We start from the raw sequence: 144,179 nt of genomic DNA on the forward strand, positions 1-144,179 counted from the left end.
CAAGTGCCTGTTCCTTCCCGGTGTTCAGCCACTGCGTTGATCCTCCACAGGGGCCTACCACACACCGCTCTGATGAGGCATTCCACCGGGGCAATTGCCTACCCGGGAGCGCTCTCAGGATCCACATCGCTCAAACTGGCTGGAGTCCCCCGCAGGGATGCGCCACAGGGCAGGCCTAAGCCAACTAAGGGGCAGCCTCAACTGTCCATCAATTACCTCGTTTCCTGGTCAGGGAACCAAGAAATGTAGCAGGACGAGTCACAGACAAAACTCCTCAGACACCGGATTAAAGAAGGAAGAGGTTTTTTATTCGGCCGGGATCCTCAGCAGACTTGTGTCTTAAGAGATGAGCTCTCTGAAAAAGAAATTCCTAGGGTTTTAAGGGCTTACAACTCTAAGGGGTCTAGGTGAAAGAGTCGTAATAGATCAAGTAAGCATGAAGAACGTGACTGGGGGCTACATACATCAGCTAACAGAACAAAAAGTTTTTTTTTTTCTTTCGAGACAGAGTCTTGCTCTGTCGCCCAGGCTGGAGTGCAGTGGCGCAATCTCAGCTCACTGCAAGCTCTGCCTCCTGGGTTCATGCCATTCTCCTGCCTCAGCCTCTCCGTGTAGCTGGGACTACAGGCGCCCGCCACCACGCCCGGCTAATTTTTTTGTATTTTTAGTAGAGAGGGGGTTTCACAGTGGTCTTGATCTCCTGACCTCGTGATCCGCCCGCCTCGGCCTCCCAAAGTGCTGGGATTACAAGCATGAGCCGCCGCGCCTGGCCAGAACAAAAAGTTTTACAGTGCTTTCTCATACAATGTCTAGAATTTACAGATAACACCAGTAGTTTTGGTCAGGGGTTAATATTATTATTATTTTAACCACCAGAGCCAGGTGGTGGCACCAAGGTCGTCTAGGTATTTATCTTACTTCTGTTTCTTTCTAACTTTTTGCTTTCTCCCTTTTCTCCTGTCTTATAAACTACAGAAAAGGGGAGGTTGGGGAGCAACTGGGAAGGACAACAGGAGAAGTGGTGGTCTCATACCATAATACAACAGCTAAATCTAGCTCTGATGCTTATTCTGTGTGGACAATAACAGCAGAGCCAATGGCTGATTTGTGGGAGGTAAAAACTACTTTTGCAGAATCGTACATGATTTCAGCAGAAGGGCAAGGACATTTCAGTTGGGAACAGATTGCTCCGTGGTAATGTGATCACTATGTACCCAACAATGGCTCTTTCTTCCTAGCGTCAATGCAGATGTTATTTTCTCCTTAACTATTATCATCTCTGTTTCTAACCATATAAAAGTATATCCACTATATATCTGAAGTAAATTCATACTAGTGGTGCAACATCTCCAGCCTTTTAAGTGTAAAAAGAGAAAACGTATGATGTGTTTACTCACTGTTTTATACTCTGTAACACATGAAGAGAAGACCCTTTTATTCATTGCCTGTACTATTATTTTTAAACTTTCTGAAACACTTTATCTTATATCCAGCATAGAATTGAGTTTCCCTTTTTGATTTAATCTGACAATATTTTTTTCCTCTAATAAGAGCATGTTATGCTATGATCTATATGCACATATCTTCTTTTGCTGTCTTGTTTGTTTTTATTGATTTTGTTTTGATGTTGTGATATTTGGAAGAGTTAAATTTTTATTCTGATGGCTACCTTACGTAATTTCATAAAATCATCTCTTTCTTTAGACAGTAGCTAATGTCTCTAAACTAAGAACAATGGTATTAACTCTTTCTTGTCTTCCCTATGTGATCTTTCATCCCCCAATTGGATATAATATTAACTTTGTTTCCCCTGGTGCCATTAAGTATGCCTACATTTCTATAAACAATATCCTTTGACTCCCAGGCATTACAGATGTGCAGTCAGTAAAATCATCCTGCAGAATACCTTCTTTTTCCTTTTCTTCTATTTTTCTTAGTGTATCATTTCTGTAATGCCAGAGCACCTACGGTTGCATTTCTTTCTGTCAGCTTTATCCAGCATTTGTTTTTGTCTTTTATTTAAGGTTAAATATATTCCTTGCTCACTATGACACTGGGGAAAGGAAGGTTTTTGTTGTCATGGTTGTGCTTGTACAGTTGCTTATTTAAAAACATTGGCGAAAACAAAAAATGTATGTAGATAGAATGGAGATAAGACAGAAAATGAGAGCGATTGATGATGAGTGTGCTTATTCTAGGCTGGGAGGGGTGCTACACCGAGTAGTGTCTCCAAGGCTACAGGAAAGGATGGTTGATTGGGAGCAGGTGGAGTTTCCAGTGGAGGAGAGAAGTCCTGTCTTCAACAACCTGTGCAGAACCAGGAACTGGTAATGGTTCAAATCAACTTACAGACCTGGAGGTAAAAATTTAGGACAACTCGTTTAGCACCTCGTTTCCTAGAAAATATTAGCTACTATTTGCTGAGCATCTGTCAGTCTGTCTGTAGCATGGAAGATCTGAGTACAGGGGAGACTGGATTAGTAACAGTGGGTCGGAAAATTATATAATATCCATCCAAAATTCCTGCTTTACATACACTGCACCTGGTATTTCCAGAACTAGAAGTTAAAGAAATTATTTGTGCTTGAACTTGCAGAAAACTGCCTTTTCCCGTCTTCTCTTGCATCTTAAACTGGAGTTTCTCTTTTTCTTGAGCTTCAGTGTCCTTCCCAACTCACTTTATAATTGACTTCCTGCAGTTTCTCCTTAGGGCAGGGCTTTGTTTCAGAGGTGGTTAATTTGTAGGGTTCATAGGATACAGACCACTCACAGCACCTGCTTTTTGCCATCCTCACTCTCAGCTGGGAGTTGAGGCTCAGGAAGCCTTCTGCAAGCCTCGGCTGCTGTTCTCAGATTAATCTGCTAAGTTCTTTTTGCCTAGTAGGAATCTCTGAATTTAGGAACATAGATGTTAGCGCTTGTATTTCTAGTTTTTCCAGTTCCCAGGGCCATTAAAGATTTTTTTCCTTTCCTTTCCTTCTTCCAAAAAAGTTGGTGATTCCCCTGGGTCCCTGTGGTTTAACCTCACAAAAGGTTCATGATGACACCCTGTTACATTGTTTTGTCATAGTTAATACTTCATTATCCCAGTTGCTCGGTCAGTTTTTGTGAGAGATTCAGGGATATTAATAAAACTGTGCTGCTGCTACTAACATCTTGCATAAAAGCCCTATTAATTAAAATGTTTACTTTACATGTGATTTGAACTTGTAATTTTTATTCAAAGTTTTTCAATAGAGATCCAGAAAAGACCCTCCTTATATTTGTAGTTTTGTGCATTGCAACACTTTCTAGTGAAAAAAAACAAAACAAAACATTAGAACAACACAAGTGATAGTAAAAGAATAAACCCTACAATCCATTAATTATAAAATGAAATACTGTGCAGGTGTTAAGAATGAGGGAATCAATAAGAACTTGTGTGGGGTAACTATAAACTTTTAAAAAATAAAGTATATGCTCATATGACCATATTATCGTTAAAAAAAAAACCAAGCATACTTGCACACAGCTTCAAGCAAAATGGGTACATTCATTTAAAAATATTTAAATTAAGTAAATGGCCCAATAATTTAACTTTGTAAAATTCTATGTCCTCTGATTATTTTATATGCTAGAAACAGGCATTACTGTTTTGTTTATTTCATTTGAAATAATTGTAGTCACATGAGGTTTAAGTTATAATACACAGAGGTCACATATGCCAATTTTTTAAATGGATACCTTATTTACTACTATTGAGTTTTGAGAATTCTTTACATATGCTAGATATAAGCTCTTTGTCAGATATAGGGTATGCAAATTATTTCTCATGGTCTGTAATTCAGTTTTTCAACCTCTTTACAGGGTCTTTCTAAGTAAAAAAAAAAAAAAAAGAAGTCCAGTTTTATCACTTTTTCCTTTTGTAGATTTTGTTTTTGATATCAAGCCTAAAAATTCTTTGCCTAGCCCAAGGTCTCAAGAGTTTTCTTCTATTTTTAAAAGGTTAATGAATTAATAAATTTATTTATTTATTATTTTTGAGACAAGGTTTCGCCCAAGCTGTAGTGCAGTGGTGCCATCATTGCTCACTGTAGCCACAAACTATGGACTGAAGTGATCCTTCTGCTTCAGCCACTTGAGTAGTAGCTGAGATTACAGTCACAAGCTACCATACACAACTTAAAGTTTTGTAATACTACATTTCACATCTAAGCCTGTGATTTATGTGAGTTAAATTTTATATAAAGTATAAATTTAGGTCAATCTTAGTTTTTGTACCTATGAATGTCCAATTGCTCTAGCACCATCTGTTGAAAAAGGTATCCTTCCTTTAAACGGATTTTGCATCCTTGTTAAAAAAAGTCAGTTGAATATCCTGTGGTCTGTCACCTTTTAATAAGATAAAAACATTAACATTCACCAGATATCAAAGTTTAGAAATTTTTTTAAAGCCAAACTTCTGAAAATAGAATAAAAACACCTTCACATGTCAAATTAGTCAATTTGCATAGGACTAATTCATTTAAGTATATTAAAATACAAACTAATTCAAAACACTAAGGTGATAATACAAAACTATAAATTAAAGGCTAATTATTAAGTCAAATTGCTGTATTCTATGTCTTAGAGTGAATTCAGAAGGATCCATTGTATTATTGAATAGGCAAGTTTTAATTTCAGAGGATGAAACTGATATATTACTGCCACCTTGTGGATATTCTGTTATTATAGGCTATTATAAAAAGCAATGAGGATATGTAATCTGTTCTAACAAGAAGCATTTCCTTTTTTTTTTGCCATTTTTATTATTATTATTATTACATTTTAAGTTCTGAGATACATGTACAGAACGTGGAGGTTTGTTACATAGGTATACACGTGCCATGGTGGTTTACTGCACCCAACAACCCATCATCTACATTAGGTATTACTCCTAATACTATCACTCCCCCAGCCCCCAACCCCCTGACAGGTCCCGGTGTGTGATGTTCGCCTCCCTGTGTCCATGTGTTCTCATTGTTCAACTCAAAAAAAAAAAAAAGAAGCATTTTCTGCTTTCCCAATTTCTTAACTACAATGCAACTTTATGTTTAATTTAACTAATTTAATTTTTTTTGAGACAAGGTCTATCTCTGTTGCCCAGGCTGGAGTGGAGTGGCGTGAATATGGTTCAGTGAAACCTCCACCTCCCTGGCTCAAGTGATCCTCCTTCCTCAGCCTCCCAAATAGCTAGGACCACAGGCATGCACCACAATAGCCAGCTAATTTCTTTTTTTATTTTTTGTAGAGATGAGGTCTCACTTTGTTGTCCACGCTGGTCTCAAACTACTGGGCTCAAAGGATCATCCCGCCATGGCTTCCCAAAGTGCTTGGATTTATAGATGTGTGCCATAGCACCAGGACAAAGCAACTTTAGAGAAGTCTTTTTTTCTTTCATAAAAACAGTTGTAGATATTTTCCTTATGGAATTTATTTGTGATAATATATTTTAAGACATGGTTTAATTTGTTAAATAATTTGTCTCAGATAATAATAATTGATTAATATTAAAACTACAAAACAAATAGGGTCTTCTTTTACTATGAAAAATGAAAGTTGATTCTGACATCTATGTAAACATTTTAAGTATTCAAAGTATATAAATGTGAAGTCCTATCAAGAGTAATTAGACAAGAGAAAGAAATAAAGGGCATTAAAATTGGAAAGGAGAACATCAAATTGTTCCTGTTTGCAGATGACATGATCTTATCTATAGGAAAACCTGAAGACTCTACCAGAAAACTTTTAGAACAAACAAATTCAGTGAAGTTGCAAGACACAAAACTAATACACAAAAATTGGTAGCATTTATATCTATGGAAACAAACTAGCTGAAAAAGAAATCAAGAAGGCAAACCTATTTACCGTAGTTACCAAAAAAAAACCTAGACATAAATGTAACCAAGGAGGTAAAATGAAAACTACAAAACACTGATGAAAGAAATTGAAGAAGATACAAACAAATGAAAAGTAGAAAGTAGAACAGAGGATACTGCAAGCTGAAAAGGGTAGGGAGAAAGGAGGGATGTAAGAGATTGTTAATGGATACAAAATTACAGCTAGGTAGAAATAATAAGTTCTAGTGTTCTATAGCACTGTAGATGACATTCATGCTCATGGATCAGAAATACTAATGTTGTTAAAGTGACAGAACTACTCAAAAGCAACCTACAGATTCAATGCAATCTCTATCAAAATACCAATGAACATTCTTCACAAAATTAAAAAAAAAAATCCAAAGAGATTGTATGGAATCAAAAAATATCCTGAATAGCCAAAGCAATCCTTAGCAGAAAGAACAAAACTGGATGTATCATGCTACCAGACCTCGGAATATACTACAAAGCTGTAGTAACTAAAACATCATGGTAGTGGCATAAATACAGACACAGACCTATGGAACAGAATAAAGAACCCAGAAAATCCACATATCTCAGCCAATTGATTTTTTACAAAGATGCCAAGAACACTCATTGGGGAAAGGATAGTCTCTTCAATAAATTGTGTTTGGAAAACTGGATATCCAAATGCAGAAGAATGAAACTAGACCCCTGCCTCTCACCCTATACAAAAATTAACTCAAAATATCTCAAATGCCCAAATATAACACCCAAAATGGTAAAGCTACTAGAAGAAAACATAGGGGAGATCCTTCAGGACATTGTTCTGGGAAAAGATTTTATGAATAAGGCATCAAAAGCACAGGCAACAAAAGAAAAAATAAACAAATGGGATCACATCAAGCTAAACAGCTTCTGCACAGCAAAGGAAATAATAAAATGAGTGAAAAGACAACCTACAGAATGGGAGAAAATATAAACTACTCATCTGGCAGGAAATTAATCTCAAGAATATACAAGGAATTCAAACATATCAATAGCAAAGAAACTCAACAATCTAATTAAATATAAGCAAATTCTCTGAACAGACATTTCTCAAAATAAGACATACAAATGACCAACAAATATATGAAAAAATGTTCAACACCACTAATCAGCAGGGAAATGCTAATCAAAGCCACAATGAGGCAACATCTCACCCCAGTTCGGATGGCTATTATAGAAGAGACAAAAATAAACGCTGGCAAAGATGTGAAGAAAAGGGACTTTTTTTTTTTTGACAGTCGCATTCTCTGTCCAGGCTGGAGTGCAGTGGTGGTGTAATCTGGTTCCCTCTGCTTCTAGGGTTCAAATAGTTCTCCTGCCTCAGCCTCCTGAGTAGCTGGGGGAAAAGGAACTCTCATACACTGTTGGTAGGAATGTACATTAGTGCAGCCAGTATGGAGAACAGTATTGAAACCCCTCAAGCAATCCCACTACTGGGAATTTATCCAAAGGAAAGAAAAGCATTATATTGGAGAGCCATCGGCATCCCCATGTTTATTCCAACAGTATTCACAATAGCCAAGATATGGAATCAACCTAGGTTTCCAACAACAGAAGAATGGATTTTAAAAATGTGGTATATATATACCAAGGAAGGCTATTTAGCCATAAAAAAGAATAAATAAAATCTTGTCATTCTCAGCAACATGGATGGAACTGGAGGATATAATGTCAAGCAAAATAAGCCAGGAATAGAAAGTTCAACACCACATGTTCTAACTCACGCAGAAGCTAAAAAAAAGTTGATCTCATAGAAGTAAAAAGAAGAAGAGCGAATACTGCAGGCTGAAAAGGGTAGAGAGAAAGGAAGGATAGTAAGAGATTTGTTAATGGGTACAAAATTACAGTTAGTTAGGAGTAATAAGTTCTAGTGTTCTATAGTACTGTAGATGACTATAGTTAACAATACTATATTATGTAGTTTAAAATACCAAGGAGTAGTTTGAATGTTCCCAATACAAAGAAATAATAAATGATTGAGATGATAGATATGCTAATTACCCTGATCCGATCACCATCTACATGTATTGAAACATCCCCATATAGCCATGAATATGTATAAACTTTGTCAATTTATAAAGTAAAAAAAAAAATCTTGAAGAATGCATTTGAAGAACTTGTACTCAAGAAATCAACTTATTTTAAGAACTTGAGTCTCCTGGGAATTTGTGTTTTCTAGACCAGTACTTCTCCAAATTAAAGCAAATTTAGGCTGGGCATGGTGGCTCATGCCTATAATCTCAGCACTTTGGAAGGCCGAGGCCGGCAGATCACTTGAGGTCAGGAGTTCGAGACCAGCTGACCCAATATTGTGAAACCCTGTCTCTACTAAAAATACAAAAATTAGCTGGGCGTGATAGCATGCGCCTGTAATCCCAGATATTTTGTAGGCTGAGGCAGGATAATTGCTTAAACTGGAGAGGTGGAAGTTGCAGTGAGCCAACATTGCACCACTACACTCCAGCCTGGGCAACAGAGCAAGACTCTGTCTCAAAAAAAAAAAAAAAAAGCTAATTTATTTCACTTTGGTTTTGTGTCAAAATGTAGATTCTTTTAAAGTAAATCCAAAGAATTTAGATGTAGTTGAAGCTTGTAATCTGTTCTTAATTGTTTTAATAAAAATAAAATATTTAGATTTAGAGTAAATCTAAAGTGAGGCCTGAAGCTGCTCCCAGGTGATACTGATGCTGCTCATTTTTGCCCACATTTTGAATCACAAGGTTCTAAATTAGTGGTTTGAAGTCCTACATGCGTAATCACTTGGGGAGCTCAATTAACACCCAGCAACAGACTAATTATTAATAAATCAGAAACTTCAATATTAGGCTTCAATCACTGGCAATTTTTTTTTTTTTTTTGAGGTGGAGTCTCCCACTGCCACCCAGGCTGAAGCACACTGGCACAATCTTGGCTCACTGCAAGCTCCACCTCCGGGGTTCATGCCATTCTCCTGCCTCAGCCTCCCGAGTACCTGGGACTACAGGTGCCCACCACCACGCCCAACTAATTTTTTTGTATGTTTAGTAGAGACGGGGGTTTCACCGTGTTAGCCAGGATGGTCTTGATCTCCTGACCTCGTGATCCGCCGGCTTCGGCCTCCCAAAGGGCTGGGATTACAGGCATGAGCCACTACGCCCGGCCAATCATTGGCATTTTTAAAGGTCCCAGGTGATTCTAATGTGAGGTCTTTACAGACATCTTGTAAGTTGAAAACTATAAAGTGTAAAATTGTCTTTGCCTCCCTTTTGGAAACCGCAAATGAATGTCAAAGTTGGAACAGAAGTAGAAAGCATACAAAAATGAACTTGACAATACCCATCTACCGATCCGTGATAGGTATTTGTGTACAACTTGACCTACTTGACTTTTAAGGTCAGTTTGCTCCTATTATTATTAAGAATAAGTTCTAGTACAATGATGGCAATATTTTTCATTGACAGCAGTTCACCCATTGAGTGTTGATACCATGGGTCTGAGTGAAGCTGAGGATGGAAGAAACACAGGGTGAGGGAGCGGGATAGTTTGCCCCTTCAAGGACTGACAGGAAATAACACAAAAGTGGGGGGGAGGTGGGAAGAATAAAGTCCACCTTCTGAGTAAAGCAAAGCAAAGTGTTCTCAGCCAATCCAAGGTTCACTGAGATTACTAAACAAGAGGGTACAGCAAGGGTTCAGGTCCCTTAGAAATGAAGGTAAATGATTCTGAATAGCTGAGATACTTGCTGAAAGCTAAGGGAATATGGAAGATAAGTGGTGGAAGGAAGTTATAAGTGACTTTATGATGAAATGCTGAAACAAAAATTTTATCTCGTGTGTCTCATTTCTTACTGCAACATGTATATATTCTTATAGCTTATCTTAAATTTCTTTTCTCTCTCCATATTACATATATATTTTTTTAATTTTATTTTTTTTTAAATGGAGATCGCATCTCCCTCTGTTGCCTAGGCTGGACTCAAACTCCTTGGCTCAAGCCTCGGCCTCCAAGGTATCTGGGACTACAGGTATGAGCCACCATCTTGGCCAAATTTTTAGTTTTAAGAGGCATGGTCTCATTTGTTGCCCAGGCCAGAGTGCAGTCACATGATCATGACTCACTGCAGTCTCCAACTCCTGGGCTCAAGAAATCCTCCTGCCTCAGCCTCTCAAATAGCTGGAACTACAGGCGTGAGTCACTGAACCCAGCCTCCTATGCTTTACAATTTTGTTCATAGAATGAGACAACTGAGATAGAATCATGACAGAACTACAAGAAGAATGAGCATCAACTAGAAAGCTAGATTTGCAGCTGGATGCAGTAACCACAAGAGTTTGGGTCAATTTTTTCCCATCATATAAAAGCAACTCTAAAAGTAATAGTTATCTTCATTTCTGAATAAAAGTTTCTGATTCAATAGCTCTAGAATTGTCCTGAGACTGCACTTCTAACAAGTTGTCAGGTAATATTGACGCTGTTGTCTGGGGATTTCACTTTGCAAACCACTTCTCTAAATAATACTCTAATGCACTTTTTTCCTGTCTGCTTAGAGAAATGATGAGTGTAGTCTTGTTTGCTAAATGTGAAAATTACAAAACTACCACTGGGGATGTTTTTTTTGGAAGTTTATTGGAAGATTAACATGTACAGATATAGGGCAGGCAAAAAAAAAGAGACTATATAATTGTTTGCTGGTGTATTTTTGTCTGTACAGCATTTGAACACCCTTTCTATGTTTGTGGAATGTTCTGCTGTGTGATTCTTCATGGTCTCAGAATCTATGAAGTCTAGACATCTGTCTTCCCTGCCCCTGGTAGAGCACAGGCACATGATCTCACTGTTCTATGGTGGTGGTGATCACGGGGATCGTCTCTAAAACAAGGGGTGCCATCCAGTGTCCCGCTGCCGCAGCCACACCAGCCTCATCAGATTGTTCCTCTGTCATCATTTTTGCCATAGTTCTGATTGACTGGCCATTTTAATCACTGCCCACTTTAAAAAAAAAAGATTCTCTAATCTTGCCAGAGTTTCCATGAACTATATTTCTTTTCTGTTCAAGTTAGAGTAATGTATATTGCTTGCAAAATAGAAGCTAACAGAAACCAAAGCATAGGCCAAGAATGATACAGATTACAAGCAATACAGTTTACAATGGAGTCATTTTAATGATAAGCAAAATACTCTTTCACTTAGGTGAAATGTCACTTCCCAATGCTTACAGATCAAGTATCCAAAGCATTTTTTAAAGTGGAAGGTAAACAAGAATCACCTTCCTCTAAATTCTGAAATTCTGTACTCAAAGATGACTCTTAAATTTGGTTTCACCAGAACTGATCAAATGGGATAAAAGTATAAGATGCAGGAAAGCTGATTGTCTAGTAGGCTAGAGTCTCTCTTTCACTGTATTTTGCTGAGTGGGAGATGGGTTCTCCTCAGGCCAATAAATTGTAAAGACAGACTCTTCTCTAAGCAATATATAAAATGCAATGTTTTGATGTTGCAACACCACTTTTGTAGTACACCTGCTCACCATGCCAAAGATGACAACAGGTAGGACAAAAATAATAGTCCTAGGGACTCTGTATCCTTCACTGTTGACTAAAGTGAAATGCTTTTTAAATCATTTTGAAGAAAAATTTTTAACCGTGTTTTCATTTGACTATAGTTATCCTCTGATTATTGCACATTTAATACTCTGCTTTATATATTTAGCTTGAGGGGATTTTATCCCATTTCTCAATATGGCAGTAAAAAAGAATTCTATGAAATAGTCCAATAAAATGTGTCTCGTATATATTTAAGGTGTGCAACATGGTGTTTTGATGTATGTATACATAATGAAATGGCCACAACTGTCCAGCAAATTAAACTATCGATGACCTACCATGATTACTGGTGTGAGTAAGCATGTGCGCGTGTGTGTGTGTGTGTGTGGTGAGAGCACCTAAAATCTACCCTCAACAAATTTTTATACGCAATGCAATGTTATCAACTACAGTCCTCATGCTGTACATTAGCTCTCTAGAGTAATTTATCCTATAAAAGTGCAGTTTTCTACCCCTTGACCTAATACTTTCCATTTCCTCCTCCTTCCTGCTCCTGAAAACCACCATTCTTCTCTCCATTTCTATGTGTTTGACTTGTTCTAAATTCCACATAAAAGTAAGCTCATGCGTATTTTCCTTTCTGTGTCTGGCTTATGTCACCTAGTATAATGTTTTCCAGATTCCGGGTCTTTTTTAGGAAAAGAGATTTTAAGGAGAAGTAAAACAAAAGTTTGTGTTGGTTAGAGACTTAGTTTTGTTGTGGACAGATGACTTGTGTGTGTTTTGGGACTTAGAAAAGTAGCCAGGTACAGTTTCGGTCTTGGAGAAGGCCAGAGACCATTCACTGAACCAGCTATTTTATATCTTCTTGGGCCCCACCATGATTCTCTGACTCTCTGCATCTTCTTTAATCTTTTTTACCTTTGTATTAGCCCATTTTCATGATGCCAATAAAGACATACCCAAGACTGGGAAGAAAAAGAGGTTTAATTGGACTTACACTTCCACGTGGCTAGGGAGGCCTCAGAATCCTGGAGGGAGGCAGAAGGCACTTCTTACATGGTGGCAGCAATAGAAAATGAGGAAGAAGCAAAAGTAGAAAGCTGTGATAAACCCATCGGATCTCATGAGACTTATTCACTATCACAAGAATAGCACAAGAAAGACCAGCCCCCATGATTCAGTTACCTCCTCAAGGGTCCCTTCCACCACAGCGGGAATCCTAGGAGATAGAATTCAAGTTGAGATTTGGATGGGGACACAGCCAAATCACATCATTCCACCCCTGGCCTCTCCAGATCTCAATTCTTGACTTCTGTGCAACGGCAGGCTCAACACCACATGGAAGCTGTCAAGGCTTGGGACTTCCACCCTCTGTAGCCACAGCCTGAGCTCTATGTTGTCCTCTTTCAGCCACAGCTGGAGTGGCTGGGATACAGGGCACCAAGTCCCTGGGCTGCACACAACACGGGGACCCTGGGCCCAGCCAATAAAAATCACGTTTTCCTCCTGAGCCTCTGGGCCTGTGATGGGAGAGACTGCTGGGAAGTTCTCTGACACTGCCTGGAGACATTTTCCCAGTGGTCTTGGGAATTAACATTTGGCTCCTTGCTACTTATGCAAATTTCTGTAGCTGACTTGAATTTGTCCTCTTAAAATGGGTTTTTCCTTTCCATCGCATTGTCAGGCTGCAAATTTTCTAACTTTTATGCTCTGCTTGCCTTATAAAACTGAATGTTTTTTACCAACACTTACCTCTTGAATGCTTTGCTGCTTAGAAATTTCTTCCATCAAATACCCTAAATCGTGTCTCTCAAGTTTAAAGTTCCACAAATCTCTAGGGCAGGGGCAAAATGCCATCAGTCTCTTTAATAAAACATGACAAGAGTCTCCTTTGCTCCAGTTCCCAACCAGTTCCTCATCTCCATCTGAGACCACCTCAGCCTGGATTTAATTGTCCATATTGCTATCAGCATTTTGGACAAAGCCATTCAACAAGTCTCTCGGAAGTTCTAAACTTTCCCACATCTTCCTGTATTCTTCTGAGCCCTCCAAACTGTTCCAGTCTCTGCCTGTTACCCAGTTCCAAAGTTAATTCCACGTTTTGGGGTATCTTTTCTGCAGCGCCCCACTCTACTGGAACTAGTTTACTGTATTAGTCCATTTACATGCTGCTGATAAAGACATACCTGAGACTGGAAAGAAAAGGAGGTTTAATTGGACTTACATGTGATTGGGGAGGTCTCAGAATCATGGCAGGAGGTGGAAAGCACTTCTTACATGGCAGCAGCAAGAGAAAATGAGGAGGAAGCAAAAGCGGAAACCCCGATAAACCCATCAGATCTCATGAGACTTACTATCATCAGAATAGCACGAGAAAGACTGGACCCCAGGATTCAATTACCTCCCCCTAGGTCCCTCCCACAACACGTGGGAATTCTGGGAGATACAATTCAAGTTGAGATTTGGGTGGGGACATGGCCAAACCATATCAACCTGTACAAACCAGAGAGTGCCATAACTTCATCACCAGAGGATCTGAAAAACTCCTTCACTCATTGATTAATAGCCTTGCTTGTCTGAGCCTAAGAAAAAGAATTTTGCTTGGAAGGTGGGATGGTAGTGAGCAGGGCTGGCAAATGTTTGGCAGCCTTTCTCAGAGTGGTCTGAGACTTAGCAGGAAATGAATGCTCAGTCTCAAATACTGGCAATATAATTTAGGGAAGCATGAGGTTATGGATGTGGCTTGTAGAATAGGGATTATATTCCTCTTGTTATGAATTAGACTGTCCTTGGTCAGGTTAGCTGGTCAAGAAAAGTAACCACTTAATAAAAATAATTCTCTTTTAAAATAACAAATGAATTTCAACTCACCACAATAAAAATATCAAATAATTTTAGTTTCTCCAATAGTTACCTCCAATTGTAAAATTGTTAAACACCCCCTTCTTGCTATTTTACTTTGGTAGGGATCTTTGAAAAATACTATAGAAGGCTGGGGCTTTCTTAGCCATTTGCCATATAACAAAGCCTCCTTTATCTATAGACATACGAATTTATGACACTTATCACTAGGAGGGCTTAGTGCCACAAGCCCTCCCTTTGGGTTTGTCTGTTTCTTTATGATATTGGTGATCTTTGTTGATTTTGTGGTTGCCTGGTCTCTATGTATTTGGCTTGAATGTATTTCCTTAGTGCCGTTTTTATTTGAAGGGAGGTGAGATTCAAAAGCTAGATCGTGTGAGTTTTTGGTAGCCACTCTACTGAGTCTAAATTTGGGGGAAATTGGGGTTGTTTTCAGTTTATATTTTTCTTTTTCCTCAGAGATCCTTGTTCTAATAAATTTTGTTTTTAAATTTAAAGACAGGGCTTTGGAAAATTTTAAGTTAAAACTTGATCTGATTGTTGCCTTAGGAAGGACATTCTATTGAGTCAAAGATGGTCTGCAAAGGTGGAGAAAGAGAACCCAATAAAAATGCTTTACATGAGAGATTATTGCAGCTAAGATTAGAATAATGCTGGTGAAGACGGTAAGCAGCTAGATTCAAGACACATTTTGATTGCAGAGTCAAAAGAACATACGAAACAATTCTATGTGAGGTGTGAAAGAAAATGAGGAGTGAAGTGCCAAAGAATGGGGCACACTCAAATTCTACAATGTAGCCATTAAAACCACTGGAGAAAGTGGGATAATATCTTGGTGGGGACAATGATGAAAAAAGGAAGCAAATTATATAATCAGATGGAAGTGACTTCAGAAGAGAATGCACAGGGAATAATGGTGACAAAGCGAAGATCTGTCCTTCCTCTCTGACCCCATGTGTCAATGGAGAGGCAAGAAAAGGAAATGTCCATTTAACTGCTTTTCAGAAAAAAGTGGTATCAAGTGAAAATAGGTGTCAGACAAGAGGGGGTAGAAAAAGATATGTTATAGAGAGGATTCGAAATATAAAGGCATTTATACACAATAAAATGATACTAAAGGGATACAGGGACCGCAGCTGTAAATGAGGCTATAGGATGAGAGTTTGTAAAGGAATAGCACTGGAGGTACTCTAATTATGGCACTATTAGTTAAAACTATTATGGAAAATAGCTTGAAGGTGCATTTTAATGATGAGGGATGAGCAATGTTAAGTTGGAAAATCTTGTTTAAAGGCTCAGTTACACAACTTACCAGTGTCAAGGTTCCAACTAGAATGTTAGCATGATAGGAGGCATATCCTATGTTGATGAGAAGGTATGCATGGTCTATTTTACACATTAACCTGGTAGGTCTTTTGTAATTTCTACATTTATTGTTGAGTAGAGTAATTATGACATCAGAAGGAAATCATCCAATCATGGTTTCTGCTTTTCTTTTAAAATTTCTTCTCACTTTTAGCAGTCTTTTACCTCTTCTCACTATCTAGACTTCTTTTGTCTCACCTCTCCTCTGTTATATAGGTTCTGGTATCTTGTTTGATGTACTAATTTTCTAACATCTTATTTTATGTTTGAAACTAATTTTTGACAATTTTGTAGCCCAGAATCTTAAAAATGCTTAACCACAGTGGTTCGTGTCTGTAATCTCAGCGCTTTGAGAGGCCAAGTTGGGAGGATTGCTTAAGCCCAGGGGTTAGAGACCAGCCGAAGCAACATAGTGAGACCCTCTCCTATAAAAGAGAAAAGAAACAAATACCTAACTGGAATATAATTCTTGTGCTGAATCACAGCTATCATAACATCAACCATTCACATTTTTGAAAGTGAACATTGCTTTCTAGATGACCCCAAAATCATGTGGGCCTATTCATTTCCCTAGTAATGCCACCTTGTGACATCACTAATGACATAATGTCTGTATCTATACAGTGAGCCTCACAAATGCAGAAGAAGGCAACATTTTCAAGCAAAACCTGAAATTTTGTGGCACAGCACCTGGTGAGACTGTGGGTTTGACAAATATCTCATCACTTTATCATCAAGTTAAACACTATTCTTTTTTATTAAAGCTTAATAATTAAAGCTTAATTCTGCAAGTGAAATTTATATATACTGCTTTATTAGTACATATATGACACTTTGTTTTCAAACATTGCCATAGCCTGTTTGAAGGAACTTGAGCTTCAGAGTTACAAAATTGCCTCTGCTATGATGGAGAAGAGGAGGAAAAAATGCTTAGATAAGAGCAATTTAACTTAAATGGAGGAAGTGGTGAGTTTTGTTATGTTACAGGCTCACTGAATCCTGAGCAGGTCAAATGTGTCAAATAGCTTCATTGAGAGACTGGATTTCAATACTAAAAGTTTTTATATACCATTAGCTTTGATGGAGAAATTGAAAAGGATTGCCCTACGTCAACAGTGTTGCTTTGCTAAGTGTGCTTTGCAAAGTACAAGTATCTGCCAAGATGGTAACAATTAGGAATTACTTTTTGATAGCAGCCTTCTGTTACAAACTTAATTAACATAGAATTTTGAATGCTTGCAGTGTCTATATTGACAAAAGGACAAAGACTTTTTGAGCCAGCTAACTGGGCTTTTTACAATGGCTTTTGAAGATTGCAGATGCCGCCTACAGAGACGACAGTCATATTTGAGGTAACATTGCTCATTCTTGGAACTCTTTACATTTAATTTTTTTATTCAATGTTTGCCTTCTCATTGAATTATAGGCTTCATAAAAACAAGGATCATATTCTTGGAATTGTGCATAATGTGTGGCATGTTATAGCCTCTCAATAAATGTTGGTTGAATGAATAATCTAATTTTAATTTAGGAAGATTATTCAAACTGGCAAACTGTGTTAAATAATGCATTGATTTATTCTATTACTCAAACTTCAATTAGCAATAAAAAACAGAAAATGAGCAGGAAAAAATAAATTTAATAAATAGCTTAGCAACTTTATTCATTAGTTTCTACCTTATCTTTCTTTAGTAAATCTATTCCTGGAGATAATTTTGATCTGAGGGCTATGTGGTCAACAGTGAATGGTCCAATGGGTAGCAAATAGAAAAAGCCAAGAGTCTAAAAATTGAAAAATTACACAATCAATTCCCAAAATATTTGTATGTACAAAAATAACGTTTGATATTGTTTGAGACCTTTGTGTGTCACCTGTTAAACACTGGAGAGTTATTAAAATCCCAGTATTATTTCATAATGCAACACATAAAAATAATTCTGAGTGCTCTTGGAAAATGTTTCTTAAGCCATATTTGAGGGGTTTAGTTACTTCACTGGATATTGAACCTTTTGAATAATTCTATTCTAATTCCATATATATGGTGTTGCGTGTATGCATATAAGGGGGAACAAACTTACTTTGTTATGAAAATGTTTTTTGAAAGATGTTTCTTTCTAAAATAGAAAACACTGGAAGAGTCAGTCAAGGAATGTCTAACGGGCTAGTAGCTGAAAAAGCTGAAGTTAGTTGGGACTTAAATTGCATGCAAACATTTAGAAATCAGTAGTTCATTAAGGAGGTTTGCTTCAAAGTTAAATAGCAGGTATGCTACAAAAGTTTCAAGAAATAAGTCATTAGGCATACCTATCAACAATTATGTTCAATTCATAGCCAATGAAATACAAGGACAAAAAAAATTATGTCCCAGAAAAATAAATTTGACTCTTGCAGTCACTTGTTAGGAGCAAAGGTGCATTACCTAAAGCCATCAGGGCTGCAGACAATGCTGTGAAGTTTATCCTAGATATATTACCGTCTTTGAAATCAACTCAGCAGTTTTGCTTTAGCTGAAAAAACTACTTCTGGTTAGATACGTGAAGCCAATCATAAATTCGTAAAATTTTTCTCTGAGGTGAGATGGTTGGATGCAGGCTATTTACAATGGCCACTATTTTGCAAACCTACCTTTAAAGAGAAATGCTTTATGAATGTAGTATGGGCAGGACAGGGGCCATTGTTAATGTAGGGGTTAATGGAAAGCTTCCCCTTCACCCTCTGAAGTTTTGCTGGAAAATCAACTCATAAAAGGCAGACTATTAGAAAAAAAAAGGCTTACAAATTTATTGAATAAGATAGCATAAGGGAATCGTAGTAGAATGATTACCCAATAACCAATGAGGTACAGATGATAATATACCCATCTTTTTAGAGGAAAGGAAGATGGGAATGTGTGAATAATTTTAGGAGGGTAGTCAATGAATTTTAGGGGAGTTCAATGGGCTTGAAGAATATACAATGGCCTGGGACAAAATCTGTTGGCCCTACAGGGCAGACAATGGTTTGTGACAGAAGTCTGCCAGCTGTTTTGACAGACTGCAGTCCTTCTTCCTGAGGTATTAATTCGGTTAATGAAAACTCAGGAAAGAAACTGCTTTTTTCTTTGTTTGTTTGTTTTTTTCCTTTAGTAGTTCTGGACTTTAGGCAGATAAGGGAACTTTAGAGAACAGCTTTATTCTGTGCTGTGGGAGAGACAAAGGATTGAGAGAGAGGAGCTGGAAGAGAGGGGTATGGTAAGAGAGACCCTCTGGTTTCTTCGGTTTAGCATGTCAAACACCATATTTTGAGAAATTGGTGTCTGAGCTTCAGCATTAAGAACTTACTCTCAGTAACTACTGGCAGTGCAAGGTCCTTTCAATGATTACTTTTACTAATGTGAACCTAAAACATTCCAATGAGGTAGGTAAAAAACCTCAGTTAAATGGGTGGAAACGGAATTACAGAAATATGGAGTTTTGTTTAAGTAAAGGGGAACAAAAGAACGCAATCCCATCGATTTTGATGCTGACAGTGATTGAGGTATTCGTGGTGTTAACAGCTTTAACAGCGGAGCACCCAGGACCGGAAATTCTTTCCGAGTTTGACGAGTGAGAAATTACAGCAGAGAATCTGGAAGAAGAATAACGAATAGATCAGGCAAAGCAATACTTAAATTCACTTCTGAGCCGAAATTGGGCATTTTGGGGGATGGGCGTGGCAAGCAGCAGTTGAGTTCTTTAGGAAATAATTAGGGACATTTTCAGCAGCTCCCGCCACCTACTACGTCCGGGTTACTGCGGGATCCACAGAATGGAAGTTGTCCGCCAACAGGAAGAATGCCTCCTCCCTCTGCAGGGCTTCCTTTCCCCCATCGAGGGCCCCTGGGGACCACAGGTCCCCAGCGGGTAGGGCGGAGGCGTGGCCTTGCGAAGGTCAGCGGAGGCCACCCAGTGCTCACAGCCTCCCGCCAGCGCGCTCTGTGTTTCTCTGCAGCCCCGAAGCTCGCCAATGTAGCAGGCGCCCCAAGCTCAGTCCTCAAGAAGCCATGGCGAAGTCCAGGGGCCGTCTGTACCTTTGGATGTGCTTGGCTGCTGCGCTGGCATCTTTCCTGGTGGGATTTATGGTGGGTAAGTGAACGAAACACTCTCTCCTGACTCCGGGGCTCGTGATTCTCTGCAGAGATAAAAGGAGAAATCCTGGAGCTGGAAGGGATTGGGCTGTGCGCTAGCCCTGGCCGGCTGGGCTAGATAAGATAAACTCTGCAAATTTCAGCACAACTAGAAACCAGATGGAATGTATTTTAGGCTTCCTAATAGACAAAGTGTACTTGAAATTCAAATTTATTAAATGTTCCCTGAGTTCACTAAAGACAACCTACAGCTGTCACTATCTGCAGGGATGAAAAAAAATCGTTTTATTTCCAAGCAACATTAGTGAGTTAAAACTTTCAACTAATACGGGCAGCACTAAAAACAAAGCAAAACGAAACGAAACAAAACAAAACAAAACCCTGCTCTATATGTAAATAAATATTTGTGGAATGTTCCCTGTGTGTCAGGGACTAGATATCCAGTGAAGAACAAAAAAAGCCATGCCTTCATGCATAACGTGAGAAAATGAAAGAGCTTCTCTTAAATAAAACTCCTTTTAAGCATCTCAAAGTTATATTACATATCAGAATTTATAGGTTTTCTGCATTTAATATGAACATTATTTTTTAAAGCTCACCATGATCTATTTGTCAGATAAAGGCTTTTTGGGGGGAAGGAGAGAGGGGTGGCTTCTAGTTTTAATAAAGTCGAAGTGATTTTGTGTATATGTGTGCATGTTTGTGTATTTTTTTCCTCAGGCTGGTTTATTAAGCCTCTCAAAGAAACAACCACTTCTGTGCCCTATCATCAAAGTATACGGTGGGAACTGCTATCTGAAATGAAAGCTGAAAACATCAAATCATTTCTTCGGTAAGTTTATTTACGTATTTGATCTTAAAAATCATGTTTAAAATATCACAGTGAGAAGCATATTATACCTGGTTATATGCATGAGGACAGTCTTCTCTGTGTGAAATAACATATTAGTCATCAACTTATTATTATTTTTTTTAATGTCTCTATGCCACTCTTGGGGTGAAATCTGTTACAATGTTATAAAAGTAGGTGTTTCTTCCCTAACTTTATCTAACAAAAAGTATCTGGTTGGCTTACTGAGAGATGTTTCAACTTCATGTAACTTTGGATCTAACCAAATGTTATTCTTTGTTCCTCAGTGCCTGGGATTTAATCAGCAATTTTTTTTAGATACCATATTCTGTCAGGGAAAGTTAGATGCTGGTTGACTACGTGATTTAGTGATCAAAGTGTTTGATTCTGTCTGCCAAAGTTAAACCTTTATCCCATCTTGCAGGTATAAATTTGTTGTTTACAAATAAGACAAAATGAAACCAAAAAGAATCATTTCCATTCCTCCAGCTTCTAACCATGAAAAACAGTGGAAATTGGCGGAGTGATCATAAACTCCTTAAGAACAATGGCCATGGTATTTATTTCTGTATTCAGACTCTTTCAAATGGGTGTTAATTTTTGAAATCAGCTTTAGTGAAGTATAATTTACATAAAATAAACTGCATCCCTATAAAGCCTACAATTTGAGAGTTATGACAGATGTATGCTATACTGAACAAACCACTTCCTCTATCACGCTACAAAAATATTCCATTATGCCCTTTGCAGTTTATTCCCCATCCCCCTCCATCTCTGGCACTAGGCAATCACTAATCAATTTTATATCACTGGAGATTCATTTGCATTTTCTAGAATCTTATTTAAATGGAATCGTATAGTATATGCTGTTTTGTATCTAGCTTCTCTTACTCAGAATAATGATTTTGAGATTCATCTAGATTGTTGCATGTATTAGTAGTTCATTATTTTTATTGCGGACTAGAATTCCATTGTGTGGATATACTGCAATGCATAGCTGATGGAAATTTGGGTTGATTATAGTTTTTGGCTATTGTGAATAAAGCTGCTATGAACAGATGTTTACAAATCTTTCTGTGGATATGTGGTTTATTTCTCTTGAAATGGTTGAGTTTGATGATAAGCATAAGTTTAACTTTTTAAGAAAATGCCTAAGATAAGTGAAAAGTGGTTGCATCATTTTGCATTTCTACCTCAAAATAAGGAAATCAGTATTCCAAAGAGGTATATGCATTCTGATGTTTACCACAGCAGTATTCACAATAGCCAAGATACCGAATCAACCTGATGATCAACTTCCATCAACAAATATTATGGTGTATATACAGGATAGATTATTACTCAGCATAAAGAAGAAAGAAATCCTATCATTTGTAGCAACATGAATGGAACTAAATGTCATTATATTAAGTGAAATAAGCCAGGCACAGAAATACACATATTGCATGATCTAACTCATATGTGGGAGCTAAAAAAAATTGATCTCATGGAGATAGAGAATAGAATGATGGTTACCAGAAACTGGAAGGGTAGTGAGGAGGGTGGACGATACTGAGGGGTTGGTTCAATGGGCACAAAAATAGAGTTAGATAGAAGGAATAAGATCTAGTATTACATAGCACAATAGGGCAACTATAGTTAACAATAATTTATTGTATGTTTCAAAATAACTAGAGTGGATTTGAAATGCTCCGAACTCAAAGAAATGATAAATGTTTGAGGTGATAGATATCCTAACTACTCTGATTTGATCATTACTTATTGTATGCTTCTATCAAGATATCACATATACCCTATAAATGTGTACAAGTAGTAGGTAGCCATAAAATTTAAAAATGAAGAAATAATTTTAGAAGTCTATTAACGGCTTTGGCTTATTTTGTATTTAGATATAAGTTGTTTTCCCCTGTGGAGTTTTTTGTTTGTTTGTTGTTGTTGTTGTTGTTGTTGTTGCTGTTGTTGTTTTGAGACAGAGTCTCACTCCATCACCCAGGCTGGAGTACAGTGTTGCGATCTTAGCTCACTGCAACCTCCATGTCCTAGGCTCAAGGGATTCTCCCACCTCAGCCTCCTGAGTAGCTGGGACTACAGACATGCATCACCACACCCAGCTAATTTTTTTTATTTTTGTTTATTTGTTTATTTTTTGTTGTTGTTTTTGTTGTTGGTAGCGACAGGGTCTCATTATTTTGCCCAGGCTGGTCTTGAACTCGTGAGCTCAAGTGACATACCCACTTCACCCTCCCACCGTGCTAGGATTACAAGCATAAGCCACCATCCTCAACCCCCCTATGGAGTTTTTAGAGTTCTTTATATAGAGTTGACTCTTGAATAATGTGGGCATAGGGTGCTGACCCCCCATGCAGTCAAACATCCACACATAAATTTTAACTCCCCCAAAACTTAACTATTAATAGCCTACTAGTGACCTTAGCAATAACATAGACAATTAACATGTATTTTGTATATGTATTATATGCTGTATTCTTACAATAAAGTAAGTTAGAGAAAAGAAAATGATTTTTAAAAAATCATAAGAGAAAAAGCATTTACTATTCAGTAAGTGAATGTAGATTTTCATAAAGGCCTTCATCCAGTGTTCACATTGAGTAGGCTGAGGAGGGGGAGGAAGAGGAGGGGTTGGTCTTGCTGTCTCAAGGATGGCAGAGGCAGAGAAGGTAGAGAAGGGGGGGTCAGGAAAGGCAGTCACATTCTGTTTAATTCTTAGACATCATGCCTGTTTTTTACTTTTTCTTTTCTCTAAAAATATTTTTATACACTACCAGTTCTTCTTCCACCATTTGCTTTAGTTTTAGTGCCTGTATCATAGAAAAGACCGTGTTGTAAAAGAAGTCAAAAGCAGTCTTGAATAATGGAAACCCTCCTGCCAGATTGTCTAATATCATCTTGTTTTCTGACATTCCTTCTTCTGTGTCTTCTTTCTCATCATCTGGTACTGGTTTAGAAGTATTCTTCTCCATCAAATCGTCTTCTGTTAATTTTTCTGGTGTTTACTACCTTTTGAATTTTTCCAAGATTACTATCATGAAACCCTTCATCACTCAACCTTTTTTTTTTTTTCCATATTCACAATCTCTTTCATGATTACCTTGTTTGGCTCTGTCATCAATCCTGTGAAGTCATGTCAACATCTGCACACAGTTTTCTTTAGCAGGAATTTGTTGTGTTGGGCTTGATGGCTTTCACAGTATTTTCTATAACAATGATGGCATCTTCAGTGGTGTAATTTTTTTCAGAATTTCATGAAGTTATGTCAGGGTTCTCTTCTGTAGTATTGACAATCCTTTCCATAGAGTGCAGTGAGCCTTAAAATTGTTATTATGACCCCTTGATCTAGGGGGCAAATTAGAGAGATGTGTTTGGGGGCAAGTAGACTACTTGATCTCAGGGTTTCTGGGTAGCCAGAGGTGTCTTCCAATACCAAAAGAATTTTAAAAGGCAATCCCTTCCTGGCAAGGTATTTCATGACTGCAGGAATAAAGTATGGGTGGAATCAATCTAGAACATTGGTTTCTGTTGTCCAGGCCTTCTTGTTGTACAACCAAAAGACTGAAAGCTGCTGTTTATCTTTTCCCTTCAAGGCTTGGGGGTTAGCAGCTTCATAGATAAGGGCAGCCCTTATCATAAACCCAAGTGCATTTGCACAAAACAGTAGAATTCGCCTATCCCTTCCTGCCTTAAATCTCAGTGCTTACATCTCTTCCTTACTCATAAATATCCTTTGTAGCATCCCCCTCCGCCCCCAGGATAGGGCATTTTCATTTGCATTGAAAAACCTTTTCAGGCAGATATCCTTTCTCCTCAGTAATTTTCTTAATGTCATCTGAAGACTTGTCCACTGCCTCTTGGTGAGCAGAAGCTGCTCCTCCTGTTATCTTGACAGGTTAAAAGTTAAGGCACATATACACCATGGAATACTATGCAGCCATAAAAAATGATGAGTTCGTGTCCCTTCTAGGGACATGGATGAAACTGGAAACCATCATTCTCAGTAAACTATCGCAAGGACAAAAAACCAAACACCGCATGTTCTCACTCATAGGTGGGAATTGAACAATGAGAACTCATGGACACAGGAAGGGGAACATCATGCTCCGGGGACTGTTGTGGGGTGGGGGGAGGGGGGAGGGACAGCATTAGGAGATACACCTAATGCTAAATGACGAGTTAATGGGTGCAGGAAATCAACATGGCACATGGATACATATGTAACAAACCTGCACATTGTGCACATGTACCCTAAAACCCTAAAGTATAATAAAAATAAAAAAAAATAAAAAAATAAAATAAAATAAAAAAAGTTAAACTTCTTTCTAAATTTATCAAAACATCTTTTGCAGGCATACTGTTCTCCACCTTTACCTTCCTTTTGCTTTAAATCATCATAGAATGAATTTGCTTTTTCTCAAATCACATTAATTAGAGTCTATAGATATGCCTTTCTTATAGCAATCCTACACCCACATAAAAGCTACATTTTCAATACAAGAAAGAAAGGTAATTTGCAAAAGAACAAGGTTTTCACACTTGTTGGCATAGCTGCCATGACAGCTTCACAAATTTTTCCTTTTTTTTTTTTTTTAACAATAGTCCTTATGCTGGATTTATCTTGAAAATTGAGGGCAATCACAGCTGCACACCTCAGTCTATGGTATACCAAGCAATTCACCTTTTTCTTATGATGTATCATTAGTGGCACTTTGTATGGATCCCATGGTGTTATTCAAGGTTTACAGTATTGTACTAAACACGGTGAGAACTACATGAGAACCATGGGAGATCATTTTTCAAACTGCCATAAGCAATTTACTGGAGAAACAAACTGTTCACATAGTGATGATTAGGGAGATGGTTAGTATCACACAGTGGTTTAAGCAGATAGTCATCGCACAAGCTCACTGCAAGAGCAATAAGCTGTTGCTACAAATGTATTCCTGCAGTACACAATGTATTACAGTTAATTTTACATAATTATGATTTTATATTGTATTTTTATGTTTGTTTACAGTTCTCTAGACTGCAAATGGCACCATGTAGTCTGTAAGTGTATGCATATATTTTGAAACAATTTAACTTTTTATAATAGATTCATGTTATTTTAAAACAGTAAATGATAAAATACTTTTACATGTACTTCATGCATTCATGACAAACCTCTTCTTTTTTTTAATATTTCTAGGCTATGTGGTTCATTTATGAGTTTTTTTTTTAAATTGCTGCAAATCTCAAAAAAATTTTCCAATATATTTATTGAAAAAAATTCATATATAAGTGGACCCATTCTGTTCAAACCTATGTTTCAAGGGTCAACTTTATTCTAGATGTAAGTCTTTTGTTGGAAATGCAGTGAACAAATATTTTTTTCCAGTCTGTAATTTGTCTATTTGCCCACCCTCATTTGCAGATCAGAAGTTAAAACCTTATTTTGATGAGGTGTAATTTATCAATTTTTCTCTTTTTGGATCATGCTTTTGGGTTCATATCTAAGAACTCTTTGATCTGGACTTTGATCAATTTTGTCTTCTTTTTTCCCCCAAAGATTTATAATTTACCTTTTACGTTAAACTTTCTGACCTATTTTGAGTTATTTTGTGCATAAAGATGTAAGGTTTAGGTTGAGTTTATTCTTTTGCTTGAGAATGTCCAATTGCTCTATCACCATTTATTAAAATGTTATCCTTCTTTCATTTAATTGCTTTTGCACCTTTGTTAAAAATTGGTTGGGCATATTTGTGTGAGTCTAATTCTAGATTCTCTCTTTTGTAGAGACAGAGTCTTATTCTGTTTCTGGGTTTTATATTCTGCTCTATTTATCCAGTACCGTACTGTCCTGATTATTAAAGTGATATAGTAGATTTTAACAAAACATAGAATGATTTCTCTTACCTTATTTTGTAAACTATTATTGTAGCTATACTATATCCCTTTTCATTTAAAATATATAATAAACACATATTTGTCTAAAAAACTATTTGTGGAGCTTTGCTAGGAGTTGCATTAATCCTATAGAGCTATTTGGGAATTCTTGACATTTTCGCTGCGTCCAGTCTATTACATGAACATGGTATGTTTCCAATTGTAGATCATCTTTCTTTTATCAGCATTTTGTAATTTGCATTAAGCAGATGCTTTATATGCTTTGTTAGATTTGCATCTTTCATTTTCTTTGGAGCAAATGCAAATTATATTGTTTTAATTTCAATTTCCACATACTCTGTTGTTAGCATATAGAAATACTGTTGTGTTTGTGTATTGATGTTGCATCCTGTGGCCTTGCTGAACTCTAAGAAGGTTTTGTTTGTTTGTTTGTTTGTTTTGGTTTTGGGGGAGTGTTCTGAGACAGAGTCTTGCCATATTTCCCAGGCTGGTTTCAAACTCCTGGGGTTAAGTGATCCTCCCACCTAGGCCTCCCAGAGTTCTGGGATGACAAATGTGAGCCACTGGACTTGGCTGGAAGGTGGGAAAGAGCTTGGTTTGTTTGTTTGGTTTGGTTTGTTTCTTGTAGATTCATTGAAATTTTCTACGTAGACAATAACGTCATCTTCAAAAAGGGAATGTTTCATTTCTTTTTTCTTTCTAACCTGTATGCCTTTTACTTTTTTAAGAAAAATTGCCTCTTTGTGCTGACTGGAACCTCTATTACTCTGTTGAAGAAGAGTTGTAACAATGGACATTCTTTTCTTTTTTCTAATCTTAAGGAGAATGGTTTAGTTTCACCGTTAAGTATGATGTAGCTGTCGGTATTTTGTTGATGCTCTTTGTCAAGTTAAGAAACCTCCCCTCTATTCCAAGACTGCTGAGGGTTTTTATCATGAATGGGTGTTGAATTTTGTCAAGTGCTTTTTCTGTATCAATTCATATGATCATATGATTTTTCTTTTTTAGCTGGTTGGTAGGGTAATTCCTTTATTTCTTTACTAATTTGGGAGAGGGTCAAATTTAATCCAGAGGTATGTTATAGTTTTCTCCACAAATGCGAAATTGTCTATTTGTCCCATTAATTTGGTCAGTTTTTGCTCTATGTATTCTGAGGCTCATTCATTAGGCATATACACATGGATGTTATGTCTTCAAAACAGAATGACCTTTTATTTTATGAAATGTGCTTAGTTATCTTTAGTAATAATCTTTTTAAGTCTATTTTATTTCGTTTGAATGCAGTCATGTCAGCCTTCTAATACTTATGTTTATATAGGATGTCTTCTTCCATCTACTTACTTTTAACTATCACTTTAATTAGAAATAAAATGTACCCTCTATAGAGAGAACACAGTTGTTATTTGCTGTTTTATCCATTTTTGTAATCTTAATTTAAGTATGCCCTCTGTGGGCTGCATATAATAGATATTTGCTTTTTTATCCACTCTGGTAACCTCTGCCTTGTGAGTATTTAGTCCATTAACATATAATATAGTTATTGATTGATATAATTAAACTTAAGTCTGCCACTTTATGGTTTGTTTTCTGTTTCCTTTCTGTACTTTTACTCATTTTCGGACTTTTTGATAGTGGGGAAAATATATGAAATTTTATTTTATTTCAATTTATCTTTTGGCTATACCTCTTTGGCTATACTTTTTAGTGGATACTCTAAAAGTTATATTATACATCTATAATGTTTCACTGTATTCTTAAATTTACTACTGTGTCACTTAATATATAATGGAGAAACTCACATTTCTGTATATCCATTTACTCTCTCCCCCACCATCCTTTATAAAGTAGCTGTCATATGTATCATACATACATGAAAGATAAACCTAAAAAATGCTATATTAATGTTATATTTTTTCTTTGAACATGTATATGTATTGTAAACCAGTTAAAGTTAAAATTAGTATTTCATGTTTCTTAGATATTTATCATCTTTGCTGCTTTTCATTTGTTTCTGTTGATTTAGGTTGCCCTGTGCTATTTCTGTTGAGTCTGAATAACTTCCTTAAGTATTTCCTGTAATGTGGAGTCTGATGGTGACAAATTCTTAGTTTTTCTTCATCCATAAAATTATTAACTTCAACTTTGTTCTCCAAACATATTTTTCCTGGATATAGAATTCTGGGTAGACTCCGCTAATACACATGAATTTTCTAGAACTTTAAATGTTTCACTGTCTTCTAGCTGCTATGTTATCTGATGAGAAGTTTACAGTCATTAAATCATGTAACATGTATCATTTTCGTCTTTGATTTTTGGCAGTTTTACTATGTGTCTAGGCATAGTTTTCTTTAAATTTAGCCTGTTCAGGCTCTCTGAGCTTCCTGACAATGGAAATTTATGTCTTCCATTAATTTAGAAAGGTCTTGTTTACTATTTCTTAAAATATCTTTCTGCACCATTCTTTCTCTTCTTTTCTTCTAATACTCCAGTTAAACCCTACAGACAGATATACCGAGTGAAGTACATACACTACAGTTAACAGAAAATCCCTGACTTATGATGGTTTGATTTAGAATTTTTCAACTTTATGATGGATTTATCAGGGTATTAAATGCATTTTCAATTTAGTAATATTTTTGACTTTCAATGGGTTTATAGGGATAACCTCACCATAAGTTGAGTAATATCTCTATTTTCTACCTGTCTGTGCTGTTGATGAGATCACAAGGTTCCATGTTAGTGTCTGTGGATGAACTTGAGTGAGCTATTGTAATGAGGAATAAATCAGCTATAATGTTCTTATTAAATTTCAGCTTATGTATTATCAAGGCACATCAGATATCAAGAGGTTAGTTCAAAATGTCTGTTGTGAGGTGATTTTTTGATGATACAGGAAAAGAATAAGTAGGAAGGAACATCACTTGAAGAGAGACTCAGTCTATATATAGCTCATGCAATGGAGTAGAATGGCAGAGGTTTTTTTTTTCTTTTTTTCTTTTTTTTCTTTTTTGACAGTCTTACCCTGTTGCCCAGACTGGAGTGCAGTGGCACAATCTCGGCTCACTGCAACCTCCATCTCCCAGGTTGAAGCAATTCTCCTGCCTCAGCCTCCTGAGTAGCTGTGATTACAGGCTCCCACCACCACACGTGGCTAGTTTTTGTACTTTTAGTAGAGACGGGGTTTGCCATGTTGACCAGGCTGGTCTCAGGTGATCCACCCACCTCGGCCTCCCAAATGCTGGGATTACAGGTGTGAGCCACCACGCCCAGCTGTGAATGTATTATCAAGTGAGACAGAGTGCTTACATTTAAATTTGCTTAACTTAAAAGGCCAGGTAAGATGTTAACACTATTGAACTGTTTGCATTGCATCATCAAGTGTCCAAAAGAAAGCTCCTGGAAAATGACAATGAGGTATCAGAACTAAAATATGGTGATGCTCTTGATTAAAGATTAACATTTTCTGTTTATATTATTAGTATTATGCTTTAGTGTATAATATGCATAAGTTGATAAACAATCTTTCAATGGTTTTCATGATGATTAAATATCTTGTTGGTTTTGTTTTTTCTTTCTTTTGCATCCAACCACATACAAAAATTACACACCAAGAATGATGACAAGAACAGGGATAGAGGGAAATACACCATATTAGGGGCCCCCAACTTTAATGAATGAAGAGGCATGACTCAAAGTTTTGTAGATGACAGTACATACCTAGAAGGTGTAGTGGGTGATGACTTTTGTTGTAAGCTTCAAAAAAGCTGTTAGTTTGGAAAGAAGAAAAAAGAGACATATTTGAAACAGCCAGTGGAGAGTAAGAAGGCCTCCTAGCTGAACTTTAGCCATGAGATATATGGGGTCATGGAAAATAAAACAGCCTGCAGGTGAGCAGGGTCCTCAGAGGAAACCCGTTAAGATAAGGAGGTTGGCTGGGCACGTTGGCTCACGCCTGTAATCCCTGCACTTTGGGAGGCCAAGGACAGTGGATCACCTGAGGTCAGGAATTCAAAACCAGCCTGTCCAACATAATGAAACCGTACCTCTACTAAAAATACAAAAAATTAGCTGGGCATGGTGGCATGCACCTGTAATCCCAGCTACTCAGGAGGCTGAGGCAGGAGAATCGCTTGAACCTGGGAGGCGGAGGTTGCAGTAAGCTGAGATTGTACCATTGCACTCCAGCCTGGGCAACAAGAGCAAAACTCCATCAAAAAAAAAAAAAAAAAGAAAGAAAAAGAAAAGAAAAGAAAGACAAGGAGGTCAAGGAAACATTCAGAGAAGGTGCTGAAGATATAAGCGAATTGTTGATTGCAGAGCTAAAGGGTTAATGAACACAGCAGAAGAGTTTAGAAGGCAAAGGAGGGCTTCAAGATTGAGTTAAAGGGCTTAAATGTGGGAACAATTGTATTTCTCCCAGCCACTTTCTTATTAACAGAGCCTCAACTGTGAGTGTTCTCCCTCTCCCAGAAGGGTATGTGTTCAGTAAAGGTTACCTTCCTCCCAGCCCAGGAATCTCTTGATTAGTCCATAAGCCAATCATTATCCTCCCTCTGGCAATGATTGATTTGAGAAGGGGTAAATGACCCTATTTTGCCTAATGAAATGGGAGAAAAACTTAGCTAAGACCTTCTACAAAAATGTTCCTTTGTTAAACACAAAAGAAGGAATAGTTGTTCTAGTTTGTACTTGTTTCTCCTGAAGTTACTGGGTGAATATGTATGCCTGGAGCAGTAATGCCCATCTTGGGACCATATGGAGAAACCCTGATATAAAATAAAGGATGTTATACCTTCCTACTCTTTTTCTGTACTTCTCTATTTCATTTCAGGGGGGTTCTTGGAAAGATGGGAGGCAAAAAAGTTCATAGCTAATCCTCCCTCCTAATTTAAGGAAATATATATATTTTTTCCTAATTGCAAGAATTATATCTGCTCTATGTAGAAACAAAAATAATGAATTGTATAAAGTAGAAATTAAATATCTCTAGCCGTTTTGCTTTTTTATTCCTATACATATAAAATAACTTCTCTCTGAACACATTTGTACTTTTAAAAAATAAATATAGTAAGAAATTAAACATCTGATACCTTCAGTTTTCATTTTCTGATTTAGAGAAGGACATCTTCTCAGAGAAGATGACGCTTGAAGAGTCCTTATGGATGATTATAGTTTGCAGATGAGAAAGGAGAGTGATTAGAAGTGGTGATAGAGGGAGATTCAGGTAGATGGGACAATATTTTTGGCTAAGACATTGTGCAAAGGCTAAAAGGTATTAAAGATCATAATCATTTTATGAGAAAAATAAGTATACTCAGTGACACAGAGTAGAGGAGTTTATAAGAGAGTGATGTGGAATTAATCTGAAAAGACAGAAGAGAGGATCTAACCTAAAAGTGCTTTAGATGCCTTGTTGGAGTGTGAACTTTCTAACGCAGGGTACAGTGAGTTGTAGAAGAATTTTAAGCACATGGATAATAACAGCAGATGAATTATTTAGAAACATCATTATTTCTCAGGATCAGATAACTACAATTTTGGATTCCAGTTCCAGCATTTATTAGCTGTAAAATTATGAGTAGATTATTCAGCCACTCTGTCAGTGTCCTCATTTGCCAAATGGGGATGATGGAAGAAGGATTGTGATGATTAAATGAGAAAACACATGTGAAAGTGAATGTAGAGTGCTTGTCATACAACAGGTTTTCAATACATGTTAATTTCCTTCTACTGCTGTATATTTTGTGGCTGTTGTCTGGTTAACTAAAAAAAAATTTAAAAAGGGTTTATTTTTGTTCTACTGATGATGGGTGACTTTAATTTTTTTGTGTTTTTTTGTTTTTTTGTGTGTGTGACATTGTCTTACTCCGTCACCCATGCTGGAGTGCATTGGCACGATCTCGGCTCACTGCAACCTCTGCCTCCCAGATTCAAGCAATTCTCCTGCCTCAGTCTCCCAAGTAGCTGGGATTACAAGTGCTTGCCATGATGCCTGGCTAATTTTTTGTATTTTTGGTAGAGATGGGGTTTCACCATGTTGGCTGGGCTGGTCTCAAACTCCTGAACTCAGTTGATCCACCCTCCTTGGCCTCCCAAAGTGCTGGGATTACAGGTGTGAGCCACCACGCCAGCCAGGGACTTTAAAAATATTACCCCAAGTAAAATAAATCTCACTAAGAACTATGTTTGTGAGGTCACTTAAATGTTACAACTAATTTACATCCAGAACCAAGAGAACGCTGCCCAAATTAAATTCAGCAAGCCTGCACTTTTTGGGTAAAAGGCAAGAACTAAGCACTAGGGGATATGAAAAATAAAAATACATGGACTTTGACATCAGTGAGATAAATAAGCAACTGCATACATGCTACAATCAACAGTAGAAATATATAAGTTAAACGTGGAAGTGCCCAAGTGGTCCCTGCGAGATATTAAGATCTAATTTTTTTTCCAAAATGTCTCTGTTCCCTGACAAGCAGCAAAAAGGAACATTATTGGTATAGAAGTATGACATTCTTCCAGGCTGTCTTCTCATATCTGAGTCTTTGCTGATTGTGTCTGCCATGGAATGTGTTCTTTTCTGAGGAAGCGTAATATGAAAACTGCAGTTGTACACAAATAACTTAAAAATTGGCCTTTCTAGAAACTGGTAGCATTGTTTCTTTTATCTGTCATATAGGAATGACAACTTAATGCCCAAAGCATAAGTAGTGCATTTAGAATAGTTTTTAGGCACATCGTCTGAGCATAGTCTTTAACGCCCTCTTATATTTTATTTCCATTGTAGTTCTTTTACAAAGCTTCCTCATCTGGCAGGAACAGAACAAAATTTCTTGCTTGCCAAGAAAATTCAAACCCAGTGGAAGGAATTTGGACTAGATTCACCCAAGTTGGTTCATTATGATGTCCTCTTATCTTACCCCGATGAGACAAATGCCAACTATATATCGATTGTGGATGGACATGAAACTGAGGTATGTGAAATTGTTGGTACCTTTTATATTTTGCAATCCGACCATTTTACGTGGATTGTAATGTAGGGTCAAGTAAAAGTAGAAATTTGTTAATAGTGAATTATTCAGTATCCACTATGTGTTCAACATGGTGTTAAGTCCTGAGGCCAGAATGAGACTAGGACATGGTTCCTTTGCCTAAGTAAGTTGAGGGAGACAATGGAATACTTCAGACTTCAAATTAGTATGGTAAGTGCTATGAAGATTATGATTAGAGTTCATTATTTACCCAGAAAAGTGTCACTCAGCCCAGCCTGGGAATTAGACAATGTTTCCTGAAGTCTTGACATGTGAGTCATGAAAGGACGTAAGGAGTTAACCATGTGACAAAATAGGATAAGAGAGTTCTCAACAAAAGACAAAATATTGGCAAAGGCTTGGAGGCATATACTAGCTTAGTATTATTGGGAGAATGTAATGATTTTCTGTATTTCAAAAGTGTAAAATACAAAATGGGCCATGATATGAGATAAACCAGTAAATGTGTTCTGGGAACAGATCATAGAAGGGCGTATATGCTGTCCTAAGAAGCTTAAACTTCAGCTTCAGTTCATGGGCGCCAATGACAAGTCCTGAGCAGGGGAAGGATGTGGCTAGAGGGGCATTATAGATAGACAAGGTCCTCTGTAGATTACACCTAGGCTAAGCAACGGGTTAAAGTTGTTGTGTTAAGACAATAGTCCAGGTAAAAGATAATAAAGTTTTAGGATGTTAGTAGGAATGAGGAAGAGGGATGGATTTCAGAAATAGTAAGGAAATGTATTAGCAGGACTTGATTAGTGATTGACTTGGGGAAGGAGGGGAAGATAGAGTTGAGGATGACTCCGCGACTGTCTGGTGTGAGTGGCTAATGACTGAAGCTATTAATAGAGGTAGGAAATGCAGATCAAAAGCAGTCCCAGGGTGAGAGATGATAAATTTGAATTTTAACATGTTGAGTTTGGACATCCAGGATGAAATAACCACCAAACATTTAAATATATGAATTTGAAAATGTAAGTATCATAAGCATATTAGCTATTGGTAAAATTCTGATACTTAATGAAGTCTCGCAGTGAGGGAGTACAGAGGCAAGCAATGGGCTGGGGATGAAACATGGGGAAATATTATTTAAATACAGATGAAAGAAAAGGAACCCACCAAGGAAGCTGAATAGGCACAGTCAAAAAAAGAGGATCACCAAAGTGCCACCTTTGAAGCTCTGCTGTTACACTTTATAAGGAAACTTTTGGTTACCTGAGATTGCATGCATTTATAAAAGTTTCTATTATTAGGAAGACAGTAATAATGATAAGGCTCTTTCTCATTGTTGTCAGTGTAATTTATCTATTTAATTATATAACCTAGTTCCAGGATGCTTAATCTGAAGTATATACTTGAAGGCAAAATGAATTATATCTTAATAATAATCTGGAATTTTTCTCTCTAACTTGACATATTTTAATTCTTGCTAGATTTTCAAAACATCATACCTCGAACCACCACCAGATGGCTATGAGAATGTTACAAATATTGTGCCACCATATAATGCTTTCTCAGCCCAAGGCATGCCAGAGGTAAAATGAAATATATTTGTAATCCAAGTCTTTAAATGGTTCTTTTGCTATGTAAAATCTGTGTAGAGGACTAAAACCAAGGAAATTACGTGAATCATTCATGCTGGTTCATTGTTTGATATTCAGTACTATGAAAACCTCATCCCTCAAATTAAAAAAATTATAATAAAATAAAATGGAAAACAACACCAGACAGAGAAAAAAGAAACAGAACAAATACATTAAAAACTGACCCTGCTGAAGGAGTTGCCACTCTCTGAAATAACAAACTGCTGAACATGCCTTTCAGTGAGGCAGTAGGTGTTTTTTTGTTTGTTTTTGTTTTTGTTTTGTTTTATTTTTTTGAGACAGAGTTTCGCTCTTGTCACTCAGTCTGGAGTGCAGTGGCACAGCCTCGGCTCACTGCAACCTCCGCCTCCCAGGTTCAGGCAATTCTCTTGCCTCAGCCTCCCGCGTAGCTAGGACCACAGGTGCATGCCGCCACATCCTTCTAATTTTGTATTTTTTTTGGTGGAGACGGGGTTTCTCTGTGTTGGTCAGGCTAGTCTCGAACTCCCGACCTCAGGTGATCTGCTCACCTCGGCCTCCCAAAGTGCTGGGATTACAGGCGTGAGCCACCGCTTCCGCCCAGCAGTAGGTGTTTTTACAAGCTTCTTTCCATTTTTCATAATTTGAATATTTTATGGATTCATAGATAGGATTTTATAGATCATACCATAGAGGTTCTTAAATTAATGCAATGGTTGGAAATTAAATAAATATAGTTAGGATTTTTAAAATGACATTTATTTACTCTATTCCCTGTGGCTTTGTATACACTGATAATTTCTTCAACACAGGACATGCTGTTAGATATGTCTGGCTGGGTGCGGTGGCTCACACCTGTAATCCCAGCACTTCAAGAGGTTGAGGCAGGCAGATCTTTGGAGGTCAGGAGTTCAAGCCCAAACTGGCCAACATGGTGAAACCCCATCTCTACTGTTAAAAAATACAAAAATTATGTGGGCGTGGTGGCACATGTCTGTAATCACAGCTACTCTGGCGGCTGAGGCAGAACCACTTGAGCTCAGAAGGTGGAGGAGGTTGCAATGAGCCGAGGGAGTGCTACTGCACTCCAGCCTGGGTGACAGTGAAATTCTGTCTCAAAAATAATAAATAAATAAATAACTCTTATCCACTGTCATTTTTTAAACCTTTTCAGGATTTTAAAAGATTCTCTAATGACTTCTGCATAATTACCGTGGGTCTGTTTATTATTCCCCAAATAAAGAAAGGAAACACTTTTGATGATGTAGTATTGTGAAGCAAACTTATTTTTCGTTTTTTTTCTTTAATTTTAGCAGTATTATATATATTTTCTTTTCCCTGTAGGGAGATCTTGTATATGTGAACTATGCTCGCACTGAAGACTTTTTCAAACTAGAAAGAGAGATGGGCATCAACTGTACTGGGAAGATTGTTATTGCAAGATATGGAAAAATCTTCAGAGGAAATAAAGTACAGTATTATCTGTTTTTCTACAAAGAATGAGAGGATATATATATTCTGTAAATGTAAATGACTAACTTGCTTCTCTGTTTCCAAATTGCTTTCAAACATTTCTTTTTTTTTTTTTCCTATTTGCCATGGATACACGGAAACTCATGTTTTTATGTTTTCTCACATACCTGGAAAAGAAAATTATTTTTAATCATTTTTATTACAAAAGTAATATTTGCTTTTAGAAATTTAATTGAAGGAAATTTATATAAAGTAAAAAATGAAAAGCTCCTCTGCATTACCCACTTCATTATTCAGATATAATCAATCTTAATAGCTTTTTTCAAACCTAATTCTGTGAAATATAAATACATCTGTCCCTATATGCCCATTTTACATATATTTATTTATTTACTTTTACATTGTATAAGACTTTATTTTTTTTTCATTCAGCCATGACTCATATTTTTCATGTCCACACGTTGAGAGTTATGTAATACATTGGTTAAGAGTATAGAACCCTAGATCCATTATCACTTGGGTTCTGGTCTAGTCTGGCTCCTATTCTTTCTAGATCTTTTACTGTGAGCATGTTACTTCTCTGTTGCAAAGTTTCCTCATATATAAAATGCGAATGCCCGGGGCACCAATCTCATAGAGCCCTTATTGAATGACTTTGTTTGAAAGCACTTAGGATAGTGGCTGGTACTTAGTAATTTCTATATAACTGCTTATTAATTACCTCGCTATTTTAAATGATGGCATCATATTTCACAGAATTGATAAGCCATTTATTTAACCATTCCACTACTGACGATGTTTGTCTTATCTTGAATTTGTTACTATTACAAATAATTTAATTGTGAACATCTTTGTCCGTATATGCTTCAGAAATGTGTGTGAAGATTATTGTAGTATAGATTCATAGAAATTAAATGGCTAAATAATAGTGTATATTCTTTCAAAATTTTGATAGACATCATCAATTTTCCTTCAAAAAGTTGTGACAGATTGTACTCTTAGTGATATAACAGGGTGTTCTCTAAATATTGGAATGCATTTTTATGAATCAAGACTGTTATCCATCTTCTGCTACAGTACTTTTGGTGAAGAAGAATTTAGTATCTCACAGGGTATATTTTCCTATTCTTGGCCAGTTTGGATTGTTAGATGTTTACAAAAACCCTGGGCTGTTTTTCACAAATATGACTGCTCTGCATACAATTTTAAATCAGTTTAGTTCCATAAATGTTTGTAGAATGCTTACTCTATGATGTGCAAGATTTTACAGGGCAGTAGTTTAAAATTAAGAAGACATGGTCCACGTTTTCAAAAACACCCTCAGCCTAATAGGAGAGATAGACATTTAAAAGATATTTTAATACATTAAGAGCTATCCTATAATATAGAAAATATAGAACTACAAAGAAGGGACATTAATTCTACAGTTGCAGGTTGTAATAGGAATGTTTCACAGAAGAAATGATAACTCGTTTAGAATTCCGTGGAATCATGGAAGTCTGTTAGGTCTAACAGGTGGGAAATTGTGTTCAAAGCCAAGAGAACTGAATGTGTAATTGTATGGTAAAAGGCAGTGTCTAAATATCCTTCCATTATTAAATTAATGTCTTTCTTATATGAATAAGTCAACCATTTGCCGTATCTGCATTATGAATTGCACATTGCCCCTGCAGGTTAAAAATGCCATGTTAGCAGGGGCCATAGGAATCATCTTGTACTCAGATCCAGCTGACTACTTTGCTCCTGAGGTACAGCCATATCCCAAAGGATGGAATCTTCCTGGAACTGCAGCCCAGAGAGGAAATGTGTTAAATTTGAATGGTGCTGGTGACCCACTCACTCCAGGCTATCCAGCAAAAGGTAAGGGATGAGTCTATCAGTCCACCAATTTTGCAAAGATACTCCTTGCCCTTTTAGAAGGAATACAAGCAACCATGTTCACAATAATATTAAACTAAAATTGAGTACACTTATATCATTTTGGATTACTGCTGCTAGGAATTTTAAAACATTTGCTCTTGTATTATTTTAGTTTTAAATTTTCATGAGATGTCGGCATGGGGAGTAAACATTCAGTTCATACTCTCCTTCTTCCTTTATTAGAGTTCAGAAATGCTGATCCTCATACCTAAAGCAATGCTCCTTTTAACAAATGACAATTTAGGTTTGCTGAGTTACCAATGGATTGTATCCTTCTTTATATCATACATTTCTTTTTTTAAAAAAATGAGTTTTTGTGTTATTTAAAACATAAAATTGGAAGTTTTACATATGTGAAATGATCTCTACAATCAAAATAATGAACATACCCATTATCTCAAAAAAGCTTCCTCTCGTTTCTTTATATTCCCACCCTCCCAACTCTTCCTTCCCACTTCATCCAATCCCTAGACAACCATTCATCTTGCTTTCTGCTGTCAGCATGATTATTTTGAGATCTATCCATGTTGGCATATTTGTCAATAGTTTTTCTTTCTTTTTCTAAGTAGTATTCCCTTGAATGGCTATACCACAGTTTATTCCCTTACTTGTAGATGGACATTTGGATTGCTTTCAGTGTGGGGGCTATTACAGATAAAGGTGTGATGAACAGTTGTTGTACAAGACCTTGTATGTATATGTTCTTTTATTTCTCTTTGGGAAATATTTGGAAGTGAAATGCCTGAATATTATGGTTAGTTGGATATTTAACTTTTACAGAAATTTTAAAATTGTTTTTTGAAGTTGTTTCACTTTATATTTCAACAGCAATGTATGAGTGTTCTATTTGCTATGTCCTCACCAACATTTAGTATGTCAGTCTTTTCAATTCTACATTCTAACAGATGTGTATGACTTTCAGGTTACAACTCTTCTATTTTTCAAAACGTTGTGTCTAATTTTGGTCCTTTCCATGTGAGTTTTAGAACTAATTTACAATTTCCACCAAAAAGCCTCCTGGGAGTTTGATTGAGATTGAATGAAATCTAGAAATCAATTTGGGGAGAATTGGCAATATTTGGGAGAATTGAATTAACAATATTGAATTTTCTGATCCATAAATAAAATATAACTTTGCATTCTTTAATTTCTTTCAGCAGAGTTTTATAGTTTCACCATATGGATCACGCATACCTTTTGTCAGATTTATCCACAAACATTTCATAGTTTTATGCTATTGTAAAGTTTGATTTCCAATTTTTCATTACTAGGAAATGAAAACATTCTATTTCTAGAAGAAATACATTGGTCTTGTATCCTGCAAACTTGTTAAACCCATCGATTCTGCTAGGTTTTTGTAGCTTCTATCAGCATTTTTACATACATGATTATGTCATCTGCAAATGAAGATAATTTTATTTCTTGGTTTTCAATCTACATGCCCTTCCTTCCTCTCTCTCTCTCTCTCTCTCTTTCTCTTTGTCTCTTTCTTCTTTTTGCCTTATTGTACTGGCTAGACCCTCCAGGACATTTTTTTTCTTTCTTTTTTTTCATATACATTTTATAGAAGTACTCCAGTACAATGTTGAATAGAAGTTGTTACAACAGACATACTTGCTTTTTATTTCTGTTCCAACAGGGAAAGTATCCAGTCTTTCTCTGTTAAATATTATGTTAGCTCTAGGTTTTTTATAGATTCCTTTTGTCACAATGAGGAAGTTTTCTTCTATCTCAATATACGGGGTGTTTTTATTAGAAATATATATTGGATGTTGCCAAATGTTTTTTCTGTGCACATAGAGATGATCAGATGTTATTATTTACTTTTGTTAAATTATATTATGTTTTTAATGTTAATCCAACCCTGTCATCCTAAAATAAATCCCATTTGGTGACAATGTATTATCCTTTTATATATTGTTGAATTTTTGATATATTTTTCTTAAGAATGTTTCTGGCTATGGTCATAAGGGATGTTAACCTGTAGATTTAGTTTCTTGTAATATCTTTGTGTCATTTGGTATCAGAGAAATGCTGGCCTCTTAGAATGAGTTGGGAACCATTTCATCTTCACTTTTTTGCAAGAGTTTATAAAGAATGGGTTCAATGTTGTCTATAAATATTTGGTAGAATTCTCCAGGGATCTATCTGGGCCTGAAGTGTTTTAGGTAGAACTGTTTTTCACTACAAATTGAATTTCATATATATATATATATATATATATATATATACATATATATATATATATATACATATATATATATATATATATATATGTAATCTATTCTCAAGTGAGCCGTGGTAGTTTGCATTGTTTCAAAGATTTTTGTCCATTTCATCTAACTTGTTGAATTTATGAGCATAGAGTGGTTTATAATATTTTCTTACTATTCTTCTGTCTGCAGGTACTAGAGTGATATTCTCTCCTTTATTCCTGATGTTAGCAATTTAGTCATTTCTCCTTTTGTCCTGATCTGTCTTGTTGGAAGTTTATTAGTTTTATTGATCTCAGATAACTAGCTTTGGGTTTCACTGATTATCTTTACTATTATTTTTGTTCCCTATTTCTTTTTTTAAATTTAAATAGAGACAGCTCTTGCTATGCTACCCAGGCCAGTCTCAAACTCCTTGACTCAAGCAATCCTCCTGCCTTGGCCTCCCAAAGTGCTGGGATTACACGCATGAGCCATCAGGAACCCAGCCAGTTTCTATTTCTTAGATTTCTGCTGTGATATTTATCATGTCCTTTCTCCTGCTTATTTTGGCCTTTATTTGTTCTTTTTCTAGTTTCTGAAAGTGGAATCTGATGTCATTTGTCAGAAACTTAACTTTTTTTCTAAGATGGATTATTTAGTGCTATACCTCTCCCTATAAGCACTACTTTAGCTGTATCCTACACATTTTAATATATTGTGGTTTTATTTTATTTTAGAGACAAGATTCCACTCTCACCCTGTCTGTCACCCAGGCTGGAGTGCAGTGGTCCAACCATAGGTCACTGTAACTGCAAACTCCCAGGCTCAAGTGATTCTCCTGCCCCAGCCTCCCAAGTAGCTGGAACTATAGGCATGTGCCACCATGCCCAGCTAATTTTTTAAAATGTTTACTTTTAGAGATGGGTCTTGTCCTGTTGCCTAGGCTGAGTGTTTTTATTTTTATTTGGTTCCAAATACTTTCTGATTTCCCTTTTCATTTCTACTTTGACCCATGGTTTATTTATAAATGTGTTATTTAATTTTAAAATATTTGAGGATGTTCTAGGTATCTTTCTAATATTGATTTCTAATTTAATTCCACTGAGGTCAGAGAACATACTGAGAATTTACTGAGACATGTTTTATGGCCCAGAATATGGTCTCTCTAATATATATTCTATATGCACTTGAAAAGAATGTATATTCTGTTTTTGGTTGGAGTATTCTATAAATGTCAATTAGGTCAAATTAGTTAATAGTGTTATGAAAGTCATATATACTTACTGATTTACTATCTAATTATATTGTTAAAATTTTGTTTCAGCAGTCAATTATCTCATGAAGCTACTTACATAATAAAAATCTCATGATAAAGCTATTATTTTACATGTTTTATTATTTTTAAAGTATTTCATTTCATAAAATAAGGTGAATAAAAAATAAGGTGTTTCAGGCATGAAGGCAAATTTGGTCCCTTTAACCCTATCTTGGCTGAAAGTCACAGTTCCAATGAGGTTTTAAGGCTGGCAATACTTTTCAATCTTCCTTGAATGATATTACTATTTGAAAAAGATGTTTCTCATTTATTCCCAAGATTGCATATGTTCTCTTGGGTTTTTTCCAATTATTTATAGTTTCAGAATCTGGGACATATTTTCTAAGCATCTGGTTAATAATGTTTCTCTAAGAAATATTCAAGAGATCCTTGAGGAAATAAAATATTCTTGTAAAGGTCAAGAAAATTATGTGAAATGTCAAAACAAATTTGGAAAACTGTCATCTCTATAATTAACATTACCTTAAAATGTAAATGATTTATTAAATAAGATGTATTAGGTAAAACAATTGCCTGACTTTTGGGGAACTTTTTTTTTTTTTTTTTTGAGACAGAGTCTTGCTCTGTCACCAGGCTGGAGTGCAGTGGCGTGATCTTGGCTCACTGCAACCTCTGCCTCCTGGGTTCAAGCAATTCTTCTGCCTCAGCCTCCCAAGTAGCTGGGACTACAGGCACGTGCCACCACGCCCAGCTAATTTTTGTATTTTTAGTAGAGATGGGGTTTCACCATGTTGGCCAGGATGGTCTCTATCTCTTGACCTCACGATCTGCCCACCTCGGCCTCCCAAAGTGCTGGGATTACAGGTGTGAGCCACCGTGCCTGGCCAAGAACTTTTAATTTTGGCATAATTGCAAATTGGCAAATCTGCAACGGTAATGCAAAAAATCCCTGTATATCTCTTGCTCAGATTTTTAAATTGTTTTCATTTTATACATTTGGTTTTTTAGAATACACTTTCAGACTTGATGTTGAAGAAGGAGTGGGAATCCCCCAAATACCTGTACATCCCATTGGATATAATGATGCAGAAATATTATTACGGTATAGTTTTCGTGTTGGATATGAGATTAAGATATTTTGCACTAGGTGTCTATTTTCTCATTGAAAACCAATATGGCATTCTTATGTTAAACACGTAGTTTTATAACTAAATAACTCCTGAAATAGGAATAACAGAGTATACTATCTTTTTATTTCATAAAAGTAGTCATTTTAGTGACTAAGAAATAAAAATCAAATATCGCTGTGTTTGCTACAAATGAAATTCTCAAATACAAAGCTATGTCCTAAGATAATTCTGATTTGAGATTTTTCAAGCAACTGAATTTTCATAGGTATTCATTAGATATTTATATTCAACGTCTAGTATAAGAATATGACAATGCCCCCCACTTACTAGAGGTATGACCTTGGATCAGTTGCTTAAACTTTCTCCGGCTCAGTTTCTTTATTTGTAAGATGAGTCTAGTAACTGTTTCTCCTTGATAGGGTTATTATGAGATCATATGTGTAAAATACTTAGCACCGTATTTAGAATATAGTAAACAATTATTGTATTCTATAACTGATATTTCTTTACATATCCCCCAACTCCCATTTTTAAATGCCTGTATGAGTATTACAACTTGATAATTGTGGGTGCCTACTATGTAATCAGCAGCTTTTTTACAAATACATTTCTTCTCCTTAATGCAGTCATTAATTCCCTATATTTAGGATATCTTGGATTCAGTAAGTCCCCACATAAATAATTAAGGTCAAAAATAAGGAGATAGACTTCCCATTTCCCATCATGACTTTATTTTTTCTCTTTGCTCTCATCACTAACATATTATGTACTTTACTTACTGATTTCAGTATGGCTCTCTCGCTAGGAAATGAGCTCCACAAAGGGCGGGCTTTTTGACAGTACCTGGCACTTAGTAAATGACAAATATTTGTTATATATATGAATGAAATATTGTCGTCAAACTTTAAAATTTCTCCTTAGAAATTGTGGTAGCCTTTTTCTGTCACTTTCATTTTATTTTGTCAGCTACTTAGGAGGAATTGCTCTACCAGATAAGAGTTGGAAGGGAGCCCTTAATGTGAGTTATAGTATCGGACCTGGCTTTACAGGGAGTGATTCTTTCAGGTAATTTTGCATTACTTTAATAGTCTGAAAAAGTTTTATATTTTTAATGGAAACATGTCAAGATAACTGTTCTGCTAGGGATATTTTGCTTATCTCTTTTTCTCTTTCTAAACAACCATTTTACATTACTTAAGAAGTACTTACAAATGAGATATTGAATTATTTCACTAGTAACATCACAATATTAGTTTCACAGAATCTCAAAAATTAATATATTTGAATATAGGTTTAACATTTCAAAGATTTTTCAAAATTCCTTCTTCAACTATTTTTTAAGATAGTTTTTCAAATAACTTTCAAAATGATATACATGTGAAAAACTAAGTGAAGGTGCTGGGCACGGTGGCTCACACCTGGAATCCCAGCATTTGGGAGGCCGAGGCGAGCGGATCACCTGAGGTTGGGAGTTCAAGACAAGCCTGGCCAACATGGAGAGATCCCGTTTCTACTAAAAATACAAAAATTAGCCATTCATGGTGGTGCATGCCTGTAATCCCAGCTACTTGGGAGGCTGAGGCAGAAGAATCGCTTGAACCCAGGAGGTGGAGGTTGCAGTGAGCCGAGATCGCGCCATTGCACTTGAGCCTGGGCAACAAGACTGAAACTCCATCTAAAAAAAAAAAAAAAAAGAAAGAAAAACTAGGTGAAGTTAAGGGAGAAGTAAAGATGAAGAGAGAAGGGGGCAAACATTTATAGATCACTTACTGTGTGGGTTAAATGAGTTTAAATGGATAAATCACATAGCTACTATAAGACTATAAGGCTCAATAGAATTAATATTACAATTATTATTGTTATTAATACATGATAACACTCTTCTAGAAGAGATGTGATCAAAAATTGTGTGTTTATTGAGCTTAGTCTTACAGAAAGAGTAAAAGTTTACCACTGGGTCAAGGGAGGCAAGAAATGCCAGCTAGAGAAATCAGCTTGTACAGAGTAGTTGAGCAGCGTGGCATGATTGGAACTTCAAGAAGTTTGATTTGCCTGAAATGTGATGGGAGAGAGAAATGTAACACTGATAAATCAGAGTGCATATAGCTGTTTTTATTAAACCAAAATTATTAAATCATTCTTCTTTGCTAACAATTTACCCTTAACTACGTGAGTTTGGACTCTCAGAATATTTTTTAGTTTCTGTAGGATTTCTTGTATTACAGAAATTTTAAAGTATTAGAAGTTCAATTTCCTTGTTTTATAATAAGTTTATAAATGTTTGATTTATATGTGTTTATAATTAAATCCGAACAGTGCTCTTTTAATTTAAGAGACTTTATTATCTAATTTGTGTATGCCCTCCAGAGAAAGGAAAATGTAACTTACTCAATGAAACGTAAAGCCCTTTCTGATTTACAAACATAAACATACAGACAGAGAAAACATATAACTTCAGTTCTACAATTTTAGTCACAATTAAAGAGTAAACTCAAAAACATAAACATTCTTAGGTCTAGATATAAAATAGCCGTGCTCATTCACTGTGAGCATAGAATTCTCTATTGGTTAGAACTCAGAGTGGACAAATAAACAACAACAAAACTAAAAACTAGATTCTCTCATATCTCACCTCACAGAGATCTTGAAAATCCATTAATCCATTTACAGATATTATCAAATGACAAGACATAAAGGCCAACTCCAAATCATTGCTGCCACCAATGAGGAATAACTTAATCTGCCCTAAGCAAAGCAGAAACATAAAACACAACATCAGTAGAGAAAAAATAAAGCTAGAGATACAGAGTATCAGCAAAGTTAAATTTCTACTGTTGTTTAGAAGTTACATGTGAGAGCCAAAAGAAGATACGAAGAATTGGTTTAAGCTGCCCATACCTGGTTCTGCAAAGTGAATCCATTTTACCTCAAAGTGGAACCTCCAAAAATCTTCCACAGTGAGGAAAGGAACACAAACCTTCACTAGACAGATTGTGCATTTCAGTGGATTTGAATTATTTGCATTACTATCATGTTTCTACAAGTTAACTTCTCTTTATAGAGCTGTAAAACAGTCTAGTTAAGGACACTGACAGGTAAAGTTGACCATAATGGATGAACCAAAATTTTTCCCAATTTTTCTTTACAGGATTATATTCATTTATTTCATGAATATTTCTTGAGCATTTCCTATGCCCCAGGAACCATTCTGGGTTCTGGGGATTCAGCAGTGAACAAAGTAGACAAAAATCTCCTCCCTGTGGAGCCTGCATTCTAGAGTTCAGTTTATTCGAAACGTGATGAGTTTGAAGTAATAATAGGACAAATAAATATTCTTCTGGAGCTCAAAAATACTAAAAATGAGAAAGATGTAGGTTTAAAGATGTAGATGTGCTTCTTTGAGAATCTTAGCAGATAGCCTATGTTTTTGTTTAGACTAATATCAATTTTTTTCATTCCCTATATGTTGCATTTTTCCTTACTTAATTTTCTTCTTTTAATGATACAATACCGATGAATTTGGGTTTCTTACTAATCATATATCTAAGGCTCATATTTTTAGAAACACATGCTAAACAATATTTCTGCTTTTCTGGTATTAATTATCATCTGTCGGTAGCAAAAAGAAATCATTTACTTAATGCCTTAAAATGAAAAAAAACTCATTGATTAGTTTTCCTCTGAGGTACTTTTAGTTGAATATTGCAAATGGATTAAATATCAGAAGCACAGTATACTTTTGGTGGGGGTGAGGGAAGCCAGAATTTGTTCTTAACGATATGCAAGTTTCGGGAGCTTTTTCATTCTTCCATTAAAAAACGATCACAAACTAGAAACAACGGATGTCTCCCTACCTTTAGAATAAACGATGATTAATTTTGTTCCCTTGGGGAAAAGTAGCATTTTCCCATGTCATCTTGGATTCATAAAATGTGAGTGATAACTTTTTTTTTTCTGTCTGGCTGAGCTTGATTGTATTTTCCCTTGTTTTCTAATTCGGTTGATTGTAACTCATGAATGAATATTTAAAAGCCTGACCCAAATCAGAATCAACAATCATGGCCTAGAAACACTTCATTAAGTAGTTGTGCATTTTAGCAGGAGCTTCCCAAATTCTTATTTAACAACAGAATTTTTTATGTTTTTTATAGGTGGCACTAAGCCAGCTCTTAAACTTACATATCATTTCCATAATCATGAAGAAAATTTTTGAATCTAGGATTTAATATAAATAGATACATTTAAATAATATGCTTATACTTTTTTCTTTATTACTTAATGGGCTCTCTTCTTTGTTTTCATAATTAACTGGGGTATATTTTTACATTTTAGAATAAATATGACATTTTGAATAATAGAATATTTTGAATTTTAAATAAATAACAATTTAGCTATGAGAAAATAATATAAAATAGACAGCTTTTAAAATTTGACTTCAAGGTGCATGCTTAGGTGCTTAGAAGTAAATTGGCATAATGTCTGTACCTTACTTGCAAATGCTTCAACAGTGTTAACAATTATTGAATTTAGCTGGTAGAGATATGAAAATCCATTATGCTATTGCACAGCTTTTCATAATAAAACACTATTATGAAGATAGTTTTTTATAATGAAACACTGTAAAAAAACATAATTTGCTGTACTAAGTAATTTATTCCTTTTAAAATTCTAGGAAGGTTAGAATGCATGTTCATAACATCAATAAAATTACAAGGATTTACAATGTAATTGGAACTATCAGAGGATCTGTGGAACCTGGTGAGTCACATAATTTTTTAAAACATTTTGTTTTTACAAAAATGAAAGAGTAAGTAAAGATAAACTGTAGTCAACAATTGATTTGGGGTTTTTGGCTGATTTGAAACTACTAAATTTTGAGGAAAACTGTACAAGTCTAAAAGAGGATTTTACTTTATAGTGTTTCTTGTCTTCTATAGAGGAAACTCAAGCAAGAGGATGTTTTTTTAAAAACATAAATTACAAATATTTATAATGTATTCAAAGTTGTAGGTTTTTTGAATGTATTATTTTCCAGACAGGTATGTTATTCTGGGAGGTCACCGGGACTCCTGGGTATTTGGAGCTATTGACCCAACCAGTGGGGTTGCTGTTTTGCAAGAAATTGCCCGGAGTTTTGGAAAACTGATGAGTAAAGGTAAACAACCTTTCTTTCCTGGCTGATGACAAAAAGTGACTTACTGAATTTTCTTTTATTTTTTAGGAAGTTGTACCTAACCATGTGTGTTAACAATTCTTACAGGCTGGAGACCTAGAAGAACTATCATTTTTGCCAGCTGGGATGCAGAAGAATTTGGACTTCTGGGTTCCACAGAATGGGCTGAGGTAAATAAGACAAAGAAGGTTCTTATTTTTTTGGTCAACAGGAAACAAATATGTATGCATCTCAGGATGATCAAAAATATATTCCATTACCTAACATGGTTTTGATTTGGAGAATGACTCAAGACAATTTAAGAAATAGTTTGTTTTTACTTTCACATCAGTTTGGCAATAACCTTTTATTACTAGACTGCAAACAGATTTATTGTCTCGTCAAAATATTTTCGTTGCCATTTGTATTTGTTTTATAAAAAATAAAAATCAGTAAGCTCAGAAAATAATCAAAATTAACAAGGTGTTTTTGATAAGATAATTTACCTATCTAAAAACTGATACAGATGCTTAGAGCTAATTTTCAAGTTTCTGAAGTTTCTTTAGAGTTCTTCCATCGGAGAAAATATAAGATGTTCTATTAAGATGGCCACATATTGACTATATTTTCACATTTACAGATTCCGTTTAAAATGGCAACGATAAGTATACTTTAGCATTTACAACAGAGATGTGCTTCATTGTTAAGTATAAAGTGGTAATTCTGTAAATTGAATTACTTTAAAAAATTGACCTGCTTTACAATTTCATAGGTGGGGTTTTTCTTCTTCACATATGATTGTCATTTGTCATTGACTCTTAATTATTTATATTTAAGTGTCTCTCCTAGGGCCCTTTTCTTCCAACTTCTTCCTTTAGTCTCTCTGTCAAGTAATCTCTAAGTTCTTAAATGTAAAAGGTAAGCACATACTTTTTTTAACTTTTATTTTAAGTTCAGGGTACAAGTGCAGGTATGTTACATAGGAAACTGTGTCATGGGGGTTTGCCATGCTGTTCAACTACTCTGTACAAGCTGATTTCTCTAGTTGGCATTTCCTGCCTGCCTTGACCCAGTGGTAAACTTTTACTCTTTCTGTAAGACTAAGCTCAGTAAACACACAATTTGTGATCACATCTTTTCTAGAAGAGTGTTGTCATGTATTAATAACAATAATAATCGTAATAATGTTTCTATTGAGCTTTACAGTAGCTTATGTGATTTACCCATTTTAACTCATTTAATCCACACAGTAAGTGATCAATAAATGTTGGCTCCCTTCTCTCTTCATCTTTACCCCTCCCTTAACTTCACCTAGTTTTTCACATGTATATCATTTTGAAAGTTATTTGAAAAACTATTTTAAAAACTAGGTGAAGAGAGAATTTTGAAAAACCTGGTTTGAAATGTTAAACCTATAACTCAAATGTAGTAATTTTTGAGACTCTATGAAACTAATATTGCGATATTACTAGTTAAAGATTATTTCATCACCCAGGTATGAAGACCAGTACCCATTAATTATTTTTCCTGACCCTTTCCCTTCTCCTATCTTCCACCCTTTGAAAGTCCCCAGTGTGTGTTGTTCCCCTCTATGTGTCCATGGGTTCTCATCATTTAGCTCCCACTTGTAAGTGAGAACATGTGATATTTATTTTTCTGTTTCAGCATTAGCTTGCCAAGGATAATGGTCTTCAGCTCCTTCCATGTCCCTGCAAAGGACATAGTCTCATTCTTTTTTACAACTGTGTAGTATTCCAAAGTGTATATGTACCACATTTTCTTTATCAAGTCTGTCATTGATGGATATCTGGGTTGAATTCACGTCTTTGCTATTACGAATAGTGCTGCAATGAACATATGTGTGTATGTGTCTTTATAATAGAATGATATATTCCTTTGGTTATATACCCAGTAATGGGATTGCTGGGTCTAGAAGTATTTCTAAGTAGGTGTACTACATAAGTACTTACCTTCCCTCCTCCATCTGCTATTTATCATTTATAAGTCCAGATTTTATAGAGCTGTTTTAAAATATGGTGTACCTGTCTTGCCATTGTGTTTAGTTTTAAAAATGCTTTCCTCCTAACTCATTTTCTCTTACATTAGTTTAAAGTACTATAATAGGAATAATATGAATTAAACAAATATAGAGGGGGTAAAAATCCCACTCACAGTTACTTGTCTGGTATCACTTATCCTTTGTTGATTACATTTACACTGCGAATTGTTATTTTCACATTGGTATTATTAATATGCATTTTGAAACTATAACATTAATTTGATGAATCAAATTTTATTAGTTCAGGTCATTATCTTTTTTTCCCCCTGCCCCTGTGGTGGGTGAGGTCATTTGCTTTTAGAAACATGCGATTTAGAAACATGTGATTTCTTATGATACATGTATAAACACATATAAACACATATAAACACATGCATCTGTTTTTTAAATTTCAGCAGCTGAACATAAAGAAATCTAATATGTAAAATAATAAAAATGTTTTGCATTAATTTATAAACATGTGCATTAAGAAGCAATTTCAATATACTTTCCAGTTTTGTGCAAGATTCTTGATTATATTCAGTAGCATGCTTACCTTCTTTAAATACACATAAGTAATCTTCTTTATTTTCACTATAAATCTGTTATAATGGAAACTCAGATTTTATATTTCTCTGTAATGGAGTCAACTATCACCTGGCCTATGCAGGCAAATGCAAAGAAGTGACAGTTTTTATTTGTGCCATAACCACACACAGCTTTAATTGTTTTTACTATAACATATTTTAGAAAGCTAACAAGCTAGAGAGAGAGGTGAAAGGCTCTCTCAGCATGTTGCTCTCTGTGTGTAAGTGCGTTAGTGTTGCTTTACTTTATCTTTCTTGAATCTGTGTCTGTGTGTGTGTGTGTGTGTGTGCATGTGTGAGAGACAGAGTGAAAGAGTCTTGTTTTTGTCCTAATGTATGCCTCCTCTCTAATTTTTTGTCTTCCTTTTTTATTCTTTCACTTCATATACATAGTAAATATAAACAAATAGAAATTTTATATTTCTCACTTTTGAAATGATAAATTTACTTGGGTATCCACTCTATAAATGGATCTCAAACTTCAATGTATGTAAGAGTCAATTGCCAGTTATATCTATTAGAAAATACAGATTGGCCGGGCGCGGTGGCTCACGCCTGTAATCCCAGCACTTTGGGAGGCTGAGGCGGGCGGATCCCGAGGTCAGGAGATCGAGACCATTCTGGCTAACATGGTGAAACCCCGTCTCTACTAAAAATACAAAAAACTAGCCAGGCGCTGTGGCGGGTGCCTGTAGTCCCAGCTACTGGGGAGGCTGGGGCAGGAGAATGGCGTGAACCCGGGAGGCGGAGCTTGCAGTGAGCGGAGACAGCGCCACTGCACTGTGGCCTGGGCGAAAGAGCAAGATTCTGTCTCCAAAAAAAAAAAAAAATACGTTCTTCCGGCCTGGCACGGTGGCTCATGCCTGTAATCTCAGCACTTTGGGAGGCTGAGACGGGTGGATCACCTGAGGTCAGGAGTTCGAGACCAGCCTGGCCAACCTGGTGAAACCCCGTGTCTACTAAAAATACAAAAATTAGCCAGGCATCGTGGTGAGAGGTGACAGCATGCTGGCAGCCCTCTCTCCCTCTCGGCGCCTCCTCAGCCTTGGTGCCCACTCTGGCCGCGCTTGAGGAGCCCTTCAGCCTGCCGCTGCACTGTGGGAGCCCCTTTCTGGGCTGGCCAAGGCCGGAGCCGGCTCCCTCAGCTTGCCCAGAGGTGTGGAGGGAGAGGCGCGGGTGGGAACCAGGGCTGCGCCGGGCACTTGCGGGCCAGCGTGAGTTCTGGGTGGGCGTGGGCTCGGCGGGCCCGCACTCGGAGCCGCCGCCAGCCTGCAAGCCCTGGGCAGTAAGGGGCTTAGCGCCTGGGCCAGCAGCTGCTGTGCTCAGTTTCTCGCTGGGCCTTAGCTGCCTCCCCATGGGGCAGGGCTTGGGACCTGCAGCCCACCATGCCTGAGCCTGCCCCTCCGCCCCCTCCCCACCGCCGTGGCGGGCTCCTGCAGGGCCGGAGCCTCCCGAGGAGCACGGATCCCTGCTCCACTGCACCGGGTCCCATCGATAGCCCAAGGGCTGAGGAGTGCGCGCGCAAGTCGCAGGACTGGCAGGCAGCTCCGCCTGTGGCCCCCGGTGTGGGATCCACTGGGTGAGGCCAGCTGGGCCCCTGAGTCTGGTGGGGACTTGGAGAATCTTTATGTCTAGCTAAGGGATTGTAAATACACCCGTCAGCACTCTGTATCTAGCTCAAGGTTTGTAAACACACCAATCAGCACCCTGTGTCTAGCTCAGGATTTGTGAATGCACCAATCGGCACTCTGTATCTAGTTAATCTGGTGGGGACTTGGAGAACCTTTATGTCTTGCTAAGGGATTGTAAATACACCAATCAGCACTCTGTATCTAGCTCAAGGTTTGTAAACCCACCAATCAGCACCCTGTGTCTAGCTCAGGGTTTGTGAATGCACCAATCCACACTCTGTATCTAGCTAATCTAGTGGGGAGATGGAGAACTTTTGTATGTAGCTCAGGGATTGTAAACGCACCAATCAGCACCCTGTCAAAACGGACCAATCAGCTCTCTGTAAAACAGACCAATCAGCTCTCTGTAAAATGGACCAATCAGCAGGATGTGGGTGGGGGGGCAGATAAGAGAATAAAAGGCTGCCTGAGAGAGCAGTGGTAACCCGCTCTGGTCCTCTTCTGCACTGTGGAAGCTTTGTTTTTTGCTATAAGTGTTGCTGCTGCTCACTCTTTGGGTCCACACTGCGTTTATGAGCTGTAACACTCCCTGCCAAGGTCTGCGGCTTCACTTGTGAAGCTAGCGAGACCACGAACCCACCGGGAAGAACGAACAACTCCAGACGAGCCGCCTTAAGAGCTGTAACACTCCCCGCGAAGGTCTGCAGCTTGACTCCTAAGCCAGCAAGACCACGAACCCAGCAGAAGGAAGAAACTCCGAACACATACGAACATCAGAAGGAATAAACTCCGGTCATGCCGCCTTTAACAACTGTAACGCTAACCACGAGGGTCCATAGCTTCATTCTTGAAGTCAGTGAGACGAGGAACCCACCAATTGTGTGGACACAGTGGCACACACCTGTAATCCCGGGTACGCCCGAGGCTGAGGCAAGAGAATTGTTTGAACCTGGGAGGCAGTGGTTGCAGTGAGCTCAGATCGTGCCGCTGCACTCCAGCCTGGGCAATAGAGTGAGTCTCTGTCTCTAAAATAAAATGATAAAGTACAGATTTCCAGGCCTCGCTTTTAGCCTCACTGTGAGTTCTGATTCAGTAGATCTAGGGCAGGGCCCTAGGATATGGGAGTCACATCCCTGCATAGTCTGATGCAGGGAATTGAGGAACCACACTTTGAAAATACTTTTTTTTTCTTAGGGTTCTCTGCTATTGCTATAAACAGTAGCTGTTGCTTCATAGTATCCTTAATTCTTATATTAATTGCATAATTGTTGTTAACCAACTGGTTTTCTGCATTTTTCTCAGAAATTAGGGTCACAGATGGACCTAGCTATTTAATTCTGAAAGATACTTGTAAACTGCTTTTCCACAAAATTAATTTGCTTATTTTGTTTACATTTTCACAACTGTAAGTAATGTGAATTAAGTAACAACTTTGCTTCAACTGCAGGAGAATGTCAAAATACTCCAGGAGAGAAGCATTGCTTATATCAACTCAGATTCATCTATAGAAGGTAAGTTTTACTTCGATTTGAAGTAAAATTTTCAGAAAGGAAATTTTATTTCAAGTAACTTTTATTTATTGTTGAGTAGAATACCATCTATTAAGACTATAAATTCTAACTTATTAAGCGCCTCAGATATCCCCTTCCTATGAGATGCCTCAGTAATAGCTTTATTTTTCATTTTGCCACAGAGAAAATAATTAGGATTTGTATGAATTGATATGATTCATAACTAAGCTATTGCTTTTAATTTCTTTGATATATTTACTATTTGTTTATATTAAATTACTACTTAAAACTCTAGTATTAACCACATATTTTCTCGATGAAGATATTAATGGAATTTGGCTAAAACAGTTCAGAAGAAAGGTTTTACAGAATATTCTGTGCAGAAATATTTCCTGTATTTGTTGTAACAAATTTGAAGTAAGTGTACTCACTCCTTTTGAACTACAAACTCCCATTGAATCTGGCTCAGGATCACCTGAGCCCAGGAGTGTAAGCCATAGAGAGACCCCGACTATCAAAGAAAAAGAAGAAAAACTGATCTGGATTGTCTAGGCCAACAGGACATGATTTCTGATTAGCACTACTATGGAGACAGTATGATTCAGAAAATGAAGAGATTTGTGTCTCTAGGCTTTCACTGCATTGTGATTATTTCTAAATAAATGTTAGAACATAATAATTACTGATGTGGCTTTGTCTGATATCTTGATATGTACTATTGCATTGAATGAAACAAGTAAAAAGTTAATGCTACAGACTTACCACTTACTTTGCCAAAGTGACCCTAAGAAATGCTGCCGTAAGAATGAGGCTTGTAATCACTGTGAGAGCTGCTGCCTTAGCAACCAAAGTCCACCAAGACCTTCTTCTATTCAAAATATTTGGTGCAGCCTCTCTCACTCCTGAAGAACTATTTCCACCCTGTTTTATTCTTTGGGAATAAAATCTTTGATTTGAAGATCATTATATCTTGTTTAAAATTAGAAAACAAAGTTAGAATTAAACATAAATGGGATTTCATTTAGAAGTATGAAATAATACTCTGTCTCTTATTTATTTTTCAGGCAATTATACTCTCAGAGTTGACTGTACTCCCCTTCTTTACCAATTAGTGTATAAACTGACAAAAGAGGTATATAAGGAAATGTGTCTTAATATGTTTTCTTTTGAATGGATAAATGAATAACATGTGTTCCCCTCTAAATTAATGGTACTTATTTTTAAGCTGGTGAGAGAACATAATAGAATCATATAAACAAGTCAAAACAAAATCTTTAATATGCCATTTACCTATGTGACATAACTAAGAAGATATTATCACCAGCTTCTTTGTTCTAGTAATATTCTTATTAATAGTTGTGTAAATAGTTGTAACATGTATTTATCTGGAAGAGGTATTTGATATAGCAGAAAGAACACTGAGCTGGAATAGAAAGGCATACGGTTCAAAAACTGTCTTAGCTACCCATTCATTCATTCAACAAATATTCATTGAGTGATCACTATATGTCAGGCTCTATAAAATGAATTATAGCAGCAATAGTGATAAAGGGACAAGGTCACTGAATTTGAAGACTTTGTAATCTAGAGAGGACACAGATTGGTAAATGAGGAATTAGAATTCACTAGAATATTTGATACTACAGTTATGGAATAGAGAATATTAAATCTTGGGGTGGCTGGGGGAAGTTGAGCATAAGAGGAGGTTTGCAGAGTCACTGATGTTTGGACTGTCAAATGAAGGGATGTAGAAGTAAGGGAGAGGGCATTCTAAGCAGAGGACACACTATCTAAAAAAGATGTGGAGGTATAAAATAACAAATTTCCTGATCTGAAGGTAGCTCAGCATGGCCAAGCCAAAGGCGTTGGGAAAGATGGTAAGAAATGAGGCATAACAAATGGGCCAAGGAGTTCAGAAATCTGTTATGGAGAAATCATTAAAGAATTTCTAACAAGGTTGTTCATTGTTTTATGTCATAGTAGTGAATACATTAAGTAGTTGCAAGTCTAAAGGCAAAATGGAAATAATTCTGCAGGCTTCCTAATCTCCCAGTAATTTATAAAAACTAAATGAGTTATAGATATTTTAAAAACTCTAAAATCTAAAGGACTCTGAATCTCTAAAACTTAAATAATCTACTCATTTAATATCTGTGGGCCGGGCGCGGTGGCTCATGCTTGTAATCCCAGCACTTTGGGAGGCCGAGGCGGGCAGATCACGAGGTCAGGAGATCGAGACCACGGTGAAACCCCGTCTCTACTAAAAATACAAAAAATTAGCCGGGCGTGGTGGCGGGCACCTGTAGTCCCAGCTACTCGGAGAGGCTGAGGCAGGAGAATGGCGTGAACCTGGGAGGCGGAGCTTGAAGTGAACCGAGATTGCGCCACTGCACTCCAGCCTGGGCGACAGAGCGAGACTCAAAAAAAAAAAAAAAAAAAAAAATCCAAACATCATTTAAATAGTTCCTTGCCAAAGAATTTACCTGTGGAAATTTTTGCTTCAAGGTCAGCCTTAGATAACAATATGAAGTAGATATCACTTCTCTCTGGGTACTATTAATATTTCCTCCCTTAATCTTACCCCTCTCTTTTTACTGTTCATGTCTTTAAAAACTAGTTTTCCAAATGAAACTTCTCTCATTTTCCTCATCACAATGCTCTCACCATCTTGCATAGCTGATGTCTTTGATCCTTTCATTGGAATGTTCCATAAAAACATCTATCTAAAAGTAAGCTGAAAAGAAAATCTTTAGTGAGAGAACCCTTTTTGGATCAGGAATTTATAATTTGTGCTGTCCTAGAGAGATGATCCCTGGCGATCATGTCAGGAATGATAAGAATTTGTTGGTTGATAAGGGAGAAGTTGATGTCTATGCCCCTTTGTACAAAGATAAATTCTTACTATGGGCATACTAAGACCCAGTAGACAAAGGAGACTTGTTTTTACTCTCCTGTAAACTGATTATTACAATTTTATTAATCCCTAGTGTGTGTTAGCACAAATAGTCAAGCCATATTGGTGATGTCAGGATAGTGTAGGGGTGACAGACAAGGCTGAGCTTGGAGAGAAGGGCAGCTGCCAGATGGAGCAAGAAATGGGGCAAAGTGTTGCTAAATAAGAGGAGGGCTATCAATTCTGACAATGCATATAGCTGAGGTAAGACTGATCTAGCCGAGTATGGTGGCACATGCCTATAGTTCCAGCTGAGGCAGTAGGATCACCTGAGCCCCAGAAGTGTAAGCCATAGAAATCCTGACAAAAAAAAAGAAAAAAGAAAAAGAAATAAAACTGATCTGGATTTTCTAGGCCAATGGGACATGATTTCTGATTAGCACTACTATGGAGACAGTATGATTCAGGAAATGAAGAGGATTTTACTGGGAATTCAATCCAAGCAGGATGTAGGAACTGGAACAGAATCTCTCTCAACCACCGTTAATTGGCAGGAGCAGAGTAGAGAGTAGAACCCAGTCAGCTGGCTAGAAATGAGCAGAACATCTCTGCAGCTGCCTCATGTTGGTGAGGAAGGGTGTGGAGTGCCAAGACTATTTCTAAGCTGTGGACCCTCTATGCAGTCATAAAGTATCATCTCATTCATACTAAGCTAAGGGCAAGTGACCACTTCCCAGCCCTACCATTACTCTACGGATGGGAGCGGATTCACCACTGTTACCTTCTACTTGAAGGCTGATGAGGGCTTGTGTTATCAGTAAACACAACACATTTGTGCCTCTAAATAAGTGGGATGAGATTGAAACAGGGAAATTGTTCAAAAACGTGCCAATATCCACCATCTTTATTAGATGCTCTTAAATTTAATTACCATTTTCTCAGAAAGGCCTTACCTGGAGACATATCTGTCTCTCATCCCCACATCTCTTTATAGCACTTTGATATTTTCTTTTAAACTGCTGATCATAATTTTGTGTTACAAAATTTGTTTGGTGTGTGTATCCCCAATTAGATTTCATTGTGAGGTCCAAGAAGGTAGAGACTATGTCTCTGTTTCCACATCTCTTTTCTGAGTTCAGTGCTTAGTAAATATCTAAAGAAAAATTTTTAAGAATAGTGGCACAGAAGTTAGAATAACAAACTCTGTGTAAAGGCCAGAGAAAATATCAGCTGTTTATGTTCGGAAAGGTACCATTATCCCCATTTTTACAGGTGAGAAAACTAAGGTTCAAAGAAGGGAAGCAATACACCAAGTTATAATGCTTTCACAGTTACTTAAGTAGGGTCTGCCTTGGGTCTATTTTTGAGCAAATCACGGTTATAAACAAACAAGCAAACAAAATGTAGTCAATATGTGTAGTAGTCTAGATTTAAAATAGACCAATTTGACTCCACAGTCCACATTGTTTTCACCACATGGCTCTGCTCTTCTTAGAGTGTCAAAAGACAAGGCAAGTGTAAGTTTGTAAATGTACTTTTAATGAAAGGAATAAAAATGTATACACACACACACAAACACACGAGCTCTTAACATTCCCAAGTAGAAATCTGAGGTTATGTAGAGTTTTTTTAAAAATCCATAAAATTTTAACTTTGTTTAAACACAATAAGGCTGTCTAAAAGAATAGTCCCAGCACTAACCCCTGCCTGCCCTGCAAAACCAAGACGAAGCTGAGCTTGAAATTATGTCCTCTATTGTTCTGAGACTTCTTTATAGGTCTTATTAGGCAAAAATAATTTACAAAAGCAAATGTTGTATCTGAAGTTTTCTCCTGTGTCTTCCCACTAAAAGAAATCTAAGCTGCCAAACATTAAAATGGCATTTGTAAAGATTTTAAGTTCTATGTAAAAGTTTACCCAAATAAGCAGGAAATTACATCTTAGGTACATGGCAAATTACCAACACAGGTAGGCATCATGAATAAAAAATAATTTGGGCTAGATTTATTTCTTGCGATTTGCAAAAATATAATTTTTCTATAAATAAACATATATATACACGTGTATAAATATATGTATGTACATATGTCATTAGAAGCTGATGACAAATAATATATAGTTTTATTTTGGCATAAATGTAGTTGCTTCTACCCCTAATTTCCAGCATTTGATTTCTCTTTCTAGATCCCCAGCCCTGATGATGGGTTTGAGGGTAAATCACTGTATGAAAGCTGGTTGGAAAAAGACCCTTCACCTGAAAATAAAAATTTGCCTAGGTAAGTTACTGGTATGCACCTTTCCTACCATAGAATAAATTATGAATTCCCCTCTGCCTCTTGTTTCTCCAAGCATGAAATTCTTAAGCGTCTCATCAGTAATTTGAGTCAAGAAAAGATAATAAAGAGTTCCTGGCCGAGCACAGTAGCTCATGCCTATAATCCCAGCATTTTGGGAGGCCAAGGCGGGTGGATCACCTGAGGTCAGGCATTCGAGACCAGCCTGGCCAACATGGCGAAACCCTGTCTCTACTAAAAATACAAAATTAGCCGGTCATGGTAGCGGGCGCTTGTAATCCCAGTCACTCAGGAGGCTGAGGCAGGATAATTGCTTGAACCTGGGAGGCAGAGGTTGCAGTGAGCCGAGATCGTGCCATTGCATTCCAACCTGGGCAACGAGAGTGAAACTCCATCTCAAAAAAAAAAAAAAAAAAGAATTCTTCTATCCAGTTTTGTTTTGCTGATTAGCCAGCACATGAAGTCTTTCAGCCTATATTAGGGCACAAATCTAGTTTTGCAAATTTTTAGCCAAAATAGTTGCGCTACATTATTAGCCATTAGTTGGCATTCTTGCTTAAAATTTCATTTAGGTATGTATCAGATGTATTAATATACAACTTCAGATGATAATGATCAAAAGACAAATGCTAGATTATTTGCTTGTAAGTTTGTTAAGGAACATTATCAATACCCACCGAATTGTATCTTTACCTGTGATTTAGAATTTATATAAATATTATTTTATTTTTTATGTCATCTCATTCATGCTACAGCAGCTTTCTTAAATTTATTTTATATTTGTTTTTATTTTTTTTCTGAACATTATGTAATAAGTATATATTTGTTTTCTACTGTAGTGCCATTTCTAATACAGGCTGAGCATTCTTAACTCAAAAATCTGAAATCTGAAGTGCTCCAAAATCCAAAACTTTTTGAGCACCAACATGACGTCACAAGTGGAAAATTCCACACATTATAGCACTTAACACAAACTTTGTTTCATGCACAAAATTATTTAAAATATTATAAAATTAAGTTTAGGCTATGTATATAAGATATATATATGAAACATAAATGAATTTTATGTTTAGACTTGGGCCCCATCCCCAAGATATCTCATTGCATATATGTAAATATTCATAGTCAGAAAAAAATCTGAAGTCCAAAATACTTCTGGTCCCAAGCATTTCATATGGGATACTCAACGTGTACAAGCAAATAATAGTAACAGTTTATAGCTTTATTCCTCATTTCAAATCAGTCTTGTGAAAGTTTGACTGTGGGTCCATTATAAAAGTTTCACATGCCAATTCAACAAAAATAGTAAAATACAAAAATGATTTCTAAAACATTGAAGCGGTCAGTCTCAAAAACATATCTACTAACCTAATAGTTTGGAAATAAACAGTTATGTTATTAATGAACATGCAATTTTATATTCTGCTTTCATGTCTTACCGTTATTTTACTAAAAATTTTCATGTCTTCTTATTTATGTATATGCATATATATGTGATAGATCAACAGAAGTTTCCTAATCTTATGCAAAGAAATAAATTATAATTAGATGTATTTCTAAAATGAAATAAGGCACATTTATATTCTTCGTGATTTTATTTATTTATTTTTATTTATTTATTTATTTATTTTTTAAGACAGAGTCTCACTCTGTTGCCCAGGCTGGAGTGCAGTGGTGCGATCTCAGCTCACTGCAAGCTCCGCTTTCCGGGTTCACGCCATTCTCCTGCCTCAGCCTCCTGAGTAGCTGGGACTACAGGCGCCCAGCTAATTTGTGTGTGTGTGTGTGTGTGTTTTCAGTAGAGACGGGGTTTCACCGTGGTCTCGATCTCCTGACCTCGTGATCTGCCCGCCTCGGCCTCCCAAAGTGCTGGGATTACAGGCGTGAGCCACTGTGCCCAGCCTCTTTGTGTTTTTAAAAGTAGATTTTTTCATGGCAATTTTCTTACTAGATGATAGTTCTCTGAGGGTAGAGCCCACGTCTTCATTGTTTTTCCCTCTAAACAAAAATGTAAATGCTGAAAATATGATGAAGAGCATCATCACAAGATGTAGTCTTTGGTGGCACGGTCCAATTCTTGTTATAGGTTGGTGCAAAAGTATTTGAAGTTGTTACGATTATTCTTAATTTTCAGCATTACTTTTAATTTTACAGCAATTTTCCTGCAGATTATGGGAAAATGTCTTGAGGGTGGTTGACCTTTTTTAAATTCTTATAAATGTTATATATAATTCCTTGCTATTCTTGGGGCAGGATTCCTTGTCTCATCTGTTTAACTTTGTATCATTTAGTTGTTTATGTGTGTGTGTGTGGATTACATTCTACATCTAGAATCAATAAGCTGGGATCTGGAAGTGACTTTGAAGCTTATTTTCAGAGACTTGGAATTGCTTCAGGCAGAGCCCGTTACACTAAGAATAAGGTAAGCCATTTTATCATTTTGAATATATAACATTTCACCTACAGTCCTTTGGCGAAGAATGTCACTAAGTTGTTTGGCACCAGACACCTGGTGGATGTGGCCTGGGAAGAGTTCCTGGGGATAGAGATAGACTGCATGTCACTTTCCAGAGGGACGAGGAAGTAATTTGAGTAATTTTGTGAAAATTTTATTGTTAGGGTTAATCAACTAAATGGTAATTCACAGAGTAATGCCAGACACTTAGATGGTTATCAGTACTAAGTAGTTCACATCCTTTTCCTGATTTGTCAGAAAACTCTCATTCTCTAGACTAGTCTTGCAGGCTCTGATGTACTTTTCATGAGGATAAATGCAGTTAGAGAACATATTTTGGTCAAGAGGAGCATTAGGGTAAGATTCATTATTGTCGGTAGCTCCTCTTCATATTGCCACTTCTGCCTGTCACCTGAGTCAAGGGCTCTTGGTTGGGAAATAAAGCAAGTTTCTCTTTTAATTTCATCCCCTTTTCTGTTCTGCACTGACTGGTTTGCACTACTGTTACACAGACATCCTGATGATATGCAAGTACTTGAATATAACCAATATATACCATCTTTGCTCATCAATGTTATAAATTATTTCATAAAGCAAATTGAAGATTACGGTAGCAGACACAGATTTGTCATAGATTTTAATCAATCTTCAAATCATAATTACAGTACACCTAAGTACAGTACCAATTGCTTGCCCATTATATGTATATCACTTGCAAATTTGACTATTCAGAATACAACAAAGAACAAAGAAATAAAAGCAACTCCAGAGTAACCCAAAATAGATAAACTCAGGATGCTTATATTCATTACAATTAATACATAAAAGATGTGTTTTAACTCTTTTTCAAGGCCTGTTCACTTTTATATTCTGTCTTCTGTAATTTGATCAAAGTTATCTGGTTTCTAAGACCACTTAAATTAGAAGCAGATAATTAGATAGAAGGAGAAGGACTGATAAGGGGATTGCTTTTTAATGATACTAACAGCAGTAAGAATGATAGCCATACAAGATGGCAAATGGTAAAAACTAAAATTAGAATAGGCAGACCGAAGAACTAAAAAGAATATTTATACAGGATACTACTATGTAATAATTCATATTCATAATGGTACCTTAATTATGTAATAAAGCTTAAATGACATTTAGATATACACTGCTTGAGAAGGAAGGGAAATTACTTAAATAAATCATCCTTAAGCTGTATACTTAGCTGCCCAGAACCTTTTTATTTTACCAATCAATTGATTGATAACTTTGAACTATGCAGAGGTGCAATTTGAATATGTATTCCCTAATTTTAGTTATCGAAGATACGAGGAGAATGTTCAAGGTGTAGCATTTTGAATGAAGATTACATAAATTATAAAACAAATAATGAGAACATTTTTAAAACCAGTGAATATTTGACTATAGTGTTTTCGTTATTAGCATTTTGCCTCATTGTAGTAAAACTCAGGGTATTATATGGTTGTATTTTTTCTTTTTCTTGTTTTTTTTTTTGTTGTTGTTGTAGTATTTTTTTTTTTTTTGTATTTTTATTTAGAGACAGGGTTTCTCCATATTGCCCAGGCTGGTCTTGAACTCCTGAGCTCAGGCAATCCATCTGCCTTGGCCTCCCAAAGTGCTAGGATTACAGGTGTGAGCCACCGTGCCTAGCTGGTTGTATTTTTTCTATAGTTATTTTTATGCTTACATAAAAATATTATAACTTGAATATTTAATGTTTATACTTCCCTCCATTTTTTTTTCAGAAAACAGATAAGTACAGCAGCTACCCAGTGTACCACACAATTTATGAGACATTTGAATTGGTAGAGAAATTTTATGACCCCACATTTAAAAAACAACTTTGTGTGGCTCAATTACGAGGAGCACTGGTATATGAGCTTGTGGATTCTAAAATCATTCCTTTCAATATTCAAGACTATGCAGAAGCTTTGAAAAACTATGCAGCAAGTATCTATAATCTATCTAAGAAACATGACCAACAATTGAAAGACCATGGAGTATCATTTGGTAAGAAATAGTTGGGCAGATATTTTACAGTCTTTAAGTTAGAGCTTTAAGATATTATCTCCTATGATGATCAGTGGATATTGTTTCATCCTAGAATACATATTTGCCTTACTTATTTTGACTTCTACACAAAAACTTTAAACAAATACCTATTAAATAATCTGATTTAATCTGGCATGTATAGAATGAATCCATTATGGCTGAGTTATTACCACAAACATTGGGATGGTAAACATTTTTCCTGTATTATGGCCTTTAAAAACATTTTTACTGGCCGGGTGCAGTGGCTCACGCCTGTAATCCCAGCACTTTGGGAGGCTGAGGCGGGCAGATCACGAGGTCAGGAGATCGAGACCATTCTGGCTAAGACAGTGAAACCCCGTCTCTACTGAAAATACAAACAAGTAGCCGGGCATGGTGGTGGGCGCCTGTAGTCTCAGCTACTCGGGAGGCTGAGGCAGGAGAATAGCGTGAATCCGGGAGGGAGAGCTTGCAGTGAGCCGAGATTGGCCACTGCACTCCAGCCTGGGCAACAGAGCAAGACTCCTTCTCAAAAAAAAAAAAAAAAAAATTTACTGTTATAGAAACAATATTAGAAAAATGTAATATTATTTGCAAAAGATTGAGAAAGCCACAAATTCCATTACGTATGTATTTTTAATTATTGTCAACAAAATGATTATTACTGCATATATCTTTTAGTGTTTGTCCATATGAAACATTTTTTCCATGGTTATAAGTATTCTTTCCTTTTATTAATGACTGTTTAGTGGTTGCTCTTCTACACTGTGCATATCCTATACAGCAAGGATGAATCATAATGTAGTGTATGTAGTAGCATTGAGGATTGAGTTTGGAAGCAGTTTGCCTGGTTCAGATACTAGCTTTACTATTTCTTCGTTGTGTGACCTTGGGAAAGTTACTTCTCTATGTGTTAGCTTTCATATAATTAAAAGATAAAAAAGGACATATCATGATTCAAAGATCATTGTGGAGATTCAGTTTGGTAATATATAGAAGCTGTGGTGGGTGGCACTTAGTGCTCATTAAATATTACCTATTATTACTGTTCTATTACAAACATTGTCTTTTATTATTCTAAGGGCACATATTTTTAGTATATACCCAAATTATCAAATATGCACTGAGTTTCTACTGTGTACCAAGTACTATGTTATTACCTGGGAGATGTAAGTGTGTATAAGGCATGGTCATAGTCCTAAGAAAGCTTAAAGTCTCATGTGGAGAAGAAGGCAATATACAGATAATAGGTTACTATGGGGCTATGTTGAGAGTACTATAAAAACACAGAAAATGGGTGTGGAATAGTAACGACTTCTGAATATTATTATATAAAGGATTAGTAATCTTTACATAATATTATATACAGGATTAGTAATAACAGCAAATGTTATGGTCTAGAAAAAAAATGAAGCAAATAAAATGTGTTTATATCAATACAATTGGAGTATCTCTGCAATGATGGGGGAAATAAGGAGAGATAAAACCAGAGAAATAAGCAGAGCCTACAGCAAAATGGACATTGGTAGTTCTGTGGCTATTCAGCATCTATTTGTCTTCCTAAATACCCTGATTTCCTTTTGGTGAATGATATCAGTTTTTATAAGTCAGGGTCCAATTAAGAGACAGAAACCACACAGAGTGGAAGGGCTGTCTTTAGACAAGGTTAATTCCTCCACCTACTTACCTTCTTAGAGGCCTGGTTTGATCTGTTAATGCCTTTCCCTGTCATATTTTCAAAAATCACCATTACTATTGGTGACTATCCATTAGATTAATTATTTTTAATAGCTTTTCTATTTCAAAAACATTTCTTCTTCCTGATGTGTCCCACTTTCTTCACAATCAAAGTACTTCATTTAGTGCCAGGCAAAAAGAGTTCCTGAGAAAATGTATTAGTGTAGGAATGAAAGTATAATTGATGAATGAATGAATGAATACATAATCTACACTCCCAGTCTATAGTTTTTTACTCTCACTAGCCAATCCACTGTGCTGTCTTATGTCCTTTCTACTCTAGTAAAACTGCTCTTGCAAAAGTCGTCATTGACATGTGTCACTAAATCCCAGGACACGTTTCAGTTATCTATCTTGACTTCTGTCCTGCATTTGAAACTTAACATTCTGTTTTCAACATTCTTTTCTCATAGTTTCTATTCCATCTATTATTACATTATTCGGTTTGAACATGGCTTAAAAACAACAATTAAAACTTAAGGAAAATCTAGGACTAAAATCTAGGACTAAAATCTGGGACTAAGAAGGTTTTTAAAAATACTGAATGTACTTATACTGAATGTACCACTTACTAGCGAAAGCATTTAGAGCTCAGGATTTCTATTAGGTCAAACCTAATAGAATTAGGTAATAGAAATAGAAATAGAAATTCTTTCCATTAGGTGTGACCTAATAGAAATCCTGAGCTGTAAGTGCTTTATCTATAAAATGAATATCATATCTCCTGATTTGCTTGCACCACAGGATTGATGCAAGCAACAAATCAATAATGTATGTTTAAAGTCCTGTGTAGAAAATATGGAAAATAATAAATACATTGTTGTAATAAAAATATACAGTCACTGCTCTATATTGGTGAGTTCTGCATCCACGTATTCAACCAACTGCAAACCAAAAATATTCAGAAAAAAAAACCCACTAAGTTTCAAAAAAGCAAAACTTGAATATGAATTTGTTGTGCTCTGAGCACTACATTGAATCCACATGAAGTTATATATAGGCATTGTATTAAGCATTATAAGTAATCTATTCATGACTTAAAGTATAGGGGAGGATGTGTGTAGGTAACAGGCAAATACTATGCCATTTTATATAAGGGAGTTGCTTCCATGGAATATGGTTATCTGCAGGGGATCCTGGTACCCAGGCCTCACTGATACCGAGGTATGACTGTACTGAGAACCTAATCACTTTCCTTAGAAGCATTGTGAATTCAAGAAGAGTTTGACCAGATCAAATCTGATCCTCTTTCTCAGTATCTGGTTATATCAGTTTGTCACAGGTTGCCTGTTGAACAAGATCTTAAATGCACTATTTGAAAACAAGAATTGGTATTTTTTTTGCCCTGTAATAATTACAGAATCATATGTTATGCGTAGCTGTATCCAGTGTCTAGCATACAGTTGTCCCAATGAATGAATGAATGAATGAATAAAAAAATGAATTCTGGGTTTCTGGTAAACTATGGGTTAAGGAATTATTTGTGTCCTAGATTTTTGAAAGTCATTTCCTTTAAGAAACAATTTTACCATTTTTTGTTTTCATACAATATTACTTTGTTATATTTTCTACTAATTTTCATGGATCTGCAAGAAGACTCAGTAGAAAAATGGCTTCGACATCTATGTGGTCATATCAATCTGGAATGGGGAGGGTGGGAAAGCGAACCTCTGAAATATGAGCTAATTTCTCTTCTGCTTTTCTATTTTTAAAAAAGACTCCTTATTTTCTGCTGTGAAAAACTTCTCAGAGGCTGCTTCAGATTTTCATAAACGACTTACACAAGTTGATCTTAACAAGTAAGTTTCAAATCCCTACTTTAAAAAAAAAAACAATCTGGTTACTAGAATGAACTGTTTTCACTCATATTAGCATTAACCTCTAAATCACTGCTATTCAAATTATAGTCAGCAAATCAGCAATAGCAGTAGTACCTGGGAACTTGTTAGAAAGGCAAAATATCAGACCCCAACCAAGACACGCTGAATTAGAATTCTGCATTTTAACTACCACCCCCACCCCGCCCTTCAATGATTTATACTAACAATAAAGTTTGGGGAGTACTGCTCTGAATGGTAGACTAAAAACTCATCCCAAAGAGACAAGGGCCAAAGGGACCTGTCATTAGGAGTTTGCATGATGAAAATTCTGACTATAGCTGTAAATTCATAGCTTTATGAGTTCAAGTGCATTTGTAATATATTTTACTAGTTCTTTGTTCAGTGCTCCTGTGTACCAGTTTAGAAATTCTTTTTTCATGGATTTTTTTTTTGCATTTTATTTAATTTCTTGCCACTTTCAGATTGAAAATAGTTTCAAAGTATACTCAAAGTAAATACCATGTAACAAGCATAAATTTAGCCACAGATGTGTCCATGTCACATTTATTTTTTCAGATGTAATCAGAATGAACTTTGCTACTTCCCATATTGGAAGAAAGCTATTATCAGTAGTTTTAAGGGACTTCATTCTCCTTTGGATTGTAGGGGAGCCCAGGGAACTTATTCAGCTCCCCAAAGGGATAGTCTGAGTGTGAAAAGAGATTCCCTATCCATTATGTGCAGCTATGTCTTACCCTCCTTACAGACTTCTGAAACCTTTGTTCACTCTTTGTTGTCCAGCCTGTATCTGTTCCTTTCTTCTGCAGTAGAACTGAATGACTTATCAGGAATAACTTGATAGCTCACTTTGTCTACCTTTCCAGGAGGCCTGGCTATCCTTCTAGAAAGAAGTATAGAATGTCTTTGAGTCCTTTTTGATTGGTGTGTGATCTAAAAATATATAACAAACGATTTCCCATTAGGTCTCTCTGCTGACTGTAAATATTAGAAAGATGACTCTGCTGTTGTTTGTAGCTCACCATGTGAAGCATTACTGTGTAAATATTCATTTTGTTAAAAATTGATCAATTTTAGAAATATATTTTCCCAAGCCTTGTTTTTATTTAATATTATTTTGAAGCACGATTCTGTGGTGTGGGTTATAATTATGTATATGTTCTTCTCGAAGTCCCATTGCAGTGAGAATGATGAATGATCAATTGATGCTCCTGGAAAGAGCATTCATCGATCCTCTTGGTTTACCAGGAAAGCTGTTCTATAGGTAAGGAAACAACAGGCGCCAAATACATCACTGTGACCAAAACCAGCATACCTAAAGTTGGCTTTAAACTAATGCCATTAGATGGGTGAAAGGCAAATATGTACACTCTAGGGAATTTGGGTAAGATTGTACATTTAATAATAGTATAATACATATTAGAAAAATAAATGTATATTTAGTAATATTATAATACATATTAGAAAAATAAATTTCATATTGTTTATTGCTTTGCTGTGAGTGAAAATGGTAAAGGCTAGTTGAAAAAGAACTAACAAAATCTTCAAACTGTAGAATCTTAAGGGGAATTTTAGAGCTCATCTAGTTCAACCTTCTACATGAATCCTTTTTATAGAGTCTCAGATAAATAGTTATCCAGTCTCAGAATCTTTTAGTGATGAGAAGCTTACTGCTTCATGAGGAAGCCCATTTCACTTTATGAAAGGTCTAATTATTAGAAAGTTTTCTTCATTAAGATTTAACATCTATTTTCCTGTAATATTTTTCTCTTTGAGTTTGTTCTATTAAAGTCAAATAAAATAAGTCTAGCTCGATTTCCGTATAATATTTTAGGTTTTTGAGATGGTTCTCAATGATGGTTAGATTTCATTTTTTGGCTTTATGATGGTGCAAAGGCAATACACATTAAGTAGAAACCATACTTCAAGTACCCATGCAACCACTCTGGTTTTCATATTCAGTGTAGTACTCAATAAATTACATGAGATATTCAACACTTCATTATAGAATAGGCTTTGCGTTAGATAATTTTGCCCAACTATAGGCTAATGTAAGTGTTCTGAGCACATTTAAGGTAGGCTAGGCCAAGGTATGATTGTTGGTAGGTTAGGTATATTAAATGCACTTTTGACTTGTGATATTTTCAGTTTATGACGGTTTTATCAGAAAACTCATCGTTAAGTCATGAAGCCTCTGTATCCTATTTTCCTATCTGTATCTCTACATCATGTTCTCTTTCAGTGTCTTGGCTGCATCCCTTTGGATGTTCTCTATTTTCTCAAGGTCCTTCTAAAACAGTGGTTCTCTGGTGGAAATTAGAAAGGTCCTAGCATTCAAAGCCAGAAAATCTATATTCTATTTCACTTGCAGATGTGTGATTTAGAGCAAGTAACTTCTAGGGTTTTCCCATCCAAATTAAGATGATGATAATTGCTACTTTAAAGGCTATTTATCATCAAATAATATGCAAAAAAGGTCTATATGTTACCTTTCTTATAAATGTTAATGATTAATATTAACATTTAGATAATTACAAGCATAGGCTTTTAGAACCCAGCTCTGCCACATACTTCATGTGACCTGGAAAAATTATTTCTCTAAGCCTCAGATCCCTCAACTACTAAGTGGAGATTATAATTGCTTTTACCCAATAGGCCTATAGATTTAAGGTCTGTAGAAGATTTAGCTCAAGAGGGATGCACTCAATAAATGGCAGCTATTTTTATAAATAATAAGACACAAATGTTTGTTTCTTCATTGATACAAATGAAACAGCAATCATCAATTATTTATATGAATCAAACAAAAGCTGAAAGCAATATCTAGTGTTTGTTAGTCCTCTAAGGTGTTATTAGTCTATCTTTATATATTTATTTTTTATTTATTTATAAGAAATCTATATTTGTCATTATTTTAAAAACTCAGGCTCTATAGAAGCATATAAAATAAAAAGGAGCAGTGCTTCTTCAGCATTCCCCCCTACCCCCTACACCCAGTTCTGTTATTCTCTTCAGAGAAACTCAATGTTAAGAGTTTGGTGTAAATTTTAATGCACTTATATACATGTTTATATGTATATATGCAGCTCTCTGTATCTGTGAGTTCCACATCTGTTGATTCATCAACTGCAGATAGAATATATTTGAAAAAAAAAGAGTGGTTGTGTCTGTACTGATTTACAGACCTTTTTTGGGTCATTATTCCCTAAATATAGTAAACAACTATTTGCATAGCACTTACATTGTATTAGGTGCTGTAAGCAATCTAGAGCTGATTTAAAGTATCTGGGAGGACTTGTATATGTTATATGCAAATAGTAAGCCATTTTATATAAGGGAGTTGAGCATCCTTAAATTCTGGTATCCAAAGGGGATCTTGGAACCAATCCCCCATGGATACTGAGGAATTACTGTATATATACTTACATATACATTTATATATACATATAATATTACATTTATATATAATATATATGCAAATATTTGCATAAAAATGTACACACACATTATATAAACATTTTATTTACATAAACATCTATATTTACATATTATATTCATAAATTTACATATGTAATCATTTATATTTACATGTATAAATATGTAAACCCGTTTATATTTACATAAATAATGTATGGGACCATACGTTATAATTTTATTTTTTTCCTTAAGAATGTATCTTAGGCTGGGTGAGGTGGCTCACACTTGTAATCCCAGCGCTTTGGGAGGCTGAGACAGGAGGATCGCTTGAGGCCAGGAGCTCAAGACCAGCCTGGGTAACACAGCGAGACCATTTCTACAAAAAATTTTTAAAAGTAGCTGGTGTGGTGGTGCATGCAATCCTAGCTACTTCAGAGGGTAAGGCAGGGGGATTGCTTGAACACAGGAGCTTGATGTTACAGTGGAGCTATGATCATGCCATTGCACTCCAGCCTCCACAATCGCTAGGATTTTTTTTCATTTTTTTAGAGAAAAGACTTGACTCTTGTGAAAATATATATCTACCTCTTATTGAGTTTCAGATTAGGTTTTTTCCACAATTATTTACTATTATGAAAAATATTGACATTGTATGGATGTCCTTGAGTCCTATTTGAACATTTGTTAATATCTCTATAATCAGGACCTGGGATTTCAGGGTGAAAGGGTAAACACATTTTTTTTTTTTTTTTTTTTTTTTTTTTGAGACGGAGTCTCGCTCTGTCGCCCAGGCTGGAGTGCAGTGGCGCAATCTCGGCTCACTGCAAGCTCCGCCTCCCGGGTTCACGCCATTCTCCTGCCTCAGCCTCTCCGAGTAGCTGGGACTACAGGCGCCCACCACGACGCCCGGCTAATTTTTTGTATTTTTAGTAGAGACGGGGTTTCACCGTGGTCTCGATCTCCTGACCTCGTGATCCGCCCGCCTCGGCCTCCCAAAGTGCTGGGATTACAAGCGTGAGCCACCGCGCCCGGCCCACATTTTTAAATTTGATTAGGTTACTACCAAACTGACCTCCAAAGACTACCATATTTTTAAAAGTGCACTTTGAACTATTAGCTGAATGTTAAGATTATATTCTAATGCTAATTCATATTATTATGTTTTAGTCTACTGCAGTAGTATGGAAATAAGTTCTTCCTTCATGATCATAAGGATTACTTTATGGATTGATATGACATATTGCATATGCACACTTTTCCCAATAAGTGCTAAGATAAATGTAGTTATAATAGCAATTCCAGCTACCCAGAATTTCTCATTTGTCTTAAAGAATTTATTTCAAAATTTTTTCCTCATCAGGCAATGTAGATCAGGTTAAAAATGATCTTGTAAATCTTATAAAACCTAAGAGTAAAAATTTTCAGTATGTATAATGGATCAATGACATTTTTAAGATCTGCTATTTCATGAACCTCAAGAATGGAGAGATTACCAAATTTGTAGTGTAATAAAATTGTTCTACCATGTAGAATTGATAGACTAAGAAAATTTGACTAATCTGATGTATATATGTATAGCCATTATATATATGTATGTACATTACATATGTATGTATTGTTAAAAGAAAAACGTTAGCCAAATTATATTTAACAGACTTTAATTGAGCAAAGAATGATAGACTCAGACTCCAGTGCAGCCACGTGATGGATGAAGAGTTACCGACAGAAAAAGGAAAGTGACATACAGAAAACAGAAACGAGTAACAGAAACAGCCAGATTGGTTACAGCACAGAATTTACCTTATTTGAACAGTTTGAACTGACCCCCTTTAATTGGCCAAAACTTGGTGATTGGCACAGGAGTAGACTCAGTCTGTTGACAACTCCATTTAGGTTATCATTCACTATGTACAGAGAAACCTTTAGGCTGAACTTAAAATATTTAAGGAGGCAGCTTTCAGTTAAACGATTTGAGATTCAGTAATGAATAAATCAGAAAACACTGTACATATTTTGAAATAAAATGTTAATATGGAACATATAAAACATTCATCTTAAAATTCAGAAGTATAACTAAATGTTTATTGTGAATAAAAAACATGTGTCCATTCCTGCTGCTATATCAAAATACCTGAGACTGGGTCATTTATAACACACAGAAATTTATTCCTCACAGTTCTAGGGGCTAGGAAGATCAGTGTCAGCCAATTCAATGTTTTATGAGCACCTGTCCCATACATGGCATTTTTTTTCAGGGTGTCCTCAGTTGGCAGAACAGATGGAAGGGCTAGCTAGCTTTCTTCATTCTCTTTTATAAGGGCTCTAATCCCTTAAAACTGTCACACTGGAAATTAAGTTTCAACATACGAATTTGGGGAATGAACACATTCAGACCATAGCAGCATGCTTGATAAATTTTGCAAACAATTATTTTTGAGTTGTGGGTAATATATCGTAACTATCACAACAAAAGCAAATAAGTAATAAATCCTTCCTTATCTACCACTGAGCTCATTTTCTATATTCTATTACTCCTCTTGTTTTTTCCCTAATGAAAGTTCCACAAAAATTAATTGCTCTGTGTGGTAAGCATAATAATGGCCTCCCAAAGATCTCTCTATTTTCTAAACCCCAGAACCTTTGAATATGTTAGGTTACATGACAAAGAGGAATTAACGTGGCAGATGGATTAGTCACACTAATCAGCTGACTTAAAATAGGGACAGTATTCTGAATTATACTGGTGGTCCCAATGATGCAATCACAAGGGTCCTTAAAAGTTTTCCTGCAAGAGGCAGGCAGGAGAGAAAGTTAGGGTGATGCCATTGCGAAAAGACTCATTCTAAAATGCAGTTGCAGATTTTGATGGTGGAGTAATGTGGGAGGCCTCTAGAAGCTAGAAAAGCAAGGAAAAGGATTCTCCTCTAGTGCTTCCAGGAAGGAATGTGACCCGATCATACCTTGATTTTAGCTCAGTGAGACTTATGTCAGACCAACTGTAAGATCATAAATTTTTTTTAAGCCACTAAGTTTGTGGTAATTTGCACAGCAGCAATATAAAATGAACACACTCCGTAATGGAATCTAAAAAAGGTTAAATAAAGCTTATTTTCTTGCAAACATCAAGTGAAATACTGTAAACGTCTTTAAAAGCTGCAAAGCATTTAATTATGAAATTCTAGAAACATTTGTGGCCAGGCATGGTGGCTCACGCCTGTAATCCCAGCACTCTGGGAGGCTGAGGCGGGTGGATTACCTGAAGTCAGGAGTTCAAGACCAGCCTGGCCAACATGGTGAAACCCCGTCTCTACTAAAAATACAAAAATTAGCCAGGCATGGTGGTAGGCACTTGTAATTCCAGCTACTCGGGAGGCTGAGGCAGGAGAATTGCTTGAGCCCTGGAGGTGGAGGTTGCAATGAGCTGAGATCATGCCACTGCACTCCAGCCTGGCTGACAGAACGAGACTCTATCTCCAAACAAACAAACAAACAAACAAACAAAAAAAATATATATATATATATCATAACTCATCAGTGAATAGTTACTATGCACTGAGGGAAAGGTTGAGGAAAAAAAGATTATGAAGTGTTGACTGTATTCTCTAGTCTGCTACAGTAGTTCTTGACACCTTTTAAAAATTCAGAAATGTTCATTGTGGAGGGTAATTAAATCATCATATACTTGAAACCTTGAGAACTAGACCAGAGTTTGAATTCTTGTGGGACTAGAATAGCTATTTGAGTCCACCATTTCATAAAAGGGTATTTGAATTGCTTAAGCATTACCTGTTGTCTGATCATTTCTTTTAGCTTGCTGCCTGCTTCTTATCTGAGAAAATTATGGAAAGGATTTAGTTTCAGAATAGCTAATATTTACTGAACACCTATTAAATGTCAAGCTATGCTTTTCATCCAACATTTGATTCTCACAACAATCCTTTTAGGACAGTACTTTTATCACCACCATTTTTAAGATAACAGGCACAGGGAGGTTAAATAACCAGTGCAAGGCCACAAGACTGATAGTTGATAGTATTCTGGTAATAGTAAATATGCTACTATTCTGATGTTTAAAAAACAGGCAGTCTCACTCTACAACCTGCTCAGTCACTACTCTATGTAGAGTCTATATTATTTCAATTATTTTACAAATCTGGGACAAGTTTAGACAACTTAGGCAATTTGCCAAAGGTCACTGAGATATTAAATGCCAGATCAGTGATTCAAAGGTTATTCGCTTCCTACATCAATTTTTTTTTGCTATATTCTTCCTTTACAATTCTCCAGAAGAGGGTAAGTATACTAGGGAATATCTATGACTTGCATCTCTGATTTCTTGACTCATATACAGGTCAGGATACCAATGCTTATAAACAACTTAGCACATATACTGATATTAATTAAAAAAAATCCATCTGAGGCCATATTAAGATTTGAAAGCCAAGATAATAAATCCTGATGTACTTTGGTAAATCTGAATGATGGGTGTTATAGATTTGTCATTAATCATTAATACTTATATGGAGCTCTATATTGCTTCATACAGATTTACTCTAGAATAAGCTTTGGGGTTTGACTGTTGGACCCAATTCCTGATGTATTAATAAAATACATCCCTTTCTAGAAAGCAAAATTCTACATAATTATTGCGGAAAGAAGTAGCTTGATCCCTCGAGCTATTTATGTTGAAGTAGAAAAGCAACTATAAAACTTTCTTTCTAGATCAAAAGTTGAGTGTCTTTGCGGGCAACCCACATATAACTGTCTTAGCTTTGTGGAATGGACTTCATTTTCCTTGCCATTTGGGACAGTTTGAAATACAGGCTTCTTTAAATACTTGCTTTTTAATGTCTAAAAAGTATTGGGAACAACTGTCACTCTTGTTTAATCTATTTTTAAAAGACAACACAAAAATAAATTATCTTTCTCAATCTCCTCTTACTAAAAACATCCATAAACTTACATGTTATCATATATTTGTGGATGCTCACGGGCCGCTGAACAATTATTCTGCACAACTTACAAGAACTTACTTTCTTCCACCTGTTTTGGGTTCGCAACATGGTATATGATTCCTGAGATATGTCTTAGTGAATGCATATTGTTAGCTCCTTTCCTGGCTTGAAATTATGATTCGCATAAGTATCTCAAATCAATTGTCTTCTTATAGGAACAAAAGTGAATGTCAAAAGGAAACAATGTGGTCTAAACAAAAAGCATGCAAAATGTCTGTATACACTTGAGTTCAATTTGCCTTGTTTTCTTCCTTTTAGGCACATCATATTTGCTCCAAGTAGCCACAACAAATATGCTGGAGAATCATTTCCTGGAATCTATGATGCTATCTTTGATATTGAAAATAAAGCCGACTCTCGTTTGGCCTGGAAAGAAGTAAGGAAACATATTTCTATTGCAGCTTTTACAATTCAAGCAGCAGCAGGAACTCTGAAAGAAGTATTATAGAAGGTCTCAAGTGGCTAGCCATTAAAGGTGTTGCTAAAAGTCTGAGGATAAAATTCACCTTTCTGATAACTTATGAAGCCAGGGTGTTCTAAAATCTTTTCATGTCATGTTTTGATTATAGGCTTTGGTCTTTTCATCTGCAAAGCGGTTTTTTTGCTCTTTAAAAGTTAATAATTATATTAGGAAAGTGTTAATCTAATGAAGTAACTCCTGTGTGGCAGAAAGTAAAAGAAAATTCCCTAAATTATAGCAAGGAATGTGAATTCTCAGACATTGTGAGTGTGGGAATGTAAAATGGTAAAATCACTTTTGAAAACAGTTTGACAGTTTCCTATAAACATATACTTTTACTTTAGAACTCCAGAATTCCACTTCTAGTTATTCATTCAAGAGAAGGAAAAACAATGATCACAGCAATACTTGTATGCATGTTCATTGCAACTTAAAAGCGTAAAAACCCCAAATGTCCATCCACAGATGAATGGATAAACTGTGGTATATCCACAATAGACTACTTACTACTCAGCAATAAAAATGAAGTAACTTTCAATAAATGCAATATTATTGGCAGACATTGTTGAAGAAAAAAAGCCAGACAAACAACTACATAGAATATGCTTCTATTTAGATGAAGTGGCAAACTAATCTGTAGTGTTAAAAATTAGATTAGTGATTGCCTGGGCAAGTGGCAGGTTGGGGAGGATGGCTGCAAAGAAGTATGAGGAAACTTTCTCCAATAGATGAGAATTTTCCGTATCTTGATCTGAGTGGTAAATTGTAAACTTAAAATGTATATATAATTTATTGTATGAAAATTAAGCCTCAATAAGTGTGATTACAAAAAACAAGTCTGGCAAGGAAACCAGAATCATATATCTTCTCTTGTGAAATCACCATGAAATGTGAATGGTCAGGAAAAAGCCAGTAATATTCATACATTTAATAATTTCAGCTCTATTGAATAAACCTAAGTCTGATGGGTGATGAAAATAGCTACTACAATCTTCATATTCTAACTCCTATAAAGACTGTAGGTCAGAATCTGCAAACTTTTATGCAGATCCCAGTGACTCAATTACATGTTCAACTATGATTAAAGCTTCAATAAACTTGGTTGTTCATCTACTTTACCAAAATGAGTTAAGAATTAAAAATTAGAAGAGCCTTCATAGGCAAGCACAATAACTAAAATAAGAAATGACAGCTCAAAGCTTAACTACAAGGAAAAACTACTCATTACTCTTGCTCCCAGGCCAACAATACAATTTAACTTAAAACAGTGGGGGCATTTAGTTTAGGGGCATTTTCTATACATCTCAGTATTACTAAAGGGTATTTCACTGATCCCCCACAATAAAGTAAGTTGCAAGTATAGCAATGACTCTGTCATCAAGGTAACTTTTAAATATGTTCCATTCCTTCTGCTTAAAGAGGCAATAAGGTGTGCTATTTATGAAGTATAAATAAGTATACACAATTAAGATTTTTGTAAAAGTTTTTCTCAAATCTAGGGAGTTAACTTCACTACCACGCTACACTACCAAAGTATAACACTTTAAACTTTTGCCTTGAAACACTGTGTTATAGAAAAAATACTGCATTAAGACCCATGAATCATACTATCTACTACCCAACTGAGTAGATCATTACATATCTCTGGGCATCAGTTCCCTCCAACTCTATCATTTCTAAAGGAGACAAAGCACAAAGGTTTAGAAATCTCTTGGGTCTTCTTCCTACTGGTAGTTTTCCTGAAGACAAATGCGAGCTGCCAAAACAGGATATGTGGTCTGAAATACGAGTTTGGGGTAAAATAGTAATCATTGCAATTTAATTTTTCCTTTAATTCTTAATTTTTTTTATCATTTTTAATCAATATCTGATTGTTAGCAACAAAACAAGTGATTGTGTGGCATGCACTATAATCAATTCAGGATATTGAATATAGAATATGTGTTATCACATTTATAGGGCATATGTTTGAACTTTTTAAAAAAATTTTTCCCCTTAAGCATTTGAGATCAGCTGAATTAAGCTGCTAATCATTATTCCCCTTTGATCTCATTCCTTGGTCCAATCCTGAGAGATACTATTCCTCTTAAGGATACTTAGGAAATAATGACACGGAAATATTTTGCTTGTCACAGTATATTGCCTGTTTTAAGACCTACTTTAAAATCAAATAAGCCATAAATTCTTATTATAATGCCATACTTTTAATCATTTAACCTAAATATGTTTAATCAGAGGTTGTCTAATATAAAAACTAGTAAGCAAAAAGCATGTGAAATGTATATACTTTAACCAAGAAATTCTAAAAATTGGTTTCTATAGAGAAAACTGGACAGAATGACAATGTGTGTGACACAAGGGTGTTTACCACAGCATTTTTTTATCATAGTAAAAAATAGTAAAAAAAAAAAAACCACAAGCTAAATATCATTGGAGAATTGATATTATAATATAAAAATGATCATAAAATGATTATATGTACAAAAATTTTTCACTTACATAGTAAGTTGTCCATGACTTACTGGTTAAAAAAAGTGATGAAACTAAATATATGAATATCAAACAAAATACCAACAGTGCTTGCATTTCGGTGGTAGACTTTTATGTGACTTGTACTCTGTACTGAATTGCTAAAATTTTTTACATCAGAGTATATTCCCTTTTATAAGGGATAAAATAATATAATAAAAACTACCCTTTTCATTTTGAACAGACAAAAGTACAGAGTTCTGGGATACAATACAGTTCACAAATAGTAATCCTATTTTGTACCCTTGAAATTTATTAGTTTATTCTGAGGATACAAATAACATTTATATATGCACATGAGCCATCTTAATATTTCCATTTAGTTCAGAATTTCAAAAATACCAATCGATCCTTGAACTTTCAAGTATAGAAATGAGTTTAGGGTAAAATAGTAACCTTTGAAATAATTACAATACTGTATGAGATTTGTCTTTTTCTTTAATTGCTTTTTAACTTCATGAACTCATTTGATTTTTTCTTTTTAATTTTTATTCATCTACTTTTTCCAATCTCCAATGTGATTAAATTCAGAAGAACAGTATCTTTCAAGTAAATGATGCAAAACTTCCTTTCACATCATCTCACGTCTTTTCCCCCTTTGTATTAGTAGATAATGACACTATCTATAGCCAGAAAGATCTTCCTAAAGGTGATCATGCTATGTGCTATGAAAAAACCCTTCAATGGGGACCTCCACTATCAAAATGATGTGGTAGTACTGGCAATCGCTCCCAGGTGCAGTAACTAGGAAAAAATGGATCAAATGCAAAATACATTACAGATATGAAAGAGCTGTGGAAGCACTTAAGACTAGATGTACTAAAAGTCTTTTGAGTCTTTTCTAGATAGCTGAGACTACCAACTGTTTTCTTTCCTGGGATCATTTGCCAATTCTAGGCAAGGACTAAAGATCAGGCTTTGTGTGGACTAAAGCACTTTACTGGGGAAAATCAGCAGGACTTTTACTGACTGCATGATCTATCATGATGTACTAGAATCTAGAGGAGCCCTAAACCCAATACTGAGTGAGACTAGGGCTTAGGGGCTAGGCAAACAAGTTTTCTAAACAGGCCAATACCACCTCTCAATGCCAGGCTTCTTCATATCCTATTCTTTCTCCCTTCCCCTCTCTTGTATTTATCTGGCCACTTCCTATCCTTTTTTTACCCCCTCAGGACTCTGCTATTTATCCTTCATGAAATCTATCCATAAAATCTACCAAATATGCACCACAGAAACTTTCTACAGGCTTATCTTTGGCATAATTTTTATTTAACAACCTCTTATTTTCCTTGTTGTATCCTTTCTTGAAAGCGGAGTCTGTTTAGTTATCTCCAGCACATAGGAAGTGACCTGAGTGCTGAATAAAACAAAATAATTAAGCCATGGAATCGCTACGTTAAAGATGCTTACAAACTTTTGTCTTATTATCAATAAAATCTATAAATTTTACGCCTATCAACTCAGAACAATTCACTGGGAGAAGAAAAACTATTAAAAAGCCTAACTTCAAATGAACTCAAACTTTCCTGCCAAATCATAAATATGAAAAGTAGATCATCCATGTATGCTAGAGGATCTCTCTGGGAGAAGTGTCCTACAATTTATAACATTTTACAAGGAGTTAAATCCATTAAAACTTCAAAAACTTTTAGATTGTCTTTCTCCTGTAATGTGGTATCTTCCCTAACTTGCTAAAACTGAGAACCCAGCTAGCTTTACATAATTGAAATGATTGAATTTGTTTGCCTAATACACTAATATTTGATTTTAATGAATTCTCTCACTCCCACAAAGTGTCTTATGTTAGCTGCCTTCATACCTGGCCTTTTAATCACCCACATCTAAGAATATCGAGATGCAAAAATTGCTCAGAGTCCAGATGATGATAAGGCTAAGGTTATTTCTAGGCACACGCATTTAGAACAAACTGCCTGCAAGGGACAAATTTACCGCCACGGGCCTTTTACTTTGACTCGGTCTTACAGCTGCAGAATCCATCCCTAATTTTTGTCAACTGCCCATTGGCCTTTTAGAGGTTCTTAGTAAGAAAATCAATGGCTCAACTAACTATTGCGAAAACTGAAAGCACATTATCTTCTCATGGTAATTCAGTCACTTAATATTAGGAAATAAAGGAATAAGCACTAATAAGCAAATTTAGATTCTGGGTTTTATGTGGTGACTTAGATGTCTTCAGTTTCATGGTTAAGAGTGTAATGACTTTGGAATCAGTTTCTAATTTTAAAATTAAATTTCACCATTTGCTATCTATGTGACCCTGGAGGCAAGTTATGCACCTTTCCTTTGCCTACATTTCTCCATCTGTAAAATACAGGTTATACTGTAAATAATCATGGTGATGTTCTGAAGAGAAAAGCTATTGTAAGCGCTTAGCAAAGTGTTTGGCACATTCTAATTATGCAACAAAAGCTATCATGTCCACAGCTTCACGTTACCTCTTGTAACTAACACTTCCTAAATTCCTATGGCTAAATTACACATTTCTACTCAAGTGAATTAAGTCCTGTGATTAGACACCTACTTTCCCTGAAGGTTTTAAAATTATGTTCAGATTCTGGCTTTCATTTGTCTTCCCAATGGCTTTCTGTTCCCTTAAATTTGTCCTCCATCTCTGCCCCCAATTATTCAGCTCTTTCCTACAGAGGATTTTAAGTAGCTTAACTGGGGGTATGGTAGAAAGGGGACTTGAAGGAATCTTTAAGGCATCAAAAATAGTCTAAGTTGGCCTCAAATATGAACTGAGTAGTCTGGGCTCAATCTGTTACTAAAATTCAACTTGCTTTAGTAGGAAGCCTTCGAAGGTTTTACATAAAATTATAATGATCCCATTTATTACTATCAGCCTAAACCATTTAGAACTTGTGGATTTTCTTGACACAATTTCCACATTTTTCTGTACCTTAAGAATGTATCATGCCTAGTTTTATCAATCATGTTTTATCACTGATACTAACAGAATCAAGGGTCTGTGGTAGATTTATTTTGCTTTTGCCCATCCAGCCTTCCTTGCCCATTCTGGAAAAAGAATGTTTTCATAAGGGGACCCATTACAGATGGTTTGGGTGGCACACTGAATATTTAGCAGGTGAGCCTAAATACTCCTTTATTGGATTTACTTATTCCCATGCTTGTGTACTCCTACTTAAATCATAATCAAAAGCAGGGATTACCAGTTTTTTGAATTAAAACAAGATGTCCTCAAAGTTCAGAGTGCTATGAATGTTGCATCCTCAAAGTTAGCTAGTGAATTTACATTACTGCCTATTATGACTCTAAATCCTGACAGCCAGACAAGGCCTATGCGCCTCAGATCTTACCAATAGCCTGGAGTACTTCTTGAGGATTTGTAAACATTCCTTGGACTCAGCAGTCCCTTGAGAAACTCATTTCCTCCAAAACCTGTGTCTATATTCTCTATCTTGTTTAAGCTCTCCCTCCATTCCCAAACCTAGGAATTATCCTAAATTTTCATCTAGACCCTAATTCAAGATCCTCAGTCTCTCTTCTCTTCATACTGCTTCTGCTGTATTTCATGCCCTCATCCTAACTGGTCGGTCTCTACACCAACTCTAATTGTTCCCTTCTATCAAAGCTAAACTTGTTGCTGTTTTACTGGATGTTTTATCTAACACAGAGGTAAGAATTATTATTTACAAGCTACATATCACTGTCAAAATGGCAATGAAAACTTTTGTGCTTTTTGCAGTAAGGATTCTGAAACTTCTTTGGAGGCTGTTAAGAAAAACTAGAGACCCTAAGAGTCATCAAATCACAAGTGATAAATTGGCTATCATATCCAAAACCATCCAGGCAAAATTAATACATTTTATAACTTTACTAACACAACAAAAAAATTGTTCCTGGTTACCAAACACATTAAGAATTTTCCATGCTATATGCCCATGTTATATAAAGCCTATTCACTCAACTGACAGAAGCAGCACAGAATAGTGGTTAAGATCATAGCATGGAACAACACAGAGGCAGGCTGCATGAGTTTGAAATCTTTATACCACAACTCATTAGTCTGAACTCTGGGTAAGCTACTTAACCAATATCATAAAGTCAGTTTCCTCATCTGTAATATAAGAATAAAAAAACCCACCTCATAGCGTGGTAAGGAAGATTAACAAGTTAATCATAGAAATAAAATCTGAATAAATATGAAACTGCAAAATGAAATAAGCAAAATGAAGAAAAGGATCAGGGTGTTTAAAAATATTAATGCACCCATCTAACCTCTTTACTGAACGAGGGGAAAGTGCCTCAAGTTCAAGGAGGTTTCCCTTTTCCAGACTCAATCACTAATCTTACTTTTATTAGCAAAGTTTTTAAAAAAGAATTTAAACATTTAAACAGCATCTCTGCCTAATCAAAAAGGAATGGCAAATTGAATTATTTTCACACATAATCTTCAACATAAAAATGTTTAAGGCTGGAAGTTGTATTTATTTTCAGTGGACATTAAAGGTGACCCACTAAAGGGAAAAACTAAGAAAAGTCATTGAGTTTTTAGTGAAAACATGGTCTTCAGAAAAACTGTTCTTAAAGGTATTCTTCACAATGAAGAATTCTGTTAAAAAGTTAAAATCAAAGAATATGCAGAAGAAAACCTCTGCAAGCCTGGTATTTTAGAGATAGTGCCTTATGTATAAAGCCATAGGCATATACGTAACTAAAGAAGGCAAGCCATCCAACAACACCAGATTGATTTAAGTTGTAAGATACTTGGGCAGTAGGGAAGCAGTCAGGGATAATTAACAACAACAAAAAAAACCTATCAAACAATCAAAACAAATGAAACAGAAAAACCTATTAACAAAACCTAAAGACAAGGTGGGCTTGATAGATTGCATTTCAAAACTGAGGCCATGGAATTATGACACTGGTGAAAACAAAGTAAATAACAAATATGAATGCCAGGTCAAAATAATTTGCCATAAAAGATGAACAACAACAAAAAACCCTGTTAATGTTCAAATAGATAATTTAAAAGTACCTGACTGCTAAAAAAAATAATTTACAGAGTACATACGCATATATCCTAAAAGGGACACCAGCCCTCATAAATGAGCTTTTAAGAGTTTACTTACTGTGAGTATACGCATGACATAAATTTTCAGGCTGAGGAATAACTGATAAAAAAAAAATTGGGAGTTTGGAGAGGGGAAATAACTCAAAGTCCCTTTAAAATATTTGCAATAACTCTAAGTTTCTCTACACTTTGATGGTTGAATAATTTTCTGAAGAAAATTCTTAAATCCTTGCATAAAATATAAATTAAAGTAAAATCATTACAGTCCTTTGCCAGTATAGTTACACCAAGAAGTTACATCTTCAACCTATAAACATTTGTTGATTCCTAATCCTATCTTAATTGTTTATAAATTACTGGCTTAAATTATTACCAAAAAAGTAGGACAAGTCTTAAAACCTTGAAGAATTCCACTAAAAACAGATAGTAAAAATAAAATGTTCTACTTTAGTTAATAGTATTATACAAAGGTTAATTAAGTTTTATAAATGTTCTATGATAATATAAGATTTTAACATTAATATAAGACATAACTGTTGTATTATATTTTTACAACTTTTCTGTAAACCTAAAACTAGGTCAAAGAGGTTAAAAAAAGGCTCAGTTTACTAGGATCTTACTTCCTTTATACTAGTAAATGTGCTATGAAAGAAAAATAGCATTTTAGGTTTCCCATCTTTAGTTACCAAGTATATATATATCTAACTTTGCTTTGCTATAGTAATTATTTTTAATGCTAAAAAAGACAAAGCAAATTTCTAGAGAAACAAATCAATAAGCACTTTTTATTAACTTTTTTGACAAACCGATAGTAAAACATATGCTACCTAATGATAACTGTGTCCCTTTATGTATAAGTCTAAGAGAAATATTCGGATTTTTATCTGGACAAGAAATTCAAAGGTTCCTTAAGAAGATAGGAAATACCATGGTCATTAATGTAACCAGACAACATAGAGTGTGTGTGTGTGTGTGTGTGTGTGTAAATGTTTTGATCAATGTAACTAATCTGAGGTTACAATAACTCACTGCTTCAAATAATATTTCAATTACATGTAAAAGATTAAGATACTGTTTAGGGGAAAACAGCCTCAGAAGGAAGTATGAACAAAAAGGGATATTAATCATTACCTTTAATCAAACTAAGTATCAACCTTTCCCCCAACCCATAAAGACTTCATGTCTCTAAATGGTTCCTAAATCATGGAAGATAACTTTAAAAAGTTTAAATACATCTCCAGGTATCAGATGCTTATGTACTCCATGTGGGTCCAACTTTCACTGCCCAGAGTTTCTTGTCATGGTAGTGTAACATCATGAAAATCTGGTTGCCAGATCTTTATGTTTTTATTTGTAACAGAGCTAAACCTTTTAACAATTATATTAACTACAACTAAGTTATTTGCTAATGGTAGTAGAATGATATATATGCTTTATTAAACGAAAATAGTACTTCTGCAAATTTTTCTTTGTGAATTCCATAAATACCAAGGACAAGACTCAAGGGGTTTGGGAAATAAACCCCTTTTAATTTTAAATCTACATAAGTTTAATTTATTCCCAAACTTTCTAAGTTCTTCCAGAGTTCTGGCCTTCAGAATATTTCCTAATTTTTCTTCTTGAGTTCTGCAGTAACTCAAAACCTATCCAAATGATCTAATTCTGTGTTACCTATATTTAATATAAATAAAGTACAATATATAATCAACACTGTATCACTAGAATTGTGAAGCTCTTCATGACTTTAAAAAAAAAAACTCCAAAACAATTAAGCTATTTTATTTAACAGGTAATAGTCATAAAGCAACTCCATATATTTAGTTTTCTGATATCCTAATGTATTTCCACAAACCTTTTAAGTCTACAATTTTATATAGTTTTCCATCAGGGAGGCAAGATATATATAATTTCTTTTTATATTTAACTAAAGGTTTTAAGAGGGCTTAGTCTCTAAATCAGTAACAATTAGTCATAACACCATACAAACACATTTAAATATTCAGGAAAGAGGTTTTTAAGATTATTGCTTAGTCTTATAAAATGGTGAATTTTAACCAAATTGATACCTCTGTAATCTTATTTATGTTTCCTATACTCTTACATCATACTGCTTGGCAAGTAATGTAAGTTTTGACATAATGTAAAAATTCAAGTAGTTGTAAACAAATTCTGATTTGTTAAACAATTCATATATTCCCCTTTACTTACTATACTACCTCAGAATTAATCCTCCTTAAAAAAGTAATCATCCCACATAGAAAAAACTGCAGAGCTTCATCTCTTCCTTAAATATTTTCAAGTTCTGTAAGAACACAAATCCATGAAAAAAACTGATTAAAATTTGACATTTCATCTTGCTTTACTAATTGTGGAATAATACAAAGACATAAAAAAAAGTTCCTTAATATTTCTTTGCTTAACAGAGAAATTACAAAGAAATACTGCAATTATGGTTATGGGCTATTTTCCAGCCTCTTCAAGTATAGGACACAACTATGGTTCCTACCAGTAGGGAGAAATGAATAATCAATCTTACATAACACAAAAGAAAGATAAGAGGCACAAAAAGACAAACTGACTTTGGCTTTTAAGAACCTAATGTTCTCAAAAAAAAAAAAAAAAAAAAAAAAAGAACCTAATGTTAACCCTGAAATGCCACATTCAGTAACACAACAACAAAACAAAAGATTACAGCAGCAAGCCACCACTTCACACAGTATTAAAAATTCTGAAATAACGTAATAGCCTTCCTCCCATCTCCCACTCAATCTGTTGTGTCGTCTTTTTGTTTTTCCTGCTTTTTAGCTGCAGGCAGTTCAAGGCTTGCCCACTGCATTGGTTCAGCTTTTCTCATAGTGATTTCAATCTTTGTTGCAGTCATAGTTACATAACTTCGCTTTACATCAATCACCTGTAACATATCAAAGAGAATTACAGGAAACCTCAGTGGCTTTATTAGTCTCAGAGGAAAACATCAGACTTGCTTATGCCAACAATCCCAAATCCAAGCTTCTAAAGGCCTCTTTTATATCTAGACTTTGGTAGGATACACTGTTAAGTTATATATCTATACTTTGCATCGATGTTTACTAAAGAACTGTCTTTTATTCTACAAATGATCTCAAGTTATCAGAAAAAAAATTCTTACAAATTTGTAATACTTACACCCCATAATTTCACATTTTGATCAAATTCCTTCTCTCCTTCAAATACAATATGCACATTTAACTGAAAAAGATATACATAGTTAATTGATCAAATTCAAACTGAAGATTTACGGTATCAAACACTGATTATAAAAATAAGACTGACAAAAATGAATTAAGCTATTTTAAGAAACTGCCAATACTGTATTGTTTCATATGAGAAAAGCCACTGACAAAAAAGAATAACTGGCTTCAAGTTTCATATTGAGAACTAAGTACTATATTACTTGATAAATCCACTACAGTATCTCTAGAATGGTTCAGCAGTAACTCTACTATGCAGAAATTTTCATTTAAAATAGTTTCATAGAAGTAATTTAATTTTTTTTAATGGGAGTCATTATAAAATCTTACCCCAAAATCAGCTGAGATATAAACAATACTTGAAAATACAGTAACATAAAGAATGATGTATAGAAAAGAACTTTTACTCAAAATTATAAGATGTACTTACCAATGTGCTATTTGCTTCTACTCGGCTAAGTTCTGGAACTGAGTTTTTAGCATATACTGAAATGGTAACTTCACCTCCAGTCTGATGCCAGTCATGTCTACATGGAACAACTTTTTTCCCCTGTAATGTAAGAGAAACTCTGTAAGTTAAAAAAAAAGTGCCACATAATTAATTTCTTAAAAAGAGGAATTTGACCCATCTGAGAAAAAACTACCATGCACAACTAAGCACTTAATGTTTAAGGGCAAAAAACTTCCATATTTCCCAAGAGGCTTAAACAAGAAAATATATCATGTTACAAAGATTCTTCATAAATTTTATGATTTCAGAACACACTTATTCCTTCCCTTTGTTTTTTTCTTTCAGGGCCATAATACTGATACACATTTAAAAAGACAATTTAAGAACTCCTAAATTTAATCCAATTTTAACATTCTGTAACCTACTAAGTACTGTCATCAAAACATTCTTTGAAGACTGAAATGAAAGACATTTGTTTACTAGGATAAATCAGACAACACCTTAACCTCATGCACTAGAAACCTTATTTATTTTCTACAAATCAGAATCCGAGAAAAAAAAAAATCTGACCAGTTATTACTTTCTTCCCATTTTAATAAAGAACAAATGATTTTTGGATTTTCTGATTATGAAAATAATCCTTACATACCAGTAGTATACTATACTGCCCTACCAGTATTTTTGTTTTGTAGAGGCAAATGATGATTTGTTGTATAAATGAGAACAATTTAGTTACATAATTCAGGAAACTCTGAGACACTACTGTTGTAAAAGGTACTATTTTCGTTTTGATAAAATTACATTAACTAAATTTAAATTATATATATCACTCACATTTTTCCCCTTAAGCTACTAGCTTACTTAATACTTGATAACTGCATACATTAAAAAACAAGAGAAATTACATCATTTTATCTAGGATTATACTCCCAAACTTAACATAATGGAAAACATTTTATTTTTTCAAACTAAAATTTTCAAACTTTTGGACTATAAAAAATATAGATTATCTCACTTTTTATTTAAAAACATTTCTGATAGTTTTGTGATAGATGAATTTTTATAACTTCAGGGTATTTTTATAATATCCAACCACGTGTTATTAAAAAGCAGCAACCAGGGCCAGGCCCGGTGGCTCACACCTATAATCCCAGCACTTTTGGAGGTCGAGGTGGGTGGATCCCGAGGTCAGGAGTCCAAGACCAGCCTAGCCAAGACGGTGAAAACCCGTTTCTATTAAAAATACAAAAATTAGCTGGGCGTGGTGGTGCGCACCTGTAGTCCCAGCTACTAGGGAGGCTGAGGCAGAACTGCTTGAACCCGGGAGGTAGAGGTTGCAGTGAGCCTGCATTGCACATCTGGGCGACAGAGCGAGCCTCTTGTCTCAAGAAAAAAAAAAGTGGGGGAGGGGCAGCAACTACAGAAGACTTAAATATTGAAATCTCTAAATTAATTTGAAAATTTAATACATTATAAAATACATTAACAATAGCTAACAGACAAAAACTTATTGAGCACTAAGTTGCTCATCCTCTTACAATTTAATGGGGTTTTGGGAAATTATTTGCATAGCCCCCAAGTCTTTTTAAAAAGCTGTCCAGGGAAGTAGGAAATGATGCTTCCCCCCTCCTTTTCATAAATATCCTATTAGCAAGCAGAGACATTCAAAAGAATTCCACTGAAACAAGACTGCAATCCTCCCCTCTGGCCACTAGATGGAGGGTTTGTGCATCTGTAAATGATTGAAGTTTTAAGTGGCCAAAAGAATAATAAGAGATCTAAACACTTAACATCATCAAATTCATAGAAAAGTAATTTTTAAAAAACGAAAAGTAGGAAGAGGCCATAGAGCTAATTTTATTAATTAAAAAAGACAAAAATTATTCAATTTTGTCAGGCTTAAGTATTTCACAAAACCTCACATGCTTGCATCAAAACAGACAATGGCTATTTTGCTCAAAAGGCAGTGCACTGGCAGCTTGACTCAGATTCATTTTATTTCATAGTCATATCAAAGGTCTATGGTGCAAAAAAGAAAACTTTTTTTAAATCTAAAGACAGAATAATTTCAAATCTTTAAAAAATGACTCAGATGAATATAAACCCAGTGTGCTATAGAGTTACTTACAGCATCTTTTTTAGTCCACATGTGTTTCCCTTTTGTACAGCCCTCTTGGGCTAAGAATGTATTAAAATCAGAGGTTTTTCTTCTACAACAGCTCCAGTATTTCATCCTTTAAATTATCACAGAAAAACTTCAGAAATAAAATCTCACAACCAATTAAATCCAGAAGTATTTGAGGGATAAATCTGATTTTTAAGAAGCCAGTAAGTGTACAACTCTAGTATTTTACAAGTGTCTAAGTTACTAAACAGCTAAAAATGAATGTACAGTATATCAGGAAGAATGTGGAAACAGAGTGGAAGATTTTTACACAGTGCTGCATTTCTATAAACTAGAGCATAATACAGAAGAGAGGCTCTCAACTGCAGGATGCAGAAAAGTATGGGTCTTCTTGGGATAATGGTGTCTTAGTGCCCCAGGGCCCAAAATCCTAAATGCCCTGCAATGTGTAGGACAGTCCTTCAAACAAAACATTTAGCCCAAATAGCATCACTTTTATACACAGGATATAAAGAAAAACAGGCGGTTTATATCACAATGACCACTTAAGAACTGTAACCTTGTTTCTGTTTTCTCATATATAAACACACAACATGCAAACCGCTGTGTTTGTGTAGGCTATTGTGAAGATGTTAATGACAATGTAAGTAAAATGTCTAATAACACTGCATGGCAAACAATGTTTAAAGACAGAAAGGTTTAACTTTCTAAATTCTACCATAAACTATTTTAATAAGTCATGCATAAGTTACCCCTCATGGAAAATAGGTACTCCAGAATGATACACACAGACTTCTTCTAGACTCTCTAGACCCCGATATGTCTAAAAAAGAAAGAGAAAAAAAATTAGCTGCATATCTCACGGTTACATCTCATACATATTTGCAGTACTGGTGACCTCTACGAACTTTGCAAAATACTTAAATGACAATTACCTAGAAAATTCATAAATCCATCCCACGCCATTCTGTTAAAAAATGAAAAATGATTCCCTTTTGGACTTGGTTAAGTTTTAGGTCCCTGTGAGAAAGTCATATTAAGATGCTTTCAGCCTTTTGAGTATGAGATCCCATCCAATCATATTCAAGTACTTACTTAGTTACTAATTTAGAAAACAATGTTGAAACCAAGGGATTAATACTCTCAACAGAAATATAGTTACAGCATGACTTATGTGTACAGTAAACTCCATGTAAGTATTGTCAAATAATATGAGAAATCTAATAAGCAATTCTGGAAGTTCTAGAGTGATGGTGATTTCTTATCCCTATAAAGGGTAAAATGAGCTGCAGACCTATATATATATCCAGGGTTTGTCTGGAAGATCCGGGCCCCATTGCTGCTGTAGATGGAGGCTCTACAGATGAATTCACAAAAAATTATGTTAATAAAACATGGATGTAGCCAGTAGTATATTTTCTATTTTTGTATTTATAGCACTACCTACAAACAGAAAATAAAATTCTGTGTTTATCTTTTATAAATCCAAAGTACAGTATTAGATGTGTATTTCTCCTTAAGATATTTCATAAGAACATAAAACTCAGTATGTTAGCATCTACTAAACTTAATGCTATCCCCACAGTCTATTCTTTTCCCCATATTATTTGATGGCACCGTACAGACTCAGTTTCTCAAAGCAAAATCCATTAGTTCCTCTTCAGCATCTCCTCTCCCTCCACCCATAAGTAGTCTATAATGAAATCTCATCAATTTGACTTGAATATATTAATTTGTTTATCTTCTTCATAAGCTAGCAGATTTTAAGCAATCAGACTATACTAACAGGTTTCTACTATTTCTCAGCCTTCGATTTCTATTTTATACTAATTATCAAATTACTATCACCCTTTTGTTTAAAGTTCTTTAATTATATCCATGTCACACCTTATACAATAAGTTCCAGGTCATTTACATATTTAAACGTGCCTCCATATGAGAAAACACTCACAGCCCTGAAGTAAGCAACGATTTCTTAAATAGAACATGGAAAGCACTAGTCATAAAGAAAATGATGGACAAATTGGATTTTGTTAAAATTAAAAAGTCTGTGTTTATCAAAGTCGTCATTAAGACAGTAAAAAAGCGTAGAAGTTCTGATAAGAGTCACAGCTAAAATATATAAAGAATTCTTACAAATTGGCAAGCAAGAGACATTAGAGATAGGTAAAAGATTCTGCACACTTCACAAGAGGATATACAAATGGCTAATAAACATACATAAAAGTCATCACTAGGGAAGTACAAATCAAAACCATGATGAAAACACTATATACACACTAGAATGGTTAAAATACAAAAAAAAAAAAACAAAAAAACTTGTATAACAAAATGTTAACAAACTGTAGGACAAGTTGAACCAGCCTCACATACTGCTGGTAGAAATGTAAAGAAATACAACCACCTTGGAAGACTACGTGGAAGTATCTGTTAATGCTAAAGATATACAGGTGGGCATACCTAATCCAAAATCTCAAATGCTCCAAAATCTGTTAACTTTTTGAGAGCCAACATGACAGTTTAAGAGAATGCTCATTGGAGCATTTCAGATTAGGGATGCTGAACTAACTGATAAGTATAATGCACATATGCCAAAATTAAAAAAAAAAATCCAAAATACTAGAAATGGAAATGTGTATATGTGTCACAAAAGTCATGCACAAGAATGTTCATAATAGGCCGGGCGCAGTGGCTTCATGCCTGTAATCCCAGCACTTTGGGAGGCCGAGGCAGGTGGATCACCTGAGGTTCAGAGTTTGAGACCAGCCTGGCCAACATGGTGAAACCTTGTCTCTAGTAAAAATACAAGAATTAGGCATGGTGGTGGGCGCCTGTAAACCCAGCTACTCAGGAGGCTGAAACAGAAGACTCGCTCGAACCCGGGAGGCGGAGGTTGCAGTGAGCCGAGAGCCTACCATTGCACTACAGGGTGGGTTACAAGAGTGAAACTCCATCTCAGAATGTTCATAATAGCATTATTAAAAAGTTTTTTAAAATTAAAGGACAATATAAAGTAGAAATTATTTGTGGCACATTCAAATAATGACATACCTTAAATAAACAAAACTAAAGCTACATGCAACAAAGACAAATAAAACAAGCATTATTATGCAGAAGATGACAAACACAAGTACATATTCTATGGTTATTTTTACATTAAACTCAGAAACAGAAAAAACCTATGTTGACTGACAGAAAACCATTTGAGGGAGATAATGAGAAAACACATAAGGAGTGCTCTGCATTGCTGGTGTGTTTAACTTTGTGAAAATCCCTTGAGCTATAAATTTATATTTGTATATCCTTTAACAAACTTCAATGTTATATTTCAATGAAAAAGACTAAAATATTCTTCAATTTCAATGGCCTTCACAATCTAACGTACAATCTAACTTCCCTGCACCACTAAACCCTTTTAGGATCTGGCCAGGTCTACTTATCTCTATTAATTTCAATTCCACAGCAGCAAATTTGTACCATTACATAATTTTCTCTATACTTCTGCTATTACTTACGCTTGAAATACCCTTTCTCTGTTTTCCCTGTCATTCACTTTTCAAAACGCATCTGATACCTTCTCCTTGATCTTCCTCTATTACCCTACCATTTGCATTGCCTTCCCCAATCCAGTAATTACTAACTCCGTTTTATCTACTACTTCTACCTCATATACATGTAAATACAATTGTATCTCCATTCCTTAAGTGATCTAAAATTTAACATGGGGAAAAAGTATAAACCTGCCCCCACCCCATTTTCACCTTGTTGGTTAATGGTGTCACCAATCACCCAGATGCTTGAATTCCCTTCACATCGAATCCATTAGCAAATCCTGCTAATACAGGCAGATGCTCCTTTGCTTACAATGTGGTTATAGCCTGATAATACCATTGTTAAGTCAAAAAAAATCTTAAGTTACACCACAGTAAGTTCGGAACCATCTGTACTTTCTGTACTTTCAAATTTTATCATTCATTCTACACACACTGTTCTAAGCATTCAAGATACAACAAAGAACATCAAAAATCCCTATCCTCGCAACTTTTACTTAGCAGGGGGGTTAGATGGTATAGCTCATAAGCAATATAAGTATACAAAATAAGTAATATACAGTGATAAGAGCGATGGAGAAAAAAGGAGAGGGAGAAGAAATGTTGGAAGATATGCAAGTTTTATATCAAGTAGCAAGAGGCAGGAAAACGCCTTACTGGTATGTTTGACCGCATCCCACATTTAATCACTTCTCAACAAACTACTCTCCAATCCCACTGTCTGGTCTTCCACAATAGCATCCTAGCTAGTTTCTCTTCTTCCACTTCTGCTGCATCACCGTGTATTTACCATTCACCAGTCACAGAATCTTTTTAAAACCCTTCCCTAAAGCAAGTAATAGTTTCTCGTAATACTTAGAATAAAGCCCAAATACCTCATCATGGCTTAAAAGAACCACCATAATTTTGTCTACCTCTCTTACCTGCTATCCTTGCCCAAGCTCCACAGACCTTGTTATTCCTTGAATAGCCAAGTTCTAAAGCCTCTGCTCATGTTACTGCATCCAAAACACTCTTCACCCAGGTTTACATAATCCATCCAGTACAACATGAAGATTTCTGATTTAGTGTTACTATGTCAAGAAGGGCTTTGCTGATAAGCACTCCTTAGTATGTTTTATTTTCTTCCTATCATCCTGATTTTATAATATCTGACTACCTATTTGTTGCTCTTCTCCCCATTCTAGAATATCAGCTCCATAAGAACAGAAATGTTTGCTTTATTTGATACTATGTCTCCAGCCCATAAAATGTCTGGCACATAATAAGTGCTCAGTAAATGTTAAGTAAATTGGAATTACTTATTTTCATTATTCTACTGGACATGATGCTACTCAGACAGAGTCTCCTATCCATGATTGTAGCCCTAGTCCCCAGCATAATGTTCAATATATAATATGCATGCAAATGTTTGTTGAATTGAGTCAGCAAACTGCACTTTCCTCAAAATTAAAATTTTACTAAACAACACATCACAAATCTTGTGATATATACCTTTGAACACCCTCCATTCTTACATGAGGTCCCAATCTTAATTTCATCATTGTCTTCTTCTGTAACAAAGAAAAAAAAAATCAAATTAAAATGTTAAAATAGAACTTCGCTGTGGCACCATTCTTAAAAAGTAGGTTTTTCCAGAAAACAATACTTTTTAAAAAACGACTGTGACTAGGTTTTGCTTATATCCCCAAATTGATATATGACACATTTCTTCTTCTTTTGAGGACCTGGTGTCTTCGACAATGCAGGACACAATGTTTTCCATAACAAAATGTTATATCCAGTATCTTAACTTTGTAAAACAGATCGTGAAAGGGTGTTTTCCTCCCATGGTACCAGGTATAAAGTCAGAAAATAGTGAATATATTTTGTATAATGTACAATAAAACATTTTAAAATATCAAAGAAATTTAGCTGATTCTTAAAACAATAATGAACCATAAAAGAAAAAAAATTTAATATAGGTTCTCATTTTGAATAAAGACATATGGAATTAACCTATTAGGTTCTGGAGTATTTGTAGTTTATCACATCTGACATTTAGAGGAAAAAAAGTTTCTTAACTACAATGTGCGACTTTTCCCTATTTATATGCAGTAAACTACTGTTCTCTCTTTTGGATAACTGCTTAACTGTATCAGAAAATAATTAAAACAAAATAAAAGCTTACCTTTCTTATTTTCTTCATTCCCTGATGACAGTTTAAGTTTATCAAGTGCTTGTTTTAGAGAGGCAGATATTTTTAATTCCAAATTTGTCATTGGTTCATCTGGGCTGGAGAATTTTGAAACCTTATTACCATTATTAATACACCAAAATATTTCTTTGTACTCCAAATTAATAACCTTAAAAGCTTTTTGAGAAAGCAAATGCTTTGTGTATCAAATGATTCCCATTAAAAAGTTAAAAGAAGGTATTTTATAAATAATTGTTACAATGTATCTACATTCTGTCTTAACAGAAAAGCTCCTTATATTAGAATAGTAAGTCTCAAATAATCACGCTATTGTCAGCATATTTAATTATTAATCAGTTGCACTAATGAGAAGGGAATAAAGACTAGGAATCCAAGGTTTTCAAGATGAGTAATGCTGAGGAAGGGACCATAATGTACTTTTACATCCCATGCCCAAGCTCAATGCTGAGCACATAATAAACATGAAATATACGTAAGTTCTAAGTGAATCCATACTCACTTCTACCAGTGGAGATAATTTATGTGGACATTGGCATATGGATCTGTAAATTCAGATATAATCGTATTGCAAGGCAATTTCAGTAAGGTTAAAAAAACAACATCTTCTAACATTTCATAATGGCTAAGTGTTGTATACACAATTTATTTAAGTCCATTCAATAAATAAGTATTAAACATATTAATAAACACAGCAATAAAAATAAAAATTGTAGGCTATTCATTCTATATCCACAACGAAAAAACTGACGAAAGAGGCATTTTAAAAGTACATAGGCAAGGCATGGTCGCTTATGCCCATAATCCCAACACTTTGGGAGGTTGTGGCAAGAGGACTGCTTGAAGCCTGGGCAACAAAGTGGAACCCTGTCTCTGCAAAAAAATAAAAAATATTAGTCGGTCACTGATATGGTTTCCCTGTGTCACCAACCAAATCTCATCTTGAATTCTAGCTCCCATAATCTCCACATGGTGTGTGACGGACCTGGTGGGAGGTAACTGAATCATGGGGATGCGTTTTTCCCACGCTGTTCTCATGATAGTGAATAAGTCTCAGAAGATCTGATGGTTTTTTTTCTTGCCTGCCACCATGTAAAACATTCCTTTATTACTCCCTCTACCTTCCGCCATGATTGTGAGGCCTCCCCAGCCATATGGAACTGTGAGTTCATTAAACCTCTTTTTCTTTATAAATCATTTAGTCTCGGGTGTTTCTTCATAACTGTGAAAATGGACTAATACGGTCATAGCAGCATACACCTATAGTTCCAGGGAGGATTAGGTAGGAGGATGGCTTGAGCCCAGGAGTTCAAGGCTGCAGTGAGCTATAATGCCACTGCATTACAGCCTGGGTAAGAGAGGGACTTTTCCTCTTAAAAAAAATGTACGTAAAAACCTATGTCCTCATAATTGTTATAACACCACCAAATGAATTTAGGATAAAATATTTAGTTTTTCTCATCTCACTGCCTTTGTCCTTTTCTTTTTTCAAAAAGTCAATCTCAAGATCCTCTTGCCTCAGCCTGAGTAGCTGCAACTGCATGAGCACACCACCAAAGCCAGCTAATTTTTTTTTTTCTTGGAGAGACAGGATCTCTTTCAGATTGGTTCTCAAACTCCTAGGCTCAAAGGATCCTCCCTCCTAGGCTTCTCAAAGTGCTGGATTATGGGCTTGAGCCACAGTGCCTGGCCTCTCGCTGCCCTTTAAGTAAAATAACAGCCCATCATTTAAAGATAAAATTAACTCATACTATTATAGTACAGACTGTATTATATTACTAAAGAGATTAAGAATGAGCCATGACTGAAGTTTTGTCTTTTCCCAATTATTTTTCTAACTGCTAAATTGGCCAACAAAGCATTCAATGGTCTCCTCTAACTATGAAGATGGAGAGAATAAAATCATCCTGAGTAGTCTCCTTAGCAATAATCTGTACTCAGAGTGCTAATGAACAAATAAATATCTAAAGTCTCTTAGGGTTCTTATCTTGGTTCTATATTATTCAATACTCTACATATTTATTTAAGTAGGATCAATGGAGAATAAAGGGAAAATCATGAGTTCATAGCATGAATAAAAATTGCAATAGGTGCCTACTTGCAGCCAAAAAAAAAAAAAAAAATCACTTTTTAAGTCCTGTAGTTTGCTTCTAAAACAATTTAGTACTCAAGTGTAGCGTGAAGAAGACCTGGTTCAACAAAGGTACTCAATATACATGTGTGGGAATACAGAGTCTGGTTATCAGAAGGCAAGTATGAAGAATCTGTACAATTCTATTGCACAATGAGCAAAAGCTTTTTTAAGACTATTTTCACAAATATGTCATCTAAATCAAATGCATTAAAAATTGACCAGTAGTAATGAGATTAACGGTAGTTTTCAGGCATCTGAAAGTACAGATGGATGATTAGGCCTCTGCATTATTTTCTACTTTAAACTGATGACATGACAAGGAAAACTGCTTCAAAGACTTTTACCATGCCACAGTGAAAAAGATGCACTCTAAGGCACAAGAAAAATGTGACTTCCCTACCCTGATGATACATGTACTTGTAATTATGACAGTACAATATGCAAATCTGTTATGTAGTTATATTGTGTACATGCTCTCAAGTTGAAGAGAAATAAAAATTTAAGGCAGATTTAAGGGAGAAACCAAATGGTTCAAAACTTGGTGGCCTACATAGTAGCTACAAATGGTATCACGCTAAATCATTAAGGAAAGTACCATGCACAAGTGCTACTATTCAAGTGTGACAAAAATATGTAACTGTATAAAGTATACCTTGGTCTTTTTATTGCTTCTACTGGCTTAGGGGCTTGAATGATGTGTTCCTGAAATTTGGGTTTTAATTCAGAAAGTTCCTTCTTCTCAGTAGTCTTGACTTCAGGTTTGACTGGCTCAGGTGGCTTCTCACTATTATGTCTACCTTTTGTACAGCCCTGTTAGTGAAAGATATTCATTAAGAGCTATCTATTTTACATTTCATGATAGAAACACTATCTTTTCAGTTCTTTATTGATATTGATTCTATTTCATGTTATCTCCAGTTTCAATACATTGATTTTAAGAAATTAAAAACAGAACTCCAAATTTGCCATATTTGCTGAATCTCTGAATGAAGGCTTTTTAAAAAAGTCTTTGAATTACACTTCATAAACATCTACTTATTCTATTAAAAATATGGCATAAACCTCGTTTACATAAGAATTCTGGAGAATCTCACAAAGAACTGTAAAAAATAGTTATACAGAAAAATCTCTTACTCAAAAGGCCTCAATTTGAGACCTAGTTCTCAACATACTTACTAGTTATATGACCTTACGCAAGATAATCTTTTTAAACCTCCATCTCCTCATTTGTAAAATGGAGGTAATGTCAGGTAAGATATTTTCTGAGAGGGTTAAATAATAAAATGCCTGGCACATTTGGCAGGTGATAACATTCAGCAAACGTTAGCTACTTTTCTACTACATTCTACTGAATTATATATACTCTTTAACACCTCTGAAATGATACAATCAATAGCATTATCAGTTTGTTAGTAGCTTTAGCTTTCTTAGTGGTATATAAAGTGGTTTATATAAAAGTGGTATATAAAATATTTCAACAGCATCTTAGATAAAACTTTATCGTTCCTAACTGAAAAGGCTTTAAATTGTTGCTTACCACTTTCTCCTTCTTGATGTTCTTTCAACATAACAGAAAGAACAAACCTAAAATGATAAGCAGGTAACTAATACCTTAAAACATTAATTTCCAAAACAGATTCTTTATTTTACAAGCTGTGGAAGGGAGATGAGCTGCTTTTTGAAAGGTGTTATCTACAAGTTGATGAAGACCAATCAATCTATATCAGAAATCAGACTCCTCAAATCTGAGGCTTTCTATAACATGTATTTTTAGGAAGATAATCTAGAAAAAATAATTAGTACTTACTACAATACTTAAGAAATCAGAAAAATCAGTTGTTCTTCTCTTACAGCAAGACCAACCCTATGAAAAACAAGAGAAAGAAACTAAAAACTCTATTTGCATGAGAAACACGACCCACTAAAACACTCTACTTGCACTTATCTACTTGAATCCTGCAGTAACTCGCAAATACAGAGTGCAAAACTTCAGTGTTGCATATAATTCACCTAATCAAGTAAAATGAATATTAATCTTTGATTTTTAAAAAACCAATTAACCAATGTTAAAGTGATTTGTGCTATGCCCTATCATCAAGGGAAGCACCTTTATAAAACAAAAACTGCTTCTCTTTTCAACAATCGTGCCTGCTTTTTAGAAGAAAAACATGTTATAATTCCTAAAACTATCATATTCAAAGAATATTCAAAATAAGTATAGGTATTTTACTTTTAAAATCTATTAAGTTAAAGATAGTAACTATAGAAACTAAAATCTATTTTAGTTTCACAATAAGCATTCTATTTTTCAGAACAACAAAGATTAATTAACACAGCAGCCAAAGTACTATTAAGCCTTTGAAGGTGATCTTTTCAGTGAGAAGCATAAAGACACAGAAACTATTACTATTTTTGATTTCTGAACAAACTATCAAGTAGTTTACCAAAAAATGGCTTTAATAATTATCTCTAAATTCCAATGTTTATAGAGAATAGGGAAACAAAAATGCAAAATCTCAAAACTTGGAACTTCAGATTAAGATTTGGGACTAAATTCAGATTAAGACGCAACTTTGCACACATCCACCTGGACCTCGCTGATTTTCAAAAGACTGCATAAAAATTTGGTAGTGATTTTTCTCATAATATGCAACTGTAGGTTCTTTTTCTTTAAAGGTAATTTCAAATATCCTATAATTCAAATTTTCCTTTATTTTGAAATTTAATTATCTTTTACTCCGAATTGAGATGTAGATCAATTACTACAACCTTAAATATAGGGTTTAAATAGCATCAATAATACAGTCAACAGAAAAGTTATTCTATGAGAGAAAAAGTTTTACTGTCTTAATCATGTACTAAATTATGTCAGATACTGTGATACACACATGTAAAATATGATACAGGCCAGCTGTTCCCAAATGCCAATCTGGATTCTATGCTAGTCTTCAGTACAATGAGAAAAGGAAAGCTAAGTTATGTGAATATAAGGTTGCTAGTTGTCTTTTTTCAGCAAGATTGTCCTTTTCTCTGGATATGTCCCTTCTCATATTAAAATAGTATTTCTTTTGTCAATGCAATGTTTAACTTCTTACTTGGTCAACTAGTATCCCTGTATTGATGTATACACATTTTGTCTGAAATCTTCTGTACTGTGAAATCCAATAATCTTGGAATATCTAGGACTTTAAGAAATGGTTATAAAATAGAGACCATAATAAACACTACAACTGCAAAATAGAGAGAAGCAAAAATACTTCAAAGTGAAATCATTAAGACTTGGAGTGATTAACAATGTGGTAAGAGAAAAAACGGGCAATGGACCAAATGATCAGAAAGTCAGCAGTATCATTACTAGGAGCAGTAAAGTTGAGAAGCAGACTACTTTTGGAATAAACGGTACACACTAGAAACTGGTTTGACGTTGCCAATGAGACACAGAAATACGTTGTAAGAGCCATCGGTGTAGAGGTGACATTTGAGAAAACGAATGAATGAACTGAATAAGAGAAAACAGCCAAAGGTTACCTTTAAGAGCTAAGAGGAAAACAGCATGGGAAAAAAAGAAAAAGATGCAGTAAAACAAAAATATCAGAAGAAATGGCAGTCTAGGAAAGATGAAATTCCACAAAAAGAAAAATAAACATTTCCACAGCACCACAGTTTCCACTACAACAAAGATTTGTAAAAACTAAAAAAATGTATGGAGGAATAAGGTCTCAACTTGCCCTACTGAATGTCTTCTCTGTTTTCCTCACTCAGAACTAACCAGACTAATGCATCTTTTGTTAGATTTGGTGGTATAACAGTGAAGTGCCAAAACAGTCTAACTATTCTCTGGAAGGTATAATTGGCATTTAAAGGGCACCAACAATATTTAAACATGTTAAGACTGCTTACGTTCCTGAGAACCAAAGTTGTAGAACCTAAAACCATGGCAGCCCTACCACAGCATTATCTTTTGAGATATACAAAGGAAACTCTTTAAATGTATCATATTATCATGAATTTTAAAAAGACGACCAGCAAAAATCTAGTCAAACAACACTCTACTAATTCTCCAGAACATCCAAGAAGTATAGCTGGAAAACAGGTAACGTTTCTTTGAAGTTAAAAACACTCTAAACTTACATGTGTCTGTCCCGAGATTGGCACTAAATGTTTTTAAGAATCTTTTCTAAAATTCAGAGCTGTTATTAGCCAGTAGTGACAGACTGAGATTCAATACAACCACTCTATTTTCCCTCAAAATTAGAAAAGTGAAGAAATGGGTGTAGAAAATGAAAATTAAGACCAGGCATGGTAATCCCAGCACTTTGGGAGGCTGAGGCAGGTGGATCATCTGAGGTCAGGGGTTCGAGACCAGCCTGACCAACGTGATGAAACCCTGTCTCTACTAAAAATACAAAAATTAGCTGGGCATGGTGGCAGGCGCCTGTAATCCCCGCTCCTCAGGAGGCTGAGGCAGAATCGCTTGAACCCAGGAGGCGGAGGTTACAGTGAGCTGAGATCACACCACTGCACTCCACCTGGGTGACACCATGAAACTCCATCTCAAAAAGAAAAAAAAAAAAAAGGAATTAAAATCCAATTTTGTAACTGGAAAAGACCTTAAGATCATCATCTACTGTCTTGTCTTTGCCTTTAGTGGAGTATACACTTAAAGCACCTCCCCCCCCAAAGGTCATTAAGAAGAAAGTCACTAGCTGAGAAAAAAAGATGAGGAAATAAAGATTTAGTATTACATCTCTCAATTTACTACACAGATATGAAAAAAATGAAAATATAGTTTCTACCTTTAATGCATCGTGAAAGACTGGAACACCTGGGTGGTATGTGCAAGCATCTGGAGAAAACAGAGAAAAAAAAAGTACCTCTCTTTATAATGAAGAAAAATAACATACATGATCATCTCCTTAAGGTGTTAACCTTTAATCCTTTTTCCAAACGCAGGTACCTTAAAAAGGTACAAATGATTGAGTCTGACGCGCAGCACAAAGTGTACTATATTAAAATAGTATTAAAAATTCTAATTCAAGCGTATGATGACTAAGGACAAAAATACAGAATTGTTTATGTATAACAATTATATTTTATATTCCCCTAATCTTGGTAGTAAAATTTGTTTAGTACCAAAACTTCAAACCCCCAAATTTTGACCATCATTTTTCTAACCTGCTTTTACCAATATACTATCAAACTTGAAGTATGCTTACGTGCATTCATCCATAAAGGTTTCACAAAAGATTCCCTAAAAGACATTTTGTAATAACAGGCTCAACATTTTAAATACTGTAAAGATTTTTTGCAGTATCTAATTGGTAATTTAACTTTCCTAGACACAGTCATTCCTAGGTACAAACCTCACTAAAAAGAAGACTAGGGCGCCTCTGCCTGGCCCCTGCCCTGTTTGGGAAGTGAGGAGCTCCTCTGCCCCGCCCCTGCCCCGCCTGGGAACTGAGGAGTGTCTCTCTGGAAAGTGAGGAGCGCCTCTGCCTGGCCACTGTGCAACCTTCCAAGTGTGAAGTGACAGCCTTGTGTGTGATCTTTCTGCCTTCCCCAAGTGTGCATTTTCAACATTAAAGTTTACTTTTTAATTAGAAAAAAAAATAGAAGTCTAGGCGGGCCTGGTGGCTCATGCCTGTAATCCCAGCACTTTGGGAGGCTGAGGTAGGCAGATCACCTGAGGTCAGGAGTACAAGACCAGCCTAGCCAACAAGGTGAAACCCGTGTCTACTAAAAATACAAAAATTAGCCGGGCGTGGTAGTGCATGCCTGTAGTCCCAGCTACTCGGGAGTCTGACGCAGGAGAATCGCTTGAACTTGAGAAGCAGAGTTTGCAGTGAGTCAAGATCACGCCACTGCACTACAGCCTAGGCAACAGAGCAAGACTCCGTCTTAAACAAAACAAAACAAAACAAAAAAATACTCTGAAGTTCTACAGCCTATTTTCTAGATTCTCACTGGGTGTTATTCTGTACTTCCCTCCCCACTACACCATCAATCTTTACTGCTCTTATGTAAATGGGTTTATTACAATTTGTGTTGGGAACAGGCACCCAAATTTGGCCATAAACTGGCCCCAAAACTGGCCATAAACAAACTCTCTGCAACACTGTGACATGCTCCTGACCGCCTTGACGCCCAGGCTAGAAGGTTGTGAGTCTACCTGAAGGAGGGCAAGGAACAACTGTCCCACCTAGGGCAGAAAAACAGTTAAGGGTTCTTAAACCACAAACAATAGCATGAGCCATCTGTGCCTCAAGGACATGTTCATGATGCAGATAACTAGCCAGAGCCCATCCTTTTATTTCCTGTAAGGAATACTTTTAGTTAATCTCCATTCGAGGCTCTCAGCTCTGAAGGCTGTGAGACCCCTGATTTCCCACTCTTCACTATATATTTCTGTGTGTGTGTCTTTAATTCCTCTAGCACCACCGGGTTAGGGTCTCCACGACCGAGCTGGTCTGAGCAGTTTGCAAGATGGAGTACTATATTTTTAAAAATCAGATAACAGTCAGCTTCATCCCTCTGCAATCTGCTTATAAGACTATCTTTCAACCTTTCAAGTCTATTTAGCTTTCAATGCTCTACAACAACCTTGTCCAGCATGCTGCCCCAGACCACTCTGAATGTAGCCCAACACAAATTCGTAAACTTTCTTAAAACATTATCAATTTTGTTTTTGTTTTCTTTTAAGCTCATCAGCTATCATTAGTGTTAGTGTATTTCATGTGTGGCCCAATTCTTCTTATTCCAGTGTCGCACAGGGAAGCCAAAAGATTGGACACCCGTGCTCTACCACCTGATTCCTGGTGTTGCCTCAAAATTTACTACTGGTGCTCACAGAAATCTCCCTACCCCGTTACTAGCCAGTATTGCTTCCTTAGTAACCATGTGCTGCATAGATACTAGCCAATGTAGAAAGTGTTAGGTATCTTCCTGATACAGTAAGTAAATCCGTGGATCAGAAAGATGTTATTAATTAAGGGTAGTTGTGGAATTAAGGGCTGAAAAAGGAGGTTGGAAGTAGAAATGGATATGCATAAGGACATGAAGTTGAGAGGGGAATGGAAGTAGAGAATAGATCCAGTAATTTCAAACACCAAATTTAAAGTAATCAGAGACATAAAACACAATATATAACAGAGTCAGAGGCATAAAATGTCACAATAAGTCAATTTTGGCAGCATGGGTGCAGGAATGAGTCAGATCTGAACCGTACAACTAATATGAACACAATTTGAAAGCCACGGCTTTCAAAAACAAGAAGTAACAAGCAAATGGACATTCTTCATCCTTTCTTTAATATCCACCCTTTATCAGTTTTAAGGGTTTTGGCAAAATTAATATTTTATGGGTGAGAAGCTACAAGACAGTAGTAGTGGTTAAGTGTCCAGGGCTTCTAACATTGGGTCTGACCCTGGCTAAATTTCTCACTGAGCTACTCGCTAGTAGTTCCTTCAGTTTTCCTCGTATACGTCGATTAAAAAAAATACTGTTTGGGAAGCTGTGTTTATTCTAGAACAAGTGTTTAACATATGTAAGTTACCAACTGTGTCTCCCTTAAACACCCTTTAACTTGAGTTACAAGTTAAAACGTTCTATCAGCTTAAAAGGGAGTCTAACTTCTGTCTCTAGGGAGAAAAAAAATCATGAGACTATAAGTCAACGAGCATGGTAATTATGCCATAGCACCAAGAAAAAAAGGCATTTAGTGTAGATTAAGAAATATTTAAAGATGACAGATCCAGCATCTGGCTTACGCAAAATGGAACTTGCTTGTGTATTTACCTCTTTTAACTTATTTCTGTCAACTGTACAAGGTCAAACCTCTTCCTAAAAAACCTCCTAACCAACCTTTCTATTTAGTTCTTGTCTCCTACTCCGTATCTCCATTTTCTCCTCCTGCCATTCACGCAGTTTACTTGAAAAATTTATTCTAAGTCTCTAAAAAAACCATCATTTAGCTAAAGTAAATATACTTATTGGAATTTCTCTGGTGTAACTCGTACTGCTGACCACCCAAGTTTTGAGACGGTTTTCCTGGTCGCTTTCTGTTTCTTAGGCACTGCACCAATTCACACCTGGATACAGACTTACAACAAATGACTATCTCCCCTGAACGTTATTGTCTCATAAGCAAAGCGTCAGTCTTTCCCCTGTATTCTATATTAAAGTAGAATATCTGCAGACATAAGTGCAATTAATTTTTTACATAGGCTGCCAACACCAAAGGGCTTTAAAATCATTTCTCGATTTTGTCATCGACTGAAATATCACAATTTTCCTCTAGAGTAGCATCATATTTGCATCATAAAAATGTCAGTGGCGGTAACGAGTATTGCATAGGTTGGATTTTCCTTTTCCTTAAAACCCTGTGTTAATGGTCTTATTTTAAATAACGCTATCAATTTACCTGTGTGCCAAAAATAAGTATTTCAAACATCTCAGAGGTGAAGAGTTTAAAAGGCATCAGTTTTCATCTCCTCCACAATAATGAAGGATGATATTAATACTACCTCATTGAACAAAGCTTCTCTATCAAATGGGTCTAATTAACACTACATGCGTCCCAGGGTGGTTATGAAGATTAAATAAGATAAAGCAATAATGGCTGGCATGCAGAAAATATAAACTAAATGCTAGTTCAATCTGAAAACGTGTTGTCACTTCTCACGATACGCATGGAATCATCTCACTTCTTTGTCCATCAAAATTTCAATTCACTGATCATTTCCCGTCCTTCACCTAATAGTCATTTTCGCTTTGGATCCTTAACTCGACATCTAGGTGCTGTAGATGACATTCACTCATTTTATACTGGAGTAGGCATGGTAGTAAAACGTGGAGGCCACAAGAATAAGCAACAAATGCCGCTAGTAACAAAAAGATAACTAACGTACCACCAGGATGAACCTATCAAAACAGCGTAAAGATACAGAGTAATGTCCCTTACCAAGAACACTTTTAAGAGGTTTGTAACAGCAGATCGACTGAACACAAACTTCTACAAGGCACAGCTTACATGCTAGGACAACCCGCTGCTCATCCGGGACACCTCTCCCTCTCGCGCAGGCAATCACAGCCATCACTACTTCGGGAACTACAAAGCAAGCTCACCAGTACCTCGTTAATTTTTGCTTCCCCAGAGACTGGGGGGCCCAAGGAGAAAGGTGTTCGTTCTAAATTCCAGGCGACTTAAAAGGAGTGCGGGGACGACGGAGGAAACACGTGGATCCAGGGGAGCGTCTCTCTCCGCAGTGGCAGAGGAGAGTCAGGCGCCGGGGCCGGGAGCTCGCCAAGTGAACGCAGCGCACCAGAGGGGCGGCCGGCGGACTACGCGGGCATCCAAGGGAGGCCCAGGAGGGGCCGCGCGAGGACGGCTGCAGGAGATCCGCGGACACCCTCTGGCCCAAAGGGCCTCCCCCGCTGATGAGTTGGAGAGGGGAGGGAGGACTGGCGGCGCGTTGCTCTTACCGTCAGAATTGGTCTCAGGATCGAAGCGCTGACCGCAGCCCCGGTTGTAGCACAGCAAGGCCATTTTCTTTTCCTACCGTCACAGGCAAGGCCCAAACACGGGGAACAGCAAGAGGATGCGTTAGCCCCTCCCGTGTCGCTAGCACCGGTCTGACGACTAAGGCGGCTACCGGCTTCCGGAAACGATCTGTTGCGTTTCAGGAACCTTCGCGAATTTTCCGGTCGCGCAGGCGCAGAGAAGGAAAGAGGCGGAGGTAGCGGCGGGAGGCTGGCACTAGCCCCGGCCACAATAGGTCGGACTACAGCTAGTAGCAACTGGGGGGTCGGAAGTGGAGCCCAGACAACAGCGGAGGAGAAATTTACGGGGCAGAAAATGAAGGTGTCCAAGAGACTGACAACTCTCTTCTGACTTCCTAAGTGCTCGCTGGCTGTAGGTATCTCCTGCAGCAAAGTGGCCGCCCCGCCCTCTCATCCCCTGCGACCCAGCACCCTTCTTCCTTGCCTTGAGGCTGCGCCTTAGACAGCCCGGTGGGTATCTCTTTATCCCTTAGCTGTGCTAAGGGGTAAGTGCACAGTAAGTGCACAATCGTGCAGTGTTTCCAAATCCTCAGGGTAGACGTGTGAGCTTAGTAAATGAGGAGAGGAATAGCAGACGAACCTCTCCGTGTGTTTTTGTCTCGAGTGTCCTCATCTCAGGAGCAATTTTAATAACTTAACGATTGCGGTCACATTACTTTGAAAATACAAAAAACGTAAAAATCAGAGTAGCGAAGAAAATTATGGATCTGATGCTGTGCCAGAATTGATCACAATTGCTCTGAGGCCCTGGGGTAATTGTTAATATTTCATGTGAGCCTCCACTTAAACGATTTATCGATCAGTACACTACTCTTGGAATAGCTAGTAAAACTTGAAGTGCATTATAAAAAGTACAGTAATGATTGGCTTCAACTTGCATATTTCCCAAACTTTTTGCAAGAAAAGCAAACACTATTTGATAACATATACTGAAGGATCTTAAAATAAGATCAGCTTGTAAGTACACCTAAAAATCTATACACTGTTTCCATTGATCTCAAGGTTATTTAGAGATCTGCTCACGTCCTCCTACCCCTAAAGACTTCTTAGTTTTTCATATTCTGTTTCTCTTCTTCTACCTAGAAGTATTAAGTTTTCATATTGTGATCCACCATAGATACATATATTTTCTTCATTTAACCTAACGTGAGTATTTTTCTATTTTGTTTCATTATCATTGTTACAAATGACGGAGTATTCTGTTGAATAAATGCACTGTAATTTAACCTTTCTCTAATTTACCCAACTTTATTATATGTAAGTTACAATGATCAACCTGTGTATTGTTTTTCTTATTTCGAATTTCCTCCTTTAGGAAAATTTTTGGAAAACAGTTCTGGGGTAAAGGGCATAAGCCTTTTTAAATAACTTTAAGATTTTAAAGATATATAGAGCCAATTGCTTTCCGAAAGGTGGTACCAATTTACAATTTCACCAGCTGTGAATGTAATAGACCGTAGAAATTGATCATACACGATTGGAAATGAGTAAGTGGAGAGCTCTAAAAAGTTTTAGTTGTGACCAAATCTGTTGTCTTGAGTATCCTAGTATCAATGCAACATTACCAGGATTGTTAGGAACTAAACCTTTTAAATTTAATGTTTATTTCTAGTTTTTCACCTGTAGCATTTTACAATCAGAATATAATTGCTTATGGTAGATAATTTGGAAAACGCGGAAGTATACTAAGAACAAAGTCAACAATAATTCCACACCCAGCAATAAGCACTGAATGGTTAAAATGACTCTTTGGTAAATTTATTTTCAGTGTTTCCTGTCACCCCAAGAATTTATAAATATATATGTTTAAAAAAAGTCATATTGTATATAGGAGTTTATGTTCCTCCCTTGGGTATTTTGAGAAACTATAAAATTAAATCATTTTTATGATTAAGAAAAACAGTGATACAGGCCGGGCGCGGTGGCTCACGCTTGTAATCCCAGCACTTTGGGAGGCCGAGGCGGGCGGATCACAAGGTCAGGTGATCGAGACCACGGTGAAACCCCGTCTCTATTAAAAATACAAAAAAATTAGCCGGGCGTGGTGGCGGGCGCCTGTAGTCCCAGCTACTCGGAGAGGCTGAGGCAGGAGAATGGCGTGAACCCGGGAGGCGGAGCTTGCAGTGAGCCGAGATTGCACCACTGCACTCCAGCCTGGGTGACAGAGCGAGACTCCGTCTCAAAAAAAAAAGAAAAACAGTGATACAGCAACAGCTTGTTTCAATCCCACCTCCACTTACATTTCCATTCCGACACTTCAGTGCTACCACCCACTGTTTGAAAAACTTTCTGGCATTTACATGTATATTTTATATACACTTTGAATATATCTTCCCTCCCTTCTTTACCCCCATACATATCAAAATATGCTTTAAGTTTGACTATCTTGTTATTAACAAAAGACTTAAATAAATATGTTAACTTAAAACAATTGTCAGTTATTGTTGGTGCAAAATGGATGTTTATCATAGTACTCTCTTTTTCTGCATTTAAAAATATTTCTTAAAACAATTCAGTTAAGTTTAATTAAGCTCCATTATCTTGGGCTGGGTGCTGTGGCTTACAGCTGTAATCCCAGTATTTTAGGAGGCCAAAGTAGGTGGATCACCTGAGGTCAGAAGTTTGAGACCAGCTTGACCAACATGACGAAACCCTGTCTCTACTAAAAATACAAAATTTAGCCCCGTATGGTGGCGCATTCCTGTAACCCCAGCTACTTGGGAGGCTGAGGCAAGAGAATCAGTTGAACCTGGGAGGCAGAGGTTTCAATGAGCTGAGATCACGCCATTGCATTCCAGCCTGGGTAACAAGAGTGAAACTCTATCTCAAAAAAATTAATTAATTAATAATATAAATAAATAATTAAGTTCCATTATCTTAAAAACGATTATAGATATGATATGTATGTATCCATGTAAGTGTATAAAATAATATTTGAAAAGACCATTAATCTCTTATAATAATGGCTATGTATAAAGACAAGGACGAGTTTAAAGGAGTAAAGTTAATATTTTATACTCAGATATTTTTTGAAAATGTAAATACATACTCATTTTTGATATAGTTAACATTATGAAGAGGACAAAAACCAACTTAACAATGACTATTTTTATTTGATCTACTTTATCCTTAGAAAGATATGAAAATTTCATCCATTATGATTGTGTGTCGAGCAGTTTGTGGTTTATGTATTTTGAACATATATTATTCATCCTATAAAGGTACATGTCTCTTGTATTTACATAGTTTATGTAATATAAAAGACCTTCTTTGTATCATTTTGTATTTTTGTCTTGAAACCTACCTTGATATTAATGCTTCAACTTTTGCTGTGTTTCTCTTTGTTTTTGCCTAATAAACCTCACCCTATCCATTTATATTTAACCTGTGTCATCTTGTTTTGGGCATATCTGCTGTAAGCAGCAGATAGATTGCATCTTGTTTTTCTTTTTTTAACTGAAGTCGGAGAATCTTTTTATTTTGCAGAGAACCTTAACTTTTTTATTTCTGATTAATGCTTGAGAGTTCAGTTGCCAAAGTGGCCCAGAACTTATTGATGGTTTTATAAGTCAATTAACGTCAATAAGCCTGAGTTTTCTTATGTGTAAAACATTGATAACAGAGTGCTGTGAAGATTAAGTTAAACAATGTATGTAAAACATATAGTCTAGTGTAAGCACTGAATAATAATTTCACAAAAGTTCAGCAATGAAAATGGTCAACTAAGATGTTTAGTCCTATTTGGTTATTTCACTTTTGTTTTCCCTTTGTATGCAGTTGTGTCTGCTTCCTTGCTTTTATTTTATTCCATTTTCTAAATGAAATATGTGCTTGCTTTTTTATTTTGTCCACGATTTAAAAAAAATATATATATATATATATAGGTTTTAATTTATTTCAGCATGTATTAAGTAGTTAATGTGTGTTGGTACATTAGATGCAGGATACAGTGGTGAACTGAAGTGACATTTTACCTGTCTTGTTGTATTTGAATTTTATAAGAAAGACGGATGTGAATCAAATATTCCCAATTATGAATTCACTGATAATTGCCATAATTGCTATGAATGGGAAGTACGTTATGTTAAGTTAGTAGAGATGGGAATTTGCCTAATCTTGAGTTGGGGTGCAGGCATAGGTGTTAGTCTAAACAGAAGTCCTGCAATGGAAGATAGTATCACATTAAAGAAAGCACAGTCATTGAGGTAAACCAATGCTCAGAAAGAAGGGATGCCAGATGTATTAGGACATTCTTGCATTGCTATAAAGAGATACCCAAGACTGGATAATTTATAAGAAAAGAGGTTTAATTGGCTAATATTTCTGCAGGCTGTACAGGAAGGGCTCAGGAAGCTTTAACTTGTGGCAGAAGGCAAAATAAGAGCTTGTACTTCACATGATAAATGCAGGAGCAAGTGGTGGGGGAGGTGCCACACACTTTTAAATGATCAGATCTCATGTGAACTCAACTGGGGAGCTCACTCATCACCCAGGGGATGGCCCAAGCCATTCATGAGAGATGCACCCCCATGACCCAAACACCTCCCATCAGGCCCCGTCTCCAAGACTGTGGATTACATTTCAACATGAGATTTGGGCAGGGACAAATATCCAAACTATATAATTCTTCTGGCCCCTCCCAAATCTCATGTCCTCACATTGCAAAATAGAATCATACTTTCTCAGCAATCCCACAAAATCTTGACCTTTGCCAGATTTAACTCAAAAGTCCAAAGTTTCATCTGAGACAAGACAAATCCCTTCCACCTATGAGCCTGTAAAATAAACAAGCTAGTTACTTCCAAGATACAATGGGTGTATAGGCATTGGGTAAACATTCCCATTCCAAAAGGGAGAAATTGGCTAAAAGAAGGGAGCTGTAGGCTCCATGCAAAGCAAAACCCAAGCCGGCAGTCATTAAATCTTAAAGCTCCAATGTAGTCCCCTTTGACTCCATGTTCCACATCCAGGGCACACTGGTGCTAGGGGAGGGCTCCCAAGGCCTTGGGCAGCCCTATCGCTATACCTTTGCAGAGTACAACTCCCCCAACTGCTCTCATGGGCTGGGGTTGAGTGCCTGTGGATTTTCCAGGTACAGAGTTCAAGCTGCTAGTAGATCTACCATTCTCAGGTCTGAAGGATTGTGGCCCCCTTCTCACAGTTCCACTAGGCAGTGCCTATTAGAAACTTTGTGTGGAGGCTCCAGCCCCATATTTTTCCCTCCAAATTGCCCTAGTAGAAGTTGTATGTGAGGGCTCTGCCCCTGCAGCAGGCTTCTGCCTATACATCCAGGCTTTTTCATGCATCCTCTCAAACCCTCACAGAGGCTTCCAAGCCTCAACTCTGGCACTCTGTACACCCACAGGATTCACATCTTGTGTAAGCCATGTAAGCTTATGGCTTGCATCCTCCAAAGTGGGAGCTCGAGCTGTACCTGGACCCTGTTGAGCCATAGCTGGAACTGGAGTGGCTGGGATATGGGGAGAGCAGTTTGCCAAGGGCTTGGCCCATGAAACCATTCTTCCCTCCTAAGGCCTCTGATGGGAGGGGCTGCCATGAAGTTCTCTGAAATGCCTTTGAGTTGTTTTCCCCATTGTCCTGGATAGTAGCACTTGGATCCCTTTTAGTTATGCCAGTGTATGTAGCAGGTGGTTGCTCTACAGCCTGCTTGAATTCCTCTCTACAAAAAAGCTTTTTCTTTCTCTGCCATATGGCTAGGCTGCAAAATTTCCAAACTTTTATGCTCTGTTTCCTGTTTAAATATAAATTTCTACTTTAAGCCATTTCTTTGCTTCTGTAACTAAGCATAAGTTGTTAGAAACAGCCAGGCCACATCTTGAGCACTTTGCTGCTTAAAAATTTCTTCTGTCAAATACCCTACGTTATTACTCTCAAGTTCAAATTTCCTCAGATACCCAGGGCATGAACAGAATGCAGCCAAGCTCTTTCGTATGGCATAACATGTGTGACCTTTGCTCTGGTTCCCAGTAAGTTCCTCATTTTCATCTCAGATCTTGTCAGCCTGGATTTCATTTTCCATATCACTATCAGCATTTTAGTCACAATCATTTAAGCAGTCTCTAAGAAGTTGCAAACTTACTGTCATCTTCCTGTCTTCTCTAGAAAGACATACTCCACATGATCCTAACCTCTGGCCGTTATCCAATTTCCAAGCTGTTTCTACATTTTCAGATATCTTTATAGTAATACTCCACTCTGAGTACTAAATTTCTGTATTAGGTCATTTTTGCATTACTGTAAAGAAATGCCTGCGACTAGGTAATTTATAAGAAAAGAGATTTAATTTGCTCATGGTTCTGCAAGCTGTACAGGAAACATAATTTCTGGTGAGGCTTCAGGAAGTTTTACTCATGGTAGAAGGCAAAGCAGGAGCTTGCACTTCACATGGCAAAAGCAGGGAAAGAGAGAGAGTTGGGGAGGGGAGGTTCCACAGACTTTTAAATGACCACCAGATCTCAGAGCAAGAGCTCACCTATCACCAAGGGAATGGCCCAAGCCATTCATGAAGGATTGACTCCCATAATCCAAACACCTCCCACCAGGCCTCACCTTCAAGATTGGGGATTATATTTCAACATGAGATTTGGATGGGGCGAATATCTAAACTATAACACCATTTGAGGCTGGAAAGATAGACAGAGGCCCAACAACACAGGCAGCCTGAGAGGCAGCTGTAAGGATGATTAAAAGACTTTTATCCTTAGGGCAAAGAGGAATAATTGAAAGGAGTTTTCCATGAATGTGATTTTTCCAGAAATCTCAAAATTAGCTGAAGGCATGCAATAATCCAAAGAGCACTTATTCAACAAAAGTGCTAAATATTGGTAAGAACAACAAGTTGTGTGACATTTTAATTTCCCTATTTCCATTCTCTTCTTTATACCTAAATGGTAGGTATGAAATCCAGCAGCCTCTCAACAATAGGTATGTAAAGTGGAATTCTAGAAGCTACAAGAGGAGGCAGAATGGCATTGTCTAAGCATTGACCCATCTGACAGCTCCTTGGAAAAGCTCAATTTTTAATGCTTATGATTGTTTTGACTTACTGAAAGCTTGTTGATTGGGAAAAATCTTGTCTCTAGGACATTTGCTGAAAACAATCAAAAGTGATTGTTTAACATGGCAGCTGCCTGAGGAGACTATACGAGTTGAGGCCAATAAGAAGCTGGCCAATAAAAATGTAAATGGAAGAGTTTATGAGTGAGATAACACAAGAATCTTTGAACAACACTGACATATTCCTAAGGAATTTGAAGAAAGCCACATCCATAAGTAGGGCTGTGTGCATGTAAAAGAATGATCTGTGAAAGTTCCATCCTCTCACCTCTGCTTGAACTTTAGGTCCTATGAAGCAGGAAGGGAAGACTAATGCAGAATTGTAAACTATCAAAACATTGAGAGCATGTCAGTACATACAAAGAGCCTCTCAACAGATAATATACAACTTATTCACTCAGGGTATATAAGGAAATCTCTGTCCAATCACGAGCTAACTACAAAACTAACTGTACAGAGGACTTAGTGGCCACACATAATGGAAAAAAGAGTTTACAGAATTAGTCCAGGAGATAAATAACAACAACAACAACAACAATAAATGGCAATCAAAAGAAAGGCTGGGAGGAGATAATCTGATTTCTAGAGTTGCCACATTATGTTATATAAAATACCCAGTTTTCAATCAAAAATTATAAGTCTTGTAAATAAGAAGAATGGCTTATATACAGGAAGAAAAAAAAGCCTGCAATATAAACTGTCCCTGAGGTAGATATTGGACATAATAGATAAAGACTTTAAATCAATTATTGTAAATATGTTCAAACAAATAGAAGAAACTAATTCTAAAAAATTAAAAAAATATTAATAGCAAATATTACTAATGAAGAAATAAAAAGTAAAAATTTTCAAATTGAAAAGTATAATAACTAAAAAATTTACTATAGGGATTCAATAGAAGATTAGTCCTGGTAGAAAAAGAGAATTTGAATATAGGTCAGTTTACATCATCTAGTCTAAGGAACAGAAAAAAAACTGAATAAATAAAGATACATAAAGTCTCAGAGACTAATTGAACAGTATCATGCTTACCAGCATACACATATTAGAGTCACAGGAGAAGAGAAGATAGGAAAAAGGGAAAGAAACAGTACTTGAAGATACAATAACTAAAAACTTCTCAAATGTAATTAAAACATTAATGTACACAGCTGAAAAATTCAGGAACCCCCAGTAAGACAAACTCAAAGAGATTAACATATACAAAATAATAAAATTGTCAAAAGCCAAAAATACTGACAGAATTTTGAAAGCAGTAAGAGAAAAATAGCTCTCCACATACAAGGGATTATCTGTAAGATTAACACATGATTTAATTTCCAAAACTCTGTAGTCCAAACAGAAATAGGATGACACATTCAAAGTTATAAAAGAATAAGATCATCAACTAAGTAGTCTATTTTGCAAAATTATACTTCAAAAACTAAGTATAATAGTATTTATATATTTCAAGTATTAGTATGTGGGCATTATTTAGCCTACCACAATACCAATATCATAAGGTTCTCCAAAGCAACTGAAAATGGGTTCCATCAGTTTAGTCTTATCCATATGTATCCTTGACTTAAACTACTTCTGAGTGATATAAATATTTAAAGTCTTTTCCAATATCTGATTTATTTATTTCCTGGTGAATTAATACCCTCTAAACTCCCCAATTGTAAAATGAAGAATTTAGGAAGTTTGTGTTCTCTAGATAGTGAAATGATTAAAAGTATTATGAACTTCTGAGTTGAAAACAGATTAGAATCTCCAACACTTAATAAGGATGTGGTTTTAGGAAAGGTATTTTCCTTTTGATGTCTTATTTGTAAAATGAATTCAATATTGTCTACTTCTTTAGTTTTATTGGTCCATAAAGAAAATTGTGCTACCAGGTAGATCATATCCAGAATCTCACCCATACCTAATTTAGATTATTTAGATGATGAGATTTGGATGAGATTTGAGGATTTGAATTGATGCTATAAGGGGTTCAGAAATTTTGAGGACCTTGAAATGGAGCAAACATTTGGAGTAACATTAATCTTTGGCAGCCAGAGGGCCAGACTGTCATGTGTAGAATAAGGTTTACCCAAGTATTTGTATACCTTAATTCCTAGAACTCTGAATATTATGTTACATGGCAAAGGGGATATAAGGTTGCAGATAGAATTCAGATTGCTAATTAGTAGACATTAAAATAGAGATTTTCCTGAACATCCAAATGGGCTCAAGGTAATCTTAAGCTTCCTGAAAAGTAGGAGAGGCTATACAAGAAGAGGTTAGAGTGATGTGATGTGAGAAGGACTTGATTCACTGTTGCTCACTTTGAATATGGAGAAAGCGGTTTACAAGCCAATAATGGTGGGTAGCCTCTAGAAGCTAGAAAGGGAAGGAAACACGCTTTCCTCTCTAACTTCCAAAAAGGAACATAGTCCTTTTGACACATTTGTTTTAGCCCAGTGAGGCCTGTGTTGGACTTCTGACATACAGAGTTGTAAAATAATACATTTGTCTGTTTTCAAGCCACTATAATTTAGGTAATTTAGTACAGGAGCAAGAGAAAATTAATATACCTGTTTGAGTTTTCATGAGGATTAAATTTAATTAATGTATATAATACTGTCATCCCAGTGACAGATTAATAGAAATTCATGTTATATTTCTTCTGATAGCTCTTTCCTCTTTTTAGATTTTATTAATATAATGAGGAGAATTGAAATAACATTATTAATATTAAACTAATAGCTTTCATGTTATATATCCCCTTTGGAAATAATTTTTGAAATTTATATTCAGTTTTGTGACCATATCTGCAATACTTCTACTTAGTCATATGTTTAATTTGCTTTAATAACCACTGTCAACATACCATAATTTACTCATATCAGTTTCTTAACTTTAGAGTGATGTTCTTTCTGAATTCTTTTAGTTCTAAGGTGTCTCTTTTGAATGACAACTTACCTGGACATCAAATTTTGGGTCAAAATCCCTTTCTGTCAAAATTCTTCTTTAGGTATAACTCTGCTATTTTGAGATGTTTGGTATTGCAAAAGAGAAGCTGGAAGCCAGAGTAAATTTTGTTTATAGGTTATTAGTGTTTCCTCTTTGAATACTTGAGACTTTTTCAAAACTATTATGTCATATATGTTGCTAGCTTCTGTATTCAATACTTTTTCAGACTAGGTACCCTGGTCAACTGTCCCATGGAAAACAATTTAAAACATGGGATACAATTCTTTAAAACTTCTTATACATTCACCAACGCAAGAACGTCAGAAATACTCGGGACAAAAACTATGAGAAAGTGCAATCTTTAGCTCCAAAGCTGAAACATTGAGGATGGCTGTCATCTTGAAATGATCTTGTGCTCAAGTTGTCACCAAGAGCAAGAGAAAAGAGAAACATTCCTGGATCTGCCTGAGGTGGAACTGTTGAGAAAATTTGCCCTCCCTTCCTTTATTAAGCTGGGAAAGCAAAGGGCTATATCCCTGCTATAAAAATGAAATAGAAATCAACCTACATTGCTTTTTCTGCTGCTTTTCCTTCATCCTCTACAGAAGACTACTAGGAGCATTGCTTGCTTCACATCTCAGGTATAAGTAAAGAAGGAAAAAAGCCAACCTTTACTCAGGTTGGTAGTCAAGATTCACACTCTTAGAGATTGTTAAGAAAATTTTTAAAAGTCTAAAGTAAAAATTTAGTGTAAAGTGCTCTTTTTAAATTGCCTGACATTTTCTCTACATGCATCTACTTCAACCTAGGCCTCAAAAGATACCAACAGATAAAGTTGCAGGAAATGTGAGCTCTCAGTGAAAAAAAAAAAAAAAGTATAAAATACCATGAACGAAAGCTAACAAAACAATAGTGGAATTAAACCTCTAAAGGGTTGAAATTTATCAAATACAATAGATTTAAAGAAATAAAAAGGACTGACAACATAAGTAAGAACAACAAACTTCAAAAATGAAAAAGAATCAGAAATAGCCGGAAATAAAAATATATATAGTTAAAAGTTTATGAATGAGCTTAATAGCTGATAGACCCACCCAAAAGAAGGATTTTTGAACTGGAATATAGAACTGAAAAAAATACATAGAATGCAAAAGAGAGAGAAAAAGAAATTGAAAATACAGAGAAAAGGTAAAGACAAGAGGAGATTGAGAAAGTCAAATATTTGTCTAATCAGAGAAGGAACAGGGCAGAGTGAAATAGAGAAAGTATGTAAGAAGATAATGGGTAAGAATTTTCCAGAAATGATAGATGAGTATGTACAGATTAGGAATCTCAATGAATCTCAAGCAGAAAGAAAAAAATTACAATATTTTTTAAATTGTAAAGTAGCAAAAGCAGAAGAGACCTTAAAAGAAGCTGTAGAGAAAAGACAGCGTGTGTAGCAATTGACAATGGAAGCCTGAAAAGAGCAGCATTATACTATCAGTAGCCAAGATAAAAATGTTTTACCGTCTCATTAAACGTTATATACTCAATAATATAATATTCAAAGTGAACCAAAATGTGTATAAATATATAACACTGATAGAAATACAATAATAATGGGTTATATTAGAACATCCCTTAGCCTTTGACAGATTAAGTAGAATGATCCAGTCCAAAAAAAAAAAAAAAAAGCAAGATAGGATCATAGAGGATTTTATTTTGTATTAAAATATAGTAGGTAGTGGCAAGCTATTTTTTCTTCTATTTCAACAACTATAGAAAGAAATACATCATAAGATTATATTTTTAAAGACATTGCATAGGTGTAGAAGCAAAGAAGCTTATATATCAACTAAATAAAATTTTAAAGACAGAAGAATTCTTCCTAGTTGAATTGTTAATCAGTCTTTCCTCTTCGAGGTCACTGGATGAAGACTGAGCTTGCCATAAATAGAAAAGCTCTACTAGGTTTAGCTAAATGAATAAACAAACAAAGTGAGCTTTCTAAAAACTGCTACATGGGCTGGCATGACAAACTGAAATCCAGAGAAACCAAAGACATTGTTGACTAAAGAAAGAAAAATAAAGCTTTTAAAGAATTAAAGTTAGTTTTATTCACAAGTCTTACTGAGGACTGTAGATGATTATAGCCCGAAAGGAGTCTTTTGGGGAGATTCTATCAGCCTGCTCCAAAACAGTGTTTCAGTTCATAACTTATATACAGGTTGTGAAAGTTCAGTATGTATGAAATGCATTTTAAAACTTTTTTCTCCCTTCTCTCTACTGTTAAGATGTAATCCTGAAATAGACTGTAGAAAGATTTTTCCTTAGTCTTTAAAATATAGCGTTGAAAGGTACTTTGAAACTCTCCTCTCTTTCCCACCAGACACTCCCTTAAAATACGCACACTTATCTAACTATGCTTGTTTAAAAATTCCAGGGACTTATTTTACAACAAGCCAAGCATGGAAGCCCAGTTGTGGGATTCTCTTCCACTTGGAAATTACCTCAAGATGGATTATCTGCAACCTGGCTACAACTGACATGGTACCAGCTGGAACTCCAGGTGGACAATAATTCAAGATAGCACTTGGAGCAAGACCTGCACACCTGCATCCTGTGCTACTTCTGTGTGTTTCTCATGCCAAGCCTCTACTTTTAAATCCCTCCCCTCAGCCAAACACCTAAAATGGTCTTTTAAAGATATGAGTCTGGCCATTTCCCAGTTGGTAGCATTTGATGTATAAAACTGCCTTCCTTTCACCACACCTCACTTCTTGAGTTTTCGGCCTCTGAGCAGCAAGCAGCCGCACTTCAGCCAGCTACAAGTATATGCTCAGAAGTTACTTACATTAAAGCAAAATCACATCACCGTTTAGGTGCAAGAGTATATCTGGTTGTGGATTACAAAGGCATAATCACTAACCGTGCCAGAAGTTGTCTTATGTGTAGGAAAAGGCAAGGACTAGGGTCGTTTATCTTTTAAGGAATGTAGTGACTCAGGCAAGAGATGTAGTGTCCATGTGCTGTATCCTTGTTTTTCTTCAAATCATCCTTCTGGAGAGCTGCATGTCACTACAAAGTCAGGGTTTTGTGAAATTTTGCTGGCAAGCAGAAATGAACAAACGTGGCTTCTTACATTTGCAACTTTGTCTCACAACACAATTCAATTTTCTCTAAGGGACATTTTTTAAGTGAAAGAGTGGCACAAGAATATGGGAGCTAGACCAGAAAGGTAGAGTGAAGATCTCCCTCAGTCTCACAGTGCTTGCAATTCAAAGTCCTGCTAGAAGAAGGATCAAGAAAACACACACGGCCGGGCGCGGTAGCTCACGCTTGTAATCCCAGCACTTTGGGAGGCCGAGGCGGGCGGATCACGAGGTCAGGAGATCGAGACCACGGTGAAACCCCGACTCTACTAAAAATACAAAAAAATTAGCCGGGCGTGGTGGCGGGCGCCTGCGGTCCCAGCTACTCGGAGAGGCTGAGGCAGGAGAATGGCGTGAACCCGGGAGGCGGAGCTTGCAGTGAGCCGAGATTGCGCCACTGCAGTCCAGCCTGGGTGACAGAGCAAGACTCTGTCTCAAAAACAACAACAAAAAAAGAAAACGCACACACACATAACACACACACACACACACTTACACAAGACAAAACTTATCCTTGAAACATTTGACAATAAAGGAGGAGTGAGTCTATCCATATCCCTGAACCACACTAAATTCATGATGTGATTAAGGTAGTCAGCACTTTGCTATTTAATGTTTAACATAGCACACTATATATTTTATTGTGTAAATTATATACTTGGCTTTTGTCTCTGTTTCCTGGCATGTAATTCTTAAAATCTTTGGAATCTCCAAAGTGATGTTTTGTATACTAACAAGTTTGCTGATGGCTGGTAGCCCCTAGGTAGCTTCAGGATGAAGGCTGGTCATAGAAGAAAACAAGACATGATTAGAGGATTGGGACTTTCAGCCCCATCTCCAACTTCCAGATAGGATAGAGGGGTTGAAGGTTAAGTCAGTCATGAAAGTCCAATGGCTTCATCAATCATGCCTATGTAATGAAGGTTCCATAAAACCCCAAAAGAACTGGGTTTGGAGAGCTTCTAGATAACTGAACACATGGAGTATCCTAGAGAGTGACACACTCATTGAAGTTCCTCCCCCTCCCCCATACCTCATCCTGTGCATCTCTTCATCTGTTTTCTTTGTCCAATAAACTGGTAAAGGTAACAAGTGTTTCTCTGAGTTCTGTGGGCCATGCTAGAAAATTAATCAAACCCAAAAAGGGTGTTGTGGGAAGCTCAATTTGAAGCAGGTCTCTGTGGGATCTGATGCTGCTGACAGGAAGATAGTGTCAGAATTGAATTGGAGGGCACTCAGGTGGTGTCTGCTATAGAGCTGATGGCTTGCTTGGTGGTTGGGAGAAACCCCCATATTTGGTCACTGAAATCTTATGTGTTGATTGTTGCAGTATGAGAGTAGAGGAAAAACAGTTTGTGTTTTTAAAGTTTTAAGCTACTTCTAAACTCACATAGCTTTCAGTAGAACAATGGAAGCCAGAAAACAATACAATAAAATCTTTAAAGTGATCAAATGGAAAAAAAACATAAAAAATGAAGGTTTGGGTTTGGATTTGGGAAATATGATAACATTAATGGAAGTATAGATTTTGGATCTTTTCCAAATCACTGCATGGGAACACGGTAGTTACCAAAACCAAAGCCTATGGATGATATTTACAAAAGCAAAACAAAAGCTTAGGTGACGATGTATCCTTATGAACCCCAAAATACAAGGGGAAGAGGTTAAACCATTAAGACCCATAAGATTTGTGTGTTATCAGCATCTGTGCAGAGGGAAGCAACACAGCACTGACAGACCTGAGACCAGAAGAACCCCAAAATAGGCAGCATGCATTCACTAGAAAGCACAGCACGCTAATGTAACACAACTGATGGGTTTAGTTCACTGTAAAAGTGGCTGAGTGCAAGGGACCCACAGTAAGGCCTCAGGGAGCTGAAACTGATTATTTCCTATTAACTTTCAAACTGAACCAACAGGCCTTCTCCCAGGGCAGGGCTCAAATCTAACGAGGAACTGCTTGGAGTGGAATCACAGTAAGGATGACAGAGCAAAAATAAGATGGGCCGGATAACAGCGCTAGAGAGAAAGAACTGGAGAATTTCAGAAAACAAACTGTCAATTATTTTAACAATGCACACAAAAAATGGATGAAGGGAAACTTAAGTTATAAAACGTATCTAAATCAAAGTCTCTTCACATAGCCCAGGAAGAATAATTTCACATGAAAATGAGAGACACAAGATATTAAGATCAAATCTCATATGAATCTACTGTGGGAAAAAAATGTGAATAAGAAGTAGAATAATAATCCTACAGAATAACTGGAAAGACATATTCAAGAAATAAATACAACTTTAATAGAATGTTTTAAAATGGGCTGAAAAACTTTAAGAAAATGATTCAAGACACAAAAGAACAGCACAAATCAGAATTCGAATAACAGAAATGACATAACAAAACTTAAGAATCAGAGGCCAGGCGCGGTGGCTCACGCCTGTAATCCTAGCACTTTGGGAGGCCGAGGTGGGCAGATCACAAAGTCAGGAGATCGAGACCATCCTGGCCAACACGGTGAAACGCCGTCTCTAATAAAAATACAAAAAAATTAGTCGGGCGTGGTGGTAGGCGCCTGTAGTGCCAGCCACTTGGGAGGCTGAGGCAGGAGAAAGGCGTGAACCCTGGAGGCAGAGCTTGCAGTGAGCCAAGATCACGCCACTGCACTCCAGCCTGGGCTACAGAGCAAGACTCCGTCTTAAAAAAAAAAAAAAATCAGTAACAACATTTTAAAAAGACAACTCATATACAGGTTTTTTTGTGGAACATAAATTTTCATTTCTCTTGAATAAAGATAAATGAAATCGTATAATTGCTGGGTCATATCGTAAGTTAGTCATATGGTTAGTATGGTGAATTACATGTTTAATTAAGAAAGTACTATACTCTTTTCCATAATACTGCACCATTTATATTCCCCTCAGCAATATGTTAGAACTTTATTTTCTCCAAATCCTTGCCAGCTTTTTATGTCCTCACTGTATTTTAAAAATTTTAGCCATTCTGATAGACATGAAGTAATAATAAATTTTGAATCACATGTTAACCCTTAAAAATCATTCTTCTTTATAAGTTGTTTTGCCTATTCTAGGTTCACTTGCCTTTTCATGTGGATTTTAGAATCTGCTTGTAGAACCGATTGCTTGCTTGGTGGTTGGGAGAAACCCCCATATTGGTCACTGAAATCTTATGTGTTGATTGTTCACAAAAAGCCTGCTGAAATTTGATTGCCATTGTGTTGAATCTTGAATCAGTTTGGGGAGAATTGACATAACAATATTAAGACTTCCCACCTATAACATGGTGTATCTCTCCACTTACTTAAGTGGTCTTTAATTACTCTTAGCATTTTAAAGTTTTCAGTTTATTAGTTTTGCGTATCTTTTGTAAGCTTTATTCTTGAATATTCCAAAACTTTGAATGTGATTATAAAGATATAATTTTTTAAATTAAAAAATAATTTAGAGACGAGGCCTTGCTGTGTTGCCCAGGCTGTACTTAAATAGCCTCCTGGGCAGCTGGGACTTCAGGAAATTTCTATTTCCAATTGTTTGTTGCTTGTATATAGAAATACAATTGATTTTTCTATTTTTATCCTGAAACCTAAACTCACTCATTAGGGCAGTTACTTTTTATAGACTCCATTGGATTTTTTGAATAGATAATCATGTCATCTAAGAATAGAGACAGTTTAACTTCTTTCTTTCCATTGTAGTCTTTTATTTCTTTTCTTGCTATATTTCATTGACTAGAATCTCCACCTATATGTTGAATAGAAGTGGTGAGGGCTGCTATGCTTGCTTTGTTACTGATCTTAGGAAAAGCACTCAGTCTTTTACCATTAAATATCATGTTTACTGTAGGTTTTCAGGAGTTACTCCTTAATAAGTTGAAGAATTTTTCTCTAGTTCTAGTTTGCTGAGAGACTTTATCATGAAACAGTATTGAATTTTGTTAAATGCTTTTTCTGCATATATTGAAATGATCATATGAATTTGCTTTTCTAATTGTTAGTATGGTGAATTACATTAATTGAATGTTGAATGTTGTGCCTACCTTACATTCCTAGGATAAACTCCACATGATCATGATATATTGCCTTTTCCACATATAGTTGAATTAGATTTGGTAACATGTTCTGAAGAATTATAGAATTTATGGTCATGAAGGATATTGATCTGTAATTTTTTTCTTATTAATGTCTTTTTTTTGTTTTCCTAACAGGGTAATAGTGGACACATAGAATGAGTTGGAAAGTATTCCCTCATCTTTAATTTTAAAAGACGTTGTGAAAAAAATATATATTTTTCTGAAAAGTTTTGTTTTCATTCCACAGCGAAGCCCTCTGGGCCTGAACTTTTCTTTGAAGGCATTTTTCCCTACCTTTATTGAGGTATAATTGACAAATAATAATTGTATATATTTAAAATGTACAACATAATGTTTTAATATACATTTAAAATGTAAATATTTACCACCATTGACTTAATACATCTATAACCTTACATAGTTACCATTTTTTGTGATAACAATTTATACTTTTCTTAGCAAATTTCAAGTACACAATACAATATTGTTAACTATAGCCACCATCCTGTACATTACATCCCAAGAATTTATTAATCTTACATATATGAAACTTTACACCATTTGATGAACATTTTGCCATTTCTCTCACCCCTGTCCATTCTACTTATTGCTTCTGAGTTCAACTATTTACGATTCCACATGTGAGTTAATGCAGTATTTGTCTTTTTGTGTTTCATTTATTTTCTTGTATGGATTTCATGTGATATCATTATCCTTCTGCTTTCTGTACCTACTTCAACATTTCTCATAGTAACCTTCTGTGGTGAAAGAATCTTTCAGCTTTTTTATATCTTTTTTCTTTTTAGAGACAGGGTCTCACTCTATTTCCCAGGCTGCAGTGCAGTGATGCAATCCTGGCTCACTGCCACCTCTGTCTCCAGGCTCAAGTGACCCGCCCACCTCAGCCTCCCAAGTACTGGGACTACAGGCATGCACCACCACACCAGGCTTTTTTTTTTTTTTTTTGAGATGGGTTTTTGCCATGTTGCCCAGGCTGGACTCAAACATCTGGGCCAAGCAATTCTCCCACCTCAGCCTCACAAATTGCTGGAATTACAAGCATGAGCCACCATGCCTGGCCCCAGCTTTTTTATATCTTAAAAGTTCTTTATTTTGCCAGTCTTTTTGAATTGCCACAGGGTATATAATTCTAGGGTATCACATTTTTCCTTTATTATTTTAAAAATGTTGCCTCACTCTCTTCTGGTTTGCATTTAGACAAGAAATAGGTAGTTTTCCTTATCTCTGTGTCTTTTTTTTTTTTATACTGTGTCTTTTTTTTTTTGTACTGTGTCTTTTTTTTTTACTGCTTTTAAGATTTTATTTTTATCGCTAGCTTTGAGAAACTTGATTATGATGTACAAAACTTGCTGTAGTTTTCTTCGTATTTCTTGTGCTCAAGGTTGATTGAGATACTTGGATCTTCATGTTTATAGTTTTAATCACATTTGGAAAAAAGTTGGCCATTGTTTTTTCAAACATCTTTTCTGGTTTTCCATTTCCTTTGAGGTCTCCAATATTGTAGATATCAGGATTTTGAAGTTCTCTCACTGCTACTGATATTTTGTCCACTACTTTTTTTTGTTTGTTTTTCCCTCTGTTTTATTTTCAATGATTTCTGTTGATACTAATTACTAATCTTTTATTCTACCATGTGTAATTCATCATCTCATGCAATATTTTACATCGTAGTTTTCGACTGTAGAAGTTTTTAAAAAAATATATGTGTCTAATTGACATGTTTGTCTTTGATTTAGTTTTTTGAACATATGGTATAGAGCTATAAAAGAGCTATAATAACTCTTTTAATGTCCTAGCCTATTAATTATATTATCTGTGCCATCTGTGGTTTAAGTTGTTTGATTTTTCTTCTCATTATTGAACACATTTTCCTTCTTCTCTACATACCTATTTAAAATTTTACTTCCTGACATTGTGAAATTTACCTGGTGGGTGCTGAATATCTGCTGTGCCTTGCAGTTAAATTACTTAAAAATTTTATTATTTGGCTATACCTTCTAAGCTTTTTTAGGGAAAATGAGAACAAGAGCAACAGTTAATCTGTGGGTATTTTTGCCTTCTAATGAGACAAAAACCTTCAGAGTACTCTAGCTCACGCCTCATGGATTGTGAGGTTAACGCTGACTGATGGGAACCAAAATATTGTCACATCATATGAATTCTCTTGGGTTTTCTCTAATCTTTTCGGATGATGCTTTTCCCATCTTTGATTAGTTTTCTCAAATTCATGTGCTGCTCAGTACGCAGCGGCTCCTCAAGTGGTACTCTGTAGATCCCTGGAATTCTTTCTCTGTGCAGCTCTCTACCTTTCAGTACTCTGCCTTGCAAATTCTATCCACCTTGGCCTCCTTGGAACTCCAGCTCTATCTCTTTAACTCAGGAAAACCATTCCACTACTGTGCCTAAGTTCCTCTGTGTTGTAAACTTGAAACTTTCTCTAGGCTGTAAGCTAGGGTTATTGTATTACTCTCTCATTTGTGTCTTGTCTCTCAGAGATCACTGTCATTTATTGCCTAATGTCCATTGTCTTGTGAACTGTTGTTCCATGCGTTTTGTCTGTTTGTTTTTGTTTTGGGAAATAAAATAAATCTCGCTTCTCTTCTTCTGCCTTGGTTAGAATCAACGTCACAGGAGATTTTGAATGCTTTTTCAAACCACTAATGGTACCAATTGTCTCAGGTTGGGCTTTGTGGAAGCAGACATTGAGACATGCTTGGCAGACAGGATATTTACAGGAATCAATATCTGTAGAAGGAAGGAGGTGGAAACAGGGTTGGATAGATGGAGATTTCAAACTATGATGCAGGCCCAACATTATCTTGCCAATCCCTTGGGGAGCTCTGAAAAATATAAACATTGTCCTGTGGTGAAGTGAAATGGTCGGGTCTTTATATCAACATGACAATCACTCATTGCTTGTGAAACAGCTTGGTAATGTATCCTATTATGTAAGGTGGCTATCTGCAGCTGAAGCTAATTGTAACCTGATACAACTGACAGAGATTGTATAGTGCTCCGTAGCAACAATTCTTGAAGGGAAACTCTTAATGACACATCTCCATTTCCACCACATTGGTTACAGGGAAATGCTATTCATGGTAAAGGTGGCACAGCAGAGCAGTAGTAAAAGAGATGAAGTGTTCAAAAAGTTTTGCTGGGTTAATTAATCATATGTAAAAAAGAGCAAACTATTACCTATACCTCTTACCACATACCTAAAAAGGATTCTTATTGGATTATAAATACGAAAGTAAAAGCAACACAAAATAAAATGAAAAACAAACTTCTGAAAGATGACATACAAGAACATTTCACTGGAGAATGATTTTTGAAACAGAATAAAGAAAACAAAAATCACTAAGTAATATATAAAGTATGATATTGCAATTAAGAACTTTTTCATCAATGGATGAGAATCTAAAAAAACAAACTACGGAGTGAGCTAAATTATTCGTAACTGATAGACATTTGTATCAACACTGTACAAAGAACATTTACATAACAGTAATATACATCAGTAGGGGAAATAAAATTTTAATCACCATCAAACATATGATCAGATGCTTGTCTCATTATTAATAAGTTGGAAAAAATGTGCTTTAAGATACCACCATACATTTATGTTTGGCTGAAGTTGAAAATATTGTACTTTAAGTGTTTCCAAGAAAGTACAACTACTGGTTCATGTTAATTGGTAAAAATACTTTGGCAAATTTTGGCACCTTCTCATAACGATGAAGATGAACATCTTTCAGGCCCAGCAATGCTACACCTTTACATGTATATTAATGCACGCACAAAGACACCCAGGAAATATGTACAAAGATGTTCAGAACAGCATTATTTATAAAATCAAACACTGGAAATAATCTAAGCATTAATTAACTATAAAGGGTATGCATAAATTGTGCTATAACCATACAATGTAATACTATACAAAATTAAGAACAAATGATTAGATACATGCAACAAAAATTGATGAATTTCACAAGCATAATGTTGAGTAAAAAAAGCTAAAGAAAAAATGCATTCAGCGTAATTACATTTACATAAAGTTCAGAAAGAAGGAAACCATTAAATTTAAGAATACATACTATCATGGTAAACCCATATAGAAAAATTAAGAAATTATTACTACAAAAAATAGGCTATGGTTACTTCTTATGGGGAGGTGAGAGATTGTGGTAGGAAAGAGGAATGATTCTGAGGCACTGGCATATTCCATTTCTTTAGATCATAGATGTTTACTTTATGATTCATAAAGCAGTACGTTTATATTTTATGTACATTTCCATATTATTTCCATATCATGGGAATCTGAGGCCTAGACTATTTAAGTATTTTGAAATTTCCAGTGGCAACACAGCTCTTAAATATTACAGCAGAAAGGCTGGGGACAGTGGCTCACATCTGTAATCCCAGCATTTTGGGATACCGAAGCGGGTGGATCCATGAGGTCAGGAGTTCAAGACCAGCCTGACCAACATGGTGAAACCCCATCTCTACTAAAAATACAAAAATTAGCTGGGGAGGGGTGGGTGGTGGGTGCCTGTAATACCGGCTACTTGGGAGGCTGAGGCAGGCGAATGGCTTGAACCCGGGAGGCGGAGCACCATTGCACTCCAGCCTGGGCACCAGAGTGAGTCTCCATCTCCAAAACAAAAACAAAAAACAACAAAAATTTATAGCAGAAAAATTTTATGCATAAAATTAGATTAAATAATCAAATTAGATACAGATTGTTGTGGATTGTGTTGACTAGACAAAGAACTTGCAACACTTATTTGCAGAGAAGGACCACTGGAAGCTGGATAGAAATAGGTAAACCACCAATTTATGTACCATCATCCATCCAGCCTCCCAAGCCAGAGACATAGCATATCCAGTGATGAGCAGTGAATCTGGAATACCATGTAGGATTATAGACCTAACCGGATGACCTACATACAGCAGGAAGTTCCAACCTCAGGGCTTAAAAAATGACTTTATTTTGGTAAGCCATGTCATATTGAACACATACATTTATTGCCATTTTCTCCTCAGATTCCACCAAAATTATAGTGTAGGAATAAAAAAAAGTATATGAATCCACAAAGACAAAGAGAAAAGAGACTTAAATAGAAGACTGCAACAAATGATGTCAACCAATTTTTGTTTTATTTTGTTTATTTTAATTGTCTTTGTTTTGGTATATAGGAACTTTTGAATTTTTGTTTCAGTGGTTTTCTGTGTATTAATATCTTTATATAATTACCTCTTTCTTTTCTTTGGCTTCTACTGTTCAGTTTGTCAGCTTTAACTGAGTGACCTTTAACTGCTTTTTACAGGACAATCAATGAGATTATTAGATTATTTTTATTTCTTCCATCTTCTCTAATTTTTTTTTTTTACTTTGTCAGTGTATTAGTCTGTTCTCATGCTGCTAATAAAGACATACCTGAGACTGGGTAATTTATAAAGGAAAGAGGTTTAATTGACTCGCACTTCCACATGGCTGGGGAGGCCTCACCATCATGGCTGAAAGTGAATGAGGAGCAAAGTCACCTCTTACATGATGGCAGCAGGCAAGAGACCTTGTGCAGGGGAACTCCCATTTATAAAACCATCAGATCTCGTGACACTTATTCACTACCACAAGAACAGTATGGGGAAAACTGCCTCCATGATTCAATTATCTCCACTTGCCCCACCGTTGATATGTGGGGATTATTACAATTCAGGGTGAGATTTGGGCGGGGACGGAGCGAAGCCATATTAGTCAGTAAAGGTAGCATTTATATAATAGTCTTCCACCCTTAAGCCCAGCTTTATTATACATTTATAGTTTAAGTATATTTATTATAGAAATTATTTATTAATATATGTATATATTAAATTGACCTAAATTTATAAGTATATATATTAAATTGATCTAAATTCATTTATTCATTTATAACAAATATATTTAATACATATGCTCACTGGTTGCCATCCATCTTTTGGCTGCAGTTTCCTCAGTCATTCTTGTGGTCATACAAAGCTTGTACTCTAGTAGAGTCCTCAGGAATAGCCTATGGAAACAATATTCCTTGAGTTCTTACATGTTTAAAATAGCTTTTTCTAAAGGCCTGAAACTTGAAGGAGAGCTTGATATAAAATCCTTCATATACTCCTAGACATTTTTTAAAATGTTGCTTCACTATTGTTTTTTGTATTGCTTTCTGTAAAGGCTGTACATCTGAGATGTGGTGAATGCTATTATTATAAATTCATTTAAGTAATTTTACATTGAAAATAAAAGTGTTTTATGAATATGAATATAATATGAATACTAATTTTGGAGCACAGCAGGATGGTACAATGTTATGAAATTAAGAAATTTATGAAGCAGAAATATACTTGAGATTAGTGTTGGTGCATTATAATTTTGTTTAGTTAAACTATGATAGTGTACTATTTAAAATATAACTCTGTCAGAATTTGCAAATATTTTTGTATACCGTAGAATGACTAAACTGAACTTCTTTTGTGATGAAGCCTATGTTGAATTCCTTCCCTTCCTGAAAAACAAACAAAACCTCAGTATGGCAGGATGTTTTCTTCTCTTTCTTCCTAGCATCAATCAAATTTTTAGGAATGTCCTAAATTTATTTCACTACTTCGTAAATAAACATAAACACTACTACTCTATTTCACTATTTTGTAAATCAACAAAATGGTATTGCATATTTTATAAATGATTCTTCCAAAATTCAGTTGCATTTTCTTTTCAAAAGGAGCTGAACTTTTTTTTTTTTTTTTTTTTTTGAGACAGAGTCTCGCTCTGTCACCCAGGTTGGAGTGCAGTGGCGCAATCTCGGCTCACTGCAAGCTCCGCCTCCCGGGTTCACGCCATTCTCCTGCCTCAGCCTCTCCGAGTAGCTGGGACTACAGGCGCCCGCCACCATGCCCGGCTAATTTTTTGTATTTTTTAGTAGAGACGGGGTTTCACCGTGGTCTCGATCTCCTGACCTCGTGATCCACCCGCCTTGGCCTCCCAAAGTGCTGGGATTACAAGCGTGAGCCACTGCGCCCGGCCCTGAACATCTTTAAACAAAACAGTTAATAAATTTACATTGCCAGAAAACCTTCAGCTTTGGAGATTCTTAGAGAGTTGTGATTTTTAAAAATAAAGATTACAAATAAGAATACATTGAACTTTATCTCTACAAAGCAAGGAAAAAACTAAAATGGAAACAGTAGGAGGAACTAGAGATGACAAAGTTGTATATTAAAAAACATAAATATATATTTTTACTCTTTAGCATATGCCTGTGTGCACTCATGCAACCATACACAGTTATTTGAGGAATACAACTTTTCTAATGTTATCCATATTTGAGTTTCCTCTATAAACAGTAATATTGATGGAAGTAATTTATTAAATTTTTATATCCAAATTGTGAAATACACTTTCTTATGATAAAGTCTTATATATTTTTTTACTTTTAAAATTTCCTTAATTGGTTTTAATAGCTTCATAAAAGAGCTGAAAAGTATCCCAGTACTTTGGGAGGCCGAGGCGGGCGGATCTCGGGGTCAGGATATCCAGAGCATCCTGGCTAACACAGTGAAACCCCGTCTCTACTAAAAAATACAAAAAATTAGCCATGCGTGTTGGTGGGGGCCTGTAGTCCAGCTACTGGGGAGGCTGAGGCAGGAGAATGGCGTGAACCCGGGAGGCGGAGCTTGCAGTGAGCTGAGATGGCGCCACTGCACTCCAGCCTGGGCGACAGAGCGAGACTCCGTCTCAAAAACAAAAAACAAAAAACCTGGAAGTGAGAGGAGTAAACACAAAATAGTGCAACACTTGTCCAACTTTGTCCGACTTAGGAATGGGAACTGGTGTGTAAATTCTCCCTGATTCTGTCTCAAGTGGAAAATACACCTGAGATGATTTCTACAAGGCTTCTTAGAAAGATTGAGCCTCAAGTAATACTGCAATAATTAGTGCAACAGTATACTCTAAGGTTTAATTTTCTTCCTTCCTTTCTTTCTCTTCCCAGTTTCCCACTTCTCTTCTTTGAGATAATTTAATAACAAACAAACAAAAAAAACTATCTGCTTATAAGCCTTTGTATTCAGCTCTGCTTTTGGAGAGGACCTAGGCATGAGACAAACTGAAATATTTTGAAGTATAAGCATTCTTACTGAGAATCTTTTTTTTTTAGATTAAAGATTCAGAAAATGAAATGAATCATATTTCAGATTTGATGGACTAAATGCTCTACTAATAACAAAAACAAGTTTACAGGCAGAGTGTTCAGAACCGTTGTTGATTAGGAAGAAGAATTTTTTTGTGCAACGATGGCTGGCATTTCCAAAAAATTACATTTCCATTATTATCTAACATCCCAGCTTTTCTAAACCATTTCGATTTTTATTAAACTTTAGTTTTTTAAATAGCACATACAAGTGCTAAATGAATTGCTTTGTTCAGATTTGAATAAACTACCTAGTTTTGAATTCTTTGAATTTTTGTATATTTGTAGTATACTTTTCTATAATCGTATCAGTACAGAAAGTTACTAAGACTTGCTGTTTCTACAAAATTTTATATGCATGACCCTAACTTTGGAGTATTCCAGACCATATTTATCAAAAAAGTCTATTTTAGAGATAATTTCTCCTATATCTTTCTTCCTTCCAAATCAGAAAGTTATATAGTTTGTTATAGCGGGAAATAAGTTTTTAAGGAACATCAGGACATATAAATCCACTCCATATATCTAACTAAAATGTGAAGTCCTGGAAGAAAGGAATTTTTGTCTCTTTTTAAAACGATTATATCCTCAGTGTTTAGAGCAACCACTGACATAAGGTAGGTACTCAGTAGATATTTGTTAAATTGAATAAATTAATATATAAGAACTCAATAATAGGAAAGAAGCTCAATAGGTATATTCACAATGAAATCATCACTGAGGTTTTTCTTTAGCCTATAGAATTTGGAGGAAAATTGAACAAAAAGAAATTTCAATAAAGAAATTAGTTTAGAAATATTTATCTTACAATTAACAAAACAGTATGACTGTAAATATATACACATAAAAAGTCCATGTAGAGTTAAAAGTAAGTTTGCATGAAAGCAGAAGAAGAAATGCTTTTTGATTTTTAAGGGTTAAGTTGAAGTTTCTTTTAAAATAATGAATAACGTTTTGGATAATTATAGGCTCAGTAAATACTAGTTTAATCATTGGTATAAAAAGATAAATATTGTTTCTGTCCACAAGATGGCAGCAAAGATTTATTTTAGAATCAGTAAACAACCTGTCATTAAACCAAACAATGTGTATCTTAAAAAGCTAATGTGTAAGAAATGCAGATTTTTTTGTTGTTGTTCCTTAGAAGTAAAACTTCATCAGAAAGGTTCTATCATTGGTGCCTAGAGTTTCTGCGACTTTTTATACTTGCCTTCTCTCTTCTAAACTCTCCATTCTTTTTTTTTTTTTTTTTTCCCTATGATGCAGCAGTCTCTCTCTCTCCCAGGCTGGAGTGCAGTGGCGCGATATCAGCTCACTGCAACCTCTGCCTCCAGGGTTCAAGCGATTTTCCTGCCTCAGCCTCCCGAGTAGTTGGGGGCCTGCGCCACTACTCCTGGCTAATTTTTGTATTTTTAGTAGAGACGGGGTTTCATCACGTTGGCCAAGCTGGTCTCGAGTTCCTGACCTCAAGTGGTCCACCCGCCTGTGCCTCTCAAAGTGTTGGGATTACAGGCCACCGCGCCCGGCCTTATTTCATTTTTAAATATACATCCAGATTAATCTTAAATTAGAAATCTGAACATGTTACTCCCTAACTAAATATACTTTGATAATTCCTTAAACCACAAGGAATAAAGAATAATCCGGCCGGGCGCGGTGGCTCACGCCTGTAATCCCAGCCCTTTGGGAGGCCAAGGCGGGCAGAGATCGAGACCATCCTGGCTAACATGGTGAAACCCCGTCTCTACTAAAAATACAAAAACAAAATTAGCCGGGTCTGGTGGCGGCCGCCTGTAGTCCCAGCTACTAGGCAGGAGAATGGCGTGAACCCAGGAGGCGGAGCTTGCAGTGAGCGGATATCGCGCCACTGCACTCCAGCCTGGGCGACAGAGCAAGACTCCGTCTTAAAAATAAAAAATAAAAAAAAGAAGAATAATCCACTTAGTTTATTCACTCAACCAATATCAGTAACCGTGTTCTGTTTACAAGGCACTATGTATGTATCATGGGCACTAGGAATAGAAACACAAATAATTCATGAAGTTTTCCATTTTGAATATTATAAACTTGTAAAGATAAAGCTGCAAGAAAGCAATTACCTAGAGAATGGTTTGGGGACTGTGAAGGCACAAAACGATAAGGTTTAAGGGTAAATTTGAGTGTGGATCATCCAGGTCTGGAACTCGGAAAAGATCTGGGCCTGAGAGGGCAGTTTAGAAATCATCAACATATAAGTACAATTAAAGAGCTATAAGCATTAGTGGATAATTTATTATTGACTTATATGGTTTGGCTCTATGTCCCCACCCAAATCTCATCTGGAATTATAATTACCACGTGTTGGGGGAGGGGCATGATGGGAGGTGATTCAATCATGCCGCGGACTTTCCCCTTGCTGTACTTGTGAGAGTTAGTGAGTTCTCAGGAGATCTGGTTGTTTGAAAGTGTGTAGCACTTCCTCCATCTCCCCGTCTCTTTCCTGTCCTGCCATGGTAAAAGAGTGCTTGTTTCCCCTTCGCCTTCCACCACGAATATTTTTCCTGAGGCCTCCCAGTCATGCTTCCTGTTAAGCCTGCAGAACTGTAAGTTAATTACATCTCTTTTCTTCATAAATTACCCAGTCTTGGGTATTTTTTTATAGCAGTCTGAAAACGGAGTAATAACATTGATTCTTAGAGTTATAAATAATAATTACAAACGTATTCAAGAGATACAGAAATGATTAAAGTGAAATTCACAGAGATTATTTCCATTGCCTAACATTTTGACACACACATATGTATCATATATACACATACACATATATAATATACATATTTATATTTCACACTTATCTTACACATAAACACAACTTTTATGTGTACACTCTAAATATCTATGTATAATATATCTGAGGAAGAAAAATAGGGAATTATGGTAGATAACAGTTGAGGCATAAGTAAGCAAAGAATAATAGGTGCAGCCAGTTCTAGGCAAAGGAATAGCAGGTGCAGCCAGTTCTAGGCAAAGGAATAGCAGGTGCAGCCAATTCTAGGCAAAGGACTAGCAGGTGCAGCCAGTTCTAAGCAAAGGAATAGCAGGTGCAGCCAGTTCTAAGCAAAGGAATAGCAGGTGCAGCCAGTTCTAGGCAAGATTAGGCAGCATACAGGTCACATCTTCACTCTTGTGATAACAAGACAGAAGTTTCCCCTTCAGCCTCTGTTGGGTTGCAGGCCCATCTTTCATCGGGTATAACCAATTGGAGGCCACTAACGGGCACCTAAGAGTGTTGCCAAGTTATTTTGACTTTATAAAAACCCTAATTGGAGAGGCTCTTGATCTGCTTGCTTCTGCCGCTCCTACTCTGTGAATTGTCTTCAATAAATCTGTGCTTTCCTTTCCTTGCTCCATTCTCCGGTTGCTTTGTTTTTCCTTGCTTTGTTCTTTTGTCACTTTGTGTCTGCATTTTGTTCAATTCTTTGTTCAACAGGGCAAGAACCTGGACAACTCTATCCGGTAACATATTTATGTATACATAATACATCACAAATAGTGCCATAATGTGCATCCTGTTTTTGAACTGCAATTCACTTAACAGTAACTCAGGAAGAGGGAGGTGGAGGACACAGCAAGTAAGACTGAAAATGTATGGCCAGGAAGCTAAATAAGAATCTAGAGAATAAGGTCGTGTAAGACAAGAATTGAAAGACTTTTTGGAATGGATAATTTATTGTCAAATGCTGCAGAATTAAGAACTGAAACAAGAACTAAGACCTATTGACTGGATTTGGCAATTAGACTAGATGTGACCTCTGCTAGAATAGCTTCACTGGCATGGCAGGGTGGGAACCTGATTGCTGTGTTGAGACGCAAAGAGGGGGTGTTAATAATCATGAACTGTTTCTGTGAGAAAGTCCCTTTGAAAAGACAGGGGAAAAACATACTCTTCTCTCCACAGCCTCATCAACATTTGCTATCTTTTGTCTTTTTAATAATAGTCATCCTAAAGGTGTAAGGTGATGTTTTATTGTGGTTTAATTTGCATTTCCCTGATGATAGAGATGTTGAGTACTTTTTCATATGCCTGTTCACCATATGAATTTCTTCTTTTGATACGTGTTTATTTAAGTACTTTGCCCAATTTTTAATTCAGTTATTTATACTTTTGGTACTGAGTTGTGTAAGTTCTTTATGTATTTTGGGTATTTACTTCTTATTAGGTGAATGGTTTGCAAATGCTTTTTCCAATTCCATCAGTTGCCTTTTGATTTATGTGATTGCTTCCTTTGCTGTGCAGAACTTTTTAGTTTCATGTAATACTGGATATCTATTTTTGCTTTTGTTGCCATATCCAAAAACATATTGCCAAGACCACTGTCAAAAAGCTTTTTCCCTATGTTTTCTTCTAGGAGTTTTACAGTTGCATGTTGTGTTTAAGTCTCTAATTCATTATAGATTGGTTTTTGTATGTGTGTGATAGGGGTTCAATTTAATTCTTTTTTTTTGCATGTGGATAACCAGTTTTCCAAACACCATTTTTTTTTTTTTTTCTTAAGGAACTATACCCATTATGTGTTCTTGGCACCCTAGTAGAAGATACATTTACCATAAATGTATGGGCTTATTTCTGGGCTCTCTAGTCTTTTCCACTGATTTAGATGTTTGTTTTTATGACAATACTGTACGGTTTTGATTACTATAGCTTTGTAATATGATTTGAAGTCAAGCAGTGTGATGCTTCCAGCTTTATTCTTTCTTCTTAAAATTGCTTTGGCCATTCAGGGTCTTTTGTAGTTCCATGCGAATTTAGAATTGTTTTTTCTATTTCTGTATAAATTGCCATTGGGATTTTGATAAGGATGACATTGAATCTGTAGATTGCATTGGGTAGTGTGAACATTTTAACAATTTTAATTTTTCCAATCCATGAACACGGAACGTCTTTCTATTTGTGTCTTTTGAAAAATTTCTTTTGGTAATGTTTTACAATTTTCAGGGTACAGGTCTTTTATTTCTTAATTTCTAAGTATTTCCTTGTTGTTATTGTTGCTAATTTAAATGAGCTTGTTTCTTGGTTTTCCTTTTCTAAAGTTTGTTGTTAGTGTATAGAAACACCACTGATTTTTGTATGTTAACTTTGTATCCTGTAATTTTATTGACTTTTTAAGTTAGTTATAATAGTGTTTTGTGTAGAGTCTTTAGGGATTTCCAGGTATATGATTATATCATCTGCAGAAAGAGATGATTTTTATTTTTCCCTTTCAATTTGGATACTTATTTTTTCTTCTTCTTCTTGCCTGATTGCTCTGGCTAGGACTTCCAGTACCATGCTGAATAGCTGTGGTGAGAGCTGGCATTCTTGCCTTCTTACAGATCTTAGAGAAAAATCTTTCAGATTTTCCCCGTTGATTATTATGTTAGCTGTGCCTCTTTCATATATGTCATTTATTGTGCTGAGGAAAGTTTCTTTCATATCTGTTTTGTTGATAGTTTTTATCTTAATGTTGAATTTGGTCCAATATTTTTTCTTGCATCTACTGAGATTATGTAGTTTATTCTTCTGTTAATTTAGTATATCACATTGATCGGTTCTTATGTGTTGAACTGTCCTTGTATGTCCGGGATAAAATCTGCTTAGTCATGATATATGATTATTTTAATTCTTTTGCTAATATTTCATTGAAGATTTTCACATTTATGGCCGTTGAGAATGTTGGCCTGCAGTTTTCTTTTTTGGTGTTGATTTTTTCTGGCTTTAGAATTGTGGTGTTAGCCTCATAAAATGAGCTTGAGAGTATTATCTCTTCTATTTTCTTGCAAGAGTTTAAGAAGGGTTTGTATTAGTTCTTTGAATATTTGGTAGAATTCACTCATGAAGCCTTCTCGTCCTGAGCTTTTCCTTGTTGGAAGGTTTTTTATTACTGATTCAATCTCCTTGTTTGTTATTGGTCTACTCAGCCTTTCTATTAGTTCTTAGTTCAACATTAGTAGGTTGTATATTTCTATTACTTATTTCTTTTAGATTATCAAATTTGTTGGTGTATAATTATTCATCATAGTTGTTTAATATCATTTTTATTTCTGTGGCATCAATTGTAAAGCCTCCTTTTTCATTTCTGTTTTTTATAATTTGAGTCTTCTTTCCTTTCTTCTTAGTTTAGCTAAAAGTTTGTTAATTTTGTTTATCTTTTAAAAAACAAACTCTGTAATATTATTTTTTCTATTGTTTCTCTATCTTATATTTTATTTCTTTCTGCTCTGATCATTATTATTTTATTCCTTCTGTTGCCTTTGGGTTAAGTTTGTTCCTTGAGTTATAAAGTTAGGTTGTTTAGTTAAGATATTTCATTTTTGATGTAGGCATTTAACACAATAAACTTCCCTCTAGGTATATGGCTTTTGCTGAATTTCGTAAGTTTAAGTAAATTGTATTTTCATTTTTGTTTGTCTCAAGATATTTAAAAAATTCCCCATTTGATTTTCTATTTTACCCAGTGGTTGTTCAAAAGCTGTGGTTTAATTTCCACGTGTTTGAGAATTTTCCAGTTGTGTTTTGTTATTTCTAATTTCATTCCACTGTGATCTGAGAAGACGCTTGATATGGTTTAAATCTTTTAAAACTTGTTGACTTGTTTTGTGATCTAACATACGACCTATTTAGGATAATGTCCTATGTGTGCTTGAGAATAATTTGTATTCTGCTGCTGTTGGGGAAGAAGGTCTGTGTATATCTGTTAGGTCTCTTTGGTGTATAGTTTTGTTTAAATTAGCTGTTTCCTTATTGGAATTCTGCCTAGATGTTTTATCCATTATTGAAAGTGAGAGTATTGAAGTTTACTATTACTATTGTATTATTGTCAATTTTTCCCTTTGGTTCTGTCCATGTTTGTTTAATATATTTATGTGCTCTAATGCTGAATGCCTATATATTTATAATTGTTGTGTCTTCCTGTTGAATTAAGTTTTTTATCATTACATAACAACCTTCTTTGTCTTGTGACATTTTTTGACTAAAACACTATGTTGTTTGATATAAGTATAGCCACTCACATCTCTTTTTCTTACCATTTGCATGGACTACCTTTTCCCAGCCATTTACTTTTAGTCTCTGTATGTCCTTATATCTAACGTTAGTTTCATGTAGATTGTATATTGCTGGATATTGTATTTTTATTCATTTTGATTGGGAGTTTATTCATTTACATTTAAAATGATCATTGATATGTAAGGACTTGCTGTTGCCATTTTGTTCATTGTTTCCTTTTTGTCTTGCAGTTCTTTTTTTTTTTCTTTTTTTCCTATTTTGTTCTTTTGGTATTTGATGATGTTTGTGGTGGTTTGGTTTGATTCATTTTATGTTATTTTTTGTGTACCTACTGGAAATTCATTGTGTTCCTTTCATGTGATCATGTTTCCCTGATTCTTCATGATTCTTGTAGCTCTGCATAGGTAGGTGTCTGTATGTTTGAATAAGTAATTACTTCTTCCAGATTTTATGGACTGGCTTTGGTAAGGAAAGACCTTCACTTACAGGAAGGTGGGGGTAGGAAGGAGATGTGGGGTGGTGACTATGGGGTGTATGATGGAGCATACTATGGTAGCAAGTCTGATGGCATGGAGTGCCAAGTGTGGGAATGTGCAGTGATTCTAGATTTAAGAAGGCATGGTGGCTGGGGGGCTCAGGCCATTAGTGTCAGTGGCATTAGCAACTTCGTGGTCCTCAGTGGCGAGAGACCCACTGTACTAGGTCTGTAGTGGCTTTGAGAGCTGTTGCAGTCCTCAGCAGTGCCTCCAATTCTAGTTGTGGGTATACTTAGACCTGGGCTGAGGCAGGTCGCAGCAAGTGAGGGTCAGTGATGAACATGCATGTTGGTGAAAACCAGGGGCAGCAGTGGGCAAGTATGTGGCAGTAGGCACTGGTATGTGCAAAGTGTGTGCACAGTGATGGGAACTAGCTGTAGGTATTCACCCAGTGTCGAGGGCTGGTATCAGTCAGAGGGGTTAGGGCTGATTGTTGGCATGGTTACAGTGGCAAAATCAGTGGTGAGTGCACAAGGCTACAGAGGTTAGAGCTGGTGCCCTGTGATTGTGGTTGCAGGGGTCTGCTGCAGATGTATATGCTATGGTGGGACCAGCAGCTGGGGTCAGGGCTGTCTGCATGTGCACATGCTGTTGCGAGGGCTGGGGCTGTGGTGAATGTGCATATAGAAGTGAGGGTTGGCAGTATTGGTCAGAGCTGGTCATATGTATGCTTGGCTGTGGGTTCTGGACTCACAGTATGTGTGTGTGCGCAAGGCAATGAGGACTGGTGCTTTGGGTTGGCAGTAGATATGTGCATGGTGGTATAGATGAGAATACTGATGGGATTGGAGTTGGTTGTGGAGCATATGGGGTGGCTGTACTCTGTCCAAGGCTAGGGCACTTGTAATGTGCTGACTGGGGTGGCCTGGTAGAGGGGTAGGGACAGCAGCTCAGGTAGTGGGGCTCTGCAGAGGTGAAAAACTGCAGGGTCCTTTGTGGCAAAAGATTTAGGGGTCTGTGGAAGCTGTGCTGGCTGTTGGATTTCTCAGTGGTGAGAACTATTGGCTTCTGTGTGGAGCACACTTCTGGGGTCCTTGACAGCCCACATTGTGAGGTCTTTGGTGATGAACATAGTGAGTCTCAGTGGCTGTGATGGTTGTTGATGTCCTCAGCTGTGAAGTCTCCCAGGATCCTCTGTAGAGCACACCACTGGGGACCACAGTGGCACCTGCAGTATGGCTGATACTTATAGTGTACAACCTTCTTTGTTCCTAGCTGTCTACAGATGTCTTGACTATTCCTATCTCCTTAGTAATCTGAGTGGGATAAAACCAAAGTGGTCCTTCAGGCAGTGCTCTGAAAAGGCTCTCCTTTTCCCTCATGAAGGAAACTTATGGGCTCAGGGCTCCCTTTCAGTACTGAGCTGTGTGGACCTGGGGGATGGGATGATGCAGGCAAAAATAAAACTGTTCTTTCTACACTTTCTGTGAGATTATTCTCATTTTTCTTCCCTGCCACGTTGCTGCACCTTCTAAACTGAACTCCTTAGCTCTTCCAGAGGTATTTCCATTTGTGGATAGCTGTCTAATTGTTGCTCTTATGGGTATACAAGGTCTAAGAGCTTTTCCTCCATCCTGCTGATGTCTTTATTCTTATTATTAAAAGCAAAATATATATTAATTTATCATTAAGAAAATGTTTATTTAATTTTTGTTTCTGCTTAAGTTTCCCAATGGTACTCCTAAAATCTTGTTAAATTTTTGTTATGTGACTTTTTAGCAATATAAAAGAGTCAAATTGGGAAAAACAATAAAAGTAGCTGTAACTAAAATTATAAGGAAAAAAAAAACCCATGTAATGAGAAGAGCCAGGACCTGGAGTAAGAAGACCTGGCATTGAGTACAAGTGTATAATCTTGGGTATATACTTTATTTTTCAGGCCCACATGCTTCTAACCTTTAAAAGTTTTTGAGGAGTATCAGTTAAGAAGTTTTTGTTATGAAAATATATTGTCAACTACAAATGGTTGTAAAAATATTAGTAAATGTTTTAAAGAAACATTCATATTAAAGCGTATTATACTTTTGAAGCTTTACTAAAATTACGGTATCTGATTATATATTTCACAGATTTTGATCTTCATATTGACAGCAATTTTGTTGTTATTACCACAGTTTGACAATTAAAAGTCCTTCAGCAAATGTTTGTTATGTGAATAATTAGTGAATAGTGGATCCTATAAAAGTATTTATCTTGTTTTTAAACATCCGAAAGTCTTTATTGAATATTTAAAATACAGACACAGAATATTTTGGCTTGACTGCTTTTAGGTAATGTGTACTTAACTTTAGATTTTGACCCTAAGGTAATTTTGCTTTTTATTCAGAAGCCTAAAGCATTTTAATCAGAATTATGACAAATTGTTTATTTTTGATAAAATATTTGGAAGAAAATAAAAATATTTTGGGTACTAAACATCATGTCAGTTTAATCTATTGATCAACTTCTGTACAGTTATCTATTCACAACTTTGCTATTTCACTTTAAATTTACTGAAATTTTTATCAAAATAAATTTTTTCTTTTAAAATTTTTAACTGAGATTTGATAAGCTGATTTTTTTGTCTCTATAAAATATTATTAGTTATAACTGCTGCTATTAGATATTTTTTGGCGATTATTATTTCTATCAAATCCAATATACTTGCACCAGATTTTATATATTATGATGTTACACGTGAAATTTTATCTATTTACAATGTTATTTTTTCCTGCTTATTTGTACTAGTTACATTCATCAAAAATTTAAAGAATGAATGTTTATATTTATCTCTCAGTTAATCTTAGAAAAAACATACAGGGCAATTGCCTTCAGTTACATTAAGACTGAGCCAATATCCAGGCTGGTTTCTTGTATAGATAAGCCAATTATTCCTTACTCTTTTTTCTTTTCTTTTTCTTTTTCTTTTTTTGAGACGGAGTCTCACTCTGTCACCCAGGCTGGAGTGCAGTGGCGTGATCTCGGCTCAGTGCAGTGCAACCTCCGCCTCCTGGGTTCAAGCTATTCTCCTGCCTCAGCCTCCTGAGTAGCTGGGATTGCTGATGCCTGCCACCATGCCCGGCTAATTTTTGTATTTTTAGTAGAGGGGTTTCGCCATGTTGGCCAGACTGGTCTCTAACTCCTGGCCTCAGGTGATCCACCTGCCTCGGCCTCCCAAAGTGCTGGGATTACAAGAGTGAGCCACCCACGCCTGGCCTATTCCTCATTCTTTTAATCCCTCTGTGTCCTGACAGTCTTTCCAATTCAGTTTTATTTCATTATGTATTTATAATGTGCCCTTTCTTTTCTGAAACCCTGCAAAATTTGTCAGCTTAATAAATATCATTTTAATAGACATTTAAAAATCATATATTTGGTAAATCATCTGTGATTCTGAATAATATATGCTTAGCCTCTCTCCATTTCTTTGAATATCTGTTAATATAAATTATGTTATATGAAATATTAATGATAAAGTACTCTGTTGGTCATGAGATAACCAAATGAGGAATTCATAAAAACAAATGTGGAGTGTGTTTAGAGAACTGAATAGATATTATATTATAATATAAAAAAGGAAATTTTAAATAAATAGAGTTTCAGGGAAAATATTCTTATACTAAAATCATACTATGAAATTCGCTCCCATGGGAAGTGTGGAAACTTCAGTTATTCAAAACCAGCCTGGAAACAGCATTAAAAATATACCCCTGTGAGTCATTTCATACAGTGGTTGAGTTGACTAGGAGCCTGATAGGCCTTTACCATATCTACTTTGTGTGACTTAAATAAAATGGCAACTTTTATATGGTATTTGACATGGGAAAGTAAAATTTAAAAACAATGTGAATAGTGCAGGTAACATGATTCTTTTAGTAAAATACAGTCACATTTTACTAGTCTATTAAGTAGTAAGAGTAATGAGGACTTTCAAAGAATTTTGAAAATAAAAAGTGTTGTACAGTGTTGTCAGTCTCTATTACATATTTTTATTCACACATATTACTTGTCTGGGAAAATAATTTTGTAAACTAAAAAGTGGGAAAGAAAGAGGGCTAATATAATGAAAATGAAAAAAAATAAGAGGGAAAGCAGAAAACATCTGCTAAGCACTTTAAATGGCATCAGACTTTAACAGGACCAGTTCAGTATTTACTAACAT

The 144,179-nt window shown here is 36.0% G+C and overlaps 2 protein-coding genes, 1 long non-coding RNA gene and 1 other non-coding gene across 10 annotated transcripts; 2 read left to right on the top strand and 2 right to left on the bottom strand.

The window, feature by feature from the left end:
• Positions 1-9,315: 9,315 nt before the first annotated feature.
• LOC129485569 (small nucleolar RNA SNORD56) lies at positions 9,316-9,386 on the top strand. Its single transcript, XR_008658708.1, has one exon. It is a non-coding gene; the product is annotated as a small nucleolar RNA SNORD56 (small nucleolar RNA).
• A 10,245-nt stretch (positions 9,387-19,631) lies between these two features.
• On the top strand, positions 19,632-121,241 carry NAALAD2 (N-acetylated alpha-linked acidic dipeptidase 2). 5 transcript variants are annotated; one of them, XR_010121541.1, is made up of 21 exons: positions 19,633-19,762; positions 20,485-20,596; positions 33,300-33,486; positions 34,980-35,081; positions 36,453-36,578; positions 38,255-38,441; positions 42,981-43,074; positions 44,069-44,167; positions 47,775-47,860; positions 48,138-48,257; positions 48,363-48,445; positions 53,958-54,021; positions 55,086-55,153; positions 59,099-59,190; positions 61,540-61,630; positions 63,418-63,682; positions 67,158-67,239; positions 68,450-68,542; positions 75,969-76,086; positions 108,085-108,147; positions 119,441-119,525. XR_010121541.1 is itself a non-coding variant. In XM_063642027.1 (20 exons), the coding sequence occupies exons 2-20, from the start codon at positions 20,565-20,567 to the stop codon at positions 119,585-119,587; spliced, it is 2,136 nt and encodes a 711-aa protein (XP_063498097.1). In that variant the 5' UTR covers positions 19,632-19,758; positions 20,485-20,564; the 3' UTR covers positions 119,588-121,241. The 5 variants fall into 5 exon arrangements, 4 of the variants coding, with proteins under 4 accessions (XP_063498097.1, XP_055139216.1, XP_055139217.1 ...); XM_063642027.1 differs by lacking the exon at positions 108,085-108,147 and having other exon boundaries at positions 19,632-19,758; positions 119,441-121,241; XM_055283241.2 differs by lacking the exon at positions 108,085-108,147 and having other exon boundaries at positions 119,441-121,241.
• LOC129484756 (uncharacterized) lies at positions 19,697-45,848 on the bottom strand. The gene is made up of 3 exons (XR_008658513.2): positions 45,735-45,848; positions 43,882-43,951; positions 19,697-19,808 (listed from the first exon to the last, which is right to left on the bottom strand). It is a non-coding gene; the product is annotated as an uncharacterized lncRNA (long non-coding RNA).
• CHORDC1 (cysteine and histidine rich domain containing 1) lies at positions 85,522-107,137 on the bottom strand. 3 transcript variants are annotated; one of them, XM_055283244.2, is made up of 11 exons: positions 106,924-107,134; positions 102,240-102,289; positions 99,251-99,307; positions 98,096-98,253; positions 95,286-95,389; positions 94,610-94,668; positions 90,317-90,387; positions 89,568-89,673; positions 87,419-87,538; positions 86,924-86,986; positions 85,522-86,669 (listed from the first exon to the last, which is right to left on the bottom strand). In XM_055283244.2, the coding sequence occupies exons 1-11, from the start codon at positions 106,985-106,987 to the stop codon at positions 86,523-86,525; spliced, it is 999 nt and encodes a 332-aa protein (XP_055139219.1). In that variant the 5' UTR covers positions 106,988-107,134; the 3' UTR covers positions 85,522-86,522. The 3 variants fall into 3 exon arrangements, with proteins under 3 accessions (XP_055139219.1, XP_063498099.1, XP_055139220.1); XM_063642029.1 differs by lacking the exon at positions 102,240-102,289 and having other exon boundaries at positions 106,924-107,137; XM_055283245.2 differs by lacking the exon at positions 99,251-99,307 and having other exon boundaries at positions 106,924-107,112.
• Positions 121,242-144,179: the final 22,938 nt, after the last annotated feature.

Source organism: Symphalangus syndactylus, chromosome 6 (genome assembly GCF_028878055.3).
Source record: "Symphalangus syndactylus isolate Jambi chromosome 6, NHGRI_mSymSyn1-v2.1_pri, whole genome shotgun sequence".
In the NCBI taxonomy this organism is placed as follows: Eukaryota; Metazoa; Chordata; class Mammalia; order Primates; family Hylobatidae; genus Symphalangus; species Symphalangus syndactylus.

What these genes read in the sequence shown, in the direction of transcription:
- CHORDC1 (XM_055283244.2), bottom strand. Translation starts at nt 106,987, where the DNA reads ATGGCCTTGCTGTGCTACAACCGGGGCTGCGGTCAGCGCTTCGATCCT. An exon ending in CTGATTTCTTAAGTATTGTA is followed by an intron (nt 98,254 to 99,250) that starts GTAAGTACTAAT and finishes TTTCACTAACAG; the next exon opens with GGCTGTACAAAAGGTAGACA. An exon ending in AAAATGTGAAATTATGGGGT is followed by an intron (nt 86,670 to 86,923) that starts GTAAGTATTACA and finishes GATATGTTACAG; the next exon opens with GTGATTGATGTAAAGCGAAG.
- NAALAD2 (XM_055283241.2), top strand. Translation starts at nt 19,681, where the DNA reads ATGGCGAAGTCCAGGGGCCGTCTGTACCTTTGGATGTGCTTGGCTGCT. An exon ending in TCCAGGCTATCCAGCAAAAG is followed by an intron (nt 38,442 to 42,980) that starts GTAAGGGATGAG and finishes TTGGTTTTTTAG; the next exon opens with AATACACTTTCAGACTTGAT. An exon ending in CTCAGATTCATCTATAGAAG is followed by an intron (nt 54,022 to 55,085) that starts GTAAGTTTTACT and finishes TTTATTTTTCAG; the next exon opens with GCAATTATACTCTCAGAGTT.